At 36.9% G+C, this 136,744-nt stretch overlaps 19 protein-coding genes and 1 long non-coding RNA gene across 29 annotated transcripts in view; 14 read left to right on the top strand and 6 right to left on the bottom strand.

Moving 5' to 3' along the window:
• Positions 1 to 177: 177 nt before the first annotated feature.
• LOC114541817 lies at positions 178 to 10,503 on the top strand. Its single transcript, XM_028561631.1, has 18 exons — positions 178 to 343; positions 533 to 703; positions 1,071 to 1,165; positions 1,418 to 1,470; positions 1,637 to 1,776; positions 2,219 to 2,521; positions 2,671 to 2,967; positions 3,318 to 3,617; positions 3,872 to 4,177; positions 4,359 to 4,664; positions 5,146 to 5,454; positions 6,136 to 6,629; positions 7,112 to 7,206; positions 7,340 to 7,496; positions 7,798 to 7,855; positions 8,368 to 8,642; positions 8,790 to 8,979; positions 9,544 to 10,503. Exons 2-18 carry the CDS (start codon positions 565 to 567, stop codon positions 10,038 to 10,040), a joined length of 4,014 nt encoding a protein of 1,337 aa, XP_028417432.1. The 5' UTR covers positions 178 to 343; positions 533 to 564; the 3' UTR covers positions 10,041 to 10,503.
• A 1,779-nt stretch (positions 10,504 to 12,282) lies between these two features.
• Positions 12,283 to 13,529, bottom strand: LOC114541816 (eukaryotic translation initiation factor 1-like). Its single transcript, XM_028561630.1, has 3 exons — positions 13,421 to 13,529; positions 13,084 to 13,226; positions 12,283 to 12,605 (listed from the first exon to the last, which is right to left on the bottom strand). The coding sequence occupies exons 1-3, from the start codon at positions 13,446 to 13,448 to the stop codon at positions 12,459 to 12,461; spliced, it is 318 nt and encodes a 105-aa protein (XP_028417431.1). The 5' UTR covers positions 13,449 to 13,529; the 3' UTR covers positions 12,283 to 12,458.
• Positions 13,530 to 13,778: 249 nt separating this feature from the next.
• Positions 13,779 to 18,190, top strand: LOC114541806 (lupus La protein homolog B-like). The gene is made up of 14 exons (XM_028561613.1): positions 13,779 to 13,927; positions 14,214 to 14,283; positions 14,668 to 14,708; positions 15,084 to 15,143; positions 15,464 to 15,559; positions 15,746 to 15,808; positions 16,112 to 16,263; positions 16,702 to 16,764; positions 16,856 to 16,898; positions 17,043 to 17,117; positions 17,193 to 17,255; positions 17,462 to 17,579; positions 17,660 to 17,731; positions 18,067 to 18,190. The coding sequence occupies exons 1-14, from the start codon at positions 13,871 to 13,873 to the stop codon at positions 18,165 to 18,167; spliced, it is 1,074 nt and encodes a 357-aa protein (XP_028417414.1). The 5' UTR covers positions 13,779 to 13,870; the 3' UTR covers positions 18,168 to 18,190.
• Positions 18,191 to 18,377: 187 nt separating this feature from the next.
• On the bottom strand, positions 18,378 to 20,881 carry LOC114541810 (14 kDa phosphohistidine phosphatase-like). Its single transcript, XM_028561624.1, has 3 exons — positions 20,683 to 20,881; positions 19,145 to 19,269; positions 18,378 to 18,491 (listed from the first exon to the last, which is right to left on the bottom strand). The coding sequence occupies exons 1-3, from the start codon at positions 20,816 to 20,818 to the stop codon at positions 18,396 to 18,398; spliced, it is 357 nt and encodes a 118-aa protein (XP_028417425.1). The 5' UTR covers positions 20,819 to 20,881; the 3' UTR covers positions 18,378 to 18,395.
• Positions 20,831 to 54,466, top strand: LOC114541807 (dnaJ homolog subfamily C member 7-like). 8 transcript variants are annotated; one of them, XM_028561621.1, is made up of 12 exons: positions 20,831 to 20,874; positions 21,036 to 21,287; positions 41,419 to 41,482; positions 48,127 to 48,188; positions 48,661 to 48,730; positions 49,812 to 49,898; positions 51,346 to 51,437; positions 51,655 to 51,728; positions 52,103 to 52,243; positions 53,033 to 53,091; positions 53,340 to 53,424; positions 53,533 to 54,211. In XM_028561621.1, exons 4-12 carry the CDS (start codon positions 48,127 to 48,129, stop codon positions 53,547 to 53,549), a joined length of 687 nt encoding a protein of 228 aa, XP_028417422.1. In that variant the 5' UTR covers positions 20,831 to 20,874; positions 21,036 to 21,287; positions 41,419 to 41,482; the 3' UTR covers positions 53,550 to 54,211. The 8 variants fall into 8 exon arrangements, 7 of the variants coding, with proteins under 7 accessions (XP_028417422.1, XP_028417417.1, XP_028417420.1 ...); XM_028561616.1 differs by lacking the exons at positions 20,831 to 20,874; positions 21,036 to 21,287 and adding exons at positions 35,051 to 35,167; positions 36,003 to 36,266; XM_028561619.1 differs by lacking the exons at positions 20,831 to 20,874; positions 21,036 to 21,287 and adding an exon at positions 35,965 to 36,266.
• On the top strand, positions 29,142 to 31,886 carry LOC114541808 (dnaJ homolog subfamily C member 7-like). Its single transcript, XM_028561622.1, has 6 exons — positions 29,142 to 29,273; positions 29,547 to 29,620; positions 30,072 to 30,212; positions 30,980 to 31,038; positions 31,344 to 31,428; positions 31,528 to 31,886. The coding sequence occupies exons 1-6, from the start codon at positions 29,146 to 29,148 to the stop codon at positions 31,542 to 31,544; spliced, it is 504 nt and encodes a 167-aa protein (XP_028417423.1). The 5' UTR covers positions 29,142 to 29,145; the 3' UTR covers positions 31,545 to 31,886.
• On the top strand, positions 32,505 to 33,884 carry LOC114541809. Its single transcript, XM_028561623.1, has 4 exons — positions 32,505 to 32,801; positions 33,009 to 33,126; positions 33,207 to 33,278; positions 33,616 to 33,884. Exons 1-4 carry the CDS (start codon positions 32,721 to 32,723, stop codon positions 33,714 to 33,716), a joined length of 372 nt encoding a protein of 123 aa, XP_028417424.1. The 5' UTR covers positions 32,505 to 32,720; the 3' UTR covers positions 33,717 to 33,884.
• Positions 33,904 to 35,714, bottom strand: LOC114541811. The gene is made up of 3 exons (XR_003689353.1): positions 35,684 to 35,714; positions 34,705 to 34,829; positions 33,904 to 34,036 (listed from the first exon to the last, which is right to left on the bottom strand). It is a non-coding gene; the product is annotated as an uncharacterized LOC114541811 (long non-coding RNA).
• A 959-nt stretch (positions 54,467 to 55,425) lies between the features above and the next one.
• Positions 55,426 to 67,239, top strand: LOC114541804 (dnaJ homolog subfamily C member 7-like). Of its 3 annotated transcripts, XM_028561612.1 has the most exons (20): positions 55,426 to 55,873; positions 57,402 to 57,595; positions 57,797 to 57,842; positions 58,416 to 58,478; positions 58,813 to 58,915; positions 60,163 to 60,212; positions 60,296 to 60,381; positions 60,871 to 60,998; positions 61,251 to 61,364; positions 61,825 to 61,899; positions 61,981 to 62,099; positions 62,299 to 62,368; positions 62,868 to 62,954; positions 63,513 to 63,677; positions 63,756 to 63,847; positions 64,007 to 64,095; positions 64,502 to 64,645; positions 64,916 to 64,974; positions 66,412 to 66,496; positions 66,646 to 67,239. In XM_028561612.1, the coding sequence occupies exons 6-20, from the start codon at positions 60,169 to 60,171 to the stop codon at positions 66,666 to 66,668; spliced, it is 1,380 nt and encodes a 459-aa protein (XP_028417413.1). In that variant the 5' UTR covers positions 55,426 to 55,873; positions 57,402 to 57,595; positions 57,797 to 57,842; positions 58,416 to 58,478; positions 58,813 to 58,915; positions 60,163 to 60,168; the 3' UTR covers positions 66,669 to 67,239. The 3 variants fall into 3 exon arrangements, with proteins under 3 accessions (XP_028417413.1, XP_028417412.1, XP_028417411.1); XM_028561611.1 differs by lacking the exon at positions 57,797 to 57,842; XM_028561610.1 differs by lacking the exons at positions 57,797 to 57,842; positions 58,416 to 58,478.
• Positions 67,240 to 68,654: 1,415 nt separating this feature from the next.
• LOC114541814 (dnaJ homolog subfamily C member 7-like) lies at positions 68,655 to 76,076 on the top strand. Its single transcript, XM_028561628.1, has 16 exons — positions 68,655 to 68,847; positions 69,280 to 69,353; positions 70,077 to 70,147; positions 70,264 to 70,400; positions 70,486 to 70,599; positions 70,839 to 70,913; positions 71,303 to 71,421; positions 71,514 to 71,583; positions 72,086 to 72,169; positions 72,482 to 72,649; positions 72,765 to 72,856; positions 73,475 to 73,548; positions 73,952 to 74,095; positions 74,203 to 74,261; positions 74,525 to 74,608; positions 74,978 to 76,076. Exons 2-16 carry the CDS (start codon positions 69,295 to 69,297, stop codon positions 74,993 to 74,995), a joined length of 1,368 nt encoding a protein of 455 aa, XP_028417429.1. The 5' UTR covers positions 68,655 to 68,847; positions 69,280 to 69,294; the 3' UTR covers positions 74,996 to 76,076.
• A 164-nt stretch (positions 76,077 to 76,240) lies between these two features.
• LOC114541813 (dnaJ homolog subfamily C member 7-like) lies at positions 76,241 to 82,475 on the top strand. The gene is made up of 15 exons (XM_028561627.1): positions 76,241 to 76,452; positions 76,573 to 76,661; positions 77,574 to 77,698; positions 78,090 to 78,203; positions 78,410 to 78,484; positions 78,815 to 78,933; positions 79,089 to 79,158; positions 79,559 to 79,642; positions 80,052 to 80,216; positions 80,328 to 80,419; positions 80,785 to 80,858; positions 81,069 to 81,215; positions 81,673 to 81,731; positions 81,810 to 81,903; positions 82,327 to 82,475. Exons 1-15 carry the CDS (start codon positions 76,328 to 76,330, stop codon positions 82,446 to 82,448), a joined length of 1,554 nt encoding a protein of 517 aa, XP_028417428.1. The 5' UTR covers positions 76,241 to 76,327; the 3' UTR covers positions 82,449 to 82,475.
• A 740-nt stretch (positions 82,476 to 83,215) lies between these two features.
• LOC114541815 lies at positions 83,216 to 84,349 on the bottom strand. The gene has a single exon (XM_028561629.1). The coding sequence runs from the start codon at positions 84,273 to 84,275 to the stop codon at positions 83,241 to 83,243; it is 1,035 nt and encodes a 344-aa protein (XP_028417430.1). The 5' UTR covers positions 84,276 to 84,349; the 3' UTR covers positions 83,216 to 83,240.
• Positions 84,350 to 85,634: 1,285 nt separating this feature from the next.
• On the top strand, positions 85,635 to 92,724 carry LOC114541823 (actin-related protein 3). The gene is made up of 16 exons (XM_028561637.1): positions 85,635 to 85,824; positions 86,720 to 86,775; positions 86,867 to 86,941; positions 87,326 to 87,375; positions 87,673 to 87,714; positions 87,802 to 87,870; positions 87,946 to 87,991; positions 88,423 to 88,472; positions 88,999 to 89,106; positions 89,301 to 89,444; positions 89,900 to 90,010; positions 90,173 to 90,235; positions 90,708 to 90,800; positions 91,167 to 91,292; positions 91,760 to 91,843; positions 92,001 to 92,724. The coding sequence occupies exons 1-16, from the start codon at positions 85,775 to 85,777 to the stop codon at positions 92,094 to 92,096; spliced, it is 1,263 nt and encodes a 420-aa protein (XP_028417438.1). The 5' UTR covers positions 85,635 to 85,774; the 3' UTR covers positions 92,097 to 92,724.
• A 362-nt stretch (positions 92,725 to 93,086) lies between these two features.
• Positions 93,087 to 96,369, top strand: LOC114541825 (diphthine--ammonia ligase-like). Its single transcript, XM_028561639.1, has 9 exons — positions 93,087 to 93,194; positions 93,274 to 93,368; positions 93,878 to 94,062; positions 94,254 to 94,327; positions 94,667 to 94,785; positions 94,919 to 94,983; positions 95,106 to 95,197; positions 95,503 to 95,601; positions 95,927 to 96,369. Exons 1-8 carry the CDS (start codon positions 93,172 to 93,174, stop codon positions 95,594 to 95,596), a joined length of 747 nt encoding a protein of 248 aa, XP_028417440.1. The 5' UTR covers positions 93,087 to 93,171; the 3' UTR covers positions 95,597 to 95,601; positions 95,927 to 96,369.
• Positions 96,370 to 96,424: 55 nt separating this feature from the next.
• Positions 96,425 to 103,388, bottom strand: LOC114541822 (TGF-beta receptor type-1-like). Its single transcript, XM_028561635.1, has 8 exons — positions 103,147 to 103,388; positions 100,648 to 100,923; positions 99,855 to 100,088; positions 99,298 to 99,516; positions 98,934 to 99,188; positions 97,985 to 98,203; positions 97,676 to 97,809; positions 96,425 to 97,523 (listed from the first exon to the last, which is right to left on the bottom strand). The coding sequence occupies exons 1-8, from the start codon at positions 103,211 to 103,213 to the stop codon at positions 97,398 to 97,400; spliced, it is 1,530 nt and encodes a 509-aa protein (XP_028417436.1). The 5' UTR covers positions 103,214 to 103,388; the 3' UTR covers positions 96,425 to 97,397.
• Positions 103,389 to 103,749: 361 nt separating this feature from the next.
• On the top strand, positions 103,750 to 108,459 carry LOC114541824 (fumarylacetoacetase-like). The gene is made up of 13 exons (XM_028561638.1): positions 103,750 to 103,916; positions 104,035 to 104,145; positions 105,068 to 105,154; positions 105,295 to 105,379; positions 105,563 to 105,653; positions 105,784 to 105,881; positions 106,028 to 106,080; positions 106,225 to 106,278; positions 106,712 to 106,757; positions 106,976 to 107,106; positions 107,219 to 107,294; positions 107,459 to 107,607; positions 108,094 to 108,459. The coding sequence occupies exons 1-13, from the start codon at positions 103,836 to 103,838 to the stop codon at positions 108,289 to 108,291; spliced, it is 1,260 nt and encodes a 419-aa protein (XP_028417439.1). The 5' UTR covers positions 103,750 to 103,835; the 3' UTR covers positions 108,292 to 108,459.
• A 374-nt stretch (positions 108,460 to 108,833) lies between these two features.
• On the bottom strand, positions 108,834 to 114,224 carry LOC114541818 (glycerol-3-phosphate dehydrogenase, mitochondrial-like). The gene is made up of 13 exons (XM_028561632.1): positions 114,100 to 114,224; positions 113,431 to 113,518; positions 113,235 to 113,308; positions 112,958 to 113,061; positions 112,727 to 112,851; positions 112,492 to 112,589; positions 111,972 to 112,135; positions 111,779 to 111,895; positions 110,997 to 111,195; positions 110,520 to 110,590; positions 110,196 to 110,318; positions 109,329 to 109,915; positions 108,834 to 109,106 (listed from the first exon to the last, which is right to left on the bottom strand). The coding sequence occupies exons 2-13, from the start codon at positions 113,509 to 113,511 to the stop codon at positions 109,044 to 109,046; spliced, it is 1,806 nt and encodes a 601-aa protein (XP_028417433.1). The 5' UTR covers positions 113,512 to 113,518; positions 114,100 to 114,224; the 3' UTR covers positions 108,834 to 109,043.
• Positions 114,225 to 114,338: 114 nt separating this feature from the next.
• LOC114541820 lies at positions 114,339 to 117,917 on the top strand. Its single transcript, XM_028561633.1, has 3 exons — positions 114,339 to 114,908; positions 115,713 to 116,204; positions 116,775 to 117,917. Exons 1-3 carry the CDS (start codon positions 114,482 to 114,484, stop codon positions 116,996 to 116,998), a joined length of 1,143 nt encoding a protein of 380 aa, XP_028417434.1. The 5' UTR covers positions 114,339 to 114,481; the 3' UTR covers positions 116,999 to 117,917.
• Positions 117,918 to 120,384: 2,467 nt separating this feature from the next.
• Positions 120,385 to 124,469, top strand: LOC114541812 (wnt inhibitory factor 1-like). Its single transcript, XM_028561626.1, has 8 exons — positions 120,385 to 120,637; positions 121,359 to 121,441; positions 122,139 to 122,228; positions 122,557 to 122,649; positions 123,173 to 123,268; positions 123,344 to 123,469; positions 123,689 to 123,799; positions 124,309 to 124,469. The coding sequence occupies exons 1-8, from the start codon at positions 120,546 to 120,548 to the stop codon at positions 124,467 to 124,469; spliced, it is 852 nt and encodes a 283-aa protein (XP_028417427.1). The 5' UTR covers positions 120,385 to 120,545.
• Positions 124,470 to 131,792: 7,323 nt separating this feature from the next.
• LOC114541821 (mucin-5B-like) overlaps positions 131,793 to 136,744 on the top strand; it is a gene marked incomplete at its 3' end in the record, with an annotated part of 6,676 nt that continues 1,724 nt past the window's right edge. Inside the window, exons 1-7 of the mRNA XM_028561634.1 lie at positions 131,793 to 131,832; positions 132,171 to 132,309; positions 133,518 to 133,664; positions 133,853 to 133,899; positions 134,403 to 134,607; positions 135,267 to 135,937; positions 136,053 to 136,259. Coding sequence (XP_028417435.1) covers positions 132,260 to 132,309; positions 133,518 to 133,664; positions 133,853 to 133,899; positions 134,403 to 134,607; positions 135,267 to 135,937; positions 136,053 to 136,259 — 1,327 coding nt within the window. The remainder of the gene's footprint in view (positions 131,833 to 132,170; positions 132,310 to 133,517; positions 133,665 to 133,852; positions 133,900 to 134,402; positions 134,608 to 135,266; positions 135,938 to 136,052; positions 136,260 to 136,744) is intronic.

Consider the following 136,744-nt stretch of genomic DNA (forward strand, 5'->3'; position numbering starts at 1 on the left):
GTTATCGTTCCAATTTTTATAGAGTCCACTGCTTAAGCCTACTGAATATACTTTTCGAGGGCATTCAAAAAATGTTTTTTCAATGATTAGTGTTGGGATTAGTGTTGGGACTTACAGTATAGGGTTAAGATTAACTTTGTTAATAAATTCATATTGTTGATATTTAAAATAGTTCATGGAAACTATAGCGAGTGGTCATCTTGGACAAATTGTACCAAGGAGTGTGGAAACGGAACTCGAGTGCGAGGCAGATCATGTAACAATCCAAGTCCAGCTCATGGTGGTTCACCGTGTAAAGGACCGGGCCATGACTTAAACTACTGCAACACACATCATTGTCCTAGTAAGTGGCTTTATCCTTGCACTCAGGGGCGTGGTAACCAGGGGTCTGGGAAAGGGGTGTGACTCTCTTAACAATTCATAATGATAAAAAGTTGGTCAAATTTCTTTGTTTTCCGTCAGGAAAATATACCATCAAATTTGCAACATGTATTGGTTTATTATTGGTTTATGATGATTCCATTTCTCGTAGTTGACGGAGGCTACACTAATTGGGGTCCCTGGATGTTCTGTAACAAACCTTGTGGAACTGGTACCTCTGATCGGAAGCGTTCGTGTACCAACCCAACCCCGATGTATGGTGGAAAGAACTGCACTGGTCCTTCCTATGAGGCCAATGATTGCAACACGTTATCTTGTTCACGTAAGTCAGTGCATTATTAGATTCCATGCTGGAATGAGGTTTTCAAATACAAAGCCCTATGTCTATGAGTTTTGAAACTTGAAGCCGCAAGATTTCAGAGTCTTATGTCTACTTCTTATTTTCCTCTATTTCGCTGTCAGTGTAACTAATTTAGTTGCACGCTTCTGGCCGTAGTAAAAAAGTATACAAAAATCCGTACTTTGCATGGCCATATTTTCCATACTACTTCACATTTTGCAACCAAAATTAGCCAACCTCGTACCCACAATTTCGGTATGCTCTTTTTAGCTGTGGTGATTTCATTCCTTCTTGTATCTAGATCATAGCTTTGTCTATTAACCTCTGTGTTTTTGCTTCGCCCTTTTAGCTGCTAACATTCTGTTGGATGTGACCTTCGAAAGCGTAACGATGACTGAATATAACAGTGACGTCACCTCATTCGAAAACTCAGTGAAGGGAATGGTGAGTGTGCGCATTCAGGAACCCGGAAACGTGAAATAGGATTTCTAAAACTTACAACACTTCGTCATTATGTTGACGCACCGCGTATGGCCTGGATTTTTCATTAAATATCATGGATCCATGTCAGCCCTCGCGCGCGTCGTGTGTAAATGAGCCAAGCTCAAACCCTTCCAACTCTTCCAACTATCCAGGACAGCCTTCAATAACGTGGTTGTGGGAAAATGAATATCACTAACATTAACTCTTTTATAGATAAATTCTGTGTACGAGGCATATCCTCCAGACATCACTTTTACATCGTGCAGGTAAGGGCCACCCGCGCGGTTACTAGGGCTGAGAGGAAACTTTCAATGTGTTAACTAGGATGTGTTAACTCATCACGTGATATACGTCAAGCTGTCTGATTGGATAAAATTGTAGTATAATTCTTCCTTGCACGGATGTCCCACAATCAACTCTCGTTTATTTCAGCGCGGGAGTGGGAAATAAAGTGAATTGCAAATTGGATCTTAAATATCAGTCGCTTGCCGGTGATGAGCTGGTTGTTCTCCAAGATAAATTGCTGGATTCAGCAACGGAAACAGTTCTACACAGCATGACTTCAACAAATGGTAAGTCTCTGGACTGCTTATCAAAATTATTGCTACTGATCTATACCAAAGGCTGGTTTAGGCATCTGCTATAAATAGGTGAAGCCAATTGAGGCCATTTTGAATAATCCCAACTAAATTAAACTTGCTGTTGTTTTACACGTTGATGTTTTATTCGTTGTTGGTAGAAAGGGAAAATAGTTCCCAGTTCTTTCCGTGACCATCGGGTCACGGTAATCCGTATGATGCGTGTTCCGTCAGAGTATATACGTCATCGGCTATACCATTCCTTTACCAGTCCATATTGATAATTTTCGGTAATTCTACGGAAAAACGAGCAGCCATAATTCACCAATCCCAGTGAAAACAACTCTCGTCTGGTCATTCATGCTAACCATGTGTACCGTAGTCAAATGCTTACCAATGCAATAATGTACGATTCATTTACTTCATTATCTTATAGTGTTCTCGTCACCACTTGTTCAGCAAGCAACTCCGTTGAGTTCAACTAGCATAAGAGCAGAATGGCCAGCATTGCCAAGCTCAGCTGAAACAGCGAGCACGTCGACTCTCACTGGGTACGTATTGTTCTATAAAAAAACGGCAGCGCAAGCGTACAGGAGTATCGGTGTAGCCCCTACCGAGCTTTCGAAGACTTTGGAGGAGCTCAAGAAATTCACCGAATACCGAATGGTGATTTGCCCTTACTCTGAGAAAGGAAATGGTATCCCAAGTGCACCTGTCACAAAAACTACACTGGAAGATGGTATGGCTTCGTTTTTAATGCATAATTTCACAAACAAATTAAGTTTAAAAGAATGTATACAAATGATGCGCACTTTGCAGGTCTATTTTGTAATTAAACTCGTTCTTTCGCTGAAACTTTGTATTCTATATGCTAACATCTGTTTTCAGTTCCAAGTGTGGCACCGAAAATATTGAACATTTCGTCTCCAACATCTCAATCGTTAAATTTATCCTGGACCACAGTGAGCTCGGAATATTGGCACGGCATTCAACGAGGCTACTGCGTAAGATATAAAGCAAGAGGTGCATCAACCAGTAACACTCATAATGTCACCGACGTTGAACAACTGCAGACCATTCTTACTGGTTTGGATCATTTTACGAAGTATTATGTCTACGTGTCTGCCAAAACAACCCCCGGATGTGGAGAAGAAGCTAGTACAAGTTTTGTCACCTTGGAACATGGTATGTCGTCATACACCACTCGTCTATCCTTTTATCGTCCATTTATCCACCTACTATGTTATTATTCATCTATTTCTCCCTCTGTCTGTCTTTCATGTCTGTCTTTCATGTCTGTCTGTCTATCTGTCTGTTTGTCCGTCCGTCCGTCTGTCTTCCTATCTGTCTGTCATAGGGCGATACCATGGTTTGCCAATGATCCATTTTCATCTTTCTTAGTTGTGATGGAAGATTAATATTTTCAAATACCCTTCACAAACTTGCAATTTAATTTGTGTGTTTCGCAGTATGTAATGTGCGTTAAGTGCATGTAATGTGCGTTAAGTTATATGCAATTGGTTTATCCCAAATAGTTCCGAGTGAACCCCCACAGAATGTGAATGCATCAGCTATGACGTCCACAGTTGGTGTGCTTCTCACATGGGACGAAGTGAGACCTGACGCAAGACATGGGATCATAAAAGGATACAAGGTGTCATACGGGATTGCTGGTGAAGCGGTAAAGTGGATAAATGTGGAAGACGCTGATAGTAGAAAAGTGAATATCACCGGCCTGAAATTCCTTACTGAATATCAAGTCAAAGTTCTGGCCTATACGAGTGTTGGGAATGGCCCGGAATGCACAGCGATATCCATTACTACGGAAGAGTCAAGTGAGTAATCAATCTTCCTCTTCGTTTGTCTGTTGTGTGTCCGGCCGTCCCTTCGTCTTTCTCCTCCTTTGTTCTTGTCTGTGTGTCTCTCAGATGTTTACTATCCGTCTGTATTTTTGTCCGTCTTTCTTTTTGTTCGTCTGTTCCTCCGTCCGTCTGTCCCTTCGTCCGTCCGTATGTCCTCTGTCTTTCTGTCTGTTTAAAGAAACAGTTTTAGGTACGTATTGCCTACTAAATTATATCTTTTCTTCCAGCTCCTTCCAAAGCACCCGCTCTGGTCGAAGGTAGAAACACCAGCTCCTCAAGTATTTATCTCAAATGGAAGGCCATAGATCCCCAGTACCATCAAGGCACTCTTCTTGGATATCGTGTTTATCATCGTGCTGCAGATACGACTAGAAAACAACAAATGATTGAGTTCCCAATATCTGATCCAAATCATCTGGAGTGTCACTTGACTGGACTGTTCTGGTGGTGGTGGTATGATATATACATTGCTGGTTATACAAAGATTGGCACTGGAGTGACCTTGAACGTCGTCGTTCAGACAGACGAAGAAGGTTCGTATTTACACCATACGGGTATTTAATAATGTGGAAAACGGATAGTTATTGCATTTTTATATATGGGGCAGTATTTAGGACTGATCTCAAAATACACTGGATAAAGCGATAAAGCGTTAAATATAGAGAAAGGTGGTGCTTTTCAAAATCTATGAATCCACGGTTATTTTACTTTTAGTTCCAAGCCGTTACCCTGAGAATATTCGTGGCGTTGCCTTGACAACGACCAGCATGTCGTATGAATGGGATCCAGTCCTACCGAATTTTGCGCACGGCATTCTCATTGGTTACAAACTGACCGTCATCGAGACTAAAAATCCTGGTAATGTGATCGTGTCCAAGATTATTCCACATCCTGAAAGATCTTACTACGTCGAAGGTCTGAAGAAATTTACCAACTACACCATTTGGGTTAGCGCTTTGAACAAAAAGGGTGAAGGCCCACGATATCCCCCAGGACACATAAACTCCACTGGGGAAGACGGTAAGAATTAGCTGAAACCTTAAAACTTTATCCCAAAAATTAAAAGCTTTTCGTTTTATGCACTGCACTTAATTTTATGTAAGTTATCCGCTGACAATATGAGCCTGCACGAGTGGGAGAAATTGAGGTAATTTGGACCAGCGAGAAAACTCTCATCCCGGGAGCGAAGGCTGGTAGCGAGGTAATATCAATGACAAGTCGACCGAGTATGAATTTTCAGTTTTCGGTATTTTTTCTCATACCTTTTTTCTAAAATTTTGCTTGGAATAATGGATTATGACTGCACTTCTTTTAGTTCAGAATAACCCATGCTTAGTATAGTAGAAGGACAAAGTTTAATGTTATCCGAAGTTAAAGAAAACAGTTTTTTGACTACCAGTGACAGACCCCATAAAAATCGACCAAAGAATGACTTGCCATGCAGACAGTAGTCTCTCTGTAAGGAATCCTCTCAATAACATATGTGTATGATTTATCTCAGGTCCGGAATATCCCCCGGAAGACATCAAAATGTCAACGCTTAAACACATCACAGAGATAGAGCTGGAATGGACGAGAATCCCAGCTAAATATCATAACGGTATCTTACGTGGTTACTACGTCGAATACACCGCAACAGTTTTGGCTGGAGAGGTCATACCTTCCGATAAACGAGTTGTTCAGTCGAAGAGAGTGAGAGGAAATCGTTACTCAACGGTGCTCAAAGACCTTGACCCTGGTTCTACCTACGAGATCAGTATCTTTGGCTATACCACTAAGAATGGCTCGAAAAGCAACGCCTCAGCTGCTGGTACGTACCCTCCTTTGTGTCTGTTTCTTGGATTCGTTCTTTTAACAAGAAAATGTTTAAAATGGAAGTAAAGACCGTTCTGTGCATCGATTCTGCTCATATCTGTGTGAGGTCCTCTGATGTAAAAATTGCCGAAATTTTGCATTTTTAAAATTTTTCTCAGTATAAACTTAAGTTCATATTCATTTTGAAACGAATGCTAGATAATGTTAGATATTCAGACATTACATCGTATTTAAAAAGTATGTGAGGTTAAAAATATAAAAAAACCGTTTGTTTACTTACGGACTTGACGTCCACTTTAAAGATTTCAATGACTCAAGGTCGGTATGGACGGCTGCGGTGAGACTGAGCACCCTTCACTCAAAACTGGTTCGTAAGCATACTGAGAACAGAAGTACTACGTCTAGAGGTAGTGCACGTTCTTGTGCTCAACCTAGGTGCCCGAAAAAGTGACGAGCACACAGTGCTGGCCGCTTGGCACTCGGAACACAGCCTTAGGGTCGAAATGAAATCGTCAGACTGGATACGCCACTGTTATCGCCACAGCGATGTGGTGAGATTCTGATTGTGACTATTGATATGTGTCACTCGAACTTTTTGTATGCTAATGGTAAACTTGGTACTTGCACCAATTCTGTCTACCACAAGCCTTTCTAAACAGCACGATTTTTATTGTAGAAACATGTCGTTGTCCAAAGTACCTTCGCTCCAATTGGTGGGTTTTACCTCCTTACACAAACATGAGTAATCCCGATTCGCCCGGCGGTATTTTCTTTATGGTAGCCAAACAAGTTCTGGACGACATGTGTGGTGTTTGCGAAAACGGTCATGGTAAAACCGAGTTTTGCTACGAAGAGGGTTGCGACAAAAAACGTCGGAGAAGACGTTCATCAGGAAACAGTTACCAGAAAAACAGTTTACAATCCGTTTCAACAGATATTGGTGGAAATGCCGAAGTCAGTTTTCCCGTCCAGGGTAATAGATTTATGACGACCTATGGTGGAGTGTTTCCGTACATTTCTGTTGTGGATGCACCCGGTGCGGCGTACTTCACCGTCAAAAATGTCCCCTCAACTGCCACAGTGGTTGTCCAGGCGGCCGTGGCGTGTATGCCGTTGGTTATGTTGATGATTTTCTTCGCGTGGATCGCTGGGATTATCATTTGGATCTTGGTGAGTGCTGGAAATGTTTGAACTATTTCATCTGCCGTCCAGCTCAGATGCTCAGAGATAACAGTTAAAGTTTCTTATTTCTTTTTTCTACTTCATTTGAGATAGTAGAGACAATAGTCAAATGTGCAAAAAAGCTTTGAGAGTTTAAAGGTTGGTAGATTACTGAACAGAGGCGGTGGAACATTGCCGTGCAGGATTTGCCGAAGGGGTACTGAAAGGGGGCAGTTGTCCCCCTCCCTGGATTTTCACTGAATCTGAATCTGTTCAGCAATCTCTCAATTATACGTCAGTGGAAATTAATTGAAAATATTTAGTCCTGTTGTTTGGTGATTCCAGTGTTTTTTTTATCGATTGTGAAGTTAAAAGCGAATCTTTTCGTACGTAGACTGTCACTGTACAATTCCTTCAACGAACGCTCTATAAGCCTATGAAAATGTTATTTTGACGTGAAGTTGATCGCAGTTTTTCATCTATTTTCTTAGGAACGTAAACAAAACAACGAACATTTCCCAGAATCGTTTACGAAAGGTGTTCCAGAAGGATTTTGGTGGGCTTTTATCTCCATGACAACCGTTGGGTAAGTTAGTTTATTTCTTTACCAATTTTATTAGGTAAGTCCATTTCTTTAATCCTAATCCTTGAAAAAATTACCTTGAGGCTGGTGATATTACATCAACAGCATGTTTAGTCATCTTCATAATTTGTTTCAGATACGGTGATCGCAGTCCAGTTACTGTGCCTGGTCGTCTGTTTGCTTTGGCTTGGATTCTAATGGGTCTCGTGATTATCTCGATCGTCACGGGGGGGATTGTCACCTCGATTACGTCAGTGCTGGTTGTTCAAGAAGACAAAATCTATGGCGCACAGGTAATACAAGAAACCCTTTTTGGCGTATTTCTCTAGCTATGGCGACTGTTCATATGATCTCGCATAACCTGGAGTGACATCTCACCGGTCTACTTTTGGTATATTGAAAGAAGTGACGGTTAATGATTTTTGGGAAGTTGTTTCGAAGTTGTCAGTAATTCTAACTAGTTTTGTACGACTGAATTCTGAAAAGAGAAATTCTTTTCAAGAAGAGCAATCTAGCTGAAATTCAACAGTATTTTTCGGATAATTTTTTCAATGTGTACATATAATGCAATCTTATATTTCAACTTTCTTTTAGGTCGGGGCTATTGTTAATTCTGCTGAATACTCAAAGGCAGTTAGACAGAATGCAGATGGTAAGGCGTTCTCGTTTAAAGATAAAGACTAGGATTAGAATAGGATTCGTGTTAAAAGTTTGCCAGATACTATGGCTGTATGCACACGAGCGTCGTTTTCCAGCGTTTTCAAAATCTAGTTTAACGTTTTGACGCCCTGTCCGCACGATTCAAGGGAAATATGTTAGTTTGAACTTCTATTGCCAATTAACGCAGTTTGAACCAGTTTTTGCGTGAGAACGAAAATGAAAACGCTCGAAAACGTTACCGCGTGTGCACGTAGTCTATATAGACTTGCCCCGTAGCCATAAAAAGTGTGATTTTATTTTTCCTTAGGGGACACTTTCCCTTTCACCTCCTTCCCTCATGTCTGAAGGCCCTGTTCATAGATATCCTGACGTGTGACCGCGATAATTTAGTAATGATAAAACAATGATATTCTCAGAGATTACCCATGCATTCTATTGCATCAACCACGTTGACAAGCCCACGGAAATTTGCCTCATTGCGTTTCCACTTTGAAAATTTTTCAGTTGTTCCTTACAACAATATGGAGGATTTGATCAACGCAATGCACAACAAGAAGGTGTCAGGAGCTTTACTTGACATGTACGCTGCGGCAACTAAGAAAAGTATGTTCGAAGGAGGAGATATCCAGTTGAATCGCCTGATAGAATATCCAACTGGTTACGGTTTTGTCCTGTCTGGAAACATGGCCAAAGCCGCGCCATTATTCCGCCAAGCTCTGGCTGCGCAAAAGACCAAGATCTCGTTGATTGTCGAAGAAAATACAGATTCCATATCTCTTGTAAGTCTCAACAATTACGCTTTAAGAACTTCTTTTGTTTCTGTATAAGAATAGACGGGAAAATATTTGTACATTAATGTTTGTTTTCAAGATAACGTCTATGAATATATTTCGATGCTTGAATTTGCCGAATATTTTTTACAACAGGATAGAAACGAGGCTGATGAAGCCAAAGAGAAATCGTCTGGTTTATTCGATCCCTCCGCAGAAGCGTTTCAAGAGTCATTCAAAGTGACCATCAGTTTGTTGGCTGTGGCAATTATCCTCGGCCTGATTTGGCATTTTGGAAGGTACAAGAAAAAGGAGAAAGAAAAGCAAAGTAAAAAAGAGAAACTGGGTGAGTTTTTTGTATCGTAGAATTGTGATGAATGTTCGCATGCTATAATTCCTAGTTCCAATCCACAAAACATGTTGTGTTTACCCATTTAGGAATTTATGTGAATGAAGTCCGATTAATTTCCCATCTGAAATGACCTAAAAATGTTTCTGCAAATTTTGTACGAAAACATGCCCTTTGCCTGTCGCATGCATCAATAGCCCCGTTTACACTACACTCAATTTATTGGCACGGCACGGCTAAAATGGGTACCCGTACCCATTTCATCTGTACTCGGCCTTTGTTTTGGTAGCCTGAACACTGATAAAATTGGGTACGGGTGCCCATTTTAGCCGTGCCGTGCTGATAAATTCAGTGTAGTGCATGTAAACGGGGCTAATGTTTATGTCATCATTAGGAATTCGGTTTGAATTGCAGAAGTGCAATGTTCACTCAACAACTATTCTTTGTTTGTTCTCCCAACAACTACTATTCTTCTAATAACGAATATCTTATTGTATAAAACATTCCGTTTTAAACGGAGTGCAATAAAATAATGCCAAGATCTCGTCTCTACCTTCGCAGAAGAGAGTATTCCTTCTTTCCGAGTCGCAGAATACCTCAGAACGGAGGGTCGCGAGTCACTGGAGGATTTCGCCAAATCCTTAGAACAGCAGATTTCGGCTCTGAGAGATAAACAAATTCGTGAGCGTAAGAGCACGTGGCTTTACAAAGCCGAGAGAGCCAGACTCCATCGAACTGGATCGCCAATATCTTTCGACCTTCGGAGATCGAGGACACGGGTCAATCCGAAAGTGAATACGGCTTTCGACAAAGATGAGTCGGGCGCATCGCCCCGTCAGTCTTCTATTTCATCCTTTAATGATTTCCGAAAGAAGAAATCTGGTCAGGTCGTTCCTTTTGTGGAGGAACGTTCTCCATCACAAAGTCATCTAAGTCTTACCTCTTTAAAAGAGGAAGATGATGTCCAGTCTAGTCAGGTATTTCCAATGCAAGACCGTTCCTCGTCGAGGAGTCATCATAGTCAGACCTCGTTAATACAGGAAGACGATGCTATGTAGTCGTAGAACTTGTATCTGCTTGTTTACTACTGTGGTTGCACTGATGTTTAAGATCGCCACTGAATAGCTAAGGTGCACTTCGAAATCCAGTGAACTGATTCTGCCGTGTGGGTGGTTTTTTAAAACTATTGACTATGATGACCTCGGAGGTGGAGTTAGCCAACTTAGCCCTATAAAATGTTTTCCAAATTACCGAGTATCAATCAAAAGTTGTCAGAAATGCTTTTATTTCTTTCAAAATTTTAAAAAGCCGAGATGAAAACTTGCATTACTTCGAAATCCAAGATGGCGGACAACTCGTTGTCAAAATTTTTAGATTTTTTCAACGTTCTTTATTAATAAAATGCGACAGTACTTTCTAGTTGCAATTGTCTTTTATTAATATTTAAATTACCACATAACATTATTAATTGTAAATAAGATGTAGGTGACGAATCGATTTTAATACTCAGTTAAATGAGTTAATATACGTTATTTAATTCTCTTCTAATAATAAATCATTATATAACTGACAGGGATTGTTATATATTGCTTATCGAGATCCCGTTGTACTAAAGCAAGGTTTGAACTCGCACAGGCTAATGGAGTAATGCCAAATTTAAAAAAGTGTAATAACGACCTTGCAAATGATTCCAAATAAGTTAATGTCTTTAAATTTATTAACGAAAACAGTGGGAATTACTTTCATTTATATTTTTTTCTCCTGTCTCACCACAGGGTGGTTTCGATTATATTCAACAAAATAACTACAGTTTTGTTCTATTTTTGGCTAAAACTCGTTTAAATTTTCAGCTAAAGTCTACCGCATTATTATATAAGCTCATTTTTCGCATAATGATTTCCCGGTAGTTCATAATAGATTTCCGGATACAGCGAAAGTTTTATGATTGAGCCGGTTCCGGCTGTGGTTTCACTTTCAAAATGAACTGATGCACCGTCTTATCTATTTGCCACCATACTCAATGTCAGAAAATCAATTAACTGTTCTAGTCCGCTTACTTGTTCGGGCAAATACACGCTGATAGGTTGCCCTGTACTCAAATGACTTTCGTAAGCTTCGAGCCACAATCTCCCCTTCATGAAAACTTCGTACATCGTATCTTGTGCGTTCCAGTGCAAAGGATAAAAATGACATATAGATATGCAACCATCTTCAGCGCCCAACGTGTGAAATTCTGAGCTGTTTTCTGGCAGAGGATCACCGTTTTTCTGCCGTAAATTTCTCGGCGACACGATTGTCAATCTTGGGCACGAATTCGGGTAATCTTGAGGAAGGTTGATGCGCAATGTGTAAGATTTGTTGTTGTTTGTCTCAAGTCTCACCTCGACTTTCGTCGATTCCCTCGGAGATATCCATGTTACTCTGTTCGGGAAATATTTATCCAATAGGCCACGTTCAATACCAAGACGTTGGATTTGTGCTGGAGACCTCGAAGTAAACATCTTTGAACCAGTGACGCGAACTGAAAGGCACTTTCGCTTATACAGACTACCTACTGCCTTTCCCGGAATAAATCTAATGTTTCCCGGAATAAAAAATAATGCTAATGTTTCCTGGTATTAGTGACTACTCTTTTTGTTATCAGGAATAATTCATAATTTATCATCATACTTTTTGTTTACACGTTTTGAAAAGATAGTGCAAACTCCGTAGAGAATTCTAAAAAACCTAGATACTTCTAGGAAATGAGGTGTAAATTATTTACATGAAGAATGGATCGGTGGCAGTCCAATTTAAATTATATTAGACAACAAAATCTTGAAATTTTTTATTGTGATTGGTTAAATCTCGAACTACGGAAATAGAGACACACTGGGAGTCTGGGACACTGATCAGAATATACACTGATCACTGATCTAAATATACACTGCACTTGGTATAGCACTTAGATACTTAATTAAAAAGATGTAGTACATCACTCTACACCCAGGCTCTTTCAAGGTGACTGTGTATTTTAATGACTAAGGGCTTTTATTTATATAGTATTTTTTCTGTCCAGGGGAATGAAAGTTTGTTCATTCTGGTTTCACCTTTCGTAAGTATAGATGCTATAACTCCAGTACTATCAGATCAGTGAGCTGGAACTGTGGCTTCACATGCTTGTCTGTAACACAACTTGTGTCTGATACGGCAATATAACTTATATAAGTGGGAGGGGAGGCTGGTATTTGCAAAACTTTTTGTCTACAATATATGAATAGAAACAGATAGAGTCCTGACTTTCAAAGATTGATCTGTTTCAAAACTCAAGCATACCCATTTTTTATTGATTTTAATTTGGAGTACTCAAGCCGAATACAAAACTGCCATTATATATAAATTCTTTACAGGACATCGCAGCCATAAAGCTAGACTTTTTTATTCACATATATTAAGAAAAAAAAGTTCTGAAGAAAATAAAGTTGGCTGTTCTTTGTTTAAAATCCATGCACCTTGACTTGGTTCTTTGTTGCAAGATCGATTTCAATTAGGAAATCATGAATGCTCTGTCTCTGGTCACCTTGTAGTTGGATAACCTCACCATGTTCAGGGTGGTCTACCACTGTTCCATTGCACGAGAAGTTCTAAAAGCATATCATGATTCAAATCAGTACGTAAAAATACATTATATACAAAATGAAAGAAAAGTTCATGTGAAATTTCAAAGAGTAATTTCCATTTTATATTCTAATGTTAACTTAGGGTCTGGTGATATTGTGATATGATAGAAAATCATCTTTTTATTTGGTTCCTACTGAAAAGTTGTTGGTAATGATCAATGCCTAAAGGTTGGTTCATAAAATTAGTGAGGTAAACTAGAAAGTAGAAAAACCATCAGAGGACTTTGATGAAAACCGGTACCAACATTTCGTCAACCTGTAGTATGCTGTAGTCAGTGTAGTGTATACTATTAATGGTGAGGGCAACTTTTAGGTACATCACTGACTGAGTAAATTTATGGTAAATACAATCTAGTAGACAAGATCTTGCTATATTTGACTGATCTAATAGAAACCAACCGTTCAAGGCTTTCATAATATAACCACCAACTAATCTACATACCTTTTTAAAATACTTCACAAGTCGTTTCTTGTCGTATTTTTCTGAGATTCCTTGAACAGTGGTTAGCGTTTTTCGGCCATTTCTTTGTTGAATTCGGATATGAATGAGACCCTCCTGCTCAGATTTGTCGACGGCAAATGGATCTGAAATGAACGGTATACAATTCGGAAATTAAATCTGAATAGTACTAACTAAAATACAAGAGGTTTTGAGTACCGACAGTGTTATAAACATTAAAAAATATAGAGTATTCAGAAACACTAAAACACAATCATCTTTCGAAAACGAAAAACTTACGGATGTATTTTTACTAGAGAAAGAAAAAACATATAATTACCGGCTGAATTGAAGTTTTGAACCGACATACGAAGACAGCAAAAAGAGGAAAAAATAGAGTAAAAACTTCGCCAAAAGAGGTCGGTGTGTAAAACGTATCGTTATTACGAGTGGGAAGAAATTATTTATAACGTCAAGGATAGGGATGGATGATAATGGATACAGAGATGGATTATTTTATTGGATGTATATGGGTATATGTTAATATATTGGGACAAATCATTGCTATTTAGGAACGTTATTGTCAGGTATTATTGGGGGCATGATATGGATGACTATGGATAATTCTGTAGCTATTGTTACAATTTTATATTGGAATTTTACAGGTTCTTACATGAAGTAACTGTAAATTGTCAATTTTCCACGAGGTTTGGTTCAAATTTGAAACATAAAAGTGAAAATACTCGATTTTAAAAAGTTTTTTGCAGGATAACGGCCGCTCGAGGTGAAAATGAGTAGTCCTGAGAAGAGTGCTTCGTTTGAAAAGAAAATAGCCAAACAAATTGAGGTATAATGCCAGTATGCATACAGCAAAATGAGCACACTTGCATAGGCTGCACGTGACAAATAAATAATATTGTGATTTGTAACTTTATTACATACAATAAAAAAATTACGATGTATGTAATTTATGAATTATTTTACCCTTGAAACTGTCATTAAAACTTAAACTTAGTTCCTCACTGAGTTCCTTTTCTTGTGCAAAAACAGGATTATGAACAATTCAGAACAATTTCCTCAGTTCCACCCCCCTGAAATCAAATGTCTGATATGATCAATGCTTCTTTCCCTAGTATTACTTTGGAGATAAAAATCTACCCAAGGATAAGTTCCTCCTTCAAAAGTTGGAAGAAGATAATGGTTGTATCCTATTATACAGTCAAGTTAGCTAACTTAGCTTGCTGTAAAGTATTTTTAGATTACTCTATTAATTGTTAGCACACTAACATAACAGGTTTTGAAGATTAATTTAGGCAAGCTATCTTTGGAGTTTGTTACTTTACTGAAAATGACACGTACCATAGTCAAAATGTGTGCAGGAAGCATTAGAGAGCTTAATTCAGATCCTGCAAGATAGCTTGATGACACTACCAACCAGAAGTTAAATTACTCCTATATTGCCAACTGTGCATGTGTTTGTTTCAGAATTGACAACTTGTCTCCATGCAAAGCCAAAATTTTATTCACGATTTGCGGCAGAAGTCTTGATAGTACTGTTCTTTTGTCCTTAACTCATCGAATTTTTAGGGGTAACCATGGATTGTCTTATGACATTTGCCCGCTTGAAGGTAATTGATTTACTAATATCAGTCGTTACCTTTGTGCCATATTTTTTATCTATGGCAGTATTTATTATTATTTAGTAAAATTGCCAAGTTTGGCTGTGAAATATTGTAAAGTGTGGAAAATATAGCTAAGCAAAGTTGGTAATTTTGTATACTTTTTACTTTTTTTACTACGGTCGAAAGTGTGTAACTAATTTAGTTACATGCTTTCGGGCCTTCGGCCATAGTAAAAAAGTATACAAAAGTGCTAATTTCGCACAATACTAATTTCAGTATGCTCTTTTTGGATTTGTTGATTTATTTCCTTCTTGTTATCTAGATTATAAGTTGGTCTATTATGCAACGGGTCGATTAGTGAAAGTAATTTTTTCTGTTTAGACTATGGTTTATGATTTGATTGGACATGCTTTACGTACACATGGGACTGGTCTGATGGAGGTGGGTTAATAAAACATAATATCAGACACTTGCACCACAATGGTTTTAGGATGATTCTATGGTCACACACATGACGCTTCTATTCTATTTTGTTATACCGGTACACAATATATGAAGCCTAAAAAACAGCAGTGTTACGGGTGATTCTCTGGTCACACACGTGACATTGCTGTTTCTCCAGGCTTCATATTTTGCATGTAACAAAATAGAATAGCATTGTCACGTGTGTGACTAGAGAGTCACCCTTACGTGTGTCACCAGAAGATCATTAATCTAAACGAAATGCCAATGGTATTCATTCATTTCCAAATACATTTTAGATAAACGAAGAAAACACCAAGATGCGTAGAGTAAAACCAATGCCAGAAATTAACATGGAATATAACTTAGCATCACGAAACAAGTCAATCTACTGTGTAAGTAGATTATAACAACTGTTGTCCTTAAATCATCGTCATTGTATGTTGCATGAAAATATTGTTGAGTATTTGTTTATTATTTGCAGCATTGCAAAATATTTAGTTGTATGATTAAACTTGCATGATCTAACTTTGCCTACAATATGACAATGAACCTGTAAAATATATTTCTTTTACTTGTAGAAAGGTTTTCCAGAATCTACAACCTTAGATGAACTCGAAGAATTCTTTGAATCTAAAGGAAAGGTTTGATTTTTTGTGTATTAAACAAGCTGCAATACTTAAAATCATAAAGACCTGAGTCATTTTGACCAGCCATATTTATTGATAATGATTTAGTTAACTAGATACTTTGACTGGAGATATCTTGACTGTTATTTTAAGCCCTCAGCACCCTACCAACTGGGATAATGTACAGTTATTATAGTGATCTAATTATTATGTAAAAGTGGAGAATAAGTATTAGAGTAATTTATCCTATCACTTCAGCATTTTCCCCCTTAATTCTATTAATCTGTATTGCTTCATATATTTACTTGCCTTGTTTAGTGTGTAAATATTGTCATGAGACGGACCTATGATGAGAAGAAAAACTTCAAAGGTTCAGTTTTTGTTGAATTCGAAACCAAGGATGAAGCAGTTGCATTTGTTGCAAGCAAGGATCTGAAATTCAAAGACAATGAGCTCACATACATGAGCAAGTAAGTTATCTGATAATGGTCATGATGGTACCAGTATTAGTGATGATTTTAGCAATGGTATGGGTGATATGTGATGATCATTGGTAATGGCAAGATGTTGTTTATGATGATGGCAATGATGATATTGGTGATGATGTTCGAAATTATTTGTGATATTAGGTTGGAAATTATAATAGTGGTGATGACAATGGCAATGAGGAAATTGGTGATGATGTTAACAATGATAATTATTCTTGATAATGACCATTATGATATGTATTAGTGATGATGTTGGCAATGATGGTGCCAGCTAAGATGTTGGTAATGAAAATTTAGAACTCAGGCCCCGAAAAGTCTTTTTAAAGTTGGAATGTACGTGTGCAGCACAACCCTGTAGATTAGATAGCATTGTGTATATATTTTAGTTTTCTAAAATGAAATTATTATGTGATTATATAGAGAAGACTACTTCAAAGGCAAAAGAGCAGAAAGTAAAAATGGCGAACATGGAGCAACGCCAACGTAAATATTACTTTGTCGTAAAAGATTTTTCTTACAATGTGCATACATACATTTAAAAATTCACAATATGAGTAATTTTATTGCTGTTTAGAAAGGACCACAATAAAAGCACAGATAAAGAAGATACTCAAAAGGTAATGATGCATTTTACTCCAGATTTTTTCATGTATAATAGTCATGGAATATCCTATAAGGGTCACTCTATGCTAATTAATTAACATTTTATACAGCCAATTACTCCAATGGATTAATGGATGAATTCTGCTTCTTGCCAATAGGATGAAGAATGCCCAAAAGGTCGTGTGATTCATTTTGCAGGAGCAGGGGATCAGACAACCCGAGAGGATATCAAAGTACAATATACAAAATGTTGCCTTATTAAAACTATAATGTTTAGGTTTTAACATTGCATATGTTTTTCCAACCAGGAAACTTTCTCCCTGGAAACTTACAAAGTGAGATGGGTTGATTTCAGCATTGGTGATAAAGAGGTAGGTTTTAATACCATGAAATTTTGTGTATAATGGTTTTGGCAAAGATGAATAGCACTTGATTTTAGACCACCAATTTTTTATTAATGAAGACTATTCTCTCTTTTCTCTTCCATTATTGACGACACTTTTAGCAACATTTTCATAGAGTTTGCATAGTTTGCAATGTCCTTCAAATAACAATTCAATGTTAATCATATTTTCAGGGGTTCATTCGCTATGAGAATGATGGTGATGCCGAAAAGGCATTGAAGGCTGTACTGGAGAAAAATGAAAATAAAGTAAACTTACGTGGTGTAGAAACAACTCTACGTGTGATTGAAGGTACTTGTGGACACTTACTAATTAAAGCTTTAATTGTTATTTTGCCATTAAAACTAAATATATTATATAAATTAAAACAGGAGATGAAGAGAAGGGTTACTGGAAGAAGTCGAAAGAGGAGTTTGACAAACATCGTCAGAGAAATAAGAGAGGTTTGTACGTAATAAGTAATATTATATTCTCCGGTATGATATATATACTATTAGTGCTGTATGTTTCAATAATGAGGTGATTTTAAGGGTGCATAGATACAGTATGTAGGCATACTTTTTGCATATGCACAGAACTATACTCTCTTCTGCCAAGAAATACAAAAATTTAGTTGTTTAGATAGTATAAAGTACTTCAGTTGGCATAGTGGTCATCTGACATGGGTTATTTTTGTTCAAAACATGGACTAGTGCTAGGACTAATCTCTTTGGTGACTATTACTAATCCCTTTTGTTTTACAAAAAGTTCTTTAAAAGTGTTTTGTTCTGTATAACAGGAGGAAAGAGACAACAACACTGGAAACATGGCAAACGAGGTAGACATGATGGCCATTCAAATGATGAACCACCTGTAAAACAAGCTAAGCCAGACACCTAAGTATACCTAACAGTACTATTTATACAAAGTACCACTGTATGACTAAAATGTCCACAGTATTTTGAGCACTGAGTCTGTCGTTTGGTAGAATTTGTCAAGTGTTGTTCATGTTGTGTTTTACAGCAATATGAAATAATGCAACTTGTTGTGAATATGATTCTACACAATTTGAAATAATTATTTCATATTTTGTAACAAGATATACTATATATAAATGTTGCTTTACAACTAGTATCCTTCATTGGAAAATGTTATAGATTTATATGATGGGAAAAACTTCTTAAGTATTCCTGTTGTAATTGAATGATCAGCTTGTCCAAAACCCTAAAGAAGTGGGAATAAGAGAATAATGCAAGGGTTAGCCAGACTGGGATAAAAGTGAAGGTAGTCTAGGGTAGGTTTATACTATATAAGCTGTGGCCCATTTGTTGAAATCTGATGAGCAATGATGAAAGATTTCATAAGCTACTTGTGCAAAACTGTAATCCTACTCTATTGCCACAAATTTGGCAACACAGATTTGACATTGCTTTCATTTTTAATGAAATAGGTACTTTGAAATACTTTAGTCCTTTTAAAGTTGAGAGAAAGGTTATATATCCCTGTTTAGTACTGCTGTACTCTTGTATTTCAATCATTGTATTTGCATCAATGAAACGACTCTTGGTGCCTGGTTGAAACTGACGGAGACAAATGATCTTATAAAACAAGACACAAGTAAAACTGTTTTCTGCTCAATTGTGACAATAGTTGGAAACTAGTTTTATTAGCAGGCTGGTGAATTGCAGTGGACAATGTTTCTGTCAGTCTTTGCAATGATGAATAATTATGATATGTATGAAACTGAAGTGAAGGTACATATGTACATAGGTAAACTTGTTTATACAATTTTGTTTTCAATAATGTTACTTCCAAAAGTTTCTGAAGTAGTTTTCTTAGTGTACTGCTATTAGGTTTTTTTTTCATGATCTACTCACCATTGAATAACCATATACAAATAATTTTTCAGATTCACTGCTGTGTTCAATACGGCCACCGCCAACACACTCAGAATGTAAGCTAAGTCTTTTCAACTCTGGTAATATTTCATCATAAATATCAGCTAAACAATATAAATACACCTTAAAAATTTTGAAGAATATACACACACACCATATACCATGGCTCAACAGAGTGTGTCATTGTCAACAGTACTGTGGTGCCTTCAACTTGCAACATGCCCTGATTTTTTTGCAATAATAATGATGTACGCCTATTGATGCAACATGTGTGGGTGAATATAAACTTTAAAGGATCCTCCTAACATTGAGAAAAGATCATCATTGCCTGCCATTATTCTTGGCTTGTGAATAACATGATATTTCAGTTTTCAGCTAATAAGCATCCTGAACTGCCTGTGGTAGGTCAATTGAATAAAAATTAGGGCATTTTATGCCAAGTGGTTCTACTGTAAGTACTGTTTATTCCTTTGCAGTTACACGTACATAGAGCAGAATTTTTCTGAAGGAGAGGTCTGTGTGACTATAAAGTATATAAATGTTTTTCTTGTTAACCATTCCCCTATGAACAAATTTCTCACCCATAAAATCTGTTCACATGATGCAATTTTGTTGGATTAAATTCACTTCAGGGGTGAGGTAGTTCACTTTTAACAATAGTGACCGAATTAGTCAATCAGAGTCCAGAATTTCTGGGTTAACTGTGCAAAATGTAGTTAAGAGTTTATACAACTGGCCCCTGATTGATGTTTTATAGTCTGTTAACTTGCAATGTACATGGTCAGCAAATCAACTTAAGCCAATGCAGTACTTCTTTAATCCATAACACACTCCATCTCATATGTCAGAAGTGAATCCACTTAATTGGATCCAACAAAATTGGATCTTGTGAACAGACCTAAAATAGGACATTTGCCACTGAAAATCCAGATAAGATTATTGTCTTTGAAGGTTGACACTACATCGCCCTCTCCCTCCCCCCATGCACAGAATACCTAACAGGGGCCGGTTGTATCAAGCCCGTTTAGCTTAAACGGTGGATAAGTCAAAATTAAATAACACTCTTACAACTCTGTTGAATGAGTCAACTTGAATATTATGCACTGAATATGTAGTTGTAAACAGTATCTTTGTATTATGGCTAAAAACATTTTGTTTGCTTGTTGAATAAAACGATAGACTTGATTTCTATTTTGAACTTATCCACCGTTTAAGCTAAACGGGCTTGATACAACCGGCCCCAGAAGTAGAACTCTATACTATTTTTTCGTAAGTGTGATTCGTCATGATTCGTCACTTAGCAAGTGCATTTTTTTGAGGTAGTCACCCCCCTGCCAATGTCTAAAATCAACGCATATTTACTACTGGCAGGGGGGTGACAGCCTCAAAAAAATGCACTTGCTAAGTGACGAATCATGACGAATCACACTTACGAAAAAAGTACAGGAGTTCCATTTCTGTTAGGTATTCTGTGCCCCATGTGTACGGCGCTGTATCCCCCTCATAGTTACACGTACCATGGTATGCTGCCCTTCTGTATCCCCGAACAATATATTTCTCGTTATTGCCATCTTTTAGCTTCACTAGAATGTATTTAAATCGACCACCGCTCTCTATATCAACCTCTTCGACTTGATCGAGTTTTGCAGACATCTTGTAAACAAATTGGTGTACAATAAACACGTGAAAACAAGATCATAACTAAAATGGTAAACAAAAAACAAAACCATAAAAAAGCCAAAAAAAGCCTAGTCCCAGACTCCGTCCGGCCCAAAACGCGGGCAAATTCAAAATTTTAAATAATTACCCAACATGGTCGTTATAACTTGAGTGGAGTTTTTCACTGGAGTTTTTACTTAACTTCGTTTAGACTTCGATGAAATTGTGGATGAATTGCACAAATAAACATGAGCAAAATGTTTGTTCTATGTTTCTCGCAACGCTTCTATTGTTGTGACCGAAAATATGTCTTTCAAAATGACAGACAAGGGTGGTCAATTCAAACAAATTTGTCGTGGTTCCACTTTGCAGGAATAAAGTTACGACAAATATTCAAGGAAAGGTTGATGGAGTCTAGTATTGCAATCTTCAGCAGTCTTCACTGGATATTTATCAATTGCAGGTAAATGTTGGTAAATGTTTCAAGTAAGTAAGAAGATTTACAGTAAGAAGATTTAATAGTGTCAAAAATTAAACATCTTTCTTTTACAGAACACTATTAAGAGAATAAGGTCCCTGATCATGTAAGTTTGAATTTAATTTTAAACTAATCGGCAAATTTGCTCATAGGCAGCCTAACAAACAATGTTAATTTGTAAGGTTATGTCATTGTATCAGTGTATTAATCACAGTATCAGTGGTAAGTCTTGAAATTCTACACCAAATATAACTTTTCAAAAGCTTTAATTTGACACACAGCCCAATGTCTGGCCTCAAGTATTTCATCTCAAAACTCAGGAAAACTATCTTGGCTTCAAGCTAACATAGGGATTTAAAAATGCTGGAAGTGCAACCAGGTTTGGACATAATGAAGTTTTTAAAGTTTTTTAAAGTTTAAGTTTGAGTATCAAATATTTACAACCAGAGAATGTCTGAAAAAAACTTCATGGGGATAATATTTGTACAAAATCTTTTTATCAAGTTATATTGTAAAAGAAATATAAACCATTTTTTCCTGGGTTTCTATACAGTTTTAGTATACACCTGACTATTGTCTATTACAAATCCTACATTCTGATTGGCTACTCAACCATCGTCTATTCGTGATAGTGCACGTTTGGGAAAAATTCGCTCGCGCGACCGTATAAAATTGAATTAATTAAATTGTTTTTCGGTGAAATTTTGCGGTGTATCGATTATTTCCTCGAAATTAATATATCTAAGTACAGGGTGTATACTAAAACAATTAGACAACTCGTCTTCGTTGCCTATGAGCGGATAGTCAACTCAGGCTTCGCCTTCGTTGACTATTCGCTCATAGACAACTCGGACTCGTTGTCTAATTGTTAATTAGTATACACCAAACTATTGTCTATTGCAAATCCTACATTCTGATTGGCTACTCAACCATTGTCTATTTGTGATGGTGAAGGTTTGGAAAAAAATTCGCTCGCGCGACCGTATAAAATTGAAGTAATTAAATTGTTTTTCAGTGTAACTGCGGTGTATCGATTATTTTCTCGAAATTAATATATCCAGGTACAGGGTGTGTACTAAAACAATTAGACAACTCGCCTTCGTTGTCTATGAGCGAATAGTCAACTCAGGCTTCGCCTTCGGACTTGTTGTCTAATTGTTAAATAGAAACACTTGTGGGAGTTTGGGAGAACTCGAAATAACGTGGAAAAACATGCCCCACTGAAAATGAAAATGTTTTCTATTTCCTAAAATTCGATTCAATTACAAATTCTCATTACATCGCTACGCTTGTCAATAACGTTCCAGTTGTATAGAGTTCACTGTGTTCACTATTTCAAGGTGTCTGATTGGTGCAAATTTGTGCTCCTCGTCCTTTAAATTTCAAACGCAGCGAAACGTAAATAAAGTAAGAGACTAAAAGTTCGTGAAAATAACTCACCTACGCTCGTTTCTTTTGCAGCTACAGGTGCTTTGGTCTTCTAATTGTAAAAACGAAGAAAGTTCACAAAAATAACAGTAAGTGATATGTATGCAGTATACCAGGCAATGTAGTTCGAATGTCCGATAATCGCAGTGTACGTCGGCCAATTTTAGAATGCCATGGTGTTCGCAACCGAGGGACCGGTGTCAAGCGAATTTATGACCATTGCGAAATACATGACCACGCGTGACGAGTCACGAATTTCGCGGCTTACTCGAGCGAAAAACATGACGATTGCGAAATCTATGATTTCGGCGGCCGAGTGCGACTCAGTTGGTTTTGGCTAATTTTGATCAAAATTTTAGTAAGTTTCGGTAGTTAATCGAGAATAAGTATAAAGCAAAGATTTACTAGTACAGATAAAACATCATTGAAGGCTATTTAAATCGCTAAAATACTATAGATTATCGAATTTGAAAAAGTATAAACGGCATGTTTTATACGATATTAACCCAGTCCAAGGTTCACAAATTTCTTGTCAAGAACTTGACTTTGACTTGTCAAGTTCTAGCAAGACCTTACACAAGATCCTGCCAAGATCTCTCTAAGACCTTATTAAATCATGCAAGATTTGTCAAGATCGATCGATTGAACCATGATCATGCAGAATACTGGAAGGCTTATCTAACCACTTCTTTACCAAATTGACTCTAGTACCCCACCACTCTGGTACTCGTCTACTTGTATATAATTACCCAATCAGTACCAGAATGGTATTTATTTCATGATATGGGTACTGCATATTCTGCCAGGCGCTTTGGGCGCTTCGTTCTCCCGTCGCGTCCTCCCCAAGCACCCCTGCGCGCTCGCACATCTCAGCCACAGATCTCTATATTACGCTGAATGCAGCCTTTATGTTTTCCAATAAAGCGCCTGGGTACGAGGCTGATCACCCCTCATATTCGGCAGCAATCACTGATCTGAAATAAGACTGGATACGATAAGGCATCTATAGCAGGGTTTCAGTCATGTGACAAATTTAGCACTTGGTGGTCAACTCCAGATGGAAAATATTTATCAAATCAAGTAAAATATTCATTGTAGATTTTGACCTAATGTTGAGTAGATGTTATGTGCAATTTAACGCAATTTGCTCACTTCCACAACGCATAATTCGGCAATATTTGTGAAGTTGACCACCAAGTGTTTCGTTATGTATTAATCTTGAGTGAAACCCACCTATAGAAGGCAAAAGTGAAGCCGGAAGTGATCGGCCGCCACCCGATTCAAAGGCCCCACTTTCGTATCATTTAATATAGATTTCTATTACAGAACCGGAGTTTTTTGCCTTGTCCACGTTTCTGCCCGGGCCAATTTTACAATCACAAACATAGAAGCATACGAGAAGAAATTTGAGCAAAAAATTTGGAATATTTTGGCTTCATAACGCCGCGAAAACGGATTTTACAACTTCGCGTCTTGGACATCGTTTTATATCAACACCACTCAAAGCGAGCTCGATTTGATATTTTGATACAAAATCAACTTAAAATATAGAATTTCTGTTCTTGGACAAATATTCTCAGAAAATCTGAAGAAACGAAGCGGCTATATTGCGAACAGCAGTGTACCGAGAGGTTAGTTTTCAAAACACTAGCTTCTACTATAATTATTATTGATGGTTAGAGAGAACAATTCAGTTCTTTTCTATGAATGCCATTGGTAAATTTGGCTATTTTTTAAGGAACCAGGCTATATCATCTTAGATGCCTGTGGAAACATAGGAAAGAACTGAATTGTTCTCTTTTAACCATCAATAATACTATTATAGTAGAAGCTAGTATCCTCAGTGTTTTGAAAACTAACCTCTCGGTACACTGCTGTTCGCAATATAGCCGCTTCGTTTCTTCAGATTTTCTGAGAATATTTGTCCAAGAACAGAAATTCTATATTTTGAGTTGATTTTGTATCAAAATATCAAATCGAGCTCGCTTTGAGTGGTGTTGATATAAAACGATGTCCAAGACGCGAAGTTGTAAAATCCGTTTTCGCGGCGTTATGAAGCCAAAATATTCCAATTTTTTGCTCAAATTTCTTGTCATATGCTTCTATGTTTGTGATTGTAAAATTGGCCCGGGCAGAAACGTGGACAAGGCAAAAAACGCAAAAAACTCCGGTTCTGTAATAGAAATCTATATTAAATGATACGAAAGTGGGGCCTTTGAATCGGGTGGCGGCCGATCACTTCCGGCTTCACTTTTGCCTTCTATAGATGCCTTATCCAGTCTTATTTGAGATCAGTGGCAGCAATAAGTCCCCCGTTTTGATATTGTGTTGTCAAAATTGTTGTCAAATGTTTTTCATAACGTCATTGAAGAACGCAAGGCGACTGGCCAATCAATTGCCCCAAGTTGCCTTTATCGAGAGTCTGATTGGTCGGTGCTAATCGAGAGGTCAAAAGTCTGGGACTAAAAGGCAGGCAATTTATAAGTTGATAACGTTGACGATGTGAATGACTGAATGTGATCACTGCAACTAGTAATTCAATTGAAAAAACGGGAAATTCGCGATAATAATAGTAAGTGTGTATAAACTACAATGTATAAATGAGAGGTACGTGCGGAGCAAAAGTTTATCAAGAAGCATGATTTTACCTCTCGGGAAAATGAGCTTTTCGTTTGTAATATCATATTTTAGACAAATTAACCCGGGTGTGTTGGGTGACTAGTTTCTCCTGGAGATATTTCAAGCTCGTTTTCACATGCCGACGCTGCAATACTTAAATTACTGCAATATAATACATTTAAAATGTAATGTAGTAATATAACAATTTGTTGAAACCTAACAAGTGTTACATGTAACTCGAATAGTACATTTATCGAATCATGTTATGCACACACACAGCAGCGACGTAGAGATGGCAGGTCGATACAGTTGTGGTATACGTATAAGAGAAGACCACATTAGACATTCGAGCAAACCCGGAGCTGTGGCCGCTTCGCTTTTAATGGAAATCGAAAAATTTAAAAAGGACATTTTTCTTTGTTATATTATCAAGAACATAGCTGTAAATTAAAGTTTTATTTCATTTAGTTTGCTCGCATAGCTCCGTAAAGTTGGGTATTTTTGCGTAAAGTTGGCTGTTTTTTGCGCAAAGTTGACTGGTCAGCGACATGGGCGACCACCAGGCTTTTTAAAAGTTCGATTTACTAACTTTACGACGAGTTTTTGTAAAAACTAAAAGATGGCCATTCGAAAGAAAGCTTATGAGAATATCCTTATACTTCTAACCCTTCTAGCTTGCGAAACCATGACAGGCAGCTCAAATTGACGAACAGCCATTGCATGTTAAGTACGCTTTTTATCGCCGAGATTTTTTGCTGATTTGATTTTAAATGAAATTCTAAAAGATAGCCATTTGAGATTTACATTCATACTCTTACAGCACAATGATTTGAGGTTTAGGATTCGTATCCAGTGAGTACAACTCCTGAGAGTACAAGCCGTCAGAATTCTGTCACGGTCCGACATCATGCAGTAACGGTATACAAACCGGACTTTTTGGACACCACCAACCGTGTTTAAAACAATTCATACTGTTAAACCATAACCCCATATTATTATTGTTAGCCATTATTCGTGTGCTTTACGCAAAAATATATTTGCTACTTGTACTACACGGCGCAAACAGCATCGCTAAATGATTGAAAACGGCTCAAGTTCTCAAACGCCAGAAATATGTCAAGTAAGCTGAACATCACTCGGGTTGTTTCGCAGATTTCGTCGCTGTTTTGACTTCATATATAAAATTCTAAAAGATGGCCATTAGAGATTTATATTCATACTGCAATATTATAGAATAAAAGCCTTTGGATAAACATGCAGCGGCGACAACTCATGAGAACCAAAAACTTTGTCGATAACAACCCCAAAGCGATACTTTTTATTTTCCACGTTTGTTTTGATCTCAGGGAAAACCCGTATATATTAGAGTTAACCATTCACCTAATACAATATATAGGAGTTTCCCTGAGATCAAAACAACGTTATTATATAACATCGCTTAGGATATTTTTTATATGACGGGCAGATAACATGGAAGCGCGTTGTTGCCCCTGTCAAGCGAAACCATCAGAAATGCATGGTGTTTATGATATTTTAACAGTCGAAAAACTCATCGCTGGTTCGCATTTGTGCATGCATTTCTGCAGTTTTGATGAAAATATCACTAAATAAGTTAAAACAAGTTCAAATTTCCTTCTGAATACGTACGTCTGCAATATCTTTCAGCTAAAAAATGGATATGAATCAAAGACGTTCTAATCATGAATGGTGTGTTCGGGGATTGGTCTTGTATTATCAGGTAAAAGTTGTTTTAAATTGCTTTCTAATGGCAATGCTCTCTCAACGAGGAAAGCATTCAACGATCATAAAATGAAGAAAAAAATCGACATGAAAAATGGCTAATATTGAATTTTCACAAAAAAAAAGCAAATAACTTCTTGTTTTAATTATATGTCATTATTTCCTGGGAGCCGGACACTTATGCAATTTTTGAGGCCAAACATTAAAATGTACGTCCTCCAACTAGAGCTGGTTCATAAAAATGATAAAATAAAAATGGCGATGATGATACATTTATACATTTATAAATGTACACGAAAGTGTAAATGTCTGTTACCCTCATACCCAGTATAGGAGTGATCATATACTTATGTAATAGTATCTCTGGCTTTACCTTAATTACGGTTAGGGTTAGGGTTATTGAAAATTTTATGACGTCATGTACGTTAGTTCGATATGATCTAACGCCGACCGTCCTCCAACCTATAGTTCCTAGATTATTAGTGTTATACCATTAATATATTTGGTATTGTAACTTGCGCCGAATTTGGAAACCCGTTTGGCCGTGTATACAGCAAAAATTGATCAGGTTGTCGCATCAAGAGTGAACAATGTTGTGTAATAATATCCCATGCACGAACAGTATGATTAACAATGTTATTGAGCCTGGTTGAACCATCAAGATTGATGCAACTCGTTGACATGGTTTTCGTTGCAAATTTGACATTGTATCATAAAATAGACGTCTAACCTTTTAACTTTTATCCTGGCTTTACACCTGACAGACGCTCTGTAAAGCTGCATTTACACACCGGAAAAGTTACATCGGAACGATTTTTTTTCAGTGAAAAAAAGTTTGAATGACTTCGTGTTTCTTTCTTCAGAACAGAAATATTTCCTAATAAAATTTTAAAAAATTCCACCTACAAATGCGGTCCGCGAAAAACTTTTCTAGTGTGTAAATAAGGTGTGTAATATGTGTAAATGAGGTGTAAATGAGGTGTAAATAAGGTGCGTAATAGGCTGCACTCACTGAGCTGTAGAGATCCCTATTGTAGCTACATAGCTCAGTGCATGGTTTTACCCCAGCATGCCCAAAGTATATTAGCATACCTTGCGAGACAATAAGGCCGAAATTGGTTAAACTGAATATGTTAAAACTCCCCAGTTTAATTAATTAAAAATGCTATTTTACTTAGGGACGTGTCCAAGCAGCCTTCATTGCCATCGTTGTAAATGTTCTGCGATATAATCCCAATCACGAGGGCAGTAGAGCTATTGCACCGGTAAGTTCTGGGATCAAACTACCACAGAAATTAGACCAAGCAGTTTTTTCTACCATGCACCGCCACACAATAAATAAATTTGGCCAAATAGCTAGAAGATTACTTGGTGGGTGGATACTCACATATTCGTCATCTTTTGTGAAAGTATTGAGCTGATGACCTCTCACAGTACTAGGTCATAACATGAAAAAAGCCCCCCGTATTGAAATGAACCTTTCGTTGGAATTTGAATGCATGATCAACGCAGTATAGTAACACGCAATAGCACGCAATTCAGTCTTATAGGCTGCTATGTGTTATCTTAATTAAATCTATCTATCTATCATCTGTAAAAATAGCATAGGTATGAGGTTGAGGCATTCAAAAAATGCTGCTTTCAATTGGGTTTATCATAATATTAAGGCAATCAGATTCTAACAAAGGCTTGATTTCAATAGAGGGGACTTTTTTAGGACACCCCGTATACCCTAGAATTGTTATAGAAACTAGTATGTAATACTTTTCCTATTGAGTTTGTTTCATTATGTTATTTATTTTACTTTGAACAGAGGCTTATGACTCTGAAATGGTTACTGGATTGTGCCCGTAGAGCTTTTGAGAATGGGATGCCACTACTAGCGCATCGTTTGTATTCTGAGGCGTTGGATGTTGACCCCATGAACCAGGCCGTTTGTGCAAATCTATACAAAAGGGGGCTCATTATGTGCATGGTAATGACGAAATAAATTTTGGCGAAATATACTGGTAGCCCTGTTGTAGTATACATCATTGTTAGGTTCGAAAATTGAAACATGGAAATTGATTTTTTTTTATCTATTTCTGTACAGTTAAAGATGGTTCCACAAGCCATTATGGATTTCACAGGAGCCATTGAGCTGAATGGGAGCCATCTGAAAGCACACCTTCTCAGGGCGAAGTGGTATGGATAGTAATTAAACGTTCTCCTCCCCCCTTAAGTGTAAATGTGATTTCTTTTTTAATAGTTTTTTTTCGAATATACAGTAACTAGCGAATTGGAAATATTACTTCCTTACTCCGTAGGAGTATAAAAGCTTGTTTATCTGGTTATCTGCTAGCCAACAATTAATTGGCTATTCGTGCATCTGTGAGTCGTCTCATGGAGACCTTGGATTAAGTATCGTCTTCTGATCCCATATTTGATTGTTTATAATTTATACTATAATCTATATAGTTACCTCGTAATTGGACAATATGAGACAGCCAGTGAAGCATATTATGAAATCTACGCAATGACTGGCATACCAGGTATTCTGCCTCCGATAACTGAATGTTTTCGAGCAATTGAAAGTCTCTTTGGGATGTAGCATTGATAGTTTGTCAGATGCTAGTTTTAAAATATCTTGCCAGATATTGTTTCAGATACGTCTTTTTTCCGATACTCAGTTTAGAAACCAGAGATTTTTATCCATTCCGTGAAAATTTTTTTTATCAAGTTTTCTGGTGTGAACACGTAGACAGACGAGTTCAAACACGGTCCCAAATCTGTCCGGTCTAATTTGAACGCAGCCTTTGAGCTCGATTAGTTATACCATAGACAATCCAGAAGACAGAATTGCCTTCTGGATTGTCTATGGTTATACTGGACCAAGAAAGGATCCGATTACTGGACCACTTTAAGCAGATAATCTTAGAGCAAGAAGCCCTTTCGTATATAAATGAAGTTTACATTATATGAATTACATTATATATTGAACAGAGTGTTATCGATTATCTGAAGAAGCATACAATGCGGAGTGTAACCTCGATTTTGCCCTCTTTACCCTATCGCTGACTCGAGATTGTTCAGTCTTGGACGTGAAGGAAGCTTTTCGTAGGGAGGCGCGACTGCATCACCCAGGTAGGTCCATATCAATGATTACTCGTGTTAATCGTTCGGGCCTTCTGCAGAGTGAAGTCAGCTACTTAGTACTTATCATGGTGCTAAAATTTCGAGCTGTTATTCCTATACCGTATTTACTCGTTTGAGACCTTATTTACTCGTTAGAACTTCAGATGCGGCGCTTAATCAAGGGCGGCGCTCTTTAAAAAATATTATTTGTGGTTGTAACAAGAACTTTAAATAAAAAGAATTGAAAGTTAGACGTAGCCAATTGTCCCCATTTTTACAGCGAGCATTTGGACATTTTACAGAAAACAAAGCTCCTCGCACAAATCACTGGAATCTCTGCCTTCACGACTGACCTGCGCCTTACGAAAATTCTAAAGACCGATTTAGCAATAGCGTCTTCAACAATTCTGACAGTGCGTCACTCCTAAGAAAAATTTATCGCAAATGCGGCGCTCAATCGAGTAAATACGGTATGCACTCTTGCACCAGGGATTGAAAGACTGTGGCTATGTAGAGGGGAGAGTGATGCAAGCCATTCGCCCTGCTTTGGATATGGTGCATGCTGTAATGCATATTAGAATGTATGTTTGGTTCAAAAAATTCTAAAAAAGAGATGGTACTGCTTACTTGTAAAAGCCTGAAAGATTCTCCCAAATACAATTATAATATAATTATGTTAATTTGACATAATTCCCCAAAATTCGGACACGTCTGCCCTCTTTGATCTGAATTCACCCTTCACCTTGCGCTCCACTGAACTGAACTTTTTTTTCCAGATCGCCATGCGGGGGCCAGTATTGAGATACAAGAAAGAGAAGAGGAAACATTCAAGCAGGTACAATCGTTGACTTCCTAGCTCGTACAATACATACTAATTTAAATATCCATTATTGTATTGGTCTCAGTTGCGCTTGGTCGCAAGGCTCATGTTAATTATAATACTCAACTAAATTATACAAGAGAGAGTTACAAAGAAGAATAAAATCTCTCAATTTTGTTGACTTTGCGCAAAGGGGTGACGGAGATGGTCGCCCGGGGGACGCTTGTAAGAAGCTGGAATCCCCTTAACCCTCAAATCCACTCTCGGGTCTTCCCAAATTATTTCGTTAAAATTGGCTTCAGCAAATGTTTTGCTTGCAGGTACAACGAGCCTGTCAATTTCTCCTTGATTTTCTGAAGAGGAAGAATCGTTTCAATAATCACCAAGTGTGGTTTTTGAACACAGGTAAAGTCTTCTTTGTATTAGAATTTTAATATAATATGTTCTTGCTAAGCGAATGGAAACACTGTTTTTTAAATTGAAGTTCACAAATATCTGTTGTAGATTATTTTGAACTCTGAATAAGCTCAAGTTGATCCAAGATCAACCAATTTAAAGAACAACACTGACAGTGGGTACTAAACAAAAAAGTCATGATTTTATCTTTTTTGGTCATACTTACGCACATGACTTACATCCATCTCACTAGTACCTCCTTATTGATATACGCAGGTCGCACCCACTCATCACAAACATGTAAATAATCTACATAAATTAAATCATAATTGTAATGCTTCTGGCAAGCAAATATTTTATTGTATAATACAACGTAACTGCATGTTTTAGCGGTTAAATATGGAGAATTAAAGCCGTTAAATTAATAATTAATTAAATTAAATTTTACCATAGGTAAATAGGCAATAGCGCACAGAGATGGGGCGTAGCTTGGGTGGGGTTGAGGGTATTTTTTTGCCAAGGTTTTTTGCAAAGTATGTTAAGTATGTGCACCTGGGACCACCTAAAAATATTTTTATCTTTGAAAACAAATACATGAAACAGTGGCTCTAAAATAGTGGAGTTAATGTGCTTTTCCAGCATTTTTCATGTTTGTACTACAAACTATAAAAAATACAACATTGAAAGTATGTCCCACACCCCATAGTTACGCCCCTGATTGATATTACAGTAATTATTTATTTAAAATGTACTTTATGGAATACGAATGTAAAAGAAACAAGAATATACTCTGTCATTTTATTTGGGTTTATCTTTCTAAATTATTCTTGTAAAGCCAGGCGTACTAGACCGATCTTTGTCGCTGAATATTATATTGTTTTGTTATTGTGCTCAACTAAGTGGGAACGTTGACATTAAAAATCAAGCCTGCCTTCATTTTCCGTCTAATAATGTTCAGTGCCCTAACATCTTCTTCCTTACAAAGAATCAATTCTAGACGAGAGATCCCCCCCATGAAAAGGGAATTCTAGAGGCGAGAACTTTTGTGTTGGTTGGTTCGTGTGTCCCACGCAAAGGCACGACGAGATAACGAGGGAAGAAGATGGCTGACCAAAATTCAGAGGATGTTGAATTGAATAAGGAATCCAACCATTCTGATAGCTCCTGTGATGAGAGTGTGGCCGAATTAACAGACTCAGACTTTTACATAATGATCTAATTATTATGTAAAAGTGGAGAATGAGTATTAGAGTAAAAAAGCATAGATAAAGAAGATACTCAAAAGGTAAAGGTAAACGCATATGTGTTTTTCTAACCAGGAAACTTTCTCCCTTGAAACTTTCAAAGTTAGATGGGTTGATTTCAGCATTGGTGATAAAGAGGTAGGTTTTAATACCATTAAAATTTTGTGTGTAATGGTTGTGGCAAAGATGAATAGCACTTGATTTTAGACCACCAATTTTTTATTTATTAAGACTATTCTCTTTTTTCTCTTCCATTATTCACAACACTTTTAGCAACATTTTCATAGAGTTTGCATAGTTTGCAATGTCCTTCAAATAACAATTCAATGTTACTCATATTTTCAGGGGTTCATTCGCTATGAGAATGATGGTGATGCCGAAAAGGCATTGAAAGCTGTACTTGAGAAAAATGAAAATAAAGTAAACTTACGTGGTGTAGAAACAACTCTACGTGTGATCGAAGGTACTTGTGGACACTTACTAATTAAAGCTTTAATTGTTATTTTGCCATTAAAACTAAATATATTATATAAATTAAAACAGGAGATGAGGAGAAGGGTTACTGGAAGAAGTCGAAAGAGGAGTTTGACAAACATCGTCAGAGAAATAAGAGAGGTTTGTTCGTAATAAGTAATATTAATTATATTCTCTGGTATGATATATATACTATTAGTGCTGTATGTTTCAATAATGAGGTGATTTTAAGGGTGCATAGATACAATATGTAGGCATACTTTTTACATATGCACAGAACTATACTCTTCTGCCTGGAAATACAAAAATTTAGTTGTTTAGATAGTATAAAGTACTTCAGTTGGCATAGTGGTCATCTGGCATGGGTTCTTTTTGTTCAAAACATGGACTAGTACTAGGACTAATCTCTTTGGTGACTATTACTAATCCCTTTTGTTTTACAAAAAGTTGCTTAAAAATGTTTTGTTCTGTATAACAGGAGGAAAGAGACAACAACACTGGAAACATGGCAAACGAGGTAGACATGATGGCCATTCAAATGATGAACCACCTGTAAAACAAGCTAAGCCAGACACCTAAGTATACCTAACAGTACTATTTATACAAAGTACCACTGTATGACTAAAATGTCCACAGTATTTTGAGCACTGAGTCTGTTGTTTGGTAGAATGTGTCAAGTGTTGTTCATGTTGTGTTTTATAGGCAATATGAAATAATGCAACTTGTTGTGAATATGATTCTACACAATTTCAAATAATTATTTCATATTTTGTAACAAGATATATATAAATGTTGCTTTACAACTAGTATCCTTCATTGGAAAATGTTATAGATTTATATGATGGGAAAAACTTCTTAAGTATTCCTGTTGTAATTGAATGATCAGCTTGTCCAAAACCCTAAAGAAGTGGGAATAAGAGAATAATGCAAGGATTAGCCAGACTGGAATAAAAGTGAAGGTAGTCTAGGGTAGGTTTATACCATATAAGCTGTGGCCCATTTGTTGAAATGTGATGAGCAATGATGAAAGATTTCATAAGCTACTTGTGCAAAACTGCAAACCTACTCTATTGCCACAAATTTGGCGACACAGATTTGAAATTGCTTTCATTTTTAATGAAATAGGTACTTTGAAATACTTCAGTCCTTTTGAAGTTGAGAAAAAGGTTATATATCCCTGTTTAGTACTACTACACTCTTGTATTTCAATCATTGTATTCACATCAATGAAATGACTCTTGGTTGAAAACTGACAGAAACAAATGATCTTATAAACAAGACACAAGTAAAACTGTTTTCTGCTCAATTGTGACAATTGTTGGAAACTAGTTTTATTAGCAGGCTGGTGAATTGCAGTGGACAATATTTCTGTTTCCATTTGTCTTTACAATGATGAATAATTATGATATGTATGAAACCACAGTTATGAAACTGATTGAATTAGTGAAGGTAGGTATGTAAATACTAACTTGTTTATACAATTTGATTTTTAATGTTAATTCCAAACGTTTGTGAAATAGTTTTCTTAGTGTACTGCTAATTAAGCATTTTTTCATGATCTGCTCACCATTGAATAGCCATATACAAATAATTTTTCAGATTCACTGCTGTGTTCAATACGGCCACCGCCAACACACTCAGAATGTAAGCTAAGCCTTTTCAACTCTGGTAATATTTCATCATAAATATCAGCTAAAGAATATAAATACACCCTAAAAATTTTGAAGAATATACACACACCATACCATGGCTCAGTAAAGTGTGTCATTGTCAACAGTACTGTAGTGCCTTCAGCTTACAACATGCCTTGATTTTTTTGCAATAATAATGATGTCTAATGATGCAATATGCATGGTGAATATAAACTTTAAAGGATCCTCCTAACATTGACAAAAGATCATCATCGCCTGCCATTATTCTTGGCTTGTCAATATCATGTTATTTGACTTTTCAGCTAATAAGCATTCTGAACTGCCTCTGGTAGGCCAATTGCATAAAAATTTGGGCATTTTATGCCAAGTGGTTCTACTGTAAGTACTGTTTATTCCTCTGCAGTTACATAGAGCAATTTTTTTCTGAAGGAGAGGTCTGTGTGACTGTAAAGTATGTAAATGTTTTTCTTGTTAACCATTCCCCTATGAACAAATTTCTCAACAATAAAGATCTGTTCACATGATCCAATTTTCTTGGATTATATTCACTTCAGGGGTGAGATAGTGACTGAATTGGTCAATCAGAGTCCAGAATTTCTGGGTTAACTGTGCAAAATGTAGTTAAGAGTTTATACAACTGGCCCCTGATTGATGTTTTATAGTCTGTTAACTTGCAATGTACATGCTCAGCCAGTCAACTTAAGCCAATGCAGTACTTCTTAAATCAATAACACACTCCATCTCATATGTCAGAAGTGAATCCACTTAATTGGATCGAACAAAATTGGATCTTGCGAACAGACCTAAAATAGGACAGTTGCCACTGAAAATCTAGATAGAATTAGATGTCTTTGAAGGTTGACACTACATTACCCTCTCCCCCCCCCCCCATACCATGGTATGCTGCCCTTCTGTAACCCGAACAATATATTTCTCATCATTGCCATCTTTTAGCTTCACTAGAATGTATTTAAATCGACCACCGCTCTCTATATCAACCTCTTCGACTTGATCGAGTTTTGCAGACATCTTGTAAACAAATTGATGTACTATAAACACATCATATTAACTAAAATGGTAAACAAACAAAACCTTAAAAAAGCCTAGTCCCAGACTCCGTCCGGCGAAAAACGCGGGCAAATTCAAAATTTCAAATAATTACCCAACATGGCCGTTATAAACATGAGTGGAGTTTTTACTTAATTTTGTTTAGACTTCGATGAAATTGTGGATGAATTACACAAATAAACATGAGAAAAATGTTTGTTCTATGTTTCTCGCAACTCTTCTATTGTTGTGACCGAAAATATGTGTTTCAAAATGACAGACAAGGGTGGTCAATTCAAACAAAAATTATTGAGGGATTGTCGTGGTTCCACTTTGCAGGAATAAAGTTACGACAAATATTCAAGGAAAGGTTGATGGAGTGTAGAATTGCAATCTTCAGCAGTCTTCACTGGATATTTATCAATTGCAGGTAAATATTGGTAAATTTTTCAAGCATTGTGGAACATTTTTTTGGTAAGGTGATTGAGTATTTTGCTTTGTACCAATGCAATATAATTTTACAGTAAGAAGATTTAATAGTGTCAAAAATGGTATGGTAGAAAATGTGGGTGCAGATAGGCGGATGCGGATAGATTATTGTGGATAATGGTAGAAAATGCGGATAAATTATTTTATCATCAAACAATTAAAATTTAACTGTTATTTTACAGATATTTCGCACAAGAGGCATGTTTTGATAAGAAACTGTCAACTCTTTATCTTTATTTACTAATTTAGTAACTGAATCAGCTATTCAAAGATATTTTTTATGAAGCGTACCCGAAATTATCTGTTGTACTAACTTATATTATTATTAATCCATTATTCGAAGACGAACAAAACAATCGTATAACCTAACATTAGCATTGTTCACCATGCAAACCTAAGAAAAACTTAAATAAATTACATAGCTGCAAATATTGCAGATGTTTAAAGTTATGAGAAAGTTATGAGAAACTGTTGTAAGTGGCATTACATACACACCCAAACACTATCGTAAACATATTGAAATATACTGATTTTAGTGATTTATAAACCTGGTGATGAAATAAAAATCTCAAATGTAAAACGTTTTAATTGCTAGGTCTCAAAACACATGATGGAAAATATGAACAATAGCTTCAGATACCAGTAAACTCGCATTTGGGTTGCAGAGAGTGGATAGTTATTGCTCTGCATGTGTAGCATACATTAACTCCGCGATTGACTCGGGATTTCTCCGAAGGTTACGTAATGTAGGGTAAATGGGTAAATCACTGGGGCACAGAATACCTAACAGAAGTGGAACTCCTGTACTTTTTTCGTAAGTGTGATTCGTCATGATTCGTCACTTAGCAAGTGCATTTTTTTGAGGTAGTCACCCCCCTGCCAATACTCAAAATGCGCTAATTTTAGACATTAGCAGGGGGGTGACTGCCTCAAAAAAATGCACTTGCTAAGTGACGAATCATCACGAATCACACTTACGAAAAAATAATAAAGAGTTCCACTTCTGTTAGGTATTCTGTGCTGGGGTAAATTTGATCGATCCCGCCCATTGAACTGTAAACAAACTGGAATGATAAACCAGGGGGGAAAATTGAAGCCAGTGCTTTTTACTTTTTCTGAGTTTTGAGCCGAAATACTTAACGCCTAATGAGTAATGTTGAGCCGTATATGAAATTAAAGCGATTAAAAAGTTATATTTCCGTATTATTTCGTGTAGAAATTTCGAGACTTGAGTTTGGAAAATATCTAAATTAAAAAATATTTGAAAATTTCTCGTTTTTTTGCCGATTTGTAATTGTTTTTGTTTTTTTTAAATATTTCCTTTGCAGTTTAAGGCTTGAAATTTCCACACCAAATGTAACTTTTCAATAGCTTTAATTTGACACACAGCCCAACGTCTGGCGTCAAGTATTTCGTCTCAAAACTCAGAAAAACTATTTTGGCTTCAAGCTAAATAGGGATGTTTGTCAGGAGTTATCGTTCCAGTTGTATAGAGTTCACTGATCCCGCCTATCGACAAGAAAATTTCGACAATATATTTTCAAAAACAAATTTCCGTATTTCCCAATACATTTTGAAGCTAAAAACTATGTCGGAATTTAGAAAATATATCCAAGTTCATTTATATTTATTAATTTTGCAGTATTTTGTGGTAGTTTTTCAGTTTTTATCGAAGTTTGACATGTATGTATGTGATATATTAATGATGATTGTTGAGTGTACGCGCGCGGAACACGAGTGTTGGGCCTGGTTGGGCTACTATGGTAACTCTGCAATATTTATTATATATGGTACATCTGCAATATTTGCAGCTATGTAATTACTCCGGCGTCAGCGACGGAGTTGAAAATTCGCCCCGGTTTTGTTTTGTTTTTGTTTTTTTTTATTTTTCGTCGTCGCAAGTGTGTAATGGCGGGAAATATACTAGTATTTAAAATGTGTATGTGACCGTATTTATTTACGTTCCAGTCTTATCTCCCAAGAGGTGTGGTGCACAGCTTTGGCTAATATTCCAATGCGCGATTCGATTTCGCTCGCATGATACGGCAATTCCTCCAAGAGGAACAAATAAACCGTTCTTTTCATGCTGTTCGATTAAGTTTAGATTGAATTGGGGTAAGAATATATTTAATACATGTAGATTCCGGTCCTATTTTGATAATATCGCTGCTATCTCGCCGTTTAACAAGATGATGTGGTCGTGTATGGGCGCGTTGACACGTTGCGTAGTTTGCACAGGATCGAAGATTTAATATAACTAAATAACTGCGAATTCCAAAGGCGAATTTATCATGCGGTTTATTTACATTTTTGAACAATTGAACTTCTATACTGCGATGTGCTTCTGAATTTCGCGATCGAACATTTAGGTTCGCAAGGCATCTAAATGCGAATATGTATGCGAAACAATACGCGAACTGTATTGTTTATGTTCAGAAGCTCTATATTAAAGACTGGCACGTGCGCCGGAGTTAACGCCAGAACGGCGTCTTGTTCATTTAAGTTTTTCTTAGGTTTGCATGGTGAACAATGCTAATGTTAGGTTATACGATTGTTTTGTTCGTCTTCGAAGAATGATAATTAATAATAATAATAATATAAGTTAGTACGACAGATAATTTCGGGTACGCTTCATAAAAATATCTTTAATTAAAATAGCTGATTCAGTCACTAAATTAGTAAATAAAGATAAAGAGTTGACAGTTTTTTGTCGAAAACATGCCTCTTGTGCGAAATATCTGTAAAATAACAGTTAAATTTCGATTGTTTGATGATAAATAATTTACCCGCATTTTCTACCATTATCTCCAAGAATTTGCCCGCATTTTCTACCATTATCCGCAAGAATCCGCCTATCCGCACCCGCATTTTCTACCAACCTATATGGCATACCGTAAATGATCGATTAAGCGCCGCTACTCGAATAAGCGCCGCTGTCGAATAAGCGCCGCACCTCAATAAAAAGAATTTAATAAGCGCCGCTGTTGAATAAGCGCCGCGGCGACTATTTAGGAAGATATAAATAAACGCTAAAAAATGTAGAAATAAACGATTCTTTATTAAACGCGTTAATCTTAACATTTAAACTATTGAGAACGACGGCCAGTATTAAAACTAAAGTTTTATTGTTGAATATCTCTTACAAACGGGCTCATATGACAGTTCTGATAGTTTAAAATTTTCCTTGTTATTATAGTTTGTTATTATAGTTAAACAAAATTTCGACATTTTACTTTTGTTCCAGAGCTCTCAACTGCAACCATCCGGAACAAATTGCTCAAATACAAAGGAATAAAGTCGCTTCGCGCGAAAAACATCGCTAATGGAAAACCGGCTTAACACTTGGGCAAGTCGTCGATTCGCCGTAAATGCTATGAACTTAGCGGGAATCACCAGCCCAACTTCGCGTCGATATTTGCAATAAGCGCCGCGGCGCTTAATCGATCATTTACGGTATGCAAAATATGGCATATGCGTTCCCTATGATGCAGGCGCGGATCTAGACCGTATCGAACGTGGCTCGAGCCACGGTCAGATTTTCCCGGCATCCAGAATTTCCCATCTGCAATCTAATATTCACACATTATTTAGAAGTACATATTAATTCTTTGAATCACACCAAAATTAAGGAAATATATGTCTAAAACAAATAATTTGAGTAATATCTTTCGTAATCGTTGTCATATTATTAGCAATTCCTGCTAAAAGTGGGAACAAATTCCCAATTATTATTCCTTGTTTCATATTACGATTGTTCAGTTAACACTGAACTATAAAATTCGCCGAAAGCTTCCCGAATTGTGCCGAGTATGTTCGGAAGCTAGTCGTGCATTCGAAGCTGCGATCACAGCAACTAGTTGACACGGTCAGCGTGCAGATTATTGCGCAATTGTTACTAAATATAGTAACGCTCGGACACGGTGCAGTGTAGCAAACCAATCACAGGGCAAGCTTTTGCCACGTGAGCCACGGTGCGACACGGTGCGACACGGTGGCCTGTTTTTGATTGCGCAATAAACATGATAAACAATAAAGTTCGAAACTTCTCGACTTCGAACTCGGATATAGTTTATACATAACACGTTAAATTGGTCTGTTCGCTGCATCCTGGCTGATTCAGGCTGAATCGAATGCATTAATACATGAATCCGTCGAAATTTCTCAAAAGCAAATCTAAGCGAGCATATTTCAGGGGAAATATCGCTCTTCAGGCTACAACATGATGGAATTATTACTAAAGACAGGCTTCGCTCGCTCGCGTTTACAATCCCAACGACAATTTTTAAACTGCTATTTCCCAAGAGACAAATACTGAAAATCTTTACCCAATGTCCTTGTAAGGTAAGACTTTTAGGTTTTAAATCGAACTATGGGCGCTCTCCTTTATACGGAAAAACGGCCAGACCGGTTCTGTTGTATTTCGGTAGTCGGTACAGACAAAAGTATATCGTTACTTACATCTGCCTAACACGGGAAATGCAGTTTCACCGCTATATTCTTAACGAAATACTCTATTTCAATTTAAAATATGACCGGTCTGACCTTTTTGGCCGCTTAATGGAAAGCGCCCTATGATACAAATTTGCATTTACGCTGTGAATAATTTGTGTATGCAAATTTCACGTTATGTTGAGTGTGAATGAAATATCCATAAATACCTTACCAAAAATTTTGAAAATGGTTTTGTGGTTTTATGAAAGTACAGGGATTTACAATATTCGCTTTTAAACGTTCCCTGAAGAATATTGTAGAACCAAAGCTCAGAAAATGTTTGTTTCGGAGGGTCCATAGCCCCTTCGCCATACGCCCCCACCCCCCCCCCCCCGACCGGAAAATTTCTAGTCCAATATGACACGGTCAGATTTTCGGCTGGATCCGCGCCTGTGATGCATAGGGACGATGCATGTGGCATATTTGGCATATGCCATATATGGCATATGGACGTCACGTGAGTATTTAAGTGTTTCCGGTTTTATTCAACGCTTTCTTTTGATTGGCTTACTTATAAAGGGAAAACCAGAAATCCCCAAAACGCCAACACATATGCTGCTGCATATTCTGTAGCAACCTCAGTACACACGTTTCTTCTGCAGCAGCCTCACGGTTATCTGGTCTTCTCACGGTTCTCTATTGTAAAAACGAAGGATAAAAACAACGGTAAGTGATATGTTGATATGTATACATATTAGGAAACGCAATGTTTTTAGTCTGCTGTACACTGTAGTGTAGTCTTAAAAATATATCGTGATTCGTTATAGGGCGATAAATTCGTTATAGGGTGATAAATTCGGCATAGAGTGATAAATTCGTTATAGGGTGATAAATTCGTTATAGCTAGGGTGCTAAATTCGGCATAGGCTGATAAATTCGGCATAGGGTGATAAATTCGGCATAGGTTGATAAATTCGGTGTAGGGCGATAAATTCGGCATAGGGTGATAAATTCGTTATAGGGTGATAAATTCGTTATAGGGTGATAAATTCGGCATAGGCTGATAAATTCGGCATAGGGTGATAAATTCGGCATAGGCTGATAAATTCGGCATAGGGTGATAAATTCGGCATAGGTTGATAAATTCGGTGTAGGGCGATAAATTCGGCATAGGGTGATAAATTCGTTATAGGGTGATAAATTCGTTATAGGGTGATAAATTCGGCATAGGGTGATAAATTCGGCATAGGGTGATAAATTCGGCATAGGGTGATAAATTCGGTGTAGGGCGATAAATTCGGCATAGGGTGAAAAATTCGTTATAGGGTGAAAAATTCGTTATAGGGTGATAAATTCGTTATAGGGTGATAAATTCGGCATAGGGTGATAAATTCGGCATAGGGTGATAAATTCGGCATAGGGTGATAAATTCGTTATAGGGTGAAAAATTTGGCATAGGGTGAAAAATTCGTTATAGGGTGAAAAATTCGTTATAGGGTGATAAATTCGTTATAGGGTGATAAATTCGGCATAGGGTGATAAATTCGGCATAGGGTGATAAATTCGGCATAGGGTGATAAATTCGTTATAGGGTGACAAATTTGGCATAGGGTGACAAATTCGGTAATATGTTATTCTGGACAATTCCACGATCTGTAATGTGTTATTCTGGACAATTTCACGATAAAAATTCACGATCTTTTATACACACTTTACTGAGCTTACTGAGTATCAACGCAACTACGAAGAAGAAGTAGGTTTTTTCTGTAAATCAATCTGTCAAAGCACCTGCTTTAATTAAGCCCCGTTTATACAGTTACACGGCGCACGATTTGGTACGAGGATGGCCTAAAAGTGCATAGCAGCCCAGAAATCTGTTTATACTCAGTCTTCGACTGCATTGTTTACGACTAGTGTGAAGCTACCACAGGATTGACCACAGGATTCGCTAGCACGATAATCATCCGCACTAAATTCGATACGTAAACACAATATATTATTATTTATTTTGCCGTTAAAAACAGGCAGTATATCAATGAAACTGGTATCGATAGAAAGCTTACATAACACAGATTCCGAATAGATAATTTTTATCCTGGCCCAAATTCGTTGTCGAATCTTACAGCTCCTGAAACGCAGACGTCTGCCAGCCTGAGATTCGAAATCGCATATAATGATGTACGTTAAATGCGCGTTGAAGTACGAGCGAAGTAAAAACCAAAAAACGGCTTCAAAATTTATGAAATTGGTATCGATAGAAAGCTTACATAACACAGATTCCGAATAAGACATTTTTATCCTGGCCCAAATTCGTTGTCGAATCTTACAGCTCCTGAAACGCAGACGTCTGCCAGCCTGAGATTCGAAATCGCATGTAATGATGTACGTTAAATGCGCGTTGAAGTACGAGCAAAGTAAACACCAAAAAACGGCTTCAAAATTTATGAAACTGGTATCGATAGAAAGCTTACATAACACAGATTCCGAATATGTAATTTTTATCCTGGCTCAAATTCGTTGTCGAATCTTACAGCTCCTGAAACGCAGACGTCTGCCAGCCTGAGATTCGAAGTCGCATATAATGATGTACGTTAAATGCGCGTTGAAATACGAGCGAAGTAAACACCAAAAAACGGCTTCACATTCAATGAAACTGGTATCGATAGAAAGCTTGGATAACACAGATTCCGAATATGTAATTTTTATTTTGGCCAAAATTCGTCGCCGAATCTTACAGCTCCTGAAACGCAGACGTCTGCCAGCCTGAGATTCGAAATCGCATGTAATGATGTACGTTAAATGCGCTTTGAAATACGAGCGAAGTAAACACCAAAAAACGGCTTCACATTCAATGAAACTGGTATCGATAGAAAGCTTGGATAACACAAATTCCGAATATGTAATTTTTATTCTGGCCCAAATTCGTCGTCGAATCTTACAGCTCCTGAAACGCAGACGTCTGCTAGCCTGAGATTCGAAATGTCCGTGAAATACGAGCGAAGTACGCACCCAAAAACGGGTTCACATTCAATGAAACTGGTATCGATAGAAAGCTTATATAACACAGATTCCGAATATGTAATTTTTATCCTGGCCCAAATTCGTCGTCGAATGTTACAGCTCCTGAAACGCAGACGTCTTCCAGCCTGACATTCGAAATGTCCGTGAAATACGAGCGAAGTACGCACCCAAAACGGGTTCACATTCAATGAAACCAGTCAAACCACAGGCAGCCCGGTCACTGCTGTTACGTCATGCTATATACGTAACAGCAGTGACCGGGCTGTCTGTGATGAAACTGGTATCGATAGAAAGCTTGCATTAATAAATATAAATAAAAATAAATAAGTAAATATAAAGCTTCGGTTAAATGTGTATCGTACTACGGTGGCCCATAGGGGACATGCTATAAATATAAATATATGCCTTTAGAATTTTATATAATGCCTTCAGAATTTTATGATACCTTCAGAATTTATGTGATGCCTTCAGAATTCTATATGCATGATGCCTTCAGAATTCTATATGCATGATGCCTTCAGAATTTTAGATGATGTCTTCAGAATTCTATATGATGCCTTCAAAATTCTATCTGTGTACAACGGCAAAACGTCGTTTATTACGTCCCATGTAGAACGTCTGCATTTCAGGACCCAGTGAGCGCTACCTCGAATTAGGCTCTATAGAATTGTCCCTAAACGTAAACACAATGTTTTCAACGTCTTATATCTCATTAAATTGGTACAGTTGATAATATACAACAACGTTTTATCATAACATTTATTTAAAGAAGTATTCCAACCACGTCGTCGTCGTGTTGCCGTCCTACATGCTTAAGGTCCCTATAATATGCGGAATACGGAGTAAGGAGTGCGAATGCAGAGTATAGAGTAGAGCGAAGGATCAGAGTATTACAATATTTATGTAAGCGGTGGCAGCGCTACGGGGGTGTGTTGTTTGCCCCCCAGATCTTTTCATGTTACGTAAGTAGTGTAATACTCTTTTAACTTTTAAATACTTTTCTAGTCTTTCCCCCAAAACATTTCTTTGACCCCCAATTGCCCCCCACTCATTTTAACCTGGCGCCGCCACTGTATGTAAGAACAAACAAGGGACGTTGCGAAAAGTGCAACCCGGGTCTCGCAGGAATCGAACTATAGCTGAGGTGAGGTTACGGGTATAGGGTTATATGACGTTTGAGAGATTTTGAATTGACAAAATTTGCTGATTTATAGGGACTAGGCCATGAATTTGATGAATTTTGAATTAAAAATAAAATTGCCATTTTTTAGCTTTGTGCCCAAATCTAAATTCTACAACTTTATTCTAACAATGCTACACGCTTTTTAAAAAACATATCTTTGCGAAAGCCTTCAAATATGGTGGATTGCTTTAACAGAAAAAAAAATTCAGATTGCATCAGTTAAACTCTCCCATCAACCAAATTGTTGTGAAATGTTCATGTAAATCGCATAAATCCATATGCTGCCTTAATCTCAACGCATGCCAAATGTAACGATAGCCTCCAAGTCTCCCAGAGTCCTCCATCATTTATGCGATTTACATGAACATTTCACAACAATTTGGTTGATGGGAGAGTTTAACTGATGCAATCTGAATTTTTTTTTCTGTTAAAGCAATCCACCATATTTGAAGGCTTTCGCAAAGATATGTTTTTTAAAAAGCGTGTAGCATTGTTAGAATAAAGTTGTAGAATTTTAGATTTGGGCACAAAGCTAAAAAATGGCAATTTTATTTTTTAATTCAAAATTCATCAAATTCATGGCCTAGTCCCTATAAATCAGCAGAATTTTGTCAATTCAAAATCTCTCAAACGTCATATAACCCTATACCCGTAACCTCACCTCAGCTATAGTTCGATTCCTGCCAGAAGACCCGGGTTGCACTTTTCGCAACGTCCCTTGTTTGTTCTTACATACAGTGGCGGCGCCAGGTTAAAATGAGTGGGGGGCAATTGGGGGTCAAAGAAATGTTTTGGGGGGAAAGACTAGAAAAGTATTTAAAAGTTAAAAGAGTATTACACTACTTACGTAACATGAAATGATCTGGGGGGCAAACAACACACCCCCGTAGCGCTGCCACCGCTTACATAAATATTGTAATACTCTGATCCTTCGCTCTACTCTATACTCTGCATTCGCACTCCTTACTCCGTATTCCGCATATTATAGGGACCTTAAGCATGTAGGACGGCAACACGACGACGACGTGGTTGGAATACTTCTTTAAATAAATGTTATGATAAAACGTTGTTGTATATTATCAACTGTACCAATTTAATGAGATATAAGACGTTGAAAACATTGTGTTTACGTTTAGGGACAATTCTATAGAGCCTAATTCGAGGTAGCGCTCACTGGGTCCTGAAATGCAGACGTTCTACATGGGACGTAATAAACGACGTTTTGCCGTTGTACACAGATAGAATTTTGAAGGCATCATATAGAATCTTGAAAACATCATCTAAAATTCTGAAGGCATCATGCATATAGAATTCTGAAGGCATCATGCATATAGAATTCTGAAGGCATCACATAAATTCTGAAGGTATCATATAAAATTCTGAAGGCATTATATAAAATTCTAAAGGCATATATTTATATTTATAGCATGTCCCCTATGGGCCACCGTAGTACGATACACATTTAACCGAAGCTTTATATTTACTTATTTATTTTTATTTATATTTATTAATGCAAGCTTTCTATCGATACCAGTTTCATCACAGACAGCCCGGTCACTGCTGTTACGTATATAGCATGACGTAACAGCAGTGACCGGGCTGCCTGTGGTTTGACTGGTTTCATTGAATGTGAACCCCTTTTGGGTGCGTACTTCGCTCGTATTTCACGGACATTTCGAATGTCAGGCTGGAAGACGTCTGCGTTTCAGGAGCTGTAACATTCGACGACGAATTTGGGCCAGGATAAAAATTACATATTCGGAATCTGTGTTATATAAGCTTTCTATCGATACCAGTTTCATTGAATGTGAACCCGTTTTTGGGTGCGTACTTCGCTCGTATTTCACGGACATTTCGAATCTCAGGCTAGCAGACGTCTGCGTTTCAGAGCTGTAAGATTCGACGACGAATTTGGGCCAGAATAAAAATTACGTATTCGGAATTTGTGTTATCCAAGCTTTCTATCGATACCAGTTTCATTGAATGTGAAGCCGTTTTTTGGTGTTTACTTCGCTCGTATTTCAAAGCGCATTTAACGTACATCATTATATGCGATTTCGAATCTCAGGCTGGCAGACGTCTGCGTTTCAGGAGCTGTAAGATTCGACAACGAATTTGGGCCAGGATAAAAATGTCTTATTCGGAATCTGTGTTATGTAAGCTTTCTATCGATACCAATTTCATAAATTTTGAAGCCGTTTTTTGGTTTTTACTTCGCTCGTACTTCAACGCGCATTTAACGTACATCATTATATGCGATTTCGAATCTCAGGCTGGCAGACGTCTGCGTTTCAGGAGCTGTAAGATTCGACAACGAATTTGGGCCAGGATAAAAATTATCTATTCGGAATCTGTGTTATGTAAGCTTTCTATCGATACCAGTTTCATTGATATACTGCCTGTTTTTAACGGCAAAATAAATAATAATATATTGTGTTTACGTATCGAATTTAGTGCGGATGATTATCGTGCTAGCGAATCCTGTGGTCAATCCTGTGGTAGCTTCACACTAGTTTGTTTACGCGCGCGGTCAGCTTCCACTGTCTGTACTAATTACTGTCTGTATTATATATTAATATATATTTACGGCCCTGAATTCCGTGCCGTACCAAATATCGTGCCGTGTGTAGTTGTGCGTAGTGTAAACAGGGGTTTACTCTAATCAGTATATGGTATTAAATTGATAGAACACTTGTCAGTTGCAAAACTTTTGATGTATTTGAATGATGATCGAATTTTGATGGCTGAATAGTGAACCGCGAAGGGATGAAATCATTGAAATGTGCCTGTATTATGTCTCAATTTTTAAAACTATTATCATCGATTATTTAATATTAAACATCATAAAGAATTATCATCTTCCCAAGCCAGGGGCCTAGCCTGCCCAAATCTATCTGTATAAATGCATTTGAGCATTTCCCGCCATAGACCTAGTTGTTTTACTTGATTTACCTTAACTCTGGAGCAATTCAAATGTATAAATCAAATTTTCCAACAGTTTATATATTATCAATGTAAAAGATAGGTTGTTCTAACGAATGGAGGTAAAATATAGGCTTCTTCTACTAGATGAGTAAGTTGTCACTATCTACTCACTGTGATTTATTGAATTGGTCAATGTCAAGATGGGAGATTTCTGTTATTTTATTCTATTTCTTTTTCATAGATGTCAGACGACCACAACACAAATACACCAAGCCATCATGTTGATCAACAACTTGCAGAAAGGTACTTAGAGTTAGAGTTAATTTATAACATCTTTATGTTATCCTAAGTTCATCCACCAAAATGATTGGCCTGTTAACATTCCTAATGATTTATTGGCAGTACACCGCAATGACCACATAATAGTTTCAATAACATGTCAAAAAATTTGTTTCCATGAAATTAATGCAAAATATGAAATAAAACATCCATATGCCCCTGTTTACATAGATATAGTCCTCTATAAAGAGCCTATAAAGGTAGTAACCGATTGGATTAAATCTTGACCATTGAATTTTAATATTTTTTATTTGATCAGTGAAAATGTTTAGCCGAAATAAAGTTGATTTTAAACAAGAGTGTACACAGTGCTCATTTGAATAGTACATTTATTTAATGTTACTATTTGTTGTAAGAAGTTTCCAACCATGATAAGAAATATGAAGAAGCGTCAAGAAAAACAGCATGAGCATATGTTTATTGTAAAATTATTTAGCTCTGTGCCATTGTTGAAGCAAAGAAGTTCTGATGAATGGTATAATCTGGGATTGTTCTTGTATTATAAGGTGAAAGTTGTTAATTGCTCTCTAATTAAGCATTCAACAAATATAAAGAAGATGGTAGTTGTACATTGTACATGAAAAATGGCTATGATGTTGAACAAAACCAAACAAACATCCTCCTGTTTTAATTCTAATTTAATTCTAATGTCTGTTCTAAGCAGTCAATTTTTTTGTGCAATTTTGCTCAAAAAACTCTTGTTTTGGACAACTTGATTTTTACATGTGTATTGTTCCTAGTGTTTTTAATAATTTATTTGCTAACATAACTTAATTACGCCTTGTTTGATTGAAAAGCAGTTTGGTTGGTGTATACCACAAAAAATTAATTGATGAGGTTGTCATATAAGAAGTGAACAATGTTGTGCTTCACCCCATGAACATGCAGTATTGTTGTTTAGCCTGGTTAATATGATTGCTGTTACAATTGTATATTATACAAATAATAAATGTTTATGAGTGCAATGGTAAAAATATTTTCACGAGGTGAAAGATGGAATGTTCCATTCAACGAGGCGACAGCCGAGTTGAATGGAACATTCCATCTTTCACCAAGTGAAAATATTTTTACCATTGCACAAATGAAAACATTCATTATTTGTTTTATATAATACCAAAATAGACTGTCTCATTTCAAAAATATAATTTATTAAAAAACATACTGTATGGATCAACAACCATATGTGCGAGAAGCATTTTGATGGATGGTATTTACTGAAAGCATTAAGAGTGCAATGGAACAAAATGTATAGTACTATTGCACTCTGGAGAGTGCAATGGAACGCTTTCCATTGCACTCTTGGGAAATGAGGCTTTCTATTCAATATCACGTGATCGTCATCAACCAATTAAACGCTCTAAATTTAATTGGGTATTATATAAAATAAAATACTAGAACCTATATATCAACTTTCTCCTTTATCTCCTATATTCATGCACTCATTGCATGAGCTATACCAGGATTCCTTAATTATACATAGCTGAAGGCTGTACTAAGCATGTGCAGGAGACTACGACAGAAAATGTTAAAGCTCTCCCCAAATGTTAAAACTCTGCAAGTTTACTTTAAAAATGCTATTTTACTTAGGGACGTGTCCAAGCAGCCTTTATAGCCATCGTTGTAAATGCTCTGCAATATAATCCCAATCACGAGGGCAGTAGAGCTATTGCACCGGTAAGTTTTCCAAACTGAGATCAAACCAGCACAGAAATTAGACCAATCAGTTTTTCCTACCTATTATACCTTATAGATGAATTTAGACTATATAGCATAACTATGTATATAACTATGTATATATATAATATATTATATATATATATAGGAAACAATTGTAACTACCACGGCCAGAAGTAAAACTAAAAGATTTTATTAAAAATATACTAAGCTTAAATTTTCGGCCACATGCCGCAGCCTTCTTCAGAAATTAACTAACTAATACAAATAAGTCCAATATATAAGGAGAAGAACATGCATAATACATAATACAAATTATAGCCTATTGTTGAGAAAAGTCATGAGTGCTATTCAAACCACCCAAATTAGTCAGTAACATTCCTATCCAAAAGTTCTCACACTTTCTTAAATCCTCTTTGTTTTGATCAATCAACATAAACTTCAATTTCAAATGCTTATTGTCATGCTTATCAATAAAATGGTTAACTACACCGCATGTTCTACGACCATGTTTAATGTGGGACTTGTAATTAGCTAAACGGGGCTTGAAATTAATAGTAGAACCAATGCCCTGCAGATTACAAGCCACACACTCAGCTAGGTAAATAACATGCTCAGAGGTACACGTCAAAGTCTTACGAATACTAAACTTTCTCCCCGTCACGGCTGACACAAACTCACCACCAGGTTTTAAGAAATGTTGACAACAATCACATCTCCTGGCAGTGCATTTAATACAACCTTGCAACAGGCCCAATAATACGATAAGGGTTAGACGGGGCTAACAGCTCTTTCAAATTAGCACCCCTGGTATATGCTACTTGGATAGAATCCTTGGGAAGAATAGCGCTAGCACGCTCATCTGTGTCAATGATATCACGGTGTTTAGCCAAAATGCTGGCGATGTTGGGTGCGTGAGGATTGTATTTGGTTACAAATACACATTTCCCACCTCTAGATTTGGGTTTTTTATTTCGCGCTTCATGTCGAGTCATCGAACCCACTTCCTCAAATACCTGGTTAACATGAGTACTATTATGACCACAATCTATCAGATACTTAGCGTATATTTTACTAATAGCAAGAAAATCACTATCCTCAGAACAGATACGTCTTAACCTAAGAGCTACACCTTTAGCTATACCCCGTATCTGAGACTTAGGGTGCGATGACTGAGCGCTAAGGTATAAATGGGCATCAGTGGGCTTACTATAGATAGAAGCTTTATAGCGTGAAACTCCGAGTAGCTAAGCTAGTCTTTCAATAAATATATATATATATATATATATATATATATATATATATATATATATATATATATATATAAAAATCTACTGTATAAAGTTGACATCGTTATTAAACATCACCTGAGTGGCCCGAGTCCCGACTGACGATCAGGTTCAAGAATTGAAACATGGAAATTGATTTTTTCTATATTTCTGTACAGTTAAAGATGGTTCCAAAAGCCATTATGGATTTCACAGACGCCATTGAGTTGGATGTCAGCCATCTGAAAGCACATCTTTTCAGGGCGAAGTGGTATGGATAGTAATTAAACGTTCTTTTCCCCCCCCCCTAAGTGTAAACATTTCTTTTTTAGGTAATAGTTTTTTTCCGAATATTCAGTAGCTAGCGAATTGGAAATATTACTTCCTTGCTGACATTGCCCTTTTTTAAGTATCGTCTTCTGATCCCGTATTTGATCGTTTATAATTATACCATGTATAATATGTTTATAATTATACTATCCATATAGTTACTTCGCAATTGGACAGTATGAGAAAGCCAGTGAAGCACATTATGAAATCTACGCCATGACTGGCATACCAGGTACTCTACCTCCAATAACTGATGTTTTCGAGTAATTGAAAATCTCTTCGGGATGTAGCATTGATAGTTAGTCAGATGCTAATTTGACACCATGGCTTAGACGGTATCTTGCCCGATATTGTTTCAGTTACGTCTTTTTTCAGATACTCAGTTTACAAACCAGAGATTTTTATTCATTCAGTGAAAGATTTTTTTATCCAGTTTACACGGGACCAGACGTAGGCAGACGAGTTCAAACACGGTCCCAAATCTGTCCGGTCTCGTTTGAAAGGATCCGATTACTGGTCCACTTTAAGCAGATAATCTTAGAGCAAGAAGCCCTTTCGCATATAAATGAAGTTTACAGTATATGAATTATATTTTATATTCAACAGAGTATTATCGATTATCTGAAGAAGCATACAATGAGGAGTGTAACCTCGATTTTGCCCTCTTTACCCTATCGTTGACTCGAGATTGTTCAGTCTTGGACGTGAAGGCAGCCTTTCGTAGGGAGGCGCGACTGCATCATCCAGGTGGGTGGATATCAATGATTTTCCGGGTTAATCGTTCGGGCCTTCTGCAGAGTGAAGTCAGCTACTTAGTACTTATCATGGTGCTAAAATTTCGAGTTGTTTTTCCTATACCGTATTTACTCGTTTGAGACCGTATTTACTCGTTAGAACTTCAGATGCGGCGCTTAATCGAGGGCGGCGCTCTTTAAAAAATATTATTTGTGGTTGTAACAAGAACTTTAAATAAAAAGAATTGAAAGTTTGATGTAGCCAAATGTCCCCATTTTTACAGCGAGCATTTATTTGGACCTATGATTTGGACATTTTACAGAAAACAAACCTCCTCGCACAAATCACTGGAATCTCTGCCTTCACGACTGACCTGCGCCTTACGAAAATTCTAAAGACCGATTTAGCAATAGCGTCTTCAACAATTCTGACAGTGCGTCACTCCTAAGAAAAATTTATCGCAAATGCGGCGCTCAATCAAGTAAATACGGTATGCACTCTTGCACCAGGGATTGAACGAGTGTGGCTAATGTAGAGGGGAGGGTGATGCAAGCCATTCGCCCTGCTATGGATAGGGTGCATGCTGTAAGGGATATTAGAATGTATGTTTGGTTCAAAAAATTCTAAAAAAGAGATGGTACTGCTTACTTGTAAAAGCCTGAAAGATTCTCCCAAATACAATTATAATATAATTATGTTAATTTGACATAATTCCCCAAAATTCGGACACATCTGCCTTCTTTGATCTGAATTCACCCCTCACCTTGCGCTCCACTGAACTGTTTCTTTTCTTTTTCCCAGATCTCCATGCGGGGGCGAGTAATGAGATACAAGAAAGAGAAGAGGAAACATTCAAGGAGGTACAATCGTTGACTTACTAGCTCGTACAATACATACTAATTTAAATATCCATTATTGTATTGGTCACAGTTGCGCCTGGTCGCAAGGCTCAAGCTTATTATAATACTAAAGTAACTTATTCAAAAGAGAGTTACAAAGAAGAATAAAATCTCTCAATTTTATTCACTTGACGCAAAGGGGTGACGGTGGATCGGAGCTTTCCAAATCATTTCGTTAAAATTGGCTTCAGCAAATGTTTTGCTTGCAGGTACAACGAGCCCGTCAAATTCTCCTTGATTTTTTGAAAAGGAAGAATCGTTTCAATAATAACCATGTGTGGTTTTCAAACACAGGTAAAGTCTTTTTTGTATTAGAATTTTAATATAATATGTTCTTGCTAAGCGAATGGAAACACGGTTTTTCAAATTGAAGTCCACAAATACATTTTTTTTCTGTTGTAGATTATTTTGAGCTCTGAATAAGCTCAGTTAATCCAAGATCAACCAATTTAAAGAACAATACTGACAGTGGGTACTAAGCAAAAAACATGATTTTATCTCTTGTATTTTTTATCTATCTCACTAGTGCCTCCTGATTTATATCCCGATTTATATAACAAACATATAAATAATCTACATAAATTAGATAATAATTCTGATGATTGTGGTAAGCAAATATTTTATTGTATTGTACAATGTAACTGCATGTTTTAGTAGTTTAATGTGGCAAATTAAAGCCGTTAAATTAATAATTAATTAAATTAAATTTTACTATTGAAAAATAGGTTATAGCAAACAGAGATGGGGCATAGCTTGGGTGGAGTTAAAGGTATTTTTTTGCCAAGGTTCTTTGCAAATATGTAAAGTATTTGCCAGGTGCACAGACCACCTAAAAATCTTTTTTATCTTTGAAAACAAATACATGAAACAGTGGTTGTAAAATAGTGTTGTAAAATGTGCTTTCCCGGCATTTTTCATGTTTGTGCTACAAAAATAAATAAATACAACATTGAAAGGGTGTCCCATCCCCCACCCCATAGTTACGCCCCTGATTGATATTACAGTAACAATTTATTTAAAATATATTTTATGGAATATGAATGTAAAAGAAACAAGAATATACTCTATCATTTTATTTGGGTTTATCTTTGTAAATTATCCTTGTAAAGCCAGGTGTACTAGACTGATCTTTGTCGCTGAATATTATATTGTTTTGTTATTGTGCTCAACTAAGAAGGAAGGTTGAGATTAAAAATCAAGCCTGCCTTCATTTTCCATCTGATAATGTTCAGTGCCCTAACATCTTCTTCCTTATAAAGAATCAATTCTAGACAAGAGGCACCACCACAAAGAAGAAATTCTAGAGGCGAGAACTCTTTTGTTGGTTGGTTTGTGTGTCCTACGCAAAACCACAAGATAACAAGGATGTTGAAATGGAGAGGGAATCCAACCATTCTGATAGCTCTTATTAGCAGGCTGTTGAATTGCAATAGACAATGTTTCTGATCTTGTATCAGTCTGCTTGATGATGAATAATTATTATATGTCTAAAACTGAAGTGAAGGTAAGTATGTATATAGATAAACTTGTTTATACAATTTGTGTACTGCTAATTAAGTCATGTAATAAGTTTATGTAATTAATCAAGTCATGTAATTAAGTAACAGGGTCTTTACTTTAGTGGGTCACCCAATTAACTTTGTTCAAACTTTCTAACATATTACCTGCAATTATTCTTAGCTTGTCAATGACATATTATTGTATTTCACTTTTCAGCTAATAAAACATCCTAAACTTCCTTTTTCTCTTGTAACTAGGCCAATTGCATGAAAATTGGGGACTATTTATACCAAGCAGTTCTACCTATGGTTCCACTGAACATGTTTAGTATACCTTATACAGTTTAATATACTGTGCTAAATGCATATGGTACATCTCTTTCTCAAGGAGAGGGTATGTGTGACTAACATACTATAATGTTTTTATTGCCAATAATCCCCCTACCAACAAGTGAAAACCCAGTAATTCCAAGGTGATTTCTCAAATATGGCAATTTTTGCAACATTTTGCATCTCAAATTCTTGATAACAACGGAAAGGCAATCTGTTACGATAAAATTACGCCTGCTCCAGTTGACACTGCTGACTGCACCCCATATGTATGGGCCTGAATGTTACACATGGTATGCTGCCCTTCATATCCCTGAACAATATATTTCTCATTATTGCCATCTTCACTAGAATGTATTTAGATCGACCACCGCTCTCTATATTAACATCCCTAACTTGATCGAGTTTTGCAGACATCTTGATCTTGTGCAACAAGAAGAAGTCAAGAAGCTAGATGAGTCAGAAGAGAAGACACTGGAAGAAGTCTAGTCCCAGACTCCGTCCCGGCCACAGGCCCAAAAACTCAAAAAGCGGGCAATTTCAAAATATTTTCAAACAGCGTGGCCGAACGTGCTTTCAACTTTTGTCGAGTTTTTGACATTTCGATTAGATATCGATGAAATTGTCGATTAATTACGCAAATAAACGTTAGCAGATTAAATGCTCTATATTTCCCGCGACACTTATGTGGTCGCGACTGGAAAATATGCCGTTCAAAATGGCTAACAAAGTGGTTGTATTTCAAATCACTTATTCATCATTATTCATAATGGTTTAGGAACGAAGTACACATATACACCAGTGATATACACTCATCATATACAGGGGAAATAGTGATGGAAGGAACGGGTCTGCATGGCTCAGAAAGAACACTTGATAGGATGTACTCGACAGTACTATTCAATCCAAGCCAGGTAAGACAGGCTCTTTGTCTCTTGGTACTCAATGTTTCAGTGATCGTTATACTATTATTTAACTTGGGGTCAGCATTTCCTCTTATATTATTTTTTCTTTAATATATCTTCTTAAATTGTATAACAAGATTTTATTTTTTAGCAAAAATCGTTTTACATTATCTCACATTATGATTAATTATTTTACTTTGGTGCTAACAGCTTACTTTCAGCTGTCTCTTCTTCTGAAGAAGAAATATTTAAAATTATTAAGAACAAGTGAAAATCAGGGCAAATGGCCCCTTGCACCCCTTCTCAGTGGGTGCAAGTGGCCATTCAAGGAAATGTGCAACCTGGCTGTGCTGTGCATAATAAAATTTAAGTTGCTCAATCATGTTTATTATGACTATCAATATTTACTGTAATTTTGAAAACCTTCTTGTCTTGAAAAATCTTATATTAGTATAAGTAATAAGAGGATTTCTTTTTCAAACTAATCTTCTAATATCCAAACCTGATTTAACTTCTAACTTCAATTTTCAATGATCTTCAAAATTTACAATTGCTCAAATTATTCAGGGTAGAAATGATATCAATAGTATCAGCCATTTCCCAATCGAGCAGGGTACTAGGTATAATCCTGAACCGCAAAGCATCTATGGACTGTTTGGCCCTAGGGACAAATGATTTCAGACTTATATTTGCTGTTTCAGACTTAATATATTTCCTATTTACCCTGCTCAATTGGGAAATGGCTAATTAGCAAACATATAAACATTCGCAAATCTTTTACAGGAACACATACATATATTGATGGTATATACTTTCGGAAGTCTGAGGATATGACACAGAAATTATTGCAAATTTACACAAGCACAGAGCTTTGTATGAAAAACCTGAAAACGCTGTTGTATTCATCATAATAAACAGCATTGTTTTGTATGAAACACGTAGGTTCATTTGGAGACGCAAATTAAAGGAATTAACGGTTGTGCATGCAATGCTAACTACTTCTGCAACTAGGTCATAGCTATGCGAACTTTGATCTTGACTTAGGCTCGTTGCGAAAATAGACATCTTGTGCTCTTGATGTCTATTTTCGGAATATGTTTTTGTATTTTCTAAAATTGTCAGCTTGCTGTGGTTATTGGCATAAGCTTAGGGGAACTACAGTTTTTTAGGGCATTTCACACCATGGGCATGGATATAAATAGAGAGGTTTTGGTAGATGGAAAATTGAGCGGAATATGATTTGTTTTTGACAGATTATTGCGAAGCTCAGGCCAGAGCAGTAAGGACACAGGCCGTAGTGATTCCTTAACGTCTAAGTCTTAAAAATGCGATAGTCTGTCAAAAGCCCTCTGATACTATTATTAGTTACATACACTCTTCCGGCCGCAATACAGAAGTATACAAAATTTGCCAACTTCGCATGGCTATATTTTCCGTGCTTTACAATAAATCGCAGCCAAACTTGGCAATTTTACTAAGTTTAGTACGTAGCTATATGCGGTATGCCCTTTTCGAAAATTTCCTTTTTTTCACCTAGGTGAAAAGTTGATCTATAGCGCGTACGTGTAAGGTCCATTGGGTCTTTATTGAAAAGAAAGTGAAAATGTAGTAACATGTGGTTAAGGGTACAACGATTGAAAAACCTACTATCCGACCTTCGTACAACAGGCTCCTGACGGGCAATTTAGAAATGAGAAAGTCGAACGTTATTGCAGAACAAAAGTCGAAAGGGTATGTAATCAGAAATACTGAAAGAATAGACCCATTATGACAACATGTCGATCTAGGCAAATCTTGACAATAATTTCAACACAGCTGGAAACACAGTTAATAGAATATACATAGTTTGTGGACCATATAAAACTACTATTAACTCATTAACTATTTAAAAATTTTCTTTTTCATCACATATCATTCTATTGTATTTTGCAGAGATAAACCAATGGCATTTTTTAGCAAGAGGAATGTCATGTCATTGGTAAAGCCCCGTACAGACGGGCAAGTTTTTCTTGACAAGTTTTTGACCAGTTTCCTTGATCGTGTGTATGACGAACAAGTTTTCGTTGACAAGTTTTCCTTGCAAAGTTTTATTTGCTCGTGTGTATGCGAAAAATTTGACACAAATTTTTATTGACAAGTTTTACGATGAGTATATTTTACGATAGTAATTATAAGCCATGATAAAATGAGTAGACGACCGAATCTCAAAACAAACAGAAATGATAAAACTTCAAAAGCCTGCTCGATTGGCTCGAAGATTGTTGCGCTGTTCCCTACTGCGCATTTCCTTGTCAAGTTTTCCTTGACGGCCGAACACACGAGCATTTTTCCTTGTTGAAAAACTGGCATGACTAACTTTTGAACAAGGCTTCTTGTCAAGGAAAACTTTCGCGTACACACGAGCAAATGAAGCTTGTCAAGGAAAACTTGCCCGTCTGTACGGGACTTAAGTTTGGCTTAAATACAATAGACACGAGAGGAGAAAGGAGCCATTTTTTGCCTAAACCTGGACAGTAACATAGTTAATGAGTTGTATTGTACTTTTATTTAGTCTCCAAACCGTGCATATGCTATCAACTGTGCTGAAAAGGACATAAATAATCTTGCCGTGGAGGTGTTGTATATTTTTGTTTCACGCGTCCACAAATAAATATTTCTTATTTTACGAAACGTTTCTTAATTAAGAATGATCAAATTTTATCAAAGTAAAAATATTAGAGTTATTCAATATTAGGAATTTAGGGTTAGACAAACCATTAATAGTAAAAATAATTCTAGAATATTCTTGAAAATCAAAATAAGTAGTATCGTCACACGTATATCAACGACTGGTTGGTGGGTGTGATTTTTTTCATACAAGGGGGGGGGGCACGTACATGTACCCGTTAAAAAAATCAGGGGTGTTCCTACCCAATATATGTCTTACACCCATCTACGTTGTCTTTCAGTTTTACGCCGAGGAAGAAAGCGTTAGATTTCACGCCAAAAGTGGCATCTTTCGAAAACCAACCTCCACAAAATACAGTTGGACTCTTTGAGTTCACAATATCGGTAAGTAATATTTTATAATATAGAATCGCAAAACTTCTGTAAAGGCTGGATGTGAAAGGAGGCATTTCATGAGACTCGTTTTATTAGAGTTTCACTTTACCTATTCTCAGCATCTCTGTGTATAGCTTTACTGTCATATTTTTTGCAAGATCAAGATTGTTGACTGTTTAAAACCGCTAATTACCGAAGTATTCATTTTCATTTTCACGCCTGGTACAGGATCAGACACGCTCAAAGATTTTAATGATTCAGAATGGTGTCACATGCTTATATGCTCGCACATCGACAGACGACATTCATCTGTGACCCTTCTTTAAAAATTTAACAGTCTAATATTCAAAACACCAATACAGTAACTCCAATGTTTTTTATCTAAAACACGTGTTTGGCATTTGGCAATGAAAGATAAACTGTAATTCCGCAATCTGCGGGTTTTACTGTAATAAAAGTGTCGCAATTAGGAAGGGAGTATCGCGTGACCTTCGTTAGCCAGGAGAATTCCTCCCAGGATTATTATATTATGCGCCACTTTACACCTCGTTTCAGTATGCCCTCCGCTGAAATAAATATTTGGGTATAATTTCCGCCACTTATTATTGAGCGGTTTACTAAATTGCTTAATTCCGCTCGACACTGATCCGACAGTTATGAAGTCAATATTTGTTAATTGAGACTTCAAACAACACTAAGTCAAAGAGTCTAAGTCTAAGAGCTATTTGTTTTATAGAGATTCACTCTTCAGCTATTGCAAATTCTATTTATATTTTCGATTGAATCTTTGTCATCTAGCTAATCAGAGTCGAATCAATTTCAGAATATATTGGCACCGGCGGTTACGTACGGTTTTACCAAATCAAAACAAATACGATATCAATACATGCATGATTTCCCACCAATAAGTTCGTAAGTTGAAATTCATCCAATATTTTGACTGCCAGTAAATATAAATATATACGTACGTGGCATTTCCAAATTTGGGTTATTATTTTAAATATTGCAGCTACTTAGAAAAATGTTATTGCAATATCATATTAAATACTTTCGGTATAAATCAATCTAAACTAAATACAAGCTTGACCAGCCTGCAGGTACACTTTTTAGTCTGAAAATATACAAATTTTAATTGCATATATTCCATTAGCTGTATGCATGTCAAGGATTTTTGTTGACTATAATTCTAACAGAATAATTAACAATATCAGAGCTTAGCAAATGTTTTATTGATCCTTATCCAATTCTTTTTCCAGCAAGAAATGTTGAATGAAGGTGAGGATAGCCCTGACAGGCAACAAGAAAGGTACATAGTAAGGTTGATTTTCAAAATCAAATGTATTCCTTTGCTTTTAAATGACATAAAATTATGTTCAGTGTTATTATCAGCTGTAGGAAATTTAACACTGATGGAAGTACAGCTTTCAAAAATCAGGATTATGAAAGTGCTATAACGTTATATTCAAAAGCAATTGGTATGTGCTAAAATATTGATCAGTTTATTTTTGGAGTGGATTATTCAGCTAGCTTAATTGTAGCTCTTAATTGGACTAGTAATTGCCTCCAGACACTATTTTAAAACTGAAAGGATTAGAATTAATTGTTTTCCAGAATAAATAACACAATTAAGCACAATGGGTAGTCGTTTAATAGCTAATTGTGGATAACTGAGCTATTATTATAATATAGTCGATCTCTATTTATAAACTCTGCAAAATTGCTTTATTTCCATGAACTTCATTTTTGGTGCCAATCTCATGCAGTGGCTATTTTTTGCCAGGATGATGCCATGCATGCAAATTTAATCCAATTATTTTAATTTAATTGTCTGGTAAATTAATACCAAGTTTACCAAGTTAATTCTGAAGCATGCAGGTTTAATGACTGCACACATAGGACAAATCTGTTACACTATGGACTACATACCATGAAACCTTTACAATTATAATAATTAACTTCTGTAGAGGCTACAGACTACATGTTTGCACCTTATTTTGCCAATCGAGCTGCTTCATACTTCATGATTAGAAATTTTGTGGAAGCGTACACAGATGCTTCATCAGCTATTGGATTGGATGAGAATTGTTTTCAGGTATGTTTTTGATCAGAAGTTGATGTTTTACAGAGTAATAAGTCCACACTCCATGACCTCTAAGTCTAAATATAAATATATATAGACTAAATATATAATATATATTGTATTATTATATATTATATATATATATATATATATATATATATATATATATATATATACATGCTACATCACTAGATAATTAGGAACAATATCTCTGGTTTGGTAAGGTGACTTAATTTTGACAATAAGTTTTAAAAAATTTTACAGGCATATCTAACAATTGCAAGGTGCAGTTTAGCCCAGGGTTTACTGGAGTTGGCCAAGGACAATTTGGAAAAGCTAGCACAAATAGACCCTGATTCCAGCAGTTTGGCTAAAATGGTATGTGTTGTACACAGAGTTGGTTATTAATATCCAAATATTTGAGGCCAAAATATAATTAGTGCTATTAAGAAAACAAAAGGCCAAGACGAAGAAAACAGGTGTGACGTTGTTTTTGGCCTACTCAAATATACAGCTATCTACCAACCCTGATTGTACATTAAAGCGAAAATATACATTTATACATACTGGGAATGTGAAAGTTTTTTCTCTAAGACAATAATATGAGCAGTGGATTTGAACATGCATGAACAAAAAGGCATATGAAACAAATATAAATTAGCTAGGTCTACCATGCAAACAAATTGATAGGACCAGACGTCCGTTGCATTGCCAAGCTTAATCAAATGTCAAAATCACAGGTTTTTTGAGGAATTTCTTTAAAGTGTTATATAAAAGTAGAAATTATTGTGGTGTTATCTTATATGGTACATACATCTTTATTTTGTATGAATTTTAGTACTCCAGGTTCTATAAAATCCTCAGCTATGAAATCTTGGCAGCATGTGCTTATACTAGAGGAGATCTTAAACAGGTTTGTGTTAGCTTAAGACATTTGAACTGTTGTGGGAATTGCCTGATCTACCGTGCGCACTAAGATCTACAATGTTTTTAGACTTTAAGCTACACTCAAAATCTGTTAGCCCAATCACCTGATAGTGACAAATACAGAGTGGTAAAGGCAGATCTCCATGCCATGATGGGTGATTATGATGAAGGCAAAAAGGATGCAAAGTAATACATACAGTCATACAATTCTAACTAATGTGTGTGTTTGTGTGTGATAATGAGGATTGTATGTGCATGTGCCCTCTCTTCTTTTCAAATTTAGGCCCTATATGCAACAATAGAAACTGTATAGGGTAGTCACACACATGACAGGGAATCATCCATATACATATTAATTATATTATTTATCAACATTGTTATCTAGCACTGTGCTATACCATGATGAAAAGAACTCAGATGCTTGGTATGTTCGTGGAATCTGTTTGTACAACCAGGTAAGCGTTGTTCAATGAGTGCAAAGGAATTAACTGAAGTACTTGATAAATCTATCAAAACGTCAGTTTTTAAACATCTATTTAAACTCCAATTTTTGACACAACCATGCAAGCTGATAAGTTTGCAAAATTTCCTGCTGTGTAATTGCAGTGTAACTAGAGGCCCTTTTTTAATCAATGGAGGTAAAACGTTGAAAATCAAACTCCTCTCTGAGCTTAAATACTGACATGTGGATCTAATTTACTGCAGATCTCCCACTCAATGAGTTTGAGTGTGAGTGAACTTTTCGAATACACTCCTGAGAGTTCTAGGTAGAAAATGATTTTCTCCAGTTCACAATAACGGGGTCCAAGGTTTTGAAACCTGTGCTTAACTTAAACAATATTTCTAGGATGAACATTTTGCTTATACAAGTATATTGGAAAACTACTACTCTCTAACAGGCGAAAACCCAGGCTTTACTAAATCCTTTTATTGTTAAATTTTTTTTATTATAAGGGATCCTTTCAACCGGCCTATGAAGCTATCATTGAAAATGCCTTGAGATGCGATCCGGGACACCAAAAAAGCTTAATGATTTCTGAGGTAAGCCCTGGTTGGGAGTGGTGGTTCACCCCCCACCATAGACTATGGTTCGAGATGTGCTTGTTTCTTTATTCAAAAATATGCAATAAACCGACCAAACTGATCTGTTTATTGCCTTAAAATATTATAACTTGGTAGGATCGAGGATCATACAATTTTTTTTCCATTATATGTATATATGTGAAAACGCTTGAAAACGTTCCTGCGTACGCACATAGCCTGAAGACTGAGACAACCTCGTACCCAGGGACTAGACGGGCCAGACGGCTCATTCGTTATAATGCTAAGCCCGAGGGGCATTGGCTTGACATGAGCCCAGTTACTGAGATTTAACGAAGCGTAGAATTTAATATGGACTTTTAGGTATTGAAATGAGTAAATAACGCGATTCTGGTAGTCGTGTAATCATCCTAACAATAGCATGTGATTGTTTTGTTCCAAAAACACTTATTTCAATACCTCAAAAGTCGGCCTACCATCAACGTTTCATTAAATCTCGGTAATTCATGTGAACTGTCCCTAAGTTAGGTTAATGTTACCCATTTCGTTTTAAAATAGAGACTGAAAACTCTGCAATCATTGAACGCTAATGCATGCCAGGCATACAGAAGTAAGAACTTCTTGGAAGCTTTTAATCTCCTCACTCAAGCCTTGACAGTGGATCCAAAAAACCGACTCCTTCTTGCCAAACTTCATCACAGAAGAGGACTCTGTTCGTTTATGGTAATGACGAATTAACATCCATTTACGTCAACTTCAGCTTCAGATACATGCCAATTGATTTTTTATATATTTTTGTAGTTAAAGAATTTTAAAGACGCCATTAGTGATTTTGCGGAGTCTTTAAAATTGGATGAGAGTAATTTAGACGTGTATCTAATAAAAGCCAAAAGGTATGTAGAATTTCGTTGTAATTTTGAAGTAAGTAAATTAATAGGTGTATGCACTTAATTTTACAAATGGCATGTTTATGATGGGCTTATTGGTAAAATGCTTCCTGACGTCTACTCTTATATTTATAAATAATTATTACACTATTTACTTGTTTATAGCCACTTGATCACTGGAGGATATGAGGAAGCATGTTCAGAATATCTGAAAGTTCTACAAAGGACAGTTGATCAAACTCCTGGTCCTCAAAGTACTATACAGTCATTACTGTTCTTAATTTTAACCCGTTCGAACTCATATTTCCTTCACGTTTTTTCTGTGGTAACACTGGACTAAGAAGTGATTATTTTAGTGGCCCGATTTGTACTACAGACGGATCATCCGTCAAAAAAAAATCATAAATATTGTTCTGGTTTGCACCATAGTTCAGCCATTTTCAATTCCCAGAGGTGCTTATCTATTGCGCTTTAGAGCTGTATTAATGTTCCTGCATATTTAAGTGGTTGCGTTTTTTTTGAGTTCGTACAGATAAGTTGTTTTGTGATATTGTGTTTATACTCGGACGAGTTCAGGCAAAACTGTTTTGAATTGGAAGTCCTATTGGGTATAAAAAAGTAAAATGTCGTATATAATTAATTACATGGCTTATTTAACAGAATACGAGAAACTTTACAAAGAGTCTGATGAAGCGAGACTTAAATTGGAACATGCCTGCAGAGTGCTATCATTGTCAAGAAATTGTTCAAAATCGGACGTCATAAAGGCGTTTAGAATGAGGGAGATTTCGATACATTATCCAGGTTAGTAAAATTGGGTTGTGATTCCACTTTAACTATAATCTCACAATGGCCAATTTTGGTTTCAAATCCCAAATTAGCCTGCCCTGAATCCGAAATACAATGGTTAGCTAAGCGGTTTGTCACGTTCGGCAGAAGAAAGGTGGTTAATGCAATAATGCTACCTTTCTTCTGCTGTGTGGATTCATGCAGTTTGCTTGGCTAACCGTTGTACTAAAAAATTACCGGTTCCGGTCTCAAGTTTTGAGGGCTGCTGAACTGATTTTCTTTCAGATTGCCATCCTGGGCTGAGTGATGAGATGAGAGAACAAAAGGAGGAGCAATTTAGGGAGGTACAACATAGGCAGCCCAGAAATGTTTCCGTTCGACACCATAATAAACACAGAGGAGAGATTGACAGAGAGTCGACTCTTCCGATTTAATGTTGAAACGAGTGTCCCCGAGTTTTGCCAAATATCACGTCATTCTCACGTCATTTCCACGCGCCACGCAACCACCCGATTCTCTTCTGGTAAGCTCTTTTGGCCACATTTCAATACAAAAGTATAGAAAAAACGCTGTTCGATAGGTGAAAAATTGATTTTTTTTGAACTGGGTCGGATTATCTTCATTTTTGGACTAAAATTTGGGAGATTAACGGTGAGTTGTTTGTTTTGTTGGGTTTAAATGATCGTGCTGTTTTTAAAAGCAATATTAAAATCCTTGTTTTGTAAGTGAGTTCTGATTACTCTTGTCGGCTGCCATATTTTTACCCGAATTGTCAAATTGTGTTTGCCAAAGTGAATCGTTGTCATAGCTGCTTTTTTACTGTTTGTCAACTAGCAGCAAAGCGTTTGCATATTTGTGGGATAACAATATAGGACGAATTTCAAAAAAAACTTCTAAATTCGCGTTTGAATTTTAAAATATCGACAAAATACATAGCAAAACATTTCAAAACAAAACAGAGTTTTAGGCGTTATATAACTTTAACTCGCAGAGGATATCAGTTTTTTAATAATTAGTACCATTTGATGATACAAAAAATATTCACTGAAAATATTCATAATTATGTATCTTTACTTCTCAAGCAGAGTTGCTGTTCGATTACATACTTTTTCAGTCATTTTTCAAACTTTTTTGATCAAATTTTCACCAAGCATATCATCCCTGGGCTTTCTAAAGAAAATATATTTTAGCTCTTACCTTACACTACAAAAAACGTTTGGAACATTTCAGCCAAAGCGGTTAAATTTTTTTAAATTGCATTTTTACTGGCAAAAATTCCATTTTTCCTTATTAAAAATGTGCTCGGAGGTTACCAGAAGGGAATCGGGTGTAAACGCTTACTAGCGCGCGCGAATAAGTGCGAATAAAAAAGTGGGGACGCGTGGAGCCGCGAGTCGACTCTCTGTCCATCTCTCCTCTGTGATAATAATAAACCGAGTTGACTCGCGTACACGCGCGAGCGCCACGCGAACGAAAACATTTCTGGGCTACCTATCTATGGGTACAACTGCTTAATCCCTCAGATTTATTCCCATAACCATGCATATAGCTAGCCCAGAAATGTTCTCGTGTACCTACTGCACTTTAGTCAAAATATATAAATTAAATTGTCCTACTATATAATAGTACGTTTCTACCTCCGTTTTTCCAGACAAACCTGATGAATACGTCTGCTTTGTATGGTATGTTAAATCATAGACAATCCAGAAGACAATCCAGATGTCTTTTGGATTGTCTATGGTTAAATGAACATCATTATATATGTAATGTTTTGCTTTCAGATAACCAAAGCCCGTGACTTTTTGCTGGATTATCTCCAAAGGATGAAAGATTTCCAGGATTTTGAAGTTGTTTTTTCTGATGAAGGTAAAGTTTGATCTAAACCTGTATTAAGATTTAGATTACATTTCCCTTCACCGAGTGGGAATGTTTTTGGTTTTTGGTACCGGAAATAAACAAAATTAAAAAATGATCTGCTATTTTTACCCAATCGTTATTCTTGTGTATGATTGTAGACGACTTTGAAACGGAGCTGTGAAGGTTCAGTCCCAGTCCCAGCCAAGTTACATCAGATCAGTGAGTTACGTAGGCTAATTATTGTGGACATCGCGGGTAGATTGCGGCCCTGTTCAGTGTTCACCCGCTACCGAATTGCCATCGGAACCGGTCAAATTTTGTAGTTGAACAAAAGGAAGTGACGAATTTTAATGTCCTAGACCTGAATGACTATGCCAATCACCAAACTATCAATTTAATAAGTATTTGCCATCATTATACAAACTAAGGTGCCTGGACGTACGAACCATCACCGTTGCTCATAATGGAAAATGTCCATGTTCGTTTTCTGGCTCATTGAGTATATTTAAGTTCATATGTGCGATGCCAAATCACGACCACGAAACCAAAACAGTGTAATTGTAGAAATAAATCCTCATGCCCACTGAATGGTAAATGTCTAAATACTAATGTAGTATACCAAGTAACGGTTGTTACTTGTTAGAAACGATTCCAACCATATAAAATCGTATGTTGGTCATAGCGAAGGCGATTTCAAATTAAGATATAATTGCCACACTAGCTCATTCAGATTAAGTAAATGTAGAAATGCAACAGAGCTGAGCAAATATAAATGATAAGCTGGCGTATTATGAAACAGTGCAATAGCTATAGTAATACATCTAAACGCCGTAGTCTTTGTAGTATCACGAAAAATTCATAATCTATACCACCCTGTACCTAAACTGGTGTCCCAGGAAATTTGCCCCCCCCTGCGCCATATTTCCTAGAAAACATATACTTCATAGTTTATTGCCATGAGTTCGAGAATTGCGAAGCTTCTTCTAAAAGCAAGATCGTCAATGTTTCTTTGTATTAATACTTAGTTTGCTTCATTTATTTGTGTAAAAGCCTTTCATCTCGGCGAAGAGCTAAGACGAAAATTGTTAATGTGCACGTGGCTAACTTCTAGGATTATCATAACATTACTAGGGGCTTTAATCGAAAAAAAAACCATTAAATAAATAAATATAACTAAGGCTAAGCGGTAATTTCTTAAAACAACCTTTCCTATGTGTATGTATAACCGCTAACCCTATAATTTATAAGTTCGCCAAATTAAGAATTTCTTGGGAAGGACAAATACGTATTGCACAGTTCGGAGATTTGGTCCCCCTCGATAACATACTTTATACTCTCAACATATATTTATACACTTAAAACTTTTATACATTTAACGGTTCTCTAGCTCTAAAATGGTAAGGTAAACTATGTTTTTTAGAGGGGGCCAAATTTCCTGTGACACCGGCGACTGTGTCCCTAGTAACTTGCTGAAAACTTCCCGAGGCTAGGAATCTAAGTGTTATCAACACTTGTCGTGTGGCGGAAACAGGATGGTTACGGTTTGTTTGAGGTTGTATGTCATCTTCTACGAGACGAGTTATACATCTAATGGTTTCTCTAACGAAGCGATAGCGTTGTTTGTAACTCGTTATACGTCGTCTATTTCACGTCGGAAATTCCTATCAGCGTGTCTGTTTATTCTTGGAAGCGCGTAAATATGAATGCCTGGTAATCTATACAACGCAATTTTATAAAGAATTTTTATAGAGTCTGAAAAACACAACAATTTATCCGCCGTATAGCGACTTAAACGGTCTCGAGAGACCGTATCAGTTTATACAGTGTCAGTGGATAGGCAAGATTTAATCACTGGATAGCGCTAACGTGCTACGAACAACGCGATTTGTCAAGCGTTTAAATTTTATTCGGTGGGTAGCGAGTTAAACGGTGGATATTAAACGCCTTTCGAACAACCGGCCCCTGAACTTTGTTCCCTGAATTCAAGAAGCGAACTTTATCAAAATGCAGACATAGCTTACTATATATACACAGGCACTGTCAGGCAGCCCGGTCACTGCTGTTACGTCATGCTATTATATATGTATATACATATATAATAGCATGACGTAACAGCAGTGACCGGGCTGCCTGTGATATATATAGCTCATCTGTGACATCACTTAGAACTTAGAAGACCCGAAATCGTGTTGTGAATAAAAAACACAGTCAGAGTCAGTCACCCACGTAATCGTCATTGGATGAAATGGATGTCGTTTGTTATTGTTCCACTAGTTTTGGCACTTTTCTGGTAGAATTTTTTTTGTGGTCTTTAAAGTAACTGGGTCTTGGCAGTTTTGTTGTGTTTTGGATAGCCAAAGGTAGAAGAAGGCAAATTTAATTCAAGTTTAACTGTCAATCCAAGCACTGTTCGTGATTCAAGTAACAACTATTCATATTATCATACCCAAGTCAGCCCAACAAATTGCAACTACTAAACTACATATAATTACTAAATTACGTATATATGAAATATTCTAGTATTTTTGAAAGTTATTGCACTGATTCATTGCACTGACTCAGGTTAACAGACTGATCACTGAAGCCTTGCTGTAGGGAACATATAGGTGTAACTCTCACTATTGAAAATCAGCTACAAACAACCTACAAAGTACAAACCTATAACTGCAGTAGTTTTGGTTTTTATTGGGATTTGCGACTGTGATTGTTAAAAGCAGAGGTACTTTTTACATGCATGGATGTTTAATTTTAACAATAGTATAATTGAATATTTCTTTCATTGATTTGTGTAGGTGATAGTTTGGATAATGGCAGAGGATATGGAGTATGAATATTGGCATTCCAGTCAAACTCAGCCTTTACTTTGGTATGAAGAAATAATTGTGCATTTTTGTTATTTTTATACTAAATACCATGGCAGCCCAAAATTGTGTTGTCAATATAATGTAGTAATTAATGTATGATTACATAGGGTAGGAAACCCTTTTTTTACATTACAAGCCTTACCACTTAGACTATGACAAAATACCTCAATTATATTGACCGAAAATAATAAAAAATATAATAAACTAATCTCTAGCTGATAATTTTCACCGAAATTTTCACCAAAATGCACCGAAAGGGTGACAGTGTGAAAGTGTAAATGTATATGTAGTGTAACTCTATGGTTGTCAATCAGGACTCCATTTAAACCAGCCTTTGCTGAACTGGACGCTTCTGTATAAATATTATTGTTAAAGTAAAATTAAATTAAATTAAAATATTAAATTAAATTAAAGTTTGTGTATATAATGAAACAGGCATTCTGCTCACTCTCGTCGTATATCTCCGATAGCCAACTATCAGCTCATATACAACTCAAGTTTGCAGAATAACTGTTAAATATATGTATATATATTCCAAATGCAAATGTACCATGTAGAGCGAAGAGTGCTCAACACCTAGTTTTGGTAGAGCTTGATATTAATATGTTACGACTGTAATTTTAAGTAATATATTAATTAATCTGTGTATATATATATATATATATATATATATATATATATATATATATATATATATAGTGGACTTTTGTTAAATATATTTTTAGTTCTGAGGGCGATAAGGCTTTCCATGAAGGAAAATATGAAGATGCAATTAGAATTTACACAGAATCTCTTGGTGTGTATAATGATTATGATTCTACAAATGATACAATAAACAAAGGGACGTGTGGAGACTGTACATATGAGGGAAAATTTAACTACCCTCACTCAATGAATTGCCTTACTGTGTAGTTTCTGTAGAAGAAACAAACAGATCATGTGCACCTATTTATGGCAATCGAGCAACTTCAAGATTAAAGCTTAAACAATATGATGAAGCTAAGAAAGATGCCAAGAAAGCAATTGAACTGGACACAAATTGCATTGGGGTATTCTAAAGACAATAACTAGGCATGATTTCAGAATTTAGGTTTGGATAATGTGTTTTAAACTAATACTTCATCCATCCTGTAGCCCTATCTCACCTTTGTAAGGTGTGAACTGGCTCAAGGATCAAATGAACCAGCTGAGAAAATTTTAAACATGGCAAAGGAGATAGATCCCCATCATGTGGATTTGGCAAAAGAGGTATGTATTCAGTACTGTGTGCTGTATTTGCAAGCACGTAAACATTTCACAGCATATGCGTTTGTATTTACACACAAAAACAGATAAATTTAGAACAGAAGTTGTAGCTATGAAAATATTTTTGCATGGACTATATGTGCATGCCTTAAATTGGAATGAAAATAAAGGATGTACATATGAACAGAATGATATAGTTCAGTTTTTCATTCAGCATTGTGAGTGATTTTTGTCCTTTTTAGTCTGAAAGACTGCGCCAGATTAAAAACACTAAAAAAGCAGTAGAATCAGCTTACACGGAAAAAAAGTTTGAAGAGGTTTGTGTTAGAACACTAAAGGCATTGAGATTTTTTACAATCTCTTACAGTCACCAATATAATTAAGCATTCTGTGTGTTTAGAGTGTAATAAAAATAACTATATATAAATATTTCTCTTTGAAAACATATAAAGGGATACTTTGAACAGAACACAAGTTTTGTATTTATTTGGCTCATCAACATCAGCTCAACTAGTCAATAATATGTGATACACAAAAAAACATGCTCCAGAAAATAAATTGTTGTCTTGATTTTGACTCTTATCTTGAGTTCACAACTGACAAGAGTTGTTCTTCGGAGCATGTTTTTTTTTCATTTTATCAAATTTTCTTTTGGTTATGGTTTTAATTTTATGTACTAAATAAAATGACATGACCATGTTTCTAGATGGCACAAAACGCAATTTTTCTGGTAAACCTAGCGCCAGAATGTGATCGATATCAGGTCATGCACGCTGAAAGTCTCGCCTTGTTGGGGGAATTTGAGGAAGCCTTTAATATAGCAGAGTAAGACTTATAATTATCATTTTAAGTCAGGGTAAAATAGCTGCGTTGTACTGATAGTATTATTTTCATTTCTAAAAATTACCTATATGTAGTTCGGTAAGACGTCGTGACCAGAACAATTTGGAAGCGCGATATGTTTGTGGATTTTGTCTTTATTACCAGGTAAACCACTAACCTATATAGATACACGGAAGTACATGCGCACAGTTCATTACGCATTAATCCAGCCCTGCATCATAGACAATCCAGAAGACATCTTTTCTTGTCTTTTGGATTGTCTACGCTGTGCATTTTCCCATTTTATTTATATATATATATATATATATATATATATATATATATATATATATATATATATATATATATATATATACATAAACTAAACTATAAGTCAGTAAACTTTATAAGAATTTGTATTCCATGTACCACCAGAGCTCTGATCTCCAAGCGTTTTATGAAATCCTCTTTGTTTAGGGCAATCTCTCATTGGCCGATGATATATATATATATATATATATATATATATATATATATATATATATATATATATATATATATATATACATAAACTAAACTATAAGTCAGTAAACTTTATAAGAATTTGTATTCCATGTACCACCAGAGCTCTGATCTCCAAGCGTTTTATGAAATCCTCTTTGTTTAGGGCAATCTCTCATTGGCCGATGATACTTTTGCAAAAGTATTGAACGATGATCCAAGTCACTTGAAAAGTGAAACGATACTAAAGGTACATAAGCACAGACACGATATAGTGACTCCCAACAAAAAAGCTTGATGAGTATATATGCGCCTATGTACTGGCGCGATGAGACAAGATGATGAGTATAATCTTCTCCGACCGCCATCAGTTTTAAGAACTACAATGTTTTCCAATTTTTGTCAATGGCAACATTGCTGTTTTTGTTCTGTGTCGTGGGTACTTTTCTCGGTAACATATTTCATGGGGTAACACGAGTCACTGTGACAATTGCCATTGGCCTAGAAATATTTATTAGTTATTTTTTCATTGTGTTACAACTTACAAATTTCGCTTTAACAGAAAATAAAAACTTTCAAGACACTTCACGACAATGCGCGTCAAGCTTGTGAAAATGGGAATTTTGGGCAAGCAATTGACTTTTATACCTCTGCATTGAGAGTTGATGAAACAAATAAATCCTATCTTACTCAACTGTACCTCAACAGAGGTCTTATAGCTGAAAAGAAGGTATAATAACCTCCATATGCATTATGCAAAGTTACGTTTATTAGCTACTAAACTTCAGCATGTCAGTATCAAAACCTGGTGACTAATTCGTATTTTAAAATGTATTTCTGTGTAGCTAAACTGGTTTCACAATGCAATCAAAGATTATTCAGAGGTCCTAAAATTCGATAGTGAACATGTTAAAGCTGTCTATAATAGGGCAAAATGGTATGTAGAATAATGTAACGCGGTGTCCTCTGTTGGAATTTGCTTTTCTTTCAAACCGCGTTGGAAACAACTAACCCCGTTTCCGACACAAATCACGACATTATAGAATACTACCTAAACTTGGACCATCATATTTGAGATATATTTTTTCAGGTAGTTCAGAATATAGACATGCACAAACCACGACAGCTTACTGTAGAATACTACCTAACACTGGACCACCACTTTTGAGATATCTTTTTTAGGTAGTTCAGACACAAACCACGACAGCTTATTGTAGAATACTAACTACACTGGACCACCACGTTTGAGATATATTTTTCAGCTAGTTCAGACACAAACCATGGCAATTTATTGTAGAACACTACCTACACTGGACCACCACGTTTGGGATATTTTTTTAGGTAGTTTAGACACAAACCACGACAGCTTTTGTAGAATACAACCTACACTGGTATTGTGAGATTATACCCGACCAGGCATATGTATATACACGACATCCTTTTTGCAACATCCCTTTTTGTACATTTCTCCGTTAATCGAAATCTCTTAATTAACAATTAATCTATAGTCTGCGTTGCAGGCTACAATTAATGTTAATTATACTATTTTGTGTAGTTTTGATTTCATCGGCGAGTACCAAAAAGCCTCTGACGAATTTCTTGATTTATTCAAGAAAACTGGGAAGCAAGGTATATATAACTACTGTCTGTCGGTAAATTCAATGTCTCCCGGCTATAACTCATTTAGTTTTGATAGAGCGTCGAGACTTTTTTGTCTTTCGGTCATATCGATATGACACGGTATCAAGAAAAATACACCAGTCATGCAGTGGTCTCCAAGTTCAGTTTTTCACCATCTTTATTGAGTGATTGTGACAAAAAAAACAATATGCATATATACTATCGGTTGTGTGATTATAGCAAGTAGATTGATTTCATAGTCACAGAAGAATAGTTTCGCGTTTCTTGTAATAGGACTGGACAAAGAACAGTTTCTTTACATACTGTATGCATGGACTTCTTTGCCGCGGTAACGAATAGTGTTGAAGTCCTGTACGAATAGTGTATAAATTATACATTGTTTATTCAACAGATCATAGAAATTTATACTTTGAAGCCCTCGATGCAGAGAATAATCTTAGGATTTCTCTGGAGCTGTTGTCGTTGGCAAAGACGCAGTTGAATGAATCGAATATTGAGAAAGCATACAAAAAAAAGCTTTTCGAATTGTGCAAAGGTAGGGATGACGCGGGATCACATGTATTTTTCCTATTATACTGACGACTTTGGCTTTGAAAACTCTAAATAAGTTTGCACGGTCCACATATAACAGCTTTTTTCCAGGTTGTGATCCTGGCGCAAGCACCCAGATGAGAAAACAACAGGAAGAGCAGTTGGAATCGGTAAAGTTTTTACTTTCTTACATTGATGACGAATCAGTTTTGACTATGCAGGCACCTGACACCGGTGCGTGCATAGTCAAAACTGATTCGTAAAACATGTTTAGCACGGTGCTCTTGCTGAGTACTAGCTAAGCCTGCCCGGTAGTGCCTGCATGAGTGTTCTCACTGATTTGAAAGCATTGTGTTCAACCTAAGCGGTAAAAAAACTTTCAAATCCATTCAACTCATACGAGAACTTAAGTAAAAAAAAGTTTTTCTTGCAGTTAGAACGAGCTCGACTGTTCTTACATGGTCATCTGAAGAGAAAAGATGGTGTAGATCAATGCGATGTTTTGTCTCTGAAGGAGGTAATATTTTGCTCTTTCTTTTTATTAGAAAATGAAATTAATAAATGAACACGAGCACAAATTTAACTCAATGAAAAGAACTGCGTTAAAAAGAGTTAGTCGGTAAAAATTTCCAGAAGAATCGTATCTTGCTCCCTTACTGATCAAAAACTTTTGCATCTTCCACCAGAAAACATTTCTGAATATAATCTATGAGAAGACACAGCGTCTTTTTGATTAAGGATGAATCGTAATATGTATACCGTGTTCACCTTTTTCTGCAGTTCCTGCTTGAATTTGATTTGTCTGTATGATTTCCACCCGAAATCAAGTGCCATTAACAATCTGGAGATTAGTTTGTTAACTCGTTATTTTGTGTCCGTATTTTAGGTTTCACATATGATTTGATTTATTTAAACGTGCACCTGTCTTGCTAACACACTCTATTCAAACATCCATGGGAAGGTTTTATACAACATTTAAAATTTTACCAGTGTTCGTAATGCAACGTTGTAAACTGCATCTACTATAAACCATGAAATGTAGTAGTTGCTCCATAACACCACATTCTTGAAAGTTTAAAACTGTAAGTGAAAAGTCATATTTATTCACTGCATTATTTAACAGGCTGGAATTGATAACAAGAAACTGATAATAATATTCTTGTAATTTTGCATGGTGATATCACAATAGAAATATATTTGCTTGTATAGGTACACCACGTAAGTGTTTAAAGATCTCAGTCCATTAACCTGGGCTTTCATCAGTGCAATTAAACTTATTTAACCTGGGCCTTCATCACTGGCTTTGCAGTATTAAATACTAACCTGGTGTACCTGTTAGGGATCTATGACACTCTCTTGTTGTGTCAACTTATCTTTCAGACACAGTGCCAGCGTCGCATCTAATGTATTTTTTTGTACGTTGATCGGCCCCGGGGCTATAACACGAGGCATGGACTAGGCGTGATTAATAATAGTTTTAGTTTGTGTGAGATAGTCACAGAAGTAACACCTGTATCGTTAGTTGGTGCGTACTTAGTAAAATTTGTTGCTAAAGTAATAAAGTTGTAAAGTAATAAAGTGATAGTATTAGTTCACTATACATGCAGGACATAACTACTGTTGTGAAAGGACTAGTTCAGCGCTGTGGGCAAAGCGGAACTGATATGTAAGTGACATTTGAAAACTTTGTTATTTTAGTTCTATATTAAGGTTTTGTTGCTCTGTTTTGCATGTTCATCTTATATATCCGCATGGATTTATTGTATCCTTTGATTGTCTGCGGTTTTAGTCAATTTCATGATCCGTTAAGTAGTCGGCCCAATTTAAACTCGGTGTTTCGTGATTGTGCGAAGTAACAGTACCTACAAGCTCATTTACTTAAACTGATATTATTTATACTGAAAAATTAACATTTACAACCTTGTTCTCTCGATTTATGTTGTAAATTTAATTCATAACACTATTTAATACCATATATACATGGACCAGGTCTTACCCCCCTAAATTTATCTATTGTCTTTATAATTGCAATGTGTGTGTGTAGCAGTACGCTATTATACTTTAAAATGAGCACAAAGCTATTGTTTTTTCGGCAAAAAATTCTCAGTGCATTTCACACCGAACAACAAGCACTCTCCCACCACAGTTCTCGCACGCCCCGCTTTGAAAAAATCAAACTCTCGTGTGTTCATGAGTTGGTTCGTGTGTTCCACGAGATAACGTGCGAGGGAAGAAGATGGCCGACCAAAATTCGGAGGATGTTGAAATGGAGAGGGAATCCAACCATTCTGATGGCTCCTCTGATGAGAGTATGGCCGAAACAACAGACTCAGTTGAAGACGAAACGTTAAACCGCGAAGAGTTGAGTTTTTATTCCCAAATGAGTTTAGCTTGGGCATGTTAGTGCAGTTGTACCGGTCATCAAATTTGCCACTAAAATAACGCAGTCTTTTGACAAACCGTCCTCTTTATTTTATCAAGGCTTGCCGAGAAAAACAAACAAGCGGGAAACGAAGCTTACACGGCAAAAAACTATAAGTTGGCTGTGAAATATTATTCTGAAGCTATTGGTATGAATTGTTTGAACGTAGTCTTTGAACATCGTATATTCAATATATTTATCTGTCAGTCTCAGACGTAATGCATATTGAAAGGTCAAATTAATTCGTAGAATTATTTAATATGTCCGTTTTTCACATACAAATTTACTGCTTCGTGTTGTTCCAATTTGATGCACAAGACTAAGTGAATGTTGATGAAGAAATAACGTGAAATATACCCAGTCTATTAGACTCAGTCTATTAAGACAGGCTAGATGACTTGATATTGTACTGTGTGAAAAGGAAGTTGTCATTTCTAAATACAACTGAAACTATAAAGTCCCTGTGATGGTTTAAACTGAGGCATTTTATTTGTACCATAATCAACCCATTCACTTGCAACGTACCAAGTTAAACCAAACATGAAAAAATACCTCACCCTCACCTGACTTCAACTGAAAAGCAACTTAAAACAATAATATTCTTGTATGTTTGCATGGTGACATCAATAAGTAAATTAGCTTGTAGGTATACCACGTAAGTATTTAATACTGCAAAGCTTTCGGTCCGTTAACCTGGGCCTTCATCAGTACAATACAAAAATAACTTAAAATAACTTAAATGGATTACCCTAGAAACAAAAATGTTCAATCAATCTATCAACTGGGTGGGTTGGAATAGTTTATTGCCCTTTGATTGAGGTTTTTCTGGGGAATTCCTGTATTACGAGTCTTACTAACCTTGCTGAGTAAGTAAGGCAGCTTTAACATGTTCACTATCGAATTTTAGGACCTCTGAATAATCTTTGATTGCATTGTGAAACCAGTTTAGCTACACAGTAAGCTGTGTAAATAATTTGGACATTTATAATGTTGTGCATCATTCTTGCTGAGGAAGTCTTGTTGAGGAAGTATTCTGATTATTATTATGCTGTATTTTCAGAACTGAACAAGACTTGTGCAGCATATTATGGAAATCGGTCTGCAGCATACCTCATGGCAAAAGATTACAACCGTGCACTTGATGATGCCAACATTGCCATACGTTTGGATGAAAATTACATCAAGGTATAGTAAAATTGAACCTGGGCAATTTCCCACTCATATGAACTATTTGTGAAATTCTGACAGGTTTTCACTTGAGATGTAAAGATTTCTGTTATAATCTATAGGTTAAGTAAATTAGCTTATAGTACACCACATATGTATAAGTATTTATTCCTGCGAAGCTTTCCTTCTGTTAACCTGGGCATTCATCAGTGCATCGGATTAATGGAGCGAAAGCTTTGCAGTAATAAATACTTATGTGGTGTACCTACAAGCCAATTTACTTATTTGATGTCACCATGCAAACATACAAGACTATTAATCTATAGGTTTGTTATCAATGGTCTTTTTTAAACCATTACTCTTAAGGCCACCTCTCTTCCCTAAAAACGATTATCTTGCCTTCCTACAGGCATATTTCAGGATTGCAAGATGCAATCTTGCTCAGGGCTCAACCGAGTCCGCTGAACGAGCTTTGGGAAAAGCAAAAGAAATTGACCCGAACAATAAAACTTTGGCCAATGAGGTACAACAATCCCTTTTTATTGCAATGATTTAAATCTTACCTCGTAGTTATGCCTGGATCTTATCATCTTAATGTCCATTAGAGTGCTGCTAGCTTGCCAGCAGCCTGAAATTATATGCCCTGAGGGGACTCCCACTGAGCTGCTAGCAAGCAAGAGTGTTGCACACATTTCTTTGCACACATTAAAATATATTTATGGGTTTTAGTATTCAAGGGTCCATCAGATTCAACAATTTGAAGCTTCAGCTTTCGAGGCTCATGATAAAAAAGATTATCGGAAGGTTTGTGCAATTTTGCTCTAATTGAATATATGTTTAGCATATGAAGGTTGTCCAGGTTTTCACATTAGATTTGTAACGGCATCAAATGCAAAACAAGATTAACATCTTTGCTTATAGTAGTGAATACATTTGCATTTTGATTATATAGGAGCATTATGTCTTTTACTTAAAGTTTTATGTTTAGTCTATGTAAAATACAGTAACACTATTTGACTGAGACAGAGGCATAGAGTGCTGCTACATAAATTAAATTAAATGTATGTATAATGACCTAGCTTGTCAAGGAAACAATGTTGAACTTTCATCATAATCATGTACAATTGTTTCCAGGTGGTTTTCTGCACAAGACGTTTACTAGAGTTGTCGCCAGACTGTGATCTTTACAAAGTTTTGAGAGCAGAATCTCTTGCTTTGATGAAGAAATATACTGAAGCTGAAATTGAGGCAAAGTATGACATTTTGATTTTTCGATTTAGATTGGGAGAAACTTATGTATGTAGTTTTACCTATGGTTTATAATGCAAAATGAATGTGTGTTAAATTCCCTTGGGATGATGTGAGATATTGTTTTATTGTGATAATAATCTTTGTCTCCAATTCCTAGCTCGATGCTAAGAGAAAATAACAGAAATGCAGATGCATTGTATGTCAGAGGACTGTGTCTGTACTATCAGGTGAGGTTTACACCTGTCATATCCTATTGTTCTATAGTGCTTCCTTAACTGTGTACCAGCATCTCACAATCTTTAACCTTCTCCTCTACCATGAAGTGGGGGTGTAGAACAGTATTTCAAAATATCACATGTTTTCAACAGTATAAGTTACCTGTGTTTTTTCTTTTACAATCCTTCCTAATTAGTGTACAATACCCATTCCTTACCATTACCACTCCTATGGAAAACCCTGTGTAGAAACTCCTCCCCATCCCCTGTACAAAGAATCACCCCTGTTACCTGGTTTACATCCATTGGCCCAGCCCATTTCAATCTCCTGTACGACAAATCCCCTGTACAATTCCACTATCCTGATCCTGGGTCATTAAATTTCATTGTTTTAAAAAATGTGCATTTTTAGGACTACGAAGATGAGGCATTTCAGTGTTTCACCAGTGCTTTGAAAATAGATCCCGATCATAAAAAGGCAAAGGCGATACGAAAGGTAATTTTTCTTTTAGTTTAGTTCAGATTTCCTCCTGTAGTAACACTGGATCAATAAGAGATGATCCTTACTGGACCTCTACGAAGAACAGTTTAGAACTGATAGACTTATCCAGTATGAATAAAGTTAGTTTAGTTTAGGTTTCCTTCTGTAGTAGGTAACACTGGATAAATAAGAGATGATCCTTACTTGACCTCTAGGAAGAACAGTTTAGAACAGATAGAGCTATCCAGTATAAATAAAGTTAGTTTAGTTTAGGTTTCCTCCTGTAGTAACACTTGATCAATAAGAGAAGATCCTTACTGGACCTCTAGGAAGAACAGAACTTTAAGAATTGATAGAGCTTTCCAGAACAGACAGCAAACTAGATTTATAACGATACAAAACAATTTTATTTCGTTTAAAACAGAAAGCAAAGTTATTAAAGTCTACGAAAGACGATGGCAACGAAGCTTACAAAACGGGAAAATTCCAAGAAGCATACGATTTATATTCCAATGCTCTAGAAATTGACCCAAACAACGTTTCAACGTGTGCAAAATTATTTTACAACAGAGGTGTCGTCGCATCCCGGGTATTGTGAAATATCTTAACAAGTCGTCTTTGAGCTCACTCTGAAAGCTCTTATTTCATACCCAGGATAACGTTATGTTTCGAGTAATCAACCTGCCGTCTTTTGCTGTAGTTGAAAATGATGACAGAGGCCGTAGATGACTGCACTGAAGCAATAAATCTGGATGGAAGTTACTTAAAAGCTTACATAAAGCGAGCAAAATGGTATGAGGAATTGAAATAAGTGAATTTTTTAGATTGTAGAATACTACCTTCACTGGACCACCACGTTTGAGATATCTTTTTCGGGTAGTTCAGACACAAACCACGACAGCTTATTGTAGAATACTACCTACACTGGACCACCACGTTTGAGATATCTTTTTCGGGTAGTTCAGACACAAACCACGACAGCTTATTGTAGAATACTACCTACACTGGACCACAACGTTTGAGATATCCTCTTCAGGTAGTTCAGACACAAACCACGACAGCTTATTGTAGAATACTACCTAAACTGAACCACCACGTTTGAGATATCTTTCTCGGTTTAATGTACGATAATTTGTTTTTATTTATCCCAATAACAGTTACATGGAAACGGAGAAGTACGAGGAAGCAGTCAGGGACTATGAAAAAATCTGCAAAATGAATGGATCCAGAGGTGTGTTATTGCTTCATCATGAGATTTTTCGCTTTGGGTAAACAGGAATTTGCATGAAAGTTTTATGAATTCTCATCCCCTGGGTCAAACGAGAACAAAAATTGAACGGGTAAACTCTCTCCAACTCACTTCGAAATCCAATGAAAGTTTACGTGGGTTAGCGTGTGATGATAGCTCATGTGCTCAGCTGGATTTTTATTTTTTGAACAGAGCATAAGATGTTGCTTCAAGAGGCTAAACTTGAGCTAAAGAAAAGTAAACGGAAAGATTATTATAAAATACTGTCGTTGTCAAAGAGTTGTTCAGACGCAGAGGTGAAGAAGGCCTACAGAAGAGAAGCTTTGAAACATCATCCAGGTAGGGTTGAAGAGAGTGGGTGGAGAAATAGGTGGAGAGAAGGTAGAACGGTGGGGCTTAGGAGGAACGGATGGAGGGGTGGGGTTTTAGACAAAACGGGGGGAGAATGGGGTGTGGATAGAGTAGGTGGAAGGTGAGGTTGGGAAGAGGGTGTAGTGGTGGGAACAAGATCGGAGAAGTTGGGTCGAGTGATGATTATGGTTGAGAAGAGCGAGTGGAAAGAGAGAGAGTGGATGGAGAGATTTAGTTAAGAAGTATAGTGGTATGGTTGCCTGGTGTGATTGAAAGTGTGGATGAGGATGAGTTGATAGCAGAAAGAGACAGGGTTTAGAAGACATATATATATATATATTTATATATATATATATATATATATATATATATATATATATATGTATATATATGCACTCCGTGCATCTTTCACCAGCTGTTTCTGATCATTGACGATCATTTTCAGATCGACATTCTGGGGCGACTGATCAAGTTAAAAAGGACGAGGAAATGTTATTCAAAGAGGTTCTGTGTGTATTATGACTTCAGATATCTTGATTTACTAAGAAACTTGACTAACTAACAGGATGTTGTTATTTGCAGGTGAACGAGGCGTACAGCGTGCTGTCAGATCCACAGAAGAAAGCGAGATATGACCGAGGCGAAGATATCGATGGAAATAGTTTCTCGACTGCAGGTATTCTATAGTTCGAAAATAAGGTTAAAGTATTTGTTTAGGTTTTCTCCTGTGGCAACACAAGATCCGTGAGAGATTATCATAGTTTAGGTTTTCTCCTGTAGTACCGCTGGATCATCCTTACTGGACCTCAAGGAAGAACAGTTTAGAACTGATAGAGCTATCCAGTATAAATAGAGTTAGTTTAGTTTAGGTTTCCTTATGCAGTAACATTAGATCGATAAGAGATGATCCTTATAGGAAGAACACTTTAGAAATGATAGAGCTATCCAGTATAAATAGAGTTAGCTTAGTTCGAGATTCTTCCTGTTGTAACGCTGGATCAATAAGAGATGATCCTTACTGGACTTCTAGGAAGAACAGCTTACACAAATAAAAATTGTAATTGTGGTAATCAATTCCCATCTTTTTCTCGTTTCATAGATTTCGATCCGAACACGATTTTCCAGGCCTTCTTCGGCGCTGGAGGTGGATTTCCGAACTTTGGTGGACGACGCCAGGCCGGAGGATATCCTGGACACGAATTTAATTTCACGTTTGGTTAAGGTGACAACAAATTGATATCTGCATTCTCGACATATACGGCGACCGTACGGTAAAATAAAAACATTTGCACATGCAGTGTGATATTATACATTTATACTGAAATATCACTGGGACATAACATTATCATTGACATTCTTTAACTGTACAGTTGTACACACGCACTGCTTAAATTAAAGGCCCGTTTACACTTGCGATTTTTGCTGCGATTTTCTCCTTTTGATAGATGTGAACGAGTGAATTAGTCACGAATGTTCCGATGTGCACGAGCTCCTATTTGAACACCCGTGACTAATTCACTCGTTCACATCTATCAAAAGAAGAAAATTGCACATTAAATCGCAGCAAATATTACAAGTGTTAATGGACCTAAAGAGTTCTTTCAACAGCGGATAATAAATAAACTGGAGTGATTGAAAATTGGGTGGAAATTTCAAAATTTTGGTGTAATATTTAAAGATACAAAGCAGCTGTCGCTAGGCCAAAGGAACCGGCAAATTTTCGAGAGTTATTTATGTATTATCCTTTTACCTAAAATCTTGAAATTTCTGCTTCAATTATATATAGTGGTTTTCAATAGCTTCAGTGTCATATACAGCGCATGCAGCGTTTAGCGTGAAGCATTTCTTTCTGCCCAAGAGTCGAAAAAAAATAAAAGGCATCAATGGTGTATCGAGTTCGCTGAATGTGAAGCCAAATGTTGAGGTTATTAATTTACAATCACGAAACGTTGTGAAACAGTTTTGCGAGTTCCCAGTAATTCTGTTGCATGGTTAACTATAGTGTTATGTACTTCAATCCACCTTTATAGTGACTGGTAACGGATCATCCCTAAAACTCTTTGTCTCTGGAGTTGACTTTTGCGAGTTTACCCTCGTTGGTGGAGGAGGCTGTCTTGCATCGCCCGTGCTTGGCGATTCAACATCACATTTTTCGTCCATTAGTTGTGTTTCCGACCTTTCAATCTCCACCTCACTTTTACAGTCCTTTTGTGGAGACATCTCGTCTAGAATATCTGGCAAAGGCGGCGATTCAGCATCGCTCTGTTTCGCGAAATCCCCTCCTAACAGGCGACCTTTCGTTTCACATCGTCTCTCGCAAGTCCTTCTTCTGGAAGCATTTGAAAGGCCGCACGTTTGAAATTCGCCGTTAGCCAGTTCTAATATTCTCAGTTTGTTTTCAATCTCGATATTTGTCTTGTATCCTACGTTCGGTATGCAAGGTAGACTTGGAAAAAGCACATCGCATACAGGCACTTCCCTTGTGCATCTTCTAGTCCCGGGAATATTTAGTATCCGGTGACGTGATTGGATTCCCCTCTTGCTAAATCCAGCGTTCGACCTTATCCGTGATAGGTTGTAATCCAGCGGGATTTCTTGGCTTCCGTTTGACGTTGTTTTTATATCGTCCTCTATGGGACGTAACCTTCTACTTAGATTGTCAGTTTTAGGTCTTAATAACTGCCTATCGCTCTTGTTTTCAACACAAATCTCCATTTGTTTCGCATTCAAAGACAGCTCTGTTTTCCCCTTAATACGAAGTGCAAATCGCCTGTCCTCCGATTTTTCGCCTCTCGGATTTTGTCGACAGTTCCCGCCAAGTCCCAAACTTCGGTCTAACACGAAAGGCTTTCGCCTGGGATATTTTAGCTGTTTCAACCGCTCCATAGCGCTCACTAGATGCTTCTGTTCCTTCGTAATAAGTTCCGAGTCCAGTTGTCTAATCCTCTCAAAGTAAACCGTCTGTTTTTCACAGCCAGTTCGGCTGTCTTGGAACCAAAATACTTGACCATCGGTGTTTGGTCGCCCCTCGTAGAACACGCGCCTCATTCGGCTTTTAAACCAGTTTTAAAACTCGATATTTTTCTGAGATAACTGTAATTTATAGCGCTTCTATACTAAACGTCAACCTAAACACACAAATTCATTGATGCGGCAGGGTCACTAGGCAACCTTAGTAATTTAATCCCATGTTAAAATTGGTTATAATCCAATATTAAAATTGGTTGTAAGCTTCGCTTTATCGCTTATACGCAACGAAAATTTATTTCAAAGCTTTGTTTAAAACGAACAGTGTAAACAAGGGTCTTGTTTCTTCTTCCGTGATGTCAGTACGGGTGTACGACTCAATATGTAAAAAATACAAATTATATTTGTGCTGTTTTCAGTTTGGAAGTGGTTCCCTGTAGAAGTGATACGCATAAATAGATAAAGCATACCCTAACCAACCCATATTCTGAAGGCAAACATGATGCAATCCTGAATGGCCAAAAAATATTTACAAACTTCGTACAAGAATTTTTTTTACGTACTTTGGAGTTTGGATTGATTGTACCTCTGCTTTCGAATAAAATATTCGATGTTATAATCAAACCCGGTAATATTTAGGCGAAAAGGAATGCAAAATCGCAAAAAAGAGTCTATAAAAAGTACTGTAGTTTATTGAAGTGGTTGTGGTTAGAATATTCGCAGAAGAAAAGTTGACGCTGGTGAATGAAATCAGTGACTGGTCGCCCGAACCGTCTGTAGGTTGACGCCCTTGCCGCAGTAACTAACCTGGTAACTATCCTACCCTTTGTATGGTGTAACCGCGTGTAACAGATTGTAGAATTTCGTGTGAAACGAAAGAGTCCCTTCAAATTTCTGTTCAATAATCTGCTTGTCTGATGTCTAATGCGCGGGCACGACATGCAAAAAAAACCCGAAAAAAACCCCGAAAAACTTCCTCAAAATGTACCAAGGCAAACATTTACTTTCGTCGTACTTTTTTAAAATGTACTAATTCAAATAGTTTTGAGCACTCTTTCTTAGACGACTAATATGTGCTGACATTTATATAAACAATCCTAAGGAGCGATTACTTTATAAGGTAAGAAAATCGTTTCGCTTTTCTCTTTCAGAAATAAAAAGTTTTAAAACTGAAACGAGTGAGAGAACTAGGTCTAGTTTTTTTGACAACTCTTGATTCGTGCGAAAATAAACAATGAAAGGAACGAAAGATTGCCCATTTGCCCATTGTTAAAAGTATGTTCCAAAGCGCACTTCCTTCTCTAAGGGTACTTAAAAAGGAACGCTTAAAAATGACTTTAATTGGATTTAATTACAGTTAAATTTGAAAGGAAATGTTTGAGTCTTCGTGAGGATTGGAGGCCATATTTGTCTACCCAGAATGCAGTGCTCCGGATCCTCCCCAATCGTCCTGGTCGCCATCTTGCTGTCTGGCTTCCGCCTGTGATAACCTCGAAGTTTCAACCTTTATATCTCACGAAAAACAACGCTATTTTCAATAAGAACACGGAGTTATAAGCCGACAGAATTCTTCAACCACTATGTCTATTCAGGGCAGGCTTCCTGCTTGTGTTATCGACAATGGAACTGGGTAAGTCAAATGCTCTTGTTCATTTTGCCAAGTTCCGGGGATATAATGAACTCCCTAAAAGTTTATTTCTTGCTTTGCGTGCTTGCATAGCATGTTTTCCAGCTGTTTGTTGCGATGTTTAATATGTATTTCAAGTGCTGTAGCTTTTTCAACTGTAGTTTCCGCGTGTAGATTTGTATATAACACCTATAAACTTAGCGATTCTTGCAAAGGCCGAAACACCCCAAAGTCCAGACAACTAGTTTATGTTTACTGAATTTTTCTATTAACACGTTCCGTATAGTCAATTTATTAATTAATATACCAAAACAACTAGATATATCTATTGCCATTGCAATAGCAGATAATCCTGGAGAAAAAGTAATTTTGCTTTGTTTTCCTACAAAACATTTTAATTGCCTCAGGACTCAGATTTTATTGGCCGAACCCTTCTCAAAAACTCAATGTGCACACTTCAAGGTTTGACATGTGAAAGTGAGCATAATATAAGTGATATTTCAAGCATATTTCTGTTCCCAAAACTTTTTCCAACTTTTCAAAATACACTGAAAACATTGCTGCTGGCTGAAGACTATAATTAGCGGTGGCAAGGCATGGTCTTAATTTGGGGAAGGGGGCTACGAAATGACGTTAAAGTGCATGTGTGTTGATATGTGTGTTGATATAATATTGAAGATTAAAAAACACAACATGCCTCCATAATGTAGTATTCATGGTCCAAATTTGCCCTTGAGTAGATACATACCGCTTATATACAAATTAAAAGTGATTAAATCCCCCTTTAATTAGCAGCTAATTTGTGATAAAATGTCTTAATGAGATCATGAGCTGTTGCCAGGTAGATTATCTCCAATCCAAGGCTAATGTTCTAATTTGTTTCAAATACGAAATTTAGGTATACAAAAATGGGTTATGCTGGTAACACTGAACCACAGTTTATTATGCCATCAGGTAAGTTGTGAGATGCAATGGAATTTTGAATGTTTTTGAATGAACAGATTGAATAAACAGATTGAATACAAGAGCAAAATTCAATTTTTAGCCATAGCCATAAAGGAAACTGCCAAAATTGGTGACAAAAGTCAACGAAGAACAACAAAGGGTGTTGAAGATCTTGGTATGTGTGGAAAAAATTATTTTTGCTAAAGAAAAAAATTGGCTATTGTTTGAATTTATTTTCTTTCCAAGATGTACAGTTAAATTTTGATTTCATAAAAATCTATGAAGTTGAGGCGAATTTAATTGACATAAAAATAAATGTAATATCCTGTTAGAATCATAAGCTTTGACTAATGATGGAATTGAAATCCTGTTTATTGGGATTTCTTGCAACTTTATCATTTTATTAAACTGTATTTTTAAAGTGAAATTATTTTATTTTTGAGATCAATGAGATGTATTAATAACTGCATGTTTAGCCTGATTTATTTCTTCCATATCTGTCTTTGCAAAGAGAGAGAACATAGAGTACATTGATAAAGTGTATCTCCACTTGGTTTAGATTTTTATATTGGAGATGAAGCAATTGAAAAGCCACAATACAGCACAAAGGTTTGTATACCCATTATTTAGCTGTTGTCTATAAAGGTTTTCATGGCGGCTATCTTTGTGGTCAACTTCAAAATCCCGCCTTTATTAATGTATGCATGTTCCTTGTGGGAACTTTGAAGTTGACCACAGGAATGGCTGCCATGAAAAACCTCTATTGCTTTTTACAAACATTTATGCTATACAAAATGCAATTCTGCATAAGGTCTATGCACGTTAGCAATTTATTGGTTGAAATCTAGAAGTACTAAGATATTGATTTAATATTGATTTTTATCTCAATAAATTTTGTATTTATAGTGGCCAATTCGTCATGGCATCGTGGAAGATTGGGATCTGATGGTATGATATTCATTTTAAGTTTTTCACAAACTTTTACAACAAAACCTCAATTTCTTGTTACAAATATTCATCAATACCTATTTTTAGGAGAGATTTTGGGAACAGTGTATATTCAAGTATCTTCGTGCTGAACCAGAAGACCATTATTTCTTACTGGTAACTTTAGCTTTTCTACATTGTGATAAATACATTTCATGAGTTTATTGTTAAAATGTAAATCTTTTTTTTTAGACTGAGCCACCTTTAAATACTCCAGAAAACAGAGAATACACTGCTGGTAATTAAAGCTATGTTATAATAATGGATAAGTTATTAAAAAGGTTTTATTAATTTTACCTGTGACATGCTGTATGCCCAGTGATGAGAATGTCATGTTTTTCCACTGTTACTACAGGAGTGACACCTAGACCGTAGTTTAGAACCAGAAGAGTATTCACTATATCCTAACATTTCTATGTTTATGAGTCTGGAATAATCTTCATGCCAGAGGCTCAGTCAAATGCAGATAATGCAGGATCATCTTTCTAAGGGGTATATTTTTCGGGGGAAGCTGAATTCTGTTAGGAGGTGTAAAATTGTCTAGGGATGGTATCCCCTGCACCTTTTGCACCCTTTTTCGATCGATTTCAATATATAATTGGGAAACACTTGCAAAAACAGCAGAACTTTTTTCAAGTGCATAAGGTTGTTTTTTTTTATTTCTTATAGAAATCATGTTTGAATCTTTCAATGTCCCTGGTTTATACATTGCAGTACAAGTAAGAGCACTTTGTTTACCAGATTTGCATCTACGTTATTCTCTGATATTTGCCAGGCAGCAGTCCCTTGTGGTACATAAAATAAGATCTACAGTTCAAATGTTACACTGGTTTCTAATCTTGTATATAACTTTGAGAGACCTGAAAAAAGTTGAACATTCAAAGTTTTAAAGCAAACACCAGTTGGTTAAAACTAAATCTTAACTAGTGTTAATCAAGCTTACAAGAACCAGCAAGGTTCCACCTAAAGACAAGGATTTTTTTTCGATATTTTGCATGACAGGCAGGGAAAGAAATTTGCCTTCATACAAATTTATTTCCGTTTTTGTTGTGCTATATTAAAATGCAGTTGTATCTACGGTTGTAATGTGCTGACAATCACATTATACAAATCAAACCGCTGCAACAGACATATTGAGTAAAGATTGAACCGTTAAAGAGTGTACATGGTTGATTGCATAATTTATGAGTGGTGGTAGTCATGTTGTTATTTAGTGTAATTCCTTTCATTTATCACCAAATCTAGGCTGTGCTTGCTTTGGCCGCATCCTGGACTTCCCGTCAAGTTGGTGAAAGAACTCTGACTGGTACCGTCATTGACTCTGGTGATGGTGTCACCCATGTGATACCAGTGGTATGTTCAAGACTAATTTTTCAAGACTTTTTGTGTGGCAATAGGCTTTAAGATTAGTGTTTATTCTAATAATGAAGTTAAGATAAGGATTTGTGTCTCTAAAAAAAGTAAAGTACATAGGGCTATGTTTCTCAAGAGTAAGAATAATTCTTAACAGTTTTAACACTGGTTTAAACCATTTCTCTTGCATATAGGCTGAAGGCTATGTCATTGGCAGCTGTATCAAGCATATTCCCATTGCTGGACGAGACATCACATACTTTGTACAACAGATCTTGAGGGAGCGAGAGATTGGAATCCCACCAGAACAGTCTCTGGATACAGCTAAGACTATAAAGGTACATACTACAGCTCTATGAAAGACTAGTGCTCATGACATATGACAATAGTGGGAACGCCTGTTGATGAATGCGAACGAGTGGACCAGTTACGGATGTTCAAATGAGGGCACTTATACATCCAAGCATTCAAAGCTGTTTGCTCGTTTGCCCATTAAAAATAGCCTTCACATGCGTTATAAAATGTGTTATAGCATGATCATGTTTCCTATTGCACAGCGGCAGAAGAATAATTGTGGAATCCTATCCTATTATTCGCGTAAGCTTGTGCTACATGAAGTTTCAGTCGTATCCTACGGTTGGGAGTACCACGTTCCAGTATTACCAACAACACATGACTGAGACATTGCTGACTTAGTGTCCGACATTGCTGACTTAGTGTCTGATGTAGGTCCGACTAAAACCATCACTGTACCCAGTCAGATACATTACAACGCTTTTGCATTACTTTATAGGAACGCTGGGGATACATCTGTCCTGATGTCGCCAAGGAATTTGCCAAATACGACGCAGACCCCGACAAGTGGATGAAGAAATTTGAGGGAATGAACTCTGTCAATAAACAGGTCAATATGCGCATACAAAATACTTATACTGCCCAAAAGAGAAACACAATTTTAGATCGGATTTAAGTCTTAAAAATATACCATCTGAATCCCTTGGGGAGTAACATTTAGTAGTGCCTATAATGAAGTTATGACTTTCATTGCGTACTTTTGTTATTTTAGAAATTCTCCGTTGATGTTGGTTATGAAAGATTCTTAGGACCGGAAATCTTTTTCCATCCAGAGGTGAGGTTCTAGCGCAAAAGAGTGATATATGGACAGTTGTGTTTCTTTCTTTTACTGTGTGTAGTGGAGGAAAGCAGGTGTAGAATTGTGTCTAGTATAGGGTTAGCCCCCTAGATTTCACCATCATTGCCAATTAAATTGGATTTCGTATTCTGATTTTTCTAGTAGGTACTCGAATTTTGCATTGGGGGTTGCACCTCCATTTTCCCCTGTAGAGTTTAAGATTTGTCTAAACAAGAGTGCCACTTCTCTCCCTCTGCCATCAGCGAGAGTTACTTCTAAATGCTTTGGATTGTTAAAATCACAGTATGATGAAGTTCTATATTCTGAATTTTTGTGTGGAGGGAGGTTTAAATCATTCAACAGGGAGGGGGCATGCCCTTACTCCCCTTTCCTAAGGATAATACGATTAACGAAACCAAACGACTAGAAGTATCCGTTAGAAAATAGTCGTTGATTGACATCCCTTTAGTTCTCCAATCCTGATTTCACAACACCAATCTCAGAAATCGTGGACACCGTTATCCAAAACTGTCCAATCGATGTCAGAAGACCATTGTATAAGGTTGGTACTGTACTTTGTAGAGTGTTTCGGCATGCACTGCATGAGTACTTATATAGTGTTTATTTTGATCAAGCACAGCGGCAGAGGAATAATTGTGGATCTTTTGCCAATTATTCTCGTTTTGTTTGTGCTATATCAATTCCGAGTTGTATCCTACGGTTGGAAATAACATCTTCTGATATTGCCAACAACGCACAACTCGAACATTACGTTATTTCTACGCTGTTCATGGATAATTCTATGGACAATCGCGTGTAGCACTATCGCGTTAGTGGGTTTGTCAATCGCCCTAAATTTGTCCGTGTTACAGTACATGTGCGTGAAGGCTACACAGTAGGTTTTGACCAGCTGTATTTGTTTTTCAAGAATATCGTGTTGTCTGGTGGTTCTACAATGTTCCGAGATTTTGGCCGTCGTCTCCAGCGCGATGTGAAGAGAGTTGTTGATTCTCGTCTCAAGTTGAGCGAGCAACTGAGTGGTGGACGTATAAAGGTAGGGATTATAAAGATTTTCCTTGCAACTCAATATACTATAGCTTACGATAGAATACAGTACTCTTATATTGGAATATCGGTACCTTACTCTAGGATGCGGTGTGTCTTACCATAGCATAGCCATGCCACATCAAACTCTAGGATATTTTATAATAGCATAACATACAGTGTAGCATATAGCATAGCATATATCATACTATACCATACCATAGCATGGCTTGGCATACCAAAGAATAGCACATACCTTAACATATCATATCTTAGTAATCTTATTATAGCGTACAGTACCATAGAATACAGTTTACTATACTATACCGCACAATATTATACCATACCGACCATATTATACCATACCATACTTCAATTTACCACATTTTAATATAGCATGCCATACCATCGCATAACTTGACAAACCACACCATACCAAAATTTAAATTGCTGTATTAATTTTCTACTTCATCTTAGCCCAAACCAGTGGATGTCCAAGTTATTACTCATCACATGCAACGATATGCAGTTTGGTTTGGTGGTAGTATGCTTGCTTCGACTGTAAGTATTTGAAAATATTTTAACTCATATGAAAGGTAGTTAGTGCAAACCTCTTTGCATAGAATCGTTTTAATACATTAAAACAAGTATATAAATAGTCAAAAAGGAGTATAACCTTTATTCTGTTATTAACAAGTACACAACTTTTATTTTACAGCCTGAATTCTATTCTGTATGTCACACGAAAGCCCAATACGACGAAATCGGGCCAAGTATTTGCCGTCATAACCCCGTATTTGGCGTCATGAGTTAGAGCCAGAATGTTGTAAATGCCAGTTAATATGAATTCAACTTAGATACACATTGCTATATGATAAAATCCACCGCAAAATATTAATGTCAGACAGTTGTTCGTGCCACGTGATTAAAATTTGGTAATTAAAGACTATCTGGCCTGTACAGTACCACACAGAAGCAACCTACTTTATGGTTGTAACGTGTTCACCAAAAACGCGGTTACTTTTAGGTGGTGCTGTACAGTATTACTGTTGAAAAATTGGCAGTTTCAAAATAGTGTTTGTTCGTGTTTTTAAGGTCGTTTTTTTTAGAATTCATTTTAAATTGATAGCAGAACAGAATTCGAAATTTGCACTAGCTGTTGACTGTTGTTTCAAGACGGCTAATGCAGCTTAGAACGATTTAATTTCAGTGATCAGCACTATTTATCATTATAACAACTGCCAATCTTTCAACTGTAAATGTAATGTACGACACAGTACGATTAAAAGTGTTTTGTAATTGTTATGAAGATATTTTTGAAGTAAAGCCATTTATTACTTAATCTATGTCTAGAATCCACAAATCTAATCCTTAATCTAATAATCCTTTATTGTTAGTGTTAGTGTAAGGCTAGGTTTACAATTAAGATTTTGATCAATTCAGATTGCTAATATCTCTAATATAGAAACCAGGAAATTTACTTAGTTTTGCTGCGATACTCGTCTTTTGATAGATGTAAACGAGCGAAGAGTTACGAGTGCTCTCATTTCCCTGATAAATAAGTGCCCGTATTTGAACATCCGTTACTTCTCAATCGTTCACATCCATCTAAAAAAGAAAGTGTCATCTGATCTAGAATCTAAGCAAAAATTGTGAAATGTGTAAAATAGTACTGGCCTTTACTGGCTATGGGAAGAACTCACCCCGTTTAGCGTTCGTGTTCAATGCGTTCGTTTTGTTGGGATCGTTTCGTTACGTGTCAACCGAAAAGGAACTGGGACGACAGCGATTCACGTGATGTGATGGAGGTTATGGAGGTATTTTCAATTTCTTGCTAAAATGTGATTTCTTTTCACGTTCCTTCGTTGCAATTTTTCCCTTCTTAAGTTATGAAAGTCGTGGCGCTAGTGAGGTAAACATCTCTCCCTATCTTATACTGGATTGTTTGGCTTATTTCTAGCTCTTAGATATGTTTTATTTCGTTTTTATAGCGGTGGGAAGGACAGTTGCTACAACATGATGCAATGTGTTGCTCATGGCCACGAAATAGTGGCGTTAGCTAACCTAAAACCGCCGGAAAATACAGGTGTGTTTATAGCGTAGAGGTTACACTTCCTTACGAAGTATGGTTTGCTTGAATAAGTTCACGTTATGTATATATCTCAGTGCACATCGTTTGATGTTACAATTGTTTTATTTGATTACAACATGCACACACGTGTTTGTCCCTTTAAAGATGGTGACCCGTCGATCGTGTCTAAATAAACCTCAGCATGTGTTGCAATTTTTAATCTACCCATTTTGTGTCTAAATTTTTGAACTGCTCTAAGCTCACAAGCATTGCATGTCTGTCATATTTTCCATATGGGAGTATTGTTAATGTGGATGTCTCTATTGAACTTGAGATTCTTGTTTTTCATTTAGAGGGGATATTGGAAATTTTTAGGTGCATGGTCAGGGTCTTTTGGGAGGGACAAAAAATGGTGTATTAGTCCTTCAAAACTGGCTCCCCTGGATCAAAGTTTGGAGAAATAAAATAAAAGAATGCCTTTTTGTGACAGAACTTCATTGTTTTAATGCAATTTGTATTGCCAGATGAGATGGACAGCTACATGTATCAAACCGTTGGTCATGATGCAATAGAGCTTTACTCCGAGGCCATGGACTTGCCCTTATTTCGACGTACAATTCAAGGAAGTCCTGTTGAACAGGGCAAAGACTACATTGTCAATAATGAAGATGAAGTTGAAGACTTGTATGAGCTGCTAAAAGAGGTTATGGTAAGTAATGGAGTATCTGTGCTTTGGAAAACTCACAAAGTTTACCATCTTTAAATATTTCTTTAAAGTCCGCTCCATTTGAATATGAAGACTACCTTTTATGCTTACTATGTGAATGAACTCAAGCGATCATTATTGGATGTGCAAAAGTTGGCTTCGCTAATGGTTTTTTTTCCACATTGATCTTTTAGGCTGAAGTCCATATCGAGGGTGTTTCATCTGGTGCAATATTATCTAATTACCAAAAAGTCAGAGTTGAAAATGTGTAAGTTTCTCAATCATAAAGCTCTCAGTATATACACTGGAATTGCGAGTTTTGTTTCTGTTTGAGCACCTATGAGTTGCATTTTTCCAAGTGAATAAACTGTAGGGTTGCAACAAAGCCAGAGACTTTCTAAAGGGTTTTCTTTAGAATGCCTTTCAGCTAGTACCCTTAAGATGTGTGATAGGAATTGTATGGTTATAGTTTTCATTTTGAAAATAGTCCTCTGCATGTATGTATAATAGCTGACAATACTCATTCGCTAAAAAAAAAGTTACGCAATACTTGGTAGCAAAAGAGAGAAAATGGCAGCAATATTTAATGGGTTTTATTATAATTCAGGTGTTCACGTCTGGGTCTAATCTCTTTGGCCTATCTTTGGGAGAGAGATCAGAAAAAGCTTCTCAAAGAGATGATTAATTCACAAATTAGTGCCATTATCATTAAAGTTGCCACAATGGGTAGGTGAAACATATTTTGGGTTTACTCTACTATCTTATGACCTTAAGTCTAACAGAGACTGTTGTTTAAGAAAAGAGTACACACACCCCCTGTTCTGCCATCTATTTCTAACTCTGTCACTTGGTTTTGAAGGTTTAGAGCCGAATAAACATCTTGGAAAAACCATATCTGAAATGCATTCTCACCTTCTTAAAATTGTAAGTCTGATCAATCTGAACTTAAATATTTCACCTGGCATATTGTGAGACGTACATCTTGTTTTTTGTAAGTATTGACATTTGACATAAACTATTTTGTTTACAAATGATTTTCTTTCTAGAATGAGAAGTTTGATTGCAACGTTTGTGGTGAGGGCGGGGAATATGAAACATTTACACTGGACTGCCCATTATTTAAGAAAAGAATTGTGATGTAAGTGAAGTGCCAAGCCAAGTTATAGCTAGTAGGATATTTGCTTTTCAATTTACTGTTTTAAATTTTTAAATTATTGGCAGCATGGCAAAAGTCAAAGGTGTACCAACCTCACACAAATGCAACACATATGATTTTCTCCCTTGATATTTTTTAAGGATATAATAAAATACTTGTTGCACAGCAGTCGGTCACAAAAATGGTCATGACAGCATACATTTCAAGGATTTTGCAAGCTGTCTATATTGCAATAAACGTTCTAACTCTTCTCAATAAAAGTCTTAAATTTTATTTCATTTTTCCAGCGATTCACAGGATGTAGTCATTCACTCTGATGATGCATTTGCTCCGGTTGGTTATTTAAAGTTTAAAATGATGCACCTGGAAAACAAAACTTAATTCAGGTAGAATTAATTTACATTAATTCATTAAAAGCAAAAAGTAATCTAGTCCTGGATCAGAGTCCCTGGTCCCAGATGATACTACAGTAAACACATTGCAGCTTGTTTAAAAATTATTGGGGCCGGTTGTTCCAAACCTGGTTAGCTTAACCCAAGGTTAACTCCAATTTTTTACTCCACTCAAATCCAACTCCGAACAATGGGCAAACTTAAAAAACTTATCCAAACTGGCAGTGAAAGTGTGAAACCACATCCTTGTAACAAAATTACACTTAAAACGAAATCTTTTTTATATATACAAATCTAATGTGGTTAATTTTTTATCAAGGTTAAAATGACACTTGAGTGGATGATATTGTTGCCATATATGGTTGCACATTGTTTGGTCAAGTCTTCTGCCATGGTTCCCATGCAAGAAAGGGTGTAAATGAAAGTTTTGAAAGTGGAAGTGACTCACTCGGTGCACTCAACTAAGTTAGTAAGACAGCCAAGACAGAGTAAATGGAAAGTAAGTCTTTGTGTGTTAAAAATAAGTTTTAAGTAATGATACTTGTGCAAGGTCGATGCTCTTCATGCAGTTATACCTATACGATAAAGAATATAACTGGACCAATCATGTTTTCAAAACAAGGCTGTTTAACTGGTGTTGCAAAAATTCGTCGCATGCGCATGGGGGCCTGTCAAACCGAAAAACTACATAGATTAGGTTCCAAAATACAATTCTTTGCGAAATTAAATTGGTTACGATAGCAGTGTTTGAAATGTTTAATACTTTACATCAATATAATTTTGTGAATATGTTTAGTTCTAAGAACTATAGTTCTGACATAAATTCGAAACAGAAAAATATAACTACTTCCAGAGACATTAAGAAACAAAATACTATTATATACTAGCAGTACGGCAATGAATATTAGGAAGCGCTCACGTCTTAAAAATTTGCCTTTTGACCTTTGGTAACCTTGGACTTGGTCTTCGTAGCTGTGAGTAAGCCCAGTGCGTAAAAAGCCTATTAAAGCAATAAAGGTGATTTTCAATGCTGAAATGGTCAAAAATGGCTAAAAACGAATGACGTACAGTAGTGGTATATATGAAACCCTTGCAAAAAGACTTGTTTGAAACCACCTTTTTCGTATTTTAAGAAGCTTTAATAGTCCAAAATTTAAACAAGGCGTTTGTTCACATTACGACTGGGTATCATTTTTTAAAGACATTCAGGCGCGACTTCCCCTTTTCCCGTACACATAACAGCTAATTTATATATGTAACGTTCAAAAAATACCTATATATAATATATACACTTGAACACCTCTCTCTCTCTCTATTGGTTTCTAACAGGGGCGGGTGCAACTATACATTTAGCTTCTTAAATGCAGTAAATACAAGCGAAAATTGCTACTAGTAGCTACTAGGTGCCCTGAAAACTCAGTGGCGTAAATATTAGGATAGGGGGGAAAGTTTTAAGGCTTCGCCTATATCCATGTACGATTTCTATCATACATCTCGGGATCATGTATTTCATTAGCAACCTTGGTTGCCCAGTTTTGGCTGAGTTAGCTCTCCTAAATCTACGCCACTGTTAAAACTACTTCCTATATGGCATTGGGTATGGTTAATATGACTTGGTCAATAGTATTTGCATTGTTTTGTTCAGAAATTCTCTCTCTCTTCAAAAATACCACCATTCTTGAAACACAGCCACGCGCTTAAATCTTCATCAAGTTCACTTTAAAAGACGGCGAAGTATAATGTCGACATATATCCCCTTTCGCTCAAGCGACGGCTTCCTCCGTCTCATTTTATACATCCACTGGGTCGTTGGATCTCAGATTGATCAGAGTTTTCTTCACTCGCAGAGCTGGAAGTCGGGCGGCATTGCATTCATACCAACATTCTTTCATAACCTTGCCAATCCCCTTCATGACCTATGGCAATAGACAAAAATGTGTTGGTGTACATTATTATACGTTCATCTAAGTCTCGTGCGATTTTCTTGGAAATTTTGGCCCACGATGGTGTAACAATTCACGCATGCAATAGACAGAAACACCGATACGATTATCCGCACGTATCTTACCGGATTTTGTTCCCATGTCTTCGGAGTCTCCGGTCGGAATTTCTCGACACAAACAGTCTCCTTCATTTCTTCAATGCTGGGATCAGACTGAACTTTCTCGTAGAACGGCAGCTGATACTCCTCGCTCGGGTTACCTGTGGAAATATACGCAACGGTCTGAAAATCGTGCAACGTTCGACCCCGGAGAAGAAAATAAAGATCTTCTAAGATAGAGTTGTGAAGATTATGTGATAGAGTTGTGATAGAGTTGTGTAGACAATGTGCTACAAACTTCACAACATATGAAAGGATAAACGATCATTTCCATACCTGAGAAGGCGCATCGCCTTGCAATCTCCCAAAGAACCAATCCCATGGCATAGATATCGATCTTTTTGAATTCGTGGAAAGTCTTGGGTTCTGTGTCGTCCAGAATTTCTGGCGCCATGTAACGTTTCGTTCCAACACGGCTGCCGGAAGGCAGGTCAAATGAGTCGCTGCCAGCATCGTAAAATACTGCAAGACCCAGGTCGGCAATACAGCACGAGCCTTTGAAAAACAATACACATTTGCTCGATTATGAAAGTTAGTTGGAAATATACTGAGTGAATGGGATGCGGTATGGAACATTGAGGACTTTTTCATTGCAGTTGAAAATGGGTGTTTTGAAAGTGTAGTTACAAAATTAAAGAGAAAGACACAATTAGTGCGGAAAACACTTAAAAATAATGAAAAGATAAAGAAGTTTCGTCATCACTCGATTATTACCTAGAGAACATCGATATATTTCAAAATCATGAAAAGATAATTGAACATTTTGAAGATTGGATCATAAATGATTAACTGGCATGATGGCTGAACGATATGAAAAACATTGATATAAAAATAATGAAAAGATAAAGGAGTTTCGTCATCACTCGATTATAACCTAGAGATCATCGATATATTTCAAAATCATGAAAAGATAACTGAATATTTTGATGATTGGATCATAACTGGCATAATTGATCATGACTGAACGATATGGAAAACATTGATATAAAAATAATGAAAAGATAAAGGAATTTTATCATCACTGGGTTCACGACCTATGGAAGAGAACATCGATCTATTTCAAAACAATGAAAAGATAATTGAATATTTTGATGATTGGATCATGACTGAAACGGACACAGGACAGCGATGTTTTTCGCATATTCCCAAATACTCAAATATGCCATTCAGACGTTTTCCGTAACAAATGCAAGGAGTAGCTACGTGTTCAGAAGCAGGAATTTACCGTCATTTTTCACCAGGATATTACGGCTCTTCAAATCTCTGTGGGCGATGGCAGGTTTTCCTTTAGTTCCACGAACTTCCATGTGGAGATGAGTAAGTCCTGAGGCAACGGAAATCGCCATGTTCAGCATAGAGTTGACATTCAGTTCTTTCACGTTGGTAAGATAGTCGCAAAGCGAACCATTTTTGTGGTAATCTGTCACCAGCCACAGCTGAGTCCATGTACCGTTGTCTTTGTTGTCGGCAGCGATGAATCCTAGGAAAAAACGCGAGAAATCTTTAACTAGAGCATATATGAAGGCAAAACTATCCATTAGTTAAATGAGCAGTTTTAAAAAAAGTTTTAAAAACGTCAATTAACCAACCTAGGATGTTTTCGTGTCTCAACATGACCGTCTGGTAGATCTCCGTCTCTCGTCGCCACGAGCATTCGTCTCGAGTGGAGAATATTTTCACGGCGACATCTTCGCCTCGCCATTTTCCACGATACACTTCGCCGTACCGTCCTTTTCCAATGCAATCGTGCAAAACGACTTGTCTCGCAATTGTCCTTTGGATCAACAAGGGAAGACCTGAACCGCTTCCTATGTAACCAAGTTAGATGAAAAACGTTATCGTAGGTAATGTTACTGTATATGCAACCTTTTCTATGTTTCTACATCACGAGGGACGGGCTTCAAATAACTTGGTATGCTATGCTATGCTATGCTATGCTATGCTATGCTATGCTATGCTATGCTATGCTATGCTATGCTATGCTATGCTATGCTATGCTATGGTACGGTATGCCATGGTACGGTATGAATTACGAGAAAAGCCTTGGGAATTTGCACTAAAAATTACCGAAGTGAATTTGGCATGATTTTAAATCTTAGGAATAAGAGTATTATAGTCTTAATAAGGCAGGAAATCTCAAACCAACCTGAATATGTTTGATCATATTCAATAATTTCCTGGATAGATTCAGGCATTTTGTTCTCCCCAACTTCTAAATCACTTTCGATAAGATTTTTGTGAAGCATAGATAAACGTCTGTCTCTTAGGTAGATAAAAAGCATGACAGCAAGAGTAATCAGGCAGACTGGTGCAGAGATGCATATAGCGATGATCACGGTACGACCATAACCAACATATACCACTTTTGTCATCTGCTCCGCTGAAACAAAAGGTTTATATTACAATAAATGAGGGCAAGACAAACTTCTCCTAAACTTGGAGGATACACCGTGTGAAGTTTGTATTGAGTGGGAACTTCATGTCAAGGAATTGTGTGCATTAGAGAGGAGGAGTGTATTGAAAAAGGGTGTGCTAATTGGAGAGAGGCACTGGTATTGGAAGTGTGCCTTTTCATTAGAGAGTTGTTTATATGAAAGAAGATTCTTTATACAATGTATGTATTAGAGGGAAGTGTTCATATTACAGGGGTGTCTGTACAGTAGAGGTGTTCACATTAAACATGTGTCTATATTAGGAAGGTGTTTATATGAGGGAGGTGTCTGTGTTAGTGAGATGTCTGTATGAGCAAGCTGTTTGTATTGGGGATCTGTGTGTATCAAAGAGGTGTCCATTTGAGTATTAGGTGGTTGCCTGTATAAGTAAGTGACCTTAAGAGAGGATTGTGTTGTATTGAGGTGTCAGAGATATCAGAAAGGTATTACTGAGATGTTGGTATTAAAAAATGCTATTAAAAACACAATATGCAAAAAACAACTTACTAGGGTGTACTTTAGTTGTAGGCTCTGTAAAAGTGAAGGTCAGGTTCAATTTGGCATTGCACATATCCTCATTACAGCATTTGCCAATAAAATTGCTTGTGGGAACAGCATTACACATGAATAGGTGTGAATTATCATTGTCAACGCAACCAAGGTGGGGCTTATCCTTATTCCTATTCGTCAGGTACATATAACACGAAAGTTTCGTTTCACATTTGCCACTCTTTGTGAATGAGCTTTGACATACAAGTTTTTCACCCTTTGGCTTCATTATAGCTATAAATGCAGATAAAAAAATTCATTGCAGGTAAAAAAAAATTAAATTCATTAATTCTACAACTAGTAAAGGCATGGCTCAGTTGACAGGAGGCTTTTGGACAATTGTTCCATGAACATTAGCATATAAAAGCATTAGGCGTGTATGCATTGGTAGTTGGTGAGTTAGCCCTTCTTGCTATGACAAATATTTGCTATTTTTAGTACTTTCAATTTTTCGTAAACAATTTGAAACAATTATAACAACATACATCAACAGACCATTTGAATAATAAATCTAAAACCAGCTTTTGATTGATTTGCATCACCATATCAGATTTCTTAAATATCCCCATTCACAGGGGTTAACACAATATTTGCATTAGGGAATTCTGTCATATAAAAGGAGCTTTAAGGAGAGACTTTGGCAAATATTCTCATTAAGTGTGTAATCTGATGTTAGATAAGGATGAGAATTTTGAACACCCAGTTGCACCCATGTTTACAGCTTAGATCTTAATAATATGCTTTCCAGAAAGTTCCTTACTTGGCATAAAGCAAGGTTTCCCTGATTATGACATAATTGGGGTTAGTGGATGTCAGATATATGCACAAAATGAAATTCAATAGCCAAATTATCATATTTTCTGGAAGGGTGTGAAACACTGGTTCTATCATTAGCTTATCAACCAGATCATCAGCCCTATAGAAAACTGGGCATGCATGGTTTTTGGGATAAATGAATTTGAATGAAAATGCCCAGGTCAAATATCATTTCAATACCACAGGAAAGGAAAAAATAAAGACCTTTTTGGCAGATTAGCCTGGAGGCTAAAAACAATATTTACTATAGTGCTAAACTTTTATGTACAACAATTGAATACCATTGAGCAGACCTAAGCAGACCTATATCAATCACATGGCCACTTATAGATTATAATCCTGATATATTTCCTGACCCCCATGTCATAATAATCCCCGGAGTTATGAACCTCATTTCCTATTCTCACAGTTTCCTTCAAAGAATTGTTTTCTTAGTCTATAATACCTGTCCTAGATGAATACCAGCACTTCTGAAACCACAAACGCCCGTTTGAAAAAATTCACATATATTGATCAAATCTTTTTGAAAATATTCACTATTGCATAAAACGTCCAACATTTTAACCAAGTTGTGATCTATCAAAGGCGCAGATCTAGTCAAAAGGTCCAAAGAACTGTACTTGGGAAAAACCGCAAAAACAAGAATCACACGATGGCTTTTGAGAGACCTCGACATACGGCAAACAAACAAAACATTTTTAGGATATTCAAATTACCAGAATTTGTTTAAATATCGTATGAAATAGTTCGATTTAAAAAAAGTACTTAATAATAACGACAATTGCAACACAGTTTTAGTTCCACGGAAATTATCGGCAAAATCATGAATACATATTAATGTCAAACAAATGTCCTCTTGTATTGTATCGGTCTGTTCAATCCTTGCCGTTGTTTTCATCGCACGAGAGCAAATACTTTCACATTTCTTTGTACATTATACTGAACATGTTTTGATGATATCTTAGCAAACAATTGTACAAAAAAGGCCGGTAATATACCGATATAGTATGTGGCGGCGCATGCCTTATAACGATTTTTAAAGACAAGAATGTCGAGCGGACGGGAATGTTTTGCTTCACGCAGTTTTTCCAAGGCAGAAAGCTGTGCCTTGCACAATAAGCCGCAAACCTTCGTAGTTTGCCTTGAGGCCAAACCTCTGGGTCTTACAAATCGACTGCGTAGTAATATCTAGGCTATACATGGGGACTTTCAATAAGATTCCGTGACTCTTTGCAAGAAAATTATCCCTTGTTTATACAAAATGCCTTTTAGTTCGCACTGCTTTTATAAAGACTAATTCCCCGACTTTCCCGCTCAGGAACTCTAGTTTCCAAGTTTCTCTTTAATGCAGATACGTTTGCAATGTTCTCCTTTGTGGATATTGCATAAACAGTTATTTTTGCGTTTTTGCTTCAAGCATCTTACACAGAACATTTGATATCAATTTACGGTCCATCGTATGATCATGGCGATAAATCTACCTTCTTCGTTTAAACGAAACGTACAACTCATAGATAAAAACAGACGGCAAACTATTCAGCATGAATGAATAGTGTATTCTTTGAACTTAGTGTACATTTTTTTAATATCGTGACAATCCTATGACATTAAAACAAACGATGTTTTTAATAGCACACGCACCTTCGCTTCTCATGAGGGCACTTGTAACAACAATCAATGCGGCATAAAACCAACGATCGTTTGCCATTTTTGCTTTGTTCAAAGCTTATAAAGTTTACAGTATCTTCTCCCACGGTATCTTGGTCAAATCGCAAAGAGATCCTCTTATATAGATTCCCTGTTAGAAACCGTCCGACCGAGTTGAGAAAATAAACAGAATATTTCGGTGTCCGCCGCACAGGAAAAGCGATATAGTGTTACGTTTGCCTCTCGGGGAGAAAAATGCTAGGGTGGGCTATGCCCTGACGTACTTCCGATTTATTACTCTAACTAAATCGGATTAAGGGGAAGACGGAGAGGATTAGACGTAGGATTTGTATCGAAAACCTTAAGAGAGATGGATTATAGAGGGCGATTTGAAGGTTCCTCTTACCCTTTTTTCCTGTGGCTTAGCCCTTGTTTCGACTTTCCCCTCTTTAGGTTGGGCGCAGCCTTTCACACGATAATTCGACAGATGAGCACCCCCTCCCCCCATACCAAAAGGAGGTTATTTTCCCCATTTTTTTCCTTTTCCTGTTTTGGGTCCGCTGTGGCCTTTTTTATAAATTCCATACACGAGAAGAACACGTGGAGATTGCTAAATTGCTAATTATTGTTCTTGTTGGAATTTCTTCCTATAAGAGCTTCGAATTTTCACACTAAAATTCGAGATGTCTTTCATTACTGTGGCTCCTGATTCACATTTTCCCATTCAAAATTTGCCTTATGGCGTATTCTCCACATCCAGCGATGTAAGTTGGAAAGAGTGCTGTATACGAAGTATTTCTCAATATATGTACATTTGCAATGTACAATTTGCTTTTTATTGTCAAATTATGTTCTATATCTTGTCTCTCTTAACTTTTACAGAATACCCATCGTATTGGCGTTGCAATAGGTGAATATGTGCTGGACTTGAAAGCAATAAAACATCTTTTCAATGGACCGGTTATGCAATCACAACAACATGTATTTGAAGAGGTATGTGACTTTGTAGGAAGTGAAAGTTGATTATTTTTCCATAATTCGTCAGAGTTTAATGTGGGATTAGTATTTTTGGTTGCAAATCTATTAATTTTAGATTACTTTCACTAATTTGAAATCATTTTTTGAGCTAGGGGAAGGCTGGAGGTGTGGACATGGTGGGGTGGGTTTAAATGCCCCTGGGCATGTGATGTGATGTGGGAAATCTTCCTGCCAGTCTGATCCTTGAAGCATGTCCACTGATATTTTGACCCAGCTAATTTTGAGCAAGAATTTTAGCAGTTTGCATGTAACATTTGCTTACATTTCAAATTTAAGATCATAGCAAAATATCCCATAGAAATTAATATTAAGGTGCTGGTCATGCAGCCCCAAACTGTTTATTTTTTTTTCATAAAGCTTAGTCTAGAGCTTTTGTTATGTCCCCAAGTCTGTTATAATATCCATTTGTTAAAAAAAAATCATATTTAAAAAAACCCAAAGGCATTTGATAAATTTTGGTTAATTTAATATGTCTTAAGTACAACTCCAGTTAAATCTGAATTGTAAATCTTGAGTACAATACCAATTATTGCAGCATGATATGAATTGGAAGTACCTATATGAAAACACTCTATTGGTTAACAACTCAAATCTACACTGCAATTACTACTACTATTACTACTAACTACTATTACTATACTAACTACTATTACTACTATTACTACTAGTATTACTACTATTACTGCTAGTATTACTACTACTACTGCTAGTATTACTACTATTACTGATAGTATTACTACTATTACTGCTAGTATTACTACTATTACTACTTTTACTACTATTACTACTTTTACTACTTTTACTGCTATTGTAATTTATTTTGACTTATACATTGTTTCAGTGTACTCATATGCAGTATTATTGTTGTTTCCTACAGGCCACATTGAATAAACTCATGAGTCTTGGTTCAGCAGCATGGCATGAAACACGTCAAACATTGCAGTCCATTCTGTCAAAAGATCAGGTACAAATGGCCGCATATATAGCCGTATACAACCCTCATATATGCACTAAATATGCCATTCAGGTGATGAAATGGATCTAAGCTGTTCCACATAGACAATTGTGATCAACCTATTGGAATAATGGCTTTTCTGGTTTTAGGGTGTGTTAAGAGATAATGCAGAGCTGCAATCCAAGTGCCTTATTTCTAGAAATGAAGTGACTATGCACCTTCCTGCTAATATAGGTAAATGAAAGAGTTTTGAATCATAGCAATTGCAAAAGCAATATGTTATACCAACTGACAAACTTTTATAAACCACCTTCTACCCAACTCATTGGCCAATAGACTATTAAAGTATATTCACTAACCAGTAATTATAACCAAAACCTGATGGACATTTGTCAAAGAAATGGCTTTTTTCAACAGGTGACTATACTGACTTTTACTCATCTCGAGAACATGCTACAAATATTGGTACTCTGTTCAGAGGAAAAGAAAATGCTCTTCTTCCCAATTGGTAATTTGAATATTGTTTGCTGTATCATTTATGTCATATAACCCAATAAAAGAGGGTACTGACCATGAAATTCCTTTTTTCTATGAAAAGGTTCTTTCTAACTTGTAACTTGCAAAACTTCTTTTTTAAGGCTGCATTTGCCAGTTGGCTACCATGGTCGGGCTTCCTCAGTTGTCATATCAGGAACTCCTGTCAGGCGACCTGTGGGACAATCCAGGATGGTTGATGGTAAGTGAATTAGCCTTTATTGGAACAATTATAAATAGTTCTGCATTAACTATCCAATTGAATGTATATTTAATAAGATAATTGCAATACAATTGATTGAACATTCATTGACTTTTTAATTTGACGTGTTCAACATCTTTCTTTAGATAAACCTCCTGTTTTTGGACCTTGTAAAATTTTAGACTTTGAGTTAGAAATGGTGAGTTGTCATAAAATGTCCATAATGGAGAATTTAAAATTATGTACGTGTTATGTTTTAAAGGTTGTGTACTATAATTAAAACAGTAGTGTTTATAGACTCATGACCATACTCTTGACTTTGCTAATATTATTTGTCCCCCAGGCATTTTTTGTTGGGCCTGCGAACAACCATGGAGAACCAATCCCTGTCCAAAAGGTAATTGTAAAAACAAAATACTTTGATTATAAATTAATTTTGATTGTGGATTTGAACAATTTATGAAGGTGGAGACAAATGATCACTTAAAGACCAACCCAGATCATAATTGTATATTGACTATACCCTAATTTGTTCTACTGAACCACTTTCAGCGTTTAATTTATGTTCAAATATCACTTACGATACTCAATGCTTTATAAGCAAATACTATGTTTAAATATATAATATAATTTATGTTCAAGCAAGCTGATACTTAGATTCTAACCTTAATTTTAACAAAAGTTGAACTTTAGGGTACAAGCAAATAAGGTCAAAATAATTATACGTTTAAACCTTTTAGGAAATCCTTTTTGTGAGTGTGTTAAATTAAAAAAAAAGAAAATGAATGCTGTTTTTTTTTCTTAATTTCTATTTTATAAATCTATTGTAGGCCCATGAACATATTTTTGGAATGGTTATTATGAACGACTGGAGTGGTGAGTTTCCATTAAAATCTTCATGCTGAAGTCTTAAAAATGCCCATGCCGAATAGAAATTTCTTGTGGTTCAAAATTTTGATGTACAGCTGCATGTTTGGGCTAAAGTATTGGGCCAGCTGAACTCAAAATGATCATTTCAGCTTCAGGCATGTTATCACTATAGTTAGCCTTCCAGTTTCATATTGAGCTCACTGGTAATATTTTTTATTGTACAGCTAGAGATATTCAAAAATGGGAATATGTTCCACTTGGTCCCTTCTTGGCCAAGAACTTCTGCACAACCATCTCCCCATGGGTGGTCAGCATGGAAGCTTTACAGCCATTTATGGTCGCTAACCCAGTTCAGGTGAGATAGATGGTGCACACTGATATTATTGTTATATTGTATTTAAACCCCCTGTAACTTTGGGTATATTAGTTTGAATAGAGTTATACTGACACTGCTATTTCTTCGACAGGATCCACAGCCACTGCCATATTTGCGACATTCTGATCCATATTCCCTGAATGTTGACTTGGAAGTTGGAATCAAAGGTAAGAGTGAAAGCTAGAAGTCTGAAATGAAAGAGTCTGAAGTATATTTAGCCAACTGCAAACAATGCACAAATTACGTGTGAATTGTCACTGTCACTTCAGCTGAAGTAGGGTGGTATTTCCTATGCTATGCTAAAGCGATGTGATGTTTGTCGTTTATCTAGCGGAAGGAATGGACAAGCCCGCCGTGGTTTGCAGGTCAAATATGAAGAACCTGTACTGGACAGCAAAACAGCAGTTGGCTCATCACACCGTGACAGGGTGTAACGCCCGCCCTGGCGACCTCATGGCGTCTGGAACCATCAGCGGACCAGTGAGTATTGGCCAGATTAAAGCGTTGTAAAAGTATTACAAATTAAGTTCGGCATACGGAAAAGCACGCTATGATTGGTATCATAGTGTCACGTACCTGTGAAAGACCAATACGCCCGAGCTCGCTGAGGCCTGCGAGTAGTGTAGTGTGGTGCAGTAATTTCATCCAATGCTTAAGAACTTGTTTTAATGAAAAGAACCTGGCTTTCATGGTTCATTATGGATAGCTCTATCAGTTCTGAACTGTTCTTCCTATTAAAGTCCAGTAAGGCTCATCTCTTATTGATCCAATGTTACTACAGGAGGAAAGCTAAACTAAACTAACTTTACTGATACTGGATAACTCTATCAGTTGTAAACTGTTCTTCCCAGAGGATCAGTAAGGATCGTCTCTAAACTCTAAAGTGTTACTACAGGAGGAAACCTAAACTGAACTGGATCAGTGTGGATCAACTTTCATTGATAATCGTTTCAATGTATTTTCCAGACTCCAGAATCTTACGGCTCGATGTTGGAGTTATCTTGGCGTGGATCAAAGACGATCCCACTCGCTCCGGGGGTTGAACGAAAATTCTTGCAAGATGGCGACGAGGTCGTGATGAGTGCGCATGCGCAAGGAGATGGGTACGTGATTGGTTTTGGAAGTTGTGAAGGAAAAATCCTGCCTGCTTTGAACTTCCCTTGAGGTACGATGAATAGTGTGATTATATAAAACGTGAGAGATCCACAGTCAGAAAGGCTTTCAAAAGCCGTGATTTTGCGACTGACTGGTTATTTAAAAGTCAACTGAAAGTTATATGCGAATAGGTAATAAAATTATTCGAGATATTGTTGCTGGATCTTGTGTTTTTAAAGTGCGAATATGAGTCATTGAATTGCAATAAATGAAATCTCCGAGCATATTACATTTAGGGTTTAAGGTTTGAATACTAATCTGGTGTTCACACCGGGTTACAAGAGACAGTGGTGTGTTCAGTCCGTAATGTGAACAAACGCTTTGTTGACATTCGAACTGCTGTATTTCTCAAAATATCATGTACTGATATTCTGAATATTTAACACCATTTTTGCTCTTCTTGCAAATGGATTTGATGAAAAACGATGCGCCTGAATATGAGTTTTGTTCAAATAGAACAAAATCCCAATATGAAAATTGGAACCATACGGTTCCATACTTTGTAAAACCACAAATCAATTTGTAAACTTACGCTATTCTATTGTATCCAATTGCGGAGAAAGCTTTTTTTATTTCAAACATGGTTTAAAAACGTTTTAACTACAATATACCATGGCTTGACAATTAAACCGGTCACCAGTTTTACTGGTAAAAGTTGTGTACATAAATTCACACACTTTTGATATTCCATTCCTCTTTTCTACTCAATATTTCCCGTTGCTCTGGTTCATATAAAATATATTTAGAATTTAGGACAATCTTTATTCGTCCCGTAAAGACAGACCCATTTGCTCCAAGTACTCCACCGCTTTTTTGACCTCTTCCTGGAAATGGGAATTGAAAAACAACTCTTCAGTCTTTTTTTTTAAATCATATGGTTCAACGTTAAAAATTGACGTGATTTCTTGTGAAAGAGGTTAGAAGGGATGCAGAATTTTTGCAAACCACACACTCAGAGAGAAAGACATTTTCTTGGCAAAACCATCAAAATCGTAAAATAACTAATCTGTTCAGAGTTTCGATACCCAAAGTGGACTTTCTTTTACCTGTTTTTTCCTTCCGCTCCATCCCAGTTCCTTTGCCATAATCTCGGCCACGCGTGGGACAGCATCGCGTGCGACCTCGACGTTCAAAAACGCGAGTCGTGTGCGTCTCGCGAGAACATCCACGATGGTGCACGCGTATTCTTGAACAGCAAACTTCACCTCCGCTTCGATATATGGAAAACTTTCATCCAGTCTTTTCCCAGGGCCAGTGATCTCTTTACAAACCTGAACTGCTTTAGTTCCATAACAATGTGTAAGGTGTTTAGCTACCTCCATATCAACACCATATTCCTGAACCAGTCTGATATAAAGGTTAGGGGTGTACCCCTCCCCACCTTCCAACACCAAACCATCTGTTTGACAGTTCGTAAACTCCGGTTTCAGCTCGCAGCATTTCACGGCCTCGTCAACCGTGTCAGAAGCCATCGACCTATACGTTGTCCATTTCCCGCCCGCTATCGTCACTAAATTTCCATCGCTCACGTCGATAACGTGGTTCCTCGCGAGTTCTTCGGTCTTCTTCGATTTCGGGTTTCTGACCAGCGGACGAATGCCGCTCCACGCGGCTAGGACGTCTTCGTTTCGAACTAATGATGAAAAACAATCGTGTTAAATGAATGTTTTTTTAAATATATTGTGTTTGGCCGCCACGCTGGCCCCTTCAATATTCATTTTACGAATGCCCTAAACTTTTCTGGTTGAAAGTCTCAGCTATTTTAGCGGGTGTTGTGTCTTCAGTATCGCAGATCCACCTTGCTACCGAGGAAAGGAAGGCCTCGAAATAACCACAAAGCTTCGCTCGAGCTGGCAAGCTGAATGGGTCGAAGTTCAATCACACCGCTTGTACAAGCAAAAAATATCATATACCTGTGATATCTTCGCTTAGATAACTTTTGATCTCGTCTAAAATGAATTGAACTTCTGCTTTCGTCGGCTTTGGATGAAAAGTTAACTTGGTCGGTGTGTCTGTTGTTCCAGCTACCGTTCTGCCTGGATAAATGAAATGTTTTGGTTGTGCATGACTATATGGTTGTGACTATATGGTTATGACTTGTGACTTTGGTTGTGGACTTTGGTTATAGGCGTAGACAAGGCTATTACATGATTTATCTTGACATATCTAAAGAAATATTGTGCGACAGAGCAGTCCTAACAGCAGTGCATGGCTTCAAATGAAAACTCGAGCATTACCTTCCCAAGGAAGTAGAAACACTATCCGTCCATCACTTGTTTCTGGGTTGAGAAAGCCCATGTTTCGAGGACTAAAGAGTTGAACAAGTGGAAGCAAAATATGATAGGAAAGATGCATTCTCTTTGACGAATGAACGGAAATCTTACTGACTTATATATTTCAGATTCAGTCGCTTCTTTTAAAGTGGAAACCTAACATCAAATCTGAAAGAGCATCTTCGAAATGGTGTGAAACAAGGAAATGTAACGTTGTGTAGTTCACAAACTTGTATATATTTGTTTGAAGACAGTAAAATATCCTTTATCAAGCAGAAAGTTTTTTCTTGCGAGTAACAAATACATTTACCATTCGTTAACTTCACAGCGTCATTTTTTCAGCCTTTTCCAAGATGCTCTTTCTAGCCTACATGTAGCCTGTGTTGTTGGGTTTTACTCTCCTTTCCTCTGTATATCTTAATTCTATCGCCTAAATCATACCTATAATACTCGGGTAATACAATATGAACACCAGCACTTGGCTGACATATATTGGGTCTTGACGCATCATCCATTCTCCTTACATCATCCGTGTATGGTCCTGTGGCATTGATCACGCATTTTGCGTGGACATCCCATTCTTCTCGCGTGAACTGGTCGCGTACACGCGCGCCACACACAATTTCTTTCTCTACACCATCTGATATAAGGGGGAAGAGGGGGAAGAGAAAAATATCGTTTTAGATGTACGGGGTTGGTACTTGCTGGTATTCTAAAGAAAGCGACCATTGTGTTATATATAATAGAATATTTCAGTGGTGGTCCAGTGTTGGTAGCATTCAACAATGACTTATTCTGTCGTGGTTTGTGTCTGAACTATCTGAGAAAGATATCTGGTGGTCCAGTGTAGGTAGTATTCTACAATAAGTTGTTGTAGTTTGTGTCTGAACCCTTAAGGATCTCAATCGTGGGGTTACCCTCCAGTGAATGTACCTTTCTTCAGAGTTGCAAAAAAGCTGCGGGTACGCGGGTACCACCCGGAGGAAGGTTTGCTTTGAATGAGGTTTGTGAGGAAGGTTCAAAGTTGAACACTCTAATGGATCACATCTATGTACGAAAATTTCTTTATGCTGGTTGCCACTTGACTAAGTGACGTAACGTCATTTTGAAGAAGGTTTTCAAAATTTGAAATCCTACCGGAGGAAGGTTGAACTCTTTTTGCAACTCTGCCTTTCTGCAATGAACTACCTGAAGAGTATATCTCATAAGGAAACGCAAATTACCTTTGGTAATTTTCTTCTTCAACAAGCTAACTACTTCAGTATGATTACAAACACTAGCCCCATGACGCGCAGCAGTTAACGCGATAGTGACATTCATACGAGCATCGTCTTGCTGGCCTGGAGTTACAAAAACAGTTCATTGAGTTTTTTTCGTTGTGGACTACATATCTCTCTTGGGTAATCTCATTCTTACCATCGTAATAAACAATTCCCCCGCACAAATCCTTTCTTTTTAAGGTTGGGAACAATTCTAACGCTTTCTTTTGACCAACATAATAACTTCGATGTAGGAGTTGTTTTCCTGACACTAAATCGTACATTTTAATCCCGGTCCAAAAATATGGAACTTTCCACCACCTAGAAAAGAAATGGTTTGGAAAAATTGTGGATTGTCCTTTGTGCCAGAATCTCTCCAAAACTCTCTAGTGTGAACCTCAATCTGTTGGTCTCTCTGGATCGGAAAATGATCTTGAAATACACGTAATTTGCGGTTTATCCCTGCTGGCCTAGGTTTCAAATTATTTCATCGTTTTTGTGGGGGATTCCATTACTACACGTGGTAGCTGTTGTTCGAATAATCGAATTCTGTGAACTTTTAATTTGTTAAGTGAGGTAAAATGCGGCCTCTTTTAATATTGCGATCGCGAGCTTACACCTTGTAGTAATTATCAGCATTACCTCTGTTTAAAATTATTTGGTTTCGTTTTACTTACGTATATACAGGCAACATTATGGGCAACGGTTGAGCTAAATGTGGAGCACTTCGCAACATGTTTGCACGTTCATGTAACGCTTCTGTAACGAGTTTAAACTGAATGTGGGAGAAAAAAAGTGTCAAGGAAATGATTTTGTGAAACAATCAAAAGCCAATCTCTTTTCAACCTGACTTCATAACTGAGATTGAAAAGAGTTTTTTTTGAAACAATCAAAAGCCAATCTCTTTTCAACCTGTTCATAGCTGAGATTGAAAACAGCCTTCTGTAGGTATCGAACACCGCCGTGGATTAGTTTTGTACTTCTACTGCTTGTGGCTGAGGCAAAATCATCTTTCTCAACTAGGGCAGTTTTCAGACCTATATAATGTATGTGCAAAGATCACACACCCAGATTGAATCACATTCTCTAACCCATGTCACCCTGTGGATAATGGCAATTTCCGGCTATTATGTATGTACCCACCCCTGGTGATAGAGTCCAAGGCAACCCCACAACCTGTAGCACCTCCTCCAATCACCAAGACATCAAATTCTTTGGTCTCCTTTAATCTTTGAAGTTGGTTATTCCTGTGAGGACACCATGGATTAAAACAAGTGTTGATTTGGAGGGGAAGATCAAGAACACCCCATCAAAGTTTCTTGTTAGGTAGGGGAAAGGGTGTGTAGACCCCCTCCCTCTGTAAGACAGACCTTTGAGATCTGGATACCTTAATAGATAAATATGCCTCGTATGTTTTTACCTTGAAGGTAAAGGTGTTAATTTTTCACCTAATTTCATTGCAGTGTCCAAGTCGTGATATTCGATGGATATGCTCTGAAAAATTTACGTAAGACACAACAATTAACCCCAATAGCATTCAATACACAGAGATGCTATACACATTTTGGAGTAAGAGAATGATAAAAACATAATCGGATTTTCATGCAGAAACCTACATGACGGCTTTGCACAGCTGCATAAGCCAGACAGCCTCCACCTAGGACTGCGATACCACCCAAAACACGGACATAAGCCATTGCACTTCTAATCGAAACAAACATAAAATTAATCTTGTCTCCCCACAGGCTGTTATCAGACAAATGAATGCTTTAGCTGTAGGTCTAGTGAAATGATGTTGTGAAATTCTCACAGGATGTGCTTTCCTTCCATATGGATGCGTAACTGCTTTGATTGGAATAATACTGACGGGCTTTGAACTTTAAAGGGCGTGGCCTGGGTTTCAGCATGGTGTTTTTTAACACATTCTTTCCCTATCTGCCAGATGTTATATTAATTTGCAAAATTTTCGAGGCATTCACCTAATATAACACCTACTTGATTAAACTGAGCAAAATACTACCTTTGAACAGGCATTTTTTTGTCACTTTATCTACATTATGGCCTTTACTAGCATGGAAACAAAGTATTATAGAATTGTATGCTCCAACAATTTTCTCCAACTGTACCTATGCCTTATTTGGGAATGTAAAAGACTTTTTATGCATTGTTTTTTTTATAATTATATAGTAAAAGACTAAGACTTTTTGTGCATTTTATACCGTTCTGGTGTAGCTTCATACCAATATAAACACCTTAACGGAAATTGGAATTGGAGACCTTCTTACCTGCCTGTGGAGCAATGGTGAAAAAATAACAAAGATTAGTGATAAATGCCAAAAAACCGCGATCGTTTTTAGAGCAATGACCTTTGTACACTTGTATTGTTGTTTTGCCTCCCACGAATTGATATTTTCCATTCATCAAAGGTTGTTTTAACTATTTGCCGGTTTATATCGTGATGCCATCGGGTCCGTAATCGGAACGAAGCTTACCCGCAACACTGCCATATGCCTGCTTCTTTTCCGGAGATTATATATTTATTGTTATGTAAATGAGATTTTTTGCTTCAACATTACGTGTTCTTGTGCGGATCTAAGAAAATTTTGGTAATGTAAACGTCCAGAAGTATACCCTACGAATGTTATAATTTATCAAACGAAAGGCAAAATGTTTATGTGGAAACTTGGTTTGGTTACAGTGGCGTTTGTTTTGGGCCTCGCGAGTGTTGAATGCGAAAATTCACGTTCGTATGTCGACAAATGCCCAAAGTTTCAGATAAGAAGATCGACGATTATTAAAACGCAACAGTCCGTACGTAATGGAGCCGAGTTTTTGGGTAAGAAGATCATGTCTTCGGCCCGTGGCTGTCACGAATTGTGTTGCAAGAAAGATGGCTGTAATTTGGTCATGTTAAAATACGACACGGAAAGTTTTGAAAAGAAAGTTAGCTGTTTCATGTTCAACTGTCGATCACCGTCCGTCTGTAACTTCTATAAACACTCGTCCTACCATAGCTACGCTGCTCTTGAATTCGAAGACAGAAAATCACAATGGCATTCGTCTGAACATCAAAGCAAGGATTCAGAATTCAAAGGTATACAAGCTTTAAGCCACAACTAATTTTTCTTCACAATAATCGCCTTGACAAAATCTAAAATCTTTGCTGTTAAATATAGATGAATTGTAGGCGTAGTTGAATGTTATATCAAAATGTACAAATGAGCGCATATGTTGTTCAATAATTTTTAAAACACATGTATATAAAATGAATCGGAATTTAGTCGCAATCAACGGAAACTGTATTGACTATTGATGCTATAAAAAAGGTCTTTAATATATCGCTTTTTTTATTAGCACAGCTTTAAACCAGGGACACGGCATATTGACTCTCATACCTTATGGTTAACGAAGCCTAACGTTTTTAATTCATTTGAAGACATTGCATTTACTTTCTATTTGTAAACCTATCATAATTGGCATTGTTTTAGAACTACAGTTAAGCTATAATATTTCGCAATGGGGCCTTTCCTAACACACACTATATCACCTGGTATTCGTAGAGCAACACAAATGAATGGCTAAAGGTTACATTAGGATCAAATGAGAATGTTTTTTAATGATTGTTTGTGTGACTTGGGTAAATTTGATATTGTGATGGACCAGTGTGTAATCAGTTCGACACTCAGAGTAGGGACACACCATCACAATGTTAATTCATCCGAGTCACACACACAACCATTTCCTTAAAACTTAAAGATGCACCGATATGGTAGGAACTACTTCAATTACTAGAGCATTGGACTAGCAAACCAAAGGTCAAGATAATTTTTGCCTGGTTGTTCAGTTAGTAACACTATCACAATGAGAATGATGAGAATGTTTTGTGTTTGCTTTTTAGAGCCCAATACATTCACAGAAATAACCACAGAAGCCCCGGCACCAACTGCAACAAAAACAAGAAAACCATACAAAAACCACAATTGGGGAAATACTTGGTTTAAGGCTTCCACCACCAGCAAACCGAAACACTTGTGGTTGGATGAGCAAAAAATCGACAGATTATCCACAACACATCAATCTGACAGGGAGGGTACTCATGCCCCAAATAGTAGTGTTCCTAAAAGTACAGAAGACTACAGCAAGTATGGATCCTATGATCACTCAAAAGACATGGATTCCAATGAGAAAAAGACCATGGAAAGTCGCATTCAGACGACAGCAGCTGTGTCAGCAGATGAGGACTTCCCTCGAAGAGTGTTTGTTGATAACAATCCAGATTTTCCTGATGAGCCTCAAAGGAATCCCAAAACAATAACAGCCTCTTCTGGAAAAATGATACCAGTAACCAGGCCGCGGACCACAAAAGGTTCCTTTTTGAGAACTACAAAAGGTGAGTTCTGTATATTTACTGGATGATTTTAACTGAGCTTGCCAGCATGAAGAATAAGTTCCCATATGTATTAGTGGGAATATATTTTAGTAATTTAGCAGAAAAAAATATGTAGCTTTAGTATGTGTATGTATGTAATATGTAGCTAGTCCTATTGCCTTATATTCTACTTAACTATAAAATCTGAAAACAAATCCTGGTATGGTATGGCATGGGAAACAAGGGATTAAACCAGTAGCGTAGCAGGCTTGGTGATTTTTCCTGCTATGCTAATATTTTGGTGCTTGTCGACTGAAAAAACAATACATTTTTAAGGACATAAATAATTTTAATAACTGAATATTTACATAGCGAGACAAATATGTCAGGCTTGCTATGCCACTTACTGGGTTAAAACCTTCTACATTGTAAGCATTTATCAATCTAAATTATCCAATGGATTAATCTAAATTAACATAAGAGTTCTGCTTGTTGACAAACTATAGCATCTGTGGATTTTAACAAATTAGGAACTAATTCTAAACACTAACTTTTTTCTTTTGCCTCTATCTAACGCCTCATTTTGCTTAGGTACGGCGAGGTTACCTGCAACCAAGTCTCACGTCAGCAATGTGGTCATCAAGCGATTGAATATACAGGAAAACAAAGCTGTTATTCCATTGGCTATTGGTCTTGTGTTGGCATTACTTTTGCTTTTGGGAATTATTTTCCGGTTGAAGACATCAAGAAGACGGCGTACCAAAGCATTCCTGACGGATGATGCAGATTACCTAATAAACGGAATGTACTTGTAGATGGAGATCAAATGCTATGATATATCCATCACATATACATTGTGATACACAGGCTGAGCTCATAGCTTGAAAGAAATTTAAACATCCTCGAGGCTTAGAATTTGAGTAATAATGTAGCTTTCATTGAAAAATTGGCTTCTTTAACAAACATGTTTGAAAGTTAAACCAAAATATCAGTTAACTCTTGAAGGACAAGCTCAAGCTTGTATTTTTTTTTCTCTTTTGAATGCTTTTTGGTGGAATGCTTTTTTTTGCGAATATAACCCAGAATTGTGATTGTATAATTCCTTGTACATATATGTCCAATGTTTGTAAGGGTTGTTGTTTATTTTTGAATTTAAATTTTGCTTATTCTTTGTCAAGCAATGCGTCAAAAATATTAAAAAATGTATATGCATGTATAAATTCTTTGAAAAACTAGAAAGTATATATCAAGTGTGTTGGGGTTATGTATAGTAATGTCTGTTAGTGTTTAAAGACCAGTTGTTCAAGCTTTGGTTATTTTGTGTTGTGCCTTTCAAAACTTCCAAAATAAGACTTCTGTTGATCCAGAATATATTTATGGTGAAACATATTCAACCTTATAAATGATTAAAAAAATTGATGTAATATTTTGAGTTAAGATTGAGTTTGGTTAAGTTACTTTTGAACAACTGGCCCCTGTGGTTTACATGTATTTGTTCGCACTACCTTTTAATGGCACAGTGTTGAACCATTGTGGGCAATTTAAAACTGTTCCATTGCAAATGCATGCTCATCAAAATGTTGTGTGGTCTCAGATTAGTTTATTAAGAATAAATATTTGTATAATGCAGTGTTCTGTAATTTTGTAACATGCTTATTTTAAACTGTTACATTGTAAATTAACTATTCTTAATTAGAATAATTAATTAGTTCAATTAAAATGTCATTAAATTTGTATCACTTAAGTATTCTGTAGTTTTGTACAAGGCTACATCATTGAACTATACATTGAGTATTTCAGTACTTGGCAAACAGTTATGTAGCAGCGGGAACCCCCCCCTGATCTTCAGATTCAACCAATCATCACCTCATGATTTCGGAATTGACCAATCAGCGCCGTCGTTACTCTGCCCGGGAAAACGAAACCTTGGCTATAATAAACAATTTTAAACAAACTTTATTTCCTTAGCTGAGCTTTTATAATTTTCTCAAAGAAATGAGGGATTTTTCGAAAAATACTGTTGTAAAAGAGGGGAAGATATATTTTTGAATATTCTTTTACGTAAAATGTATATGGCGACTCAAGACAGACACAGACTCGCACTGTATAAACTCTGGTTTAATGCTCGTTTCAATGCAGGTAAAGTCCTGTGTCCGGTTGTTCGAAAGGCGTTTAGCTCAAACTGTGGATAGGTTCAAAATGGATTGCAAAATTATCTACTTATTGAACAACTGAGCTGAAATCTCTCGATGTAAATAGTTTAATTTTCAATGGAAATACACATATAATGCATATGATTCAGTCATTCAGAAGTTATATGAGAGTATTTTTAAACTTTGGCTTATCCACCTTTAAGCTAAACGCCTTTCAAACAACCGGACACAGGTTTCAACTTCGGTGAATCGTCTTGACCAAAACGGACATAAGGTGTTTGTGTATTATCGCACCTGGCTTTGTCCAGAACTGAGACAAAATAATGAAACAATTAATGCTGTCTGTTTTGGCCCAGACAGTAGCTAATTTTCCATTCCGTGGCACGTAAACCGGGCTTAATTTTTTTTACTATTGTGTGTGGTTTAAATGCTCTCAAACAATTGTTTAAACAAGCAAACAAAATATTAATGTGTCATGTAATACTTAGTTTTTTCAATTATTTAATTTTAATCATTTTAAATACTTTCATTTTACCAGTTTTTGTGCACGTGAAAAAATTCTGCGAAGCACGTGTACTTGAATTAAATGTGATATACCGCTATTACTGAGTGGGCTTATTATTAGTTTGGCTACGTTGGCATGTTAATGCAATTGTGATTAGAGATTGTTTTATTGCAAATGGCGAAATTGTGAACAAAATCAGCGCCCCTTTGGCCTGAAAATCTGTATTACTAGTAAGACCGTTCTCTAATTGAAGTACAAAGTCAGGCCATCTGCTTTTTAGTTATTCACTTGCTGACGCGTTCAGGATTTTAACTTATTTTACCTTATATAAAAGTTATATTCTATATTTTATCTGACTATTTTATTCACTTGTGATGTCCTAACTGATACACTTTTGTGGCATTTTCAATGTTTCATTAGGTAAAAATACTGTTCAAACCATTTCTGTTTGAACCAAACTCTGACTTTGAAACACTGTTTAAACCAAACTCTGGTTCAAACCGAACTTTACATAATATATTTGCGAGTAACGACTCCTCACCGAAAATTTTGGCAAACCTGATTAGCTTTATGAGAATAACTTCTAAGTCAACGCTATAACAAAGTCAAAGTTTTTAAAATTAATATAATAAGTCTGTGGCTTTGGCTTTGCGATAAAAAGTAGAGTTTAAAACTTTGTGGGAAAAAATTTTCGTCCAAATTTGAATTATTTGATCTCATGTGGCAGATGCCTGGAAACTGAAACTTCATTTAATCATTTAGCTGTTATTGCATGCATTCGCCGTGGATAATAATAATTTTTAATATGTATTAATTTGAGCACATTTTACATGTTTTAAATGTTTCTAGGAAGGGTACACCTTTTCGGGGATGGGGCATAAATGCGTAAGATAGATACCCACAAAGGTTCCGTAAGGGGAACGATATTCCCTGCTCTTTTTAGGCATAACCGCGACTTGCAAATATGCCATTTTGTAAGTCTCAGAATGATGGCTGGAATGGGCGATCGACAAAAAAAGTTAAGTTATGACCTGATACTTTGCAAACAAAACGCCACGAATAATTCTTTTTATGACAGTCCTTCATGTCTGCATGAATTTGGGCAAAATGTATGCATGCACCCACCATCTCTTGAACCTCAATATTCGTGATACAAAACATTGGCCTGTTAATGGCTCGATTTCAATCTTTCCAGATTCGCTTGCCCCCCCCCCCTCTCATTTGCCATTAAGAAGCAAATATTTAGTACCTTACCATACATTTACGACTCTGTCTCTGTCATTCAAATCTCAAACTTTCAACTACAAAGCTTGGTTCGCGGTATAGTTTCATCGCAGGCGGGTGTTTGGGGGCTTAAAATTTTAGAATATTTCACACTTCGATTATAGCGTGCCATGACTACTGCTGACTAATTAATTCGAGCCGTTTTAGAATGCGAAATTAAGCACGTCTCCTGGAAACCGACTTGTATAGCAGAAAATATTTCTCGCACTAATTAAATTGGGCTGTACTTTAGCTGTAAACGTCAGCACATCGCTTCATATCAAACCATTCACGCTCCGTGCAAGATTAGTCGGAGCAAAGCAGGGTTGTTGAAATTGAATTCAATTTAATATCAAAGTGAAAAAAAGTCGACTAAAGCTTAAAACAAAAAACAAAACGCTGTTCGTGAAGTTATAAAGAGCGTCGTTTCTTCAAAGCGTCATGGTGGATCAGAAATTGGGCGTTTTGTGCCTGATATTTATGATTGTCCCGCACGATATCTGGAAGAGTCGCCTGTTTGCTGAAGGGGAAAGGTATACGGCGAAAAATTTAAACTCTTTCAATAGTTTAGTAAAAATTTATGTGAAGAGCCAATGGACTGTTTCGCTATATTTTGAGTTGAGTATTTTTGGAAAGCAGATTTGAGAAGCTCAACTATTAGCTTAGTAAAACTTTTTACCTGTGCTAATGAAAACAGTTATTGAATATTTCAAATGTAAAACTAAAGATAGCTTTGGGCTTAAAAGTAAGAAATGCTCCAAAGAAGTTGAAAGAAGTTTTAGTTGAAATTTCAGGCCGCGGTGGTATAGAGGTTTTAAAAACAGCCAAATCCTATGACTCTGAATCGCACTTACGTTTTGCTTATGTGCCCGTTTGACGCGTTTTAACTATGAAATGAAAAAAAAATTGGACGATAATTTTTCACAGCGACGTGGCAAAATAAATCGTCGTGCTTTTAATCAAACAGTTAAAAATCGCTTAACGAAAATACCTGCACTGATGAAATCTGTTTCGAATATTAATCCTGTACAATTTGTGATCAAAGTTTATAAGACCCATTCCCACAAAGTTTTTAAGACCCAAAGACCCATGGCCATGCCCTCAGAAAAAAAAATTCTAGTACGGGTCAATGTTTGACTAGTTTTTCTTTTGGGTTTCCCTGCCACAACGTTACCTCGGGTTTAGGAAAACTCCCCGAATCCTAATTCTTTTTTACATGTAATTCAATGCTCTCGGACATTCTATTTTTTCCAGCTTCCAAACAGCAGATGATAATATTGACCGTCTCGTGGCATTAAACAGAATGGCTGGGCAAAATACCCAAAAAAGGAGTCAAGGTATAACTTCCCTGAGGAATTTAAACAGCGCAACACTAGAAAAACCGTAACGTTTTTATCGTTGGCAATAGTTAAATTAGCCTTTCTCATGACGACGAATATCCCGCCATTTTTAGGGTACTTTTTTTCAAAACCGTAAGCGTAAGACCTCGTAACGGCGACTATATTTATTTTCAGGTTGAATTTATTCTTCAAATGGTCTGTTGATTCTAAAAAAATTGCTTTTCATGTTAAATCATATTTTTTAAAGCCATTTCAGAAAATTGAAAGTACCCCAAAACGTCATCGTGAGAAAGGCTCAGATCTAAGATCTAAGTCGCGAAACTACAACTAAATCTAATCGTGAAAACGGCATATAAACAAAGTTTCCTACTTTCCTTGCTTCATTTTCGATATGTTCTAATTGCTAATTGGGTTGCCATGGATTGCAAATTAGAATATGATGAATGTCTGGAAATGTTTACGCATGCCTAGGTCTTGTCATTAATACTGCGTGTAATTTAAAATCAATCCTAAATAATTAAATAAAATTCTTCAGATGATATCACCCAAATTTGGTTAGCGTTTGGTTTCGATTACAATACTTTTAATTTTTGTTAATTTTCATTTTATTAAATTTTAACTTTTTCAAAATTTTTTCACAATTATGTTATTGTACATGTTGTTTAATAATGATGATTCGAAAATTGTTTTGCAGCCTGCCTTCTGGGATGTGCAAATGGTGGAACTTGTGTGAATGGAAAGTGTGTCTGTGCAGCGGGCTACAAAGGATCTATTTGCAATGAAAGTACGATTTATTTCACGACTCACTTCAAGCTGTAACAGGCGTTCTTTAACTTCTATTTAGAGCCAAAGTTTTAGGCCCAGTGTCATAGAATTATCCGTTTCAACAAAAGCATGATCTTTTACAAGCGGAATAAAAATTTCATAATTCTAACAGAAATTTTACCATGAAGACGTATATTGTTGTCAGGAAGTAAAAAAAATCCATTTTGCCAATTATACCAACCATCCGTCATTATAAACGTCATCCCTTATCCGTGACCCCTCCTGAAAACCATCCAAGGATGATGAGGTTAGCATTGATAAATAAAGTTTTATTTTATTTTGTTCAGGGGATTGTATTCCTAAATGTGAGAATGGAGGAACATGCAGAAGTGGTGTTTGCGACTGTATACCTGGATACACTGGAAATTCCTGCGAGAAACGTAAGTTGAAGAGATTTGCACACGCGTGCTTTTTCAGGGTTGCGTCGAAACCAGTTTCCGGCCGGGGATCTCTACTGATCCAAACGATTAATCATTATATATTGCGATTATTACAATCATTATCACAAGTATTATCACGATTATTACAATCATTATCACGAGTATTATCACGATCATCATCACGATTATTACAATTATCATCACGAGTATTATCACGATCATCATCACCATTATCACGGTCATCATCACGGGTATTAATCACGATCATCATCGCAATTATCACGATCATCATCAGGCTAATTACAATCATCATCACGATTATTATTACAATCATCATTACCATGATCAAAATCACGATTAGCAAAAACATCATCACGATAATCGCGATCACCATTATCACGATCATGATCACGATACCACGATCATCAATTAAATGATTATCATCAAGTTCACCGTTAGCACCTCCTACCTAATCCACATAGTTCTTCATAGTAATGCCTTATAATACCTTATCATTATAAAGCGGTTTGCGCGCCTTCTTGCTTGAATGGTGGTCAGTGTGTCGCCCCCGACAAATGCCAATGTCCCTCCGGCTGGAATGGAAATCGTTGCGAAAAAGGTAATATTATAACCTTATTTCTCTCGTCAGAAAGATAGGTGCCATATATAATCCTTTTTTTGCTTTCATTCCCAGCCTTCTGCGAGAAGCCGTGTCTTAACTTCGGGAAATGTATTCAACCGAACGTGTGTGACTGTACAACGAATTATATGAACAATCCAAATCTCATTCTGAAGTATCAGGGAGACCGTTGTCAAACACGTATGTTGCATTTTGATTATTTTTATCATATCAACATTAGGTTAGGTTACGTTACGTTGTGGTATGTTACGTTGCGTTACGTTACTTTACGTTACGTTACGTTATGTTACGTTACGTTATGTTACGTGTTACGTTACGTAACTTACGTTATGTTATGCTGTGTCGTGTCGTGTCGTGTTGTTGGCATCGGGTTACAACAAATGGTTTTCTTTCTTACAGCAATCTGCCCTGATGGGTGTGTTGGTGGTCTTTGTCTTGTGAACTCCACCAAGAGCTCTGACATGACCTGCGAATGTTACCCCGGGTACGCTGGTGCTGACTGCTCAGTAGGTAAGGATCACCATCGTAGGAATTGTTTTAAGACCGGTTTTCCACGGAAATTTCGCCTGATTTTCTTTGTAACTGTCAAAATTCGACCGTAGCGGATTCCCTTATACGGGATCACAGTAGACCGATTCAGCCTCGTATGGAAATTACCCATTTCACCACCTGCTTTGTGTACATTTGATAGATGTAATTTCATACCAGAACGCAATATCATATGTGGGCACAATGCAACGCGTTCTGACGACTATATTATTGCAAATTCATTGCCATATATACATCTCTCAAAAGTATCAATAAACATGAAATGGCAATTTCCATATGAGCCTGAATCGGTATATTGAAAAGAATACCAAAAGAAAAACGTTGTTCGGTCGAAGAATCAGTCTTTATTTAGTCTAAATATCAAGACCAATCGTATCTCCTTATTTCGAGAAATGTTTTCAAATATCTCGGAATCTTATGGAGGAAGGGTTGATGGTTTTTTACAATCTCTTTCTTCGTATCAATTTCAGAAAATGACTGCGAGAAAACCTTGGATCTGGGCGTGTCAAAGCATTATTTGAATGAAATGTTGGCATTAAGGCACTACACAGCAAAAAACCTTTCAGACCTGCTCGGCTGGTCTATGACTCCGAGGGAAAAGGACGCCTGTTTGCCTATCTGGAGTCCTTGAGCTGGTCGTGCAATTCTGAAAACATCACCCATAAGAAAGAGGAATGCAACCACGTTTGTAGTAAGTATCGAGAGTAGGGTGATTCTCTCGTCACGAACGTGACACTGCTATTCTATTTTCTAACACGCGATATATGAAGCTTGCAGAAACAACAGTGTAACGTGTGACCGGAGAATTCCCCATTACAGTATGTATATGAGAGTACAGTAATGTATTTGAGAGTATAGTATTGTTGTTTAAAGTACAATTTTGTATTTGAGAGTAGAGTATTGTACTTAAGAGTACAATATTGTATTAGAGGGTACCGTATTGTATTTGAGAGTACAGTATTGTAGAGAGTACAATATTATATTTGAGAGTACAGTATTGTAGAGAGTACAGTATTGTATTTGAGAGTAGTGTATTGTATTTAAGAGAACAGTATTGTATTTGAGAGTTAAGTATTGTACTTGAGTATAGTATTGTATTTGAGTGTACAGTATTACACTAAACACGAATTTAATCCTTCAGTCCAGATTAGCTCAAGATTAGAGTTAGTATTAGGTCTTAGTTTGGGTTTATCGTTAACTTAAGTTAACCTCAATCCTTATTCTAATTCTAACGTAACCTCAAGGATTGAGGATTTAGAGTAAGATTAAGGATTTAGATTAAGGATTATCTTTGGGCTGGTCCACGGACAAGAAACGACAGGAAATGATAATTCACTTTGTCGAGATCTGTTTCTGTTTGGTTTTTTACTACGTTCAGTTAAAAATGTAGAAAAACTCATGAATGTTGGATTTTTTTGCAGTCCCTGCCTCGTCCGGTAGTTATGTAATCGAATTTTCAACCCGGAAGATCTGCGTTACGTAACTATAAAAAAACCAGATGGTACCATACAATGGCGAGTGTAAGCCATTCGCTTTCAAAGAATGCGGGGGAAATGGAAACAACTTCAAAACCAAAGACAATTGTAAACACGCGTGTCTCGGTAGGCAATCCTTGGGCAAACGTGCCTTGAATGTAGTTGACTTTGATATAGCTTGTCATTAACTTTCTAACTTGTTCGTTTTTGTATTTTTTTAAGAACACTCTGGCCATCTATCGCATCATTACAAAGCAACTCCGTTGTTTCAAACAGTATGTAGATTTTAGTACCTTTTTAAAAATGAACTTCGGTTAGGATACAGTATTCCATTGTCTTTTCATTGTTTTCAAAATCTCGCTGTTCTCCATGTCATCCAGTCATGATCAAGAGATCAGAATATTCCATTGTCTTTTCATTGTTTCCAAAATCTCGCTGTTCTCCATGTCATCCAGTCATGATCCAGAGATCAGAATACTCCATTATCTTTTCATTGTTTCCAAAATCTCGTTGTTCTCCATATCATCCAGTCATGATCAAGAGATCAGAATACTCCATGATCTTTTCATTGTTTCCAAAATCTCGTTGTTCTCCATGCCCAGTCATGATCCAGAGATCAGAATACTCCATATCTTTTCATTCAAAATCTCGTTGTTCTCCATATCACCAGTCATGATCAAAGAATCAGAATACTCCATATCTTTTATTGTTTCCAAAATCTCGCTGTTCTCCGCCGTTTTCTATGTCATCCGGTCTCTATATTATCCGGTGATGAAAAAAATATCGACTTTTTGTTAATCAGTGAATCTATTTAGTTACTGTCTAGAGGAGTCTAACACTACCGTTTCTTTTTAACTTTCCAGTTACGGGCATGTGTTATGCCTACGGCAGAGGTCATTACAGGACGTTTGATGGCAAGAACTACTATTACTATGTACATGCAAATATCAAATGTTACATCAAGGACCCGCTCATCCAATTTAGTGTTACCCTTATTAACGATCCATATTGCGACATCAATGGTCCGTGTAACAAGAAGGTTGAGGTGACCATAGAGAACACGGTCGTTTTTCTTGGTGTGAACAGACCTAGTGGAGTACCATTTGTCACAATTAATGGGGAAGATGTATCAATTCCTTATAAGAAAAAAACACCCAGCATCAGAATGGTAAATATGCTTCCTAATGTCAACTATATTTCTCGAGTCTAACGTTCGTTTATGCTCTAATGAAGGATCATCTCTTATTTATCAGGTGTTGCTACAGAAGGAAATCTAAACTAAACTAACTTTAAGTAAAGCTGTAGGTATGTACACCACGTAAATATTTAATACTGCAAAACTTTCGGTCCGTTAACTTAACCCGGGCCTCCATCAGTGCAATTGATGGTTATTGAATACTACTTACTTAGTATTAAATACTTACGTGGTGTACCTACAAGCTGATTTACTTATTGATGTTACCATGCAAACATACAAGAATATTATAAACCACTTTATACGGATAGCTCTATGGTTTAAAATGTTCTTCCTAGAGGTCCAGTAAGGATCATCTCTATTGATCTAGTGTTATACAGAGGAAACCTAAACTAAACTAACTTTATTTAAACTGGATAATTCTATCAGTTCTGAACTGCTCTTCCTAAAAGTCCAGTAAGGATCATCTCTTATTGATCCAGTGTTACTACAGGCGGAAACCTAAACTAAACTAACTTGTTATACTGGATAGTTCTATCAGTTCTAAACTATTCTTCCTAGAGGTCCAGTAAGGATCATCTTTTATCCAGTGTTACTATAGGAGGAAACCTAAACTAAACTAACTTATTTAACTGCATAGCTCAAAGCTCTATAAGTTCTAAACAGTTAATTTGAGAGGTTCGGTTAGGAATTAGGATTATCTCTTAATGTGTCGATGTTACTACAGGAGAAAACCTGAACTATTTTTATTTATATTAGAGAACTGTTTTAGTTCTACATTGCTCTTAACCCAAGTCAGTCGTAATTGCCATGAACAAGTCATTTTCACCGATGAGAAATAGTTCTGATGTAAATTTGTCTATATTTTTGTATTCAAATCTGTCTGACTCAAATCTGTTTTTGACTGCACACGCATAGAGATATTCTATCACATCCGCCACCTTCCTCCGGTAGTTAACTGCGAACGTGTTTTTAAATCGTCTTCCAACAGGCTGGACGGTATATTATTGTCAAAATTCCCGACGGCGCATTGGTGTACTGGGACGGACAAGAGGACTTGATGGTCTGGTTGCCTGATTCACTGAAATACAAATCCCTTGGGCTCTGTGGTACCTACGATGACAACCCCGCGAACGACTTTGCGGATGCCCAAATGAAGGTATTGTCCAGCACGAATGCTTTCGTGCAGTCGTGGAAAGAGGATCCCGATGGAACGTGTGATTTTGCCACTGAAGTTAAACCGCCACCCCCTGTTACACCAAATTACACAGCGTCAACGACGGAGTTAATCATGCTGAGAAAGTTTGCAGGGATGCTTTGGCCGGAGAAGCATTTAAAGGTTCGTCGAATAGATAATGACGTATGTTTTTCATAGCGAGTTGATCCAGTAGAGGCAATCCCCAACCTATACGAACAAGCTTTGCTATTTGTTGATGATATCAATAAAACGCAATGAATTATAGAAATTGATTTTCAAAAGAACGAATCGTAAATACTGTTCGCGATTTTTCAGGTCATTCACAATGCTCGATCACATTAGGTAGATGACTTCGTCCTTTGATAGATGTGAACGAGGGAATAAGTTATTGATGTTAATGTTGTAATAAGTTATCGAAAGTTTCACCTGGTGTGAAAGGGTCATGTTGTAAAATTTAGATGTTGTAAAATTTAGATGTCAATATTTAAAAGCAACAGATGAGACTGGAAGATCGAAAACACAATACCTAGGAAAAGTCATTTAGAATAAACTGAAATTACAGGCTCCAATATAACCAGGGAGCAGCGTGGCAGCGTCTTCAAACAACTTAGCATCGAATGCGGTATAAAACTGCCTAAATTAGAAGTTGTTGAATTTAGTTGTTATACCACATTTGATGCTAAGTTGAAATGATAGGCATTAGATATTTAAGAAATAGAAAACATTCTGCATGTTTCTATATAGCTTTTTGTTGTTGTTTTTCAAATAACTATATTCCGTCATAGTCGCTTGTCCATCGTAGTCGCTTGTCCATCGTAGTCTGTTGTCCATTCTCAACATCTTTGATTGCTTCCCATGTAATTATTGTCATGGCTGAAAACTGTTTTTTATCATTATCTAGCTTGCCACATTCCAAAAGAGGAGTACGTATATATGTGTATGGCAGATTTTTGCGCTTGTAACGCCACAGATGATAAAAGAAAAAAAGTCTGTACATGTAAGGCGTTGTCTCTTTATGCACGTGCCTGCCACGTGGCGATGGGGAAACCGATTGACTGGAGAAAGGAGGGCCTTTGTGGTAAGCTAAATTATTGCTTGGAACAATTATAATAATCATATCTGTCATTATATTGAATGCATTAAACCAGTGAAAATATACTGGATATTCCCATTCTATATATCCAGTAGGGATCACCTCTATTGATCCTGCGTTGCTGCTGGAGGAAACCTGCACTATAAACCAACCTTACGTTAATTCTAAATGTTCTTCTTAGAACTTCTGTAAGAATAATATCTTATTGTTCTAGTGTTACTGCGGGATAAAACTTGAAATGGATAGCTCTACCTCAGTATAGTCCTAAACTGTTCTTCCTAGAGGTCTAGTAAGGATAATTTCGTATTGATTCAAGCGTTACTATACAGAAGTTAACCTAAACTAAACTCATTTTATTTATAGTTAGGAACAATAGTCCTGAACTGTTCGTAGAACTGAGTGGAAAACGAAACAGTTGCTAATATCGTCCATGTTATAGCTTTAAACCAATTTTTGACATAACGTGTTTTAACGGACGTTTTGTCTTGCTATTCTGGGGCCGGTTGTACCAAGCCCGTTTAGCTTGAACGGTGGATAAGTTCAAGATAATAGAAATCGAGTCTATCGTTTTATTCAACAAGCGAACTAAATGTTTTTAACCTTAATACAAAGATACTGTTTACAACTACATATTCAGTGCATAAAATAGGTTATTTAATTTTGACTTATCCACCGTTTAAGCTAAACGGGCTTAATACAACCGGGCCCTGGGGTTACATTGAGTTTAAGTTTTTTTAATCAGGGCAAACACTCGCCATCCTTTATGCTAGTAACAAGGTAATCTTCTGAGAACAGTCTATAACAAGTTCTGTATCTCTATATTTCAGAGAAAACTTGCCCAAACACGATGGAATGGTCAGAATGCGGGACGGCGTGCCCGCGCACGTGCTCAAACCTGAACAGTGAGAAAATCGATTGCATTTCTGCATGTGTCGACGGTTGTCATTGTCCAGAAGGCATGTGGGAGGATCATGGTAAATGCGTGCCCAGAAGCCAGTGCTCATGTAGCTATGCCGGTGTACCTTATCCTCACGGGACCATCCATGAATCGTCTTGCGAGAGTTGGTAAGTTATTTAGCCCAAATGATCTCTAATACAACTGGAATGACAAGTAGGCCAGGTGATCTCTAATACAGCTGGAACGATAATTAGGTCAAGTGTTCTTTAAATACAGAGAAGCGCCCTTAGATGATGGTCTGAAGAGTTTTATTTCTACCTCTTGAACGCGCTATATGAGAAGGAAACAAATGTTGATGAATGTAGCATGAGTAATCTATGCCACCAACGATATGTGAGAATATCTTGTATGGTTCTCAAACCATGCTTGTATGGTTCTCAAACCATGCTTGTATGGTTCTCAAACCATACAACTAAATCTCTCTTCCTTTTCCCTTTAGTACATGTGTTGGAGGCTCGTGGGATTGTATAAGACGTCCTTGTTCTGGTATGAAAATAAATTTCTTGTTTTTTCCCTCGCCAGGAGAATTCATTTTTAACAAAACTTACAAATGCATGGAAAAATATTAACATTCTCTTACTTCTGATGTCCAGGAAGGTTGAAAAAGCCAACGAAAATTTTCGTTGCCAATGTGCCTCAAGCACAGAAAACTTTAAAGGGGGGTTTCAGTCACTTCGTTGCATGGGTACTGCTTATAACAATGGTTTTCTACCCGTTTCAAAATTGCTCAAATTTCAGCGAATGTTTCGTATATCTCTGAACACGAACTCTCTCTCATAGCGAACTAAAATCATGTCAAACTTTCTGAAAATTCGTGATATTTTAGGATATATACGGATTGAAAATGTGAGCCGCAAAGCGTTTGTTTAAATCACGGACCGTACCCCACCTTTAACGATTAACATTATCCATCGTAATTATCGCTACTCTGGTTTTAATAAATTAAAGTAATCACCACACAAAGATTAACTTTCACGACCCAACGTTTCCACACTTCGGTCTAGTGTCTTCATCAGGGGTGATCTGATGTTGAAACTCGGTTCCTTATATACTCTCAAAATGACGCCATCTATTGAGAGCATATAAGAAACCGAGTTTCAACATCAGATCATCCCTGATGAAGACACTAGACCGGAGTGTCGAAGCGTTGGGTCGTGAAAGTTAATCTTTGTGTGGTGATTATACTTTCATTTATTAAAACCAAAGTAGCGATAATTACGATGGATATATACCTGGTTGCCGTGAACTCGTTAACTTCAGTTTAACATGATTTTTTAGGCAAATGTCAAATGATTGGAAATGGCCACGTTACGACGTTTGATGGAAAGGAATACGACATGAAAGGGAAGTGTTCCGGGTACGTGTTATCCAAACATTGCCATGTTCCTAACGGCGGTCCATCTCGGTACGAAATTCGTATGGTGAACAAAGACCCGATGACATGCAGCAGCGTTGGTAGTGTATGCAAAAAATCGTTTGAAGTTAAGGTCCTTGACTCCGACTGGATTGTTCTGGGAAATAATCCGCTCGTCACGGTCAGAGGAAAGACTATAACTTCAAATGTCGATTTAAAATACGTCAAGATTAGGTTCCAAGGCGAAGTCAATGTTCTACTAACGTCGGCCATTGCGGGAATCACCGTCGCGTGGAGCTCCTACGGGAGTATCTACCTTTCGGTTGATTCCGCGAGATTTAATCAGACTTGTGGGTTGTGCGGGACTTTTGACAACGAAATGAGCAACGATTTTCACACGCACGACGACGATAATGAGATATCCGAGCAAGCGTTCGCTTCCCAATGGTCGGTGAATGACGATGCGACGAAATGTGACAAGGACATGTGGGACGCAAAGAAATCCTGTGACTATCACTACAAGCAAAGGGCCCAAGCCGAGCTGGACTGTAAAGACCTCAAGGAAAGCGTTTTTGACATGTGCCGCAAGTCCATTTCGCCGGATATTTATTATGAAAACTGTCTAAGCGACGCCTGTGGCCTGAGAGACAGCCACGAACACATCAGGATGGCGTACAAAAGCAATGTGCCGATAAAGGCATCATTATCCAGTTACCAAATAGTGAGCAATGATAAAATGTTTTGCAAAGCGTCTCGTCATCAGTAAATTGCAATATCAACTGGAACGCTAACTCTTATAGTTCAGCGTAATACTTGGTTGGAGCCTGAAGCAAAAAAATAAGTTTTTAGAAAATGAAAATTAGCAAATGATTGTATTTTGCAAAGTCTCAGACATTTCTAGATAATTACTTTCTACCTCAAACGTTCAAAAAAACTACCGTCAAATTTCGCTTCAAGTTAGCGTTCCAGTTTTTATGACAGTTCACTGCTTGGCATGTGATAATTATAAAGTGTAGTTCAAATGTGAGTTCAGCATACATGACGTGTTATGTTATATAGATGGAAAACGTGGTGTTTCAAATGGACAATGTGCTGCGAACTCAAACCGGGAGTACAAAGTCTGCAACACTGACCAACAAGGCGATAGCATGTGTGACAAAACATGTTCGTCGCTTTCTAATCCAAGTGAAAAATGCGAGTAAGTTTCTTTTTTATTTTGACTAGCCATATATCTTCCACGCAAGTACTTTCCTGACACAGACACATCACTTACACATATTTATACTTGAATATAGCTAAATATAGCCTTTATACTTACACCTTTCTAATACAAACTTCTCTCTAATACAAACACCTCTCTATTACACACACCTCTCTAATACACACACTTCTCTAGTACACACACCGCTCTAATACACACTCCTCTCTAATACAAACACCTCTCTAATACAAACACCTCTCTAATACAAACACCTCTCTAATACACACACCTCTCTAATACACACACCGCTCTAATACACACTCCTCTCTAATACAAACACCTCTCTAATACAAACACCTCTCTAATACAAACACTTCTCTAATACACACACCTCTCTAATACACACACTTCTCTAATACAAACACCTTTCTAATACAAACACCTCTCTAATACAAACGCCTCTCTAATACAAACACCTCTCTAATACAAACACCTCTTTAATACAAACACCTCTCTAATACAAACACCTCTCTAATACAAACACCTCTCTAATACACACACCGCTTTAATACACACACACCTCTCTAATACACACACACCTCTCTAATACACACACACACACACCTCTCTAATACACACACACCTCTCTAATACACACACACCTCTCTAATACACACACACCTCTCTAATACACACACACCTCTCTAATACACACACCCTCTCTAATACACACACACCTCTCTAATACACACACACCTCTCTAATACACACACACCTCTCTAATACACACACACCTCTCTAATACACACACACCTCTCTAATACACACACACCTCTCTAATACACACATCTCTCTAATACACACACCTCTCTAATACACACATCTCTCTAATACACACACCTCTCTAATACACACATCTCTCTAATACACACACCTCTGTACTGCAGACACCCCTCTAATACTGACACCTCTGTACTGCAGACACCTCTTTACTTCTCTCTAATACAGACCTCAGACAGACTAATTTAATTCTGGACATCAGAGACAGCTCTCTAACAATAACACTTCCCTAATACGTATACCTCTTGTTTGTTTATTTATTTATTTATATCAACCATTGAAAAACATGTTTATAAACATATTTATCTTACATATTTATCAATCGTTCAAAAACATATCACCATTGAATTTTTATCGTTTCTTAGTGGCCAGTGCATGCAAGGCTGTTATTGTAAAGAGGGGTACTACTCTACTGGCACTGGTCCGTGTGTAAGAAGAAGCGAATGTCCTTGTACTTACAATGGTCAACAGTATTTGAAGGGACACGTACGATCAGAATACTGCAATAACTGGTAGGTAAAGTATAAATCGAACACCAACCTCCCTTAACTTTGCCAAGTTACGTCCATAAGCTCTTTGTTCGGTTGAGAAATGCTTTTTGGTTGCTTACATGCATTGCAGTGTTTCAAATTACAAATGATTGTTTGGAATCAGACGATATAGTCTCTCTCTGAGTACATTTTTTCCCTTCATCTTCCAGCACTTGCAGCGAAGGGACTTGGAAATGCACGACTTTGGATTGCGATGGTAAGTGAAGTCAAACTCATTCTTGGTCCCAATATAACCAGGGAGCAGCGTGGCAGCGTCTTCAAACAACTTAACATCAAATGTGGTATAACAACTGCGTAAAATAGACAAAACGCTTCTCGACGTTTCGACCTGAGGGCCCTCGTCAGGAGATTTAGTATGGTTTATTCTAGGTCCATCCTGGTTTGACAATGACTTTAAAATAGTGCCGAAATCACTGTGTGGTTATTACCTTCTTTTAAAGTTTAGATCTTGGGAGATGTCGTTCTTTGGAGTATACTTTCCTTAACGCCCGTTTGCACTTGCAATTTTTGCTACGATTTTTTTCTTTTGATAGATGTGAACGAGTGAATTAGTTACGAATGTTACGGATGTTCAAATAAAAGCTCTTATACGTTCAGAGCATCCCGTAAATAATTACTCATTCACATCTATCAAAAGAAGAAAGTCGCACAAAATCGCAGCAAAATGAATGATGACTATTTTTTCTTTCATTCCTTCAGCTCATTACGCTCAGTGGGGTCGGGTATTCACGCAGTGTGGTCGCACGTGCGATAATCTCGACACGTGCCAAGTTGGGTATTACTGTCCAGCCGGGCAAGCCCTTCACGAGAACGGCACGTGCGTGGCAGAGAATACAAGCTGTCAATGTAAACATGGTGAAACGTTCTATGATCTCGGAGAAACCAATCCATCAGATTGTTCCAAGTTAGTAATCTATCTAAATTTTCATATCTGACATAAAATAAGTTGTACTGTGCACTTTGACAATTCCATGGTCAGTAAATCCTAAATCAGTGAACTGTAAAAAAACCTGAAACGCTAACTTCTATAGTAAAAAGTAAATTCCGAATGAACAAGACATACTGAGTGTCAAAATATGAATCAAGGAAGACACAGGTTGATACCCTAAACAATGGGTCTTATTGGTGACTTTTTACCATTACAAACTGGAATGGTAACATGCATCATAAAATAACATGTATATAACGGCTATTCTGATTGGTCAAAGCCCGTGTTTGGATCAGGCCATCCAAACACGGAAATTTAAAGTTTTAAAGAATTTAAATTTAAATTCAGGCCTTGTCGTAGTTATTTTATAAAACAATTACCTAACGGATGGCCTGATCCAAACACTTAAGAATGTTGCTCGAGTTAAGAAAAGCTCACAAAGAGCTCGCCTTCGGCTCGTGTTTCGCGCGCTTTTCTTAACTCTCGCAACATTCCCGCGTGTTTGGGTCAGGCGATCCAAAAACGTAAACCATTAAGTAATTCTATATTCCGACAACATTTTTCACGACAGTGTACCACGTCTTGCTATATGCGATACAATGCATTCATATCCATGTTTTACCATATTTTTTCAGAACCTGCCAGAGCAGACGTACTTGGGTGACAAACACAAACGTGAATCCTGAGCCAAACTACGAATGTGCCGCTTGGGGTCAAGATCACTACAAAACATTCGATGGTCGCATCTACAATTTTGACGGCGAGCGATGTGAATATATCCTTATGAAAGACGACGATGTGGTAGTTACTGTTGCAAATAAACGCTGTGAACACACCTTCGACATGTACATGTGCAAAGAAGTGAAAATCCGTTTGCCCAAGGAAAACCTCCGCATCACCTTATTCCAGAAGTCGTATAAGTTAGAAAGAACCAACACGGGCGAGGTGCTAAATTCCGATTATGATAACCCATGCCACGACATCTACGCTGGGGTTATGTTGGAGTATAAGGGACTTTTCGTGATACTGAAGTTGTATTACCTCGACTTTGAGATAAAATACGATAAGGGTTCCCGTGTGTACATCAAGTCCACGTCTTCACGACACATGGACGGGAGCCTGCGAGGTCTGTGCGGTGATTTTGATGGCAAGAATTCCCTGGATGATTTCGTGTTGCCAGATAATTCCATTGCCGTTGAGGTCACGGAATTCGCCAACATGTGGGCAGCAGGTGTTGGATGTGTCGATGCGGCCGTGAAAGACACGTGTCAAGATAATCCTTCATTAGGAGAATGGGCTAAAAAAGGTAGATTATCACCATCGCTTATTTATCCCCCGTACTTTTGTTAAAACTGCTGAACCTAGAGATAGATGTATATCCTTTATATAAAATATTCCTAAAACATCTTTTGTTTTTGCAGGCTGTGGAGAAATCAAGACGAACCCAGCTTTTGCTAAATGTCACGCAACGGTCAACCCAGACCCCTTCGTGGACGCCTGCGAGCAGGAAACGTGCAAGTGTAAATATGGCGGCGATTGCAACTGCTTCTGTTCAGCGGTTTCTGCCTATGTCAGAGAATGCAACAGACTGGGCATATCGTTCGCATGGCGTAGAGAAGGATTTTGTGGTAAGCATACAGCAGCCGAAGTATAATTAGCCCTCAGCATTGACTATGAGTTCAAGATTCGTCATTTTCGCGCCAAACTCGCTGCCTTTGTATACGCCATCTGACGAAACTCGCAGTGGTTGGCTCAGTGGGCTGGCTTTTGGAATAAATTTAGTAACTAACCAACAAACACGTATTAAAAACTCGTAGTCACTGCTAAAACTCCCTGTTATTATTGAGGGAACAAGCTCATCTCCCTCAACCTAAACAAAAACGTTTTAAAAGCTGTCCCATTTGTCCTAGAGCTAGCGCGCTTGGTACAACAATAAACTTATCTACAGCCAAATGTAATTATCAGCCAGGCATTTTAAAACTCTTACCACCTCTTTCCAAAGGGCTGCATATGTTAGGCTGAGAATCTCTGGAATTATATACACAATTATACTAAATCAATTTATATATATTTAAAAAATGATTAACGATAATACTCCCACAAATTTACATCA

The sequence above is a fragment of the Dendronephthya gigantea genome, unplaced genomic scaffold (genome assembly GCF_004324835.1).
Source record: "Dendronephthya gigantea isolate DGI-Jeju-01 unplaced genomic scaffold, DenGig_1.0 000310F, whole genome shotgun sequence".
Lineage (NCBI taxonomy): Eukaryota > Metazoa > Cnidaria > Anthozoa > Malacalcyonacea > Nephtheidae > Dendronephthya > Dendronephthya gigantea.

What these genes read in the sequence shown, in the direction of transcription:
- LOC114541817 (XM_028561631.1), top strand. Translation starts at nt 565, where the DNA reads ATGTTCTGTAACAAACCTTGTGGAACTGGTACCTCTGATCGGAAGCGT. An exon ending in AAAAACTACACTGGAAGATG is followed by an intron (nt 2,522 to 2,670) that starts GTATGGCTTCGT and finishes ATCTGTTTTCAG; the next exon opens with TTCCAAGTGTGGCACCGAAA. An exon ending in AGTTAGACAGAATGCAGATG is followed by an intron (nt 7,856 to 8,367) that starts GTAAGGCGTTCT and finishes AAAATTTTTCAG; the next exon opens with TTGTTCCTTACAACAATATG.
- LOC114541816 (XM_028561630.1), bottom strand. Translation starts at nt 13,448, where the DNA reads ATGTCGGTTCAAAACTTCAATTCAGCCG. An exon ending in TCAAAACTTCAATTCAGCCG is followed by an intron (nt 13,227 to 13,420) that starts GTAATTATATGT and finishes CGTTCATTTCAG; the next exon opens with ATCCATTTGCCGTCGACAAA. An exon ending in TTGTGAAGTATTTTAAAAAG is followed by an intron (nt 12,606 to 13,083) that starts GTATGTAGATTA and finishes ATATGCTTTTAG; the next exon opens with AACTTCTCGTGCAATGGAAC.
- LOC114541806 (XM_028561613.1), top strand. Translation starts at nt 13,871, where the DNA reads ATGAGTAGTCCTGAGAAGAGTGCTTCGTTTGAAAAGAAAATAGCCAAA. An exon ending in AACTCTACGTGTGATTGAAG is followed by an intron (nt 17,580 to 17,659) that starts GTACTTGTGGAC and finishes AAATTAAAACAG; the next exon opens with GAGATGAAGAGAAGGGTTAC. An exon ending in TCGTCAGAGAAATAAGAGAG is followed by an intron (nt 17,732 to 18,066) that starts GTTTGTACGTAA and finishes TCTGTATAACAG; the next exon opens with GAGGAAAGAGACAACAACAC.
- LOC114541810 (XM_028561624.1), bottom strand. Translation starts at nt 20,818, where the DNA reads ATGTCTGCAAAACTCGATCAAGTCGAAGAGGTTGATATAGAGAGCGGT. An exon ending in CAGAAGGGCAGCATACCATG is followed by an intron (nt 19,270 to 20,682) that starts GTACGTGTAACT and finishes TATATTGTTTAG; the next exon opens with CTGATATTTATGATGAAATA. An exon ending in TTGTATATGGTTATTCAATG is followed by an intron (nt 18,492 to 19,144) that starts GTGAGTAGATCA and finishes CCACTTCTTTAG; the next exon opens with GGTTTTGGACAAGCTGATCA.
- LOC114541808 (XM_028561622.1), top strand. Translation starts at nt 29,146, where the DNA reads ATGGAAATTGATTTTTTTTTATCTATTTCTGTACAGTTAAAGATGGTT. An exon ending in CACCTTCTCAGGGCGAAGTG is followed by an intron (nt 29,274 to 29,546) that starts GTATGGATAGTA and finishes TAATCTATATAG; the next exon opens with TTACCTCGTAATTGGACAAT. An exon ending in GGCGCGACTGCATCACCCAG is followed by an intron (nt 30,213 to 30,979) that starts GTAGGTCCATAT and finishes TTTTTTTTCCAG; the next exon opens with ATCGCCATGCGGGGGCCAGT.
- LOC114541809 (XM_028561623.1), top strand. Translation starts at nt 32,721, where the DNA reads ATGTGTTTTTCTAACCAGGAAACTTTCTCCCTTGAAACTTTCAAAGTT. An exon ending in AACTCTACGTGTGATCGAAG is followed by an intron (nt 33,127 to 33,206) that starts GTACTTGTGGAC and finishes AAATTAAAACAG; the next exon opens with GAGATGAGGAGAAGGGTTAC. An exon ending in TCGTCAGAGAAATAAGAGAG is followed by an intron (nt 33,279 to 33,615) that starts GTTTGTTCGTAA and finishes TCTGTATAACAG; the next exon opens with GAGGAAAGAGACAACAACAC.
- LOC114541807 (XM_028561614.1), top strand. An exon ending in GATCAACAACTTGCAGAAAG is followed by an intron (nt 48,189 to 48,660) that starts GTACTTAGAGTT and finishes AAAATTATTTAG; the next exon opens with CTCTGTGCCATTGTTGAAGC. An exon ending in GATTGTTCTTGTATTATAAG is followed by an intron (nt 48,731 to 49,811) that starts GTGAAAGTTGTT and finishes TATTTTACTTAG; the next exon opens with GGACGTGTCCAAGCAGCCTT.
- LOC114541804 (XM_028561610.1), top strand. Translation starts at nt 57,555, where the DNA reads ATGAGAAAGTCGAACGTTATTGCAGAACAAAAGTCGAAAGG. An exon ending in CCTGACAGGCAACAAGAAAG is followed by an intron (nt 60,213 to 60,295) that starts GTACATAGTAAG and finishes TGTTATTATCAG; the next exon opens with CTGTAGGAAATTTAACACTG. An exon ending in CCAGCAGTTTGGCTAAAATG is followed by an intron (nt 61,365 to 61,824) that starts GTATGTGTTGTA and finishes TATGAATTTTAG; the next exon opens with TACTCCAGGTTCTATAAAAT.
- LOC114541814 (XM_028561628.1), top strand. Translation starts at nt 69,295, where the DNA reads ATGGCAGAGGATATGGAGTATGAATATTGGCATTCCAGTCAAACTCAG. An exon ending in GAAGCCTTTAATATAGCAGA is followed by an intron (nt 71,422 to 71,513) that starts GTAAGACTTATA and finishes ACCTATATGTAG; the next exon opens with TTCGGTAAGACGTCGTGACC. An exon ending in GTCTATAATAGGGCAAAATG is followed by an intron (nt 72,857 to 73,474) that starts GTATGTAGAATA and finishes TATTTTGTGTAG; the next exon opens with TTTTGATTTCATCGGCGAGT.
- LOC114541813 (XM_028561627.1), top strand. Translation starts at nt 76,328, where the DNA reads ATGGCCGACCAAAATTCGGAGGATGTTGAAATGGAGAGGGAATCCAAC. An exon ending in ATATTATTCTGAAGCTATTG is followed by an intron (nt 76,662 to 77,573) that starts GTATGAATTGTT and finishes CTGTATTTTCAG; the next exon opens with AACTGAACAAGACTTGTGCA. An exon ending in GAAGCTGAAATTGAGGCAAA is followed by an intron (nt 78,934 to 79,088) that starts GTATGACATTTT and finishes TCCAATTCCTAG; the next exon opens with CTCGATGCTAAGAGAAAATA.
- LOC114541815 (XM_028561629.1), bottom strand. Translation starts at nt 84,275, where the DNA reads ATGAGGCGCGTGTTCTACGAGGGGCGACCAAACACCGATGGTCAAGTA.
- LOC114541823 (XM_028561637.1), top strand. Translation starts at nt 85,775, where the DNA reads ATGTCTATTCAGGGCAGGCTTCCTGCTTGTGTTATCGACAATGGAACT. An exon ending in GTTTATACATTGCAGTACAA is followed by an intron (nt 88,473 to 88,998) that starts GTAAGAGCACTT and finishes CACCAAATCTAG; the next exon opens with GCTGTGCTTGCTTTGGCCGC. An exon ending in AAATCTTTTTCCATCCAGAG is followed by an intron (nt 90,236 to 90,707) that starts GTGAGGTTCTAG and finishes ACATCCCTTTAG; the next exon opens with TTCTCCAATCCTGATTTCAC.
- LOC114541825 (XM_028561639.1), top strand. Translation starts at nt 93,172, where the DNA reads ATGAAAGTCGTGGCGCTAGTGAG. An exon ending in AAAGTCAGAGTTGAAAATGT is followed by an intron (nt 94,328 to 94,666) that starts GTAAGTTTCTCA and finishes ATTATAATTCAG; the next exon opens with GTGTTCACGTCTGGGTCTAA. An exon ending in ATTCTCACCTTCTTAAAATT is followed by an intron (nt 94,984 to 95,105) that starts GTAAGTCTGATC and finishes TTTTCTTTCTAG; the next exon opens with AATGAGAAGTTTGATTGCAA.
- LOC114541822 (XM_028561635.1), bottom strand. Translation starts at nt 103,213, where the DNA reads ATGGCAAACGATCGTTGGTTTTATGCCGCATTGATTGTTGTTACAAGT. An exon ending in TATCCTGGTGAAAAATGACG is followed by an intron (nt 98,204 to 98,933) that starts GTAAATTCCTGC and finishes TGTTTTTCAAAG; the next exon opens with GCTCGTGCTGTATTGCCGAC. An exon ending in AGACATGGGAACAAAATCCG is followed by an intron (nt 97,524 to 97,675) that starts GTAAGATACGTG and finishes CTATTGCCATAG; the next exon opens with GTCATGAAGGGGATTGGCAA.
- LOC114541824 (XM_028561638.1), top strand. Translation starts at nt 103,836, where the DNA reads ATGTCTTTCATTACTGTGGCTCCTGATTCACATTTTCCCATTCAAAAT. An exon ending in AACCAATCCCTGTCCAAAAG is followed by an intron (nt 106,279 to 106,711) that starts GTAATTGTAAAA and finishes AATCTATTGTAG; the next exon opens with GCCCATGAACATATTTTTGG. An exon ending in CTTGGAAGTTGGAATCAAAG is followed by an intron (nt 107,295 to 107,458) that starts GTAAGAGTGAAA and finishes TCGTTTATCTAG; the next exon opens with CGGAAGGAATGGACAAGCCC.
- LOC114541818 (XM_028561632.1), bottom strand. Translation starts at nt 113,511, where the DNA reads ATGGCTTATGTCCGTGTTTTGGGTGGTATCGCAGTCCTAGGTGGAGGC. An exon ending in GGGAATTGTTTATTACGATG is followed by an intron (nt 111,896 to 111,971) that starts GTAAGAATGAGA and finishes TTGTAACTCCAG; the next exon opens with GCCAGCAAGACGATGCTCGT. An exon ending in GGAGCGGAAGGAAAAAACAG is followed by an intron (nt 109,107 to 109,328) that starts GTAAAAGAAAGT and finishes TCCCATTTCCAG; the next exon opens with GAAGAGGTCAAAAAAGCGGT.
- LOC114541820 (XM_028561633.1), top strand. Translation starts at nt 114,482, where the DNA reads ATGTTTATGTGGAAACTTGGTTTGGTTACAGTGGCGTTTGTTTTGGGC. An exon ending in CAAGGATTCAGAATTCAAAG is followed by an intron (nt 114,909 to 115,712) that starts GTATACAAGCTT and finishes TTTGCTTTTTAG; the next exon opens with AGCCCAATACATTCACAGAA. An exon ending in CTTTTTGAGAACTACAAAAG is followed by an intron (nt 116,205 to 116,774) that starts GTGAGTTCTGTA and finishes CATTTTGCTTAG; the next exon opens with GTACGGCGAGGTTACCTGCA.
- LOC114541812 (XM_028561626.1), top strand. Translation starts at nt 120,546, where the DNA reads ATGGTGGATCAGAAATTGGGCGTTTTGTGCCTGATATTTATGATTGTC. An exon ending in AGGATCTATTTGCAATGAAA is followed by an intron (nt 122,229 to 122,556) that starts GTACGATTTATT and finishes TATTTTGTTCAG; the next exon opens with GGGATTGTATTCCTAAATGT. An exon ending in GGGAGACCGTTGTCAAACAC is followed by an intron (nt 123,470 to 123,688) that starts GTATGTTGCATT and finishes TCTTTCTTACAG; the next exon opens with CAATCTGCCCTGATGGGTGT.